The sequence below is a fragment of the Equus asinus genome, chromosome 16 (genome assembly GCF_041296235.1).
Source record: "Equus asinus isolate D_3611 breed Donkey chromosome 16, EquAss-T2T_v2, whole genome shotgun sequence".
NCBI classification, from domain to species: Eukaryota; Metazoa; Chordata; class Mammalia; order Perissodactyla; family Equidae; genus Equus; species Equus asinus.
This window is the reverse complement of record NC_091805.1, coordinates 27175760-27319938: the sequence shown is the minus strand read 5'-3', so window position 1 is coordinate 27319938 and position 144179 is coordinate 27175760. Positions and strand designations below refer to the sequence as shown.

Below are 144179 nucleotides of genomic sequence, written 5' to 3'. Positions count from 1 at the left end.
ATGGAATGAATAAAATAGAATAAATTTAGTTAACCCTACTAGATATTTTATTTTCTTTAACTACTTTTAAAAGTAATTGATCTATAGGGGCTGGCCTAGTGGTGTAGCAGTTGAGTTTGTGCACTCCACTTCAGCAGCCCAAGGTTCACGGGTTCGGATCCTGGGCATGGACCTGCACACCAGTCACCAAGCCTTGCTGTGGCAGCATCCTACACACAAAAAGTGGAGGAAGATTGGCACAGATGTTAGCTCAGCGACAATCTTCCTAGAGCAAAAAGAGGAGGGTTGGCAATGGATGTTAACTTAGGGCCAATTTTCCTCACCAAAAAAAATTTAATTGACCTATATCTAACTCCATTTAATATAGCTGTCATTGACTAGAAATGCATAATTCTCTTACTTTCCATTTCCATTCATTCATTTATTCATTTGACAAATATTTATTGATACACTGAAGCTTGGTTTATGTAGTGAGCTAAGACAGATACAGTCTGTTTAATAGTAAAACATCTCTTTGACAATAGATTGTCTTAATACATTGGCAAAAAATGTTTATGCTTAAATCATTTTTTAGCATTTGTGATTCATTATGACCTTCCAAAATGAAGGTCAAGGTATTTTGTATCTGTGACACAAAATAATGTGAGAACAGACTCTAAAGAATTTAACTTGAAGTGGTTGCTCTTATAGCATACAAAACAGGCTTTGTCTCATTTTACTTGGCTAAGAGTGATAAAGAGGATAAGCAAGAGTATTGTCCAGAGGCCAAAAGATCCTAGAAGCAAAAAATTACAGATGGCTTCACAATACGCCCAAGTTACTGGAATCTAGTAAAGGATGGATTTAGGAATACAGTAAACTTTTGTTTATCTTGGAATCCAAACAACCAGCCAATGCAAATAGCTAAGATGTTTTCCTTTCTTATTCTGTGTCCTATTTTTATGAAAAAAGACAAATAGGAAGTATGCTCTTGCCAGAATTTTGGTTTAAAAACTCAAACCAGCATATGCCATAGGGTCAGTACAGGTTCAGTGTAATTTCTCACATCTCCCATACAGCTATATAGTGAAAACTGTTCAGGGTCAAATAAATCAAGTTACACCAGAACAACATTTACTGTGCATTTATTCACGTAGGTAGCATGTATTTATTGAGTGCCATGTGCCAGGTATAAAATAAGCCCACAATACAATTCTATGCAAGCATTTGGGGAAAGTACGTGGATTAGAATCATCATATAAGGAAACAGTGGGAGAAAAGGTTGGGAAAGTAGTTTGGAGCCTAACTCTGGGAGACCTTTGAATATCAGGCTAAATAATCATGGAAGAATTTTTGAGGCAAGGAATGATATGATCAAACTAGTGCTTTAAGAATATTGTACTCATTTGGAAGCAGTTTGTAGGCTCGTGTTTTCCCTCTCCCCTTTCATGGGACCATTGCTGAAATGGACAGAGGAGCTGAAATGGACAAAGAGTGGGATTCTGAGGAGTTAGTGATTATAACACAACCCTTCATCTGAGAGGGTCAGTGAATTTGCTGGGCGAAGAGAAGTCAGCTGAGTCACTAATCATAGAGGAAAGTTGAAGTTCATTTTGCCAGGTGAGTGGTCAAGGGGCACAAAATCAGGAAGAGACCAGGAGCAGAAATGGAAGCTAGGGTATGAACCAAGAATTTAAAACCAGGGAGGTGAAAGTAAGTGAAAGAAGTCAGAGGTGGAAGAGAAAGGAAGGGGAAAGTGTTGGGCAGAAGTGAATGGGCAGGTCTACCTGGCTTGAAGGGCCAGGAATGGTGGCAATGGGAGCGGAAAAGAAAGGAAGAGAGGGAGAGATACCATGTAGAAGACGCCATTCAGGGTGTCTGAGAACACAAGGGTGGACCCTGGGTTGCCATATTTGTATTGCATAGTCTGTCCTTTGTCCATAGCTGATCAGACTAAGGTGGAGGCCTGACCTAAACTGGGCCAATCATATTCTGTCTTGAGAATTTAGAATTTGGCTGTAATTTGGAAGCTATGTTGGCCGCATAAAAGTAAAAACAGTGAGAGCAGCTTTGGAGGAAACACAGAGATAGTTTCTTGATGACTTTCTAGTCCCTGGTCCCAGTTCTTCCTTGAGGCCATGTTTCAGTTCTTGCCCTTTGAGTCTGTAAAACAATCACATTTTCCAATTGTGATATTGTGAGTTATAATGAGAAATATGTATTGGTCTTCAGCCTCCTTTCTTGCACAGAGCTCCTAAAACCCTGGGAATTTCCTAAATGATGAGAGCCATAAGGTGTCTTTTGTTATGTTAATGTGGTGACTTTTGGGCCCCACCTAAGGATGAGGGCTGATTGCCAGGAGAGCTAACCTTATGATTAGAGAGCTGGAACTTTCAGTCCCCCCACCCCACCCCCCTCCCCGCCTCCAAGGAAGGGCTAGGGACTGGAGGTCAAATCAATTGCCAATGGCCAATGATTTAATCAATTACGTGTATGTAATGAAGCCTCCGTAACAATCCAAAAGGCTGGCGTTCAGAGAGCTTCCAGGTTGGTGAACATGTGGAGATGTGGGAGAGTGGCTTCCTAGGAGTGGGCGTGGAAGCTCCACAGCCTTCCCCCACATCTTGCCCTATGCATCTCTTCCATCTGGCTGTTCCTGAGTTATATCCTTTTATAATAAACCAGGAATCTAGTAAGTAAACTGTTTCTCTGAGTTCTGTGAGCCTCTTAGGAAATTAATCAAACCCGAGGCAGGGGTGTTGGAACCTCCCATCTATAGCCAGTTGGTCAGAAGCACAGGTGATATCCTGGGCTTGCGACTGGCCTCTGAGAGTGGGGACTCCAGTGGGAGGCCTTAACCTGTGGCTCCTGATGCTATCTTCAGGTAGATAGTGTCAGAATTGAGTCGAATTATAGGACACAGCTGGTGTAGGAGAATTGCCTGGTAGTGTGAGAACCCCCCCACCCCCCATACACACACACACTGGAGTTGGAGTTAGAATCATTACCAATAAATTCCTTTTGCTGAAGCTAATCTAAAATGTGTCTTTGACTTGCACTAGAATTAGTAGAGTCTGGTTGCCCAAACTTCCTCCACCGTCAGGCAAGGCTCCAGCAAGGGTGGAGGTGGCAGGTTGGGTACTCTTTATCTTTGCTGAAATTCCAGAAATTATGTCCTGAAGAGACGCCAAGGGTAGAACCAGGGTAAATGACCAAAATCTGGGTTACTAATCTATGGGGTGGGGGAGGTGTGGAACCAAGATATGGAAAGGAAATAAAAAGATATGGAAGGTAGAGAGAGGGCAGACTGAGTTTGGTAGAAATTCCGAGGGGCCTTTGGTGGAGTTTTGAAGCACATTTGTGCTGGGTTATATTGGACCGCTGGGTGCATTCAGAGCTGTTGTGGACAATGCTGACTGATTGGATATGGGGCACAGGGACCCTGAGATACTGCCAGGTTCTCAGGTACCTGCTGAATTATCTAATAATGGTACAAATGTGCTAGTAAGTATGTAAGTAATTAAATAATTAAGATTATTGTCATTGCTGCATAGAAGTCCCATTTAATGAAAAAACCAGTCATTTATTGAGGATCTATTAATGTGCCAGACATTGAGTTAAGTACATTAGCCATATCTGTAATCCTCTAATAACTGCAAGGCATTGCTATTACATCTATCTTATGTATTTGTGGTTGGCAGATTAATTGAACGGTTTCAGTAAGGCTGAGCTTTATTTTGTGAAAGCAGCTAGGGTAGCCTTAACTTTCCATGTCCTTTTCTTTTCTTTTCTTTTCTTGCTGAGGAAGATGAGCTCTGAGCTAACATCTGTGCTAATCTTCCTGTATTTTATATGTGGATTGCTATCAAAGCGTGGCTGCCAATGAATGGTGTAGGTCTGTGCCTGGGAACTGAACTCGAGCCACCAAAGAAGAGCACGCCAAACTTAACCACTAGGCCAGAGGGCTGACCCCACTTTCCATGTCCTTTTTTTGAAGTAATGCACATACCCAGATATCTAATAAAATAGAGGTTTTATAGAAACATGTACACTTCCTGTGTACACGTGATGCCACCTTTCTGGGCTCACAAAATGGAATGATCACGGAAAGTACTAAAGTTCAGGCAGTTCTAATCATGCTTACAAATATGAATGGAGGGAAATTCCAAGAACCCGGACAAGAGATCTTATATTTCTGCTTTCTCAAAGCAGGACTTGTCTCAGCTTTGCTATGCCTGTGGGGCTTGGTACTGAAAGCTGTGCTTGACATATCTCATCTTTAATTCTTTTCTGTCTACTTCCTTTCTAAATAAAGGACACGAGTTATTGCAGCATCTGCCATTTGTATTCCAGGAGTGTTTCGCAAAGAACAGAGCTTTTGTTTTCCATGTCTATCCTGTGGTCGAGGTAATAATGAGCAGGGAAATAACCTAAAGGCAAATTGCACTTAAGAGGGGAATAGAGATTTGAGTCTCCAAATTAGCTACAGAATTAATGCTTGGGCCCTGAATGATTGCAAGTTCTATGGATGTAAAGAGAAAGAAAATTATATCTAAAGTATTTTTAGAAGAATTTTAATGCTTTATGAACTCCAAAGTATTTTTATGAAAGGCAAATGGTCTTTTTTTTTACCATGAAGCCTCCTCTACTATTTTTCCTAGTGAAACTTTTCAAAGACAATGAATATCTTTCTGATGATGAAACTATAACTATATGGTTTGTAAAGATATGTGATAATGGGAATTAGCTTATTCCTATCATTACCATAGCAAGATGTTCTGAGAATTAAAAAAAAACAACAATAGGAATAAGTAGCATACAACCATATGGGGAAAAGATAAAATGGAGCGATATCAATTAAAATATATTGGTAGAAGTGGGAATAATCCTTTAAGAAAATATCAGGAAAAGTCAATTAAAGCTTATTTATGACAATGGAAATATATCAGTCCCATACACTTAGTTGAACTTAATTCTATTCATTTACAGGGCAATTCATGCCAGAATCTCCAATATTAAATTGCTCTTATTCATTTTTTGAGATGATCAGGCCATCTAGTGGTAAGGAGACCTATCTGTCGCATGGGGCAGGGTAAATTCACTGCGGTTTACATTTGATGTTAAACGAGAGTGGGGTTATTTTGAATCGGTTACTTATCTTTTTACAACAAAGAACTGTCACACAAACATCTTAGCCCCAGACAGTATTTTGTAAAAAAATATATTATTTTTCCTAACTTAGAGAAAGAGAGAAATTCATCACAAATATTGAAAAACAGCACAAAGGAAATATCTGATTTGATACTAGAAACATTTTTTTTAAATAATTACTTTTGTATTCAAGAATCAGTTTCATATGATTGAGTTTCCTTGATCAAACTAAGTTGGGAAATCTAGGCAGCTGCCTAATGGCTAAGATTTAGTCCTGACAGATTTATATTTGCAGCGTGTACTCATATCATCTAAAAATTACAATTCAAAATTATCAAGGTTTATTAATTGATTAATTTGACAAGTAGTTCTTACATGCTGGAGACTCTGTGCTGAAGGTAGAAATGTAACCAATTTATCTAGCAGTTTGAACTCAGTGGAGCATAAACATGTAGCAGTTTTATTTTTTCCAGTCATTGCTCTCTCAACAGAATCTTAGGCAAATGCATACATTTCCAGTCACCTTCAATTGTTAAACAATCAGTTTGGTCAATTTGAAACTCTAATCTGATCTTTTGTCTTCCCCCAGCCCTGGCTTGATTGTGGCTCAAGGGACAAAGACAGGGGGACAGGAGCTGCTTTTTCACCGCTCTCCTCTCCCTCTCCCTTTTCAAACTCTCTTGGGCTTGAGGGCAGGGAGGAAAGATGAAAGGAAAAGGGCACCAGTCTTTTTACTTAGTTAAGCCCATTACTGAAATTGGTGTACATCATCTGGTTCATGTTGACTGGGCATTTGTGTCCTCTGTGTGGCACACGGCCAACTGCTGGTTCTAGTGGCGGTTCTTGTGGGAGTCTTCGGAGGAGCCACTTCCTTAACACCCTCAAGGATGGTGTACCCCATTGCCTCATGCTGCTGGGGTCACTTCAACCAGCAGAATTCCCATTTAGCTGCAGCACCAGCAAGATGGCTAAAGCCCTCCTACTCTCCTAATATTTGACCCATGGGGAACTCGTGCATTCTTGCTACACCTATTCTCCAAAACCTCTTCTCTATACTCCCCTCCCATGGTCTTTTCCCTGATTTTGTAATTAGAGGACAATCAAAAGGGCCACCGCCTAGGAAGATGCCCACTTGGAGAATGAGATTCCAGTCTCTCTGTATCATGAACACCCCAGTCTCTATAAGTGATACAGTTATAAGTTAACTTATTATAATATATTATAATAACTATTATAATAAGTTAATATTAATAACTATAGTATTGTTAGTATTAATATAGTTAATAGAATATAGTTAATATTAGAAACTATTAGTATTAATAACTAATATAAGTATAATAACTTATTAACTATAAGTTATTCTTTTGGGTGCTCCATTCATGGCTTCGGGGTGGGATATTCTCAGAGAGAATGTCCAGGTCACAGCACAGGAAGGGGGAACCCAGATGGAGTCTGGAAGAAACTCTGAGTTGAGGAGGGAGAGCTGAAAGCCCAGGGAGACCAAGGCAGCTAGAGTTCACGGAAAGAGTATCACAGAGAAGAGAGATACCAGAGAGAAAACTCCAGATGTCTGCAGAGGGTGCTCTCAAGTATTCAGCTGAGTACTGAAAAGCACAACTGTGAGAGGAAAAAATCTTATCTTTGGCCAGGAAACATGTGCCTTTGGCTGGGAAAGAACCACCCAAGTGTATTAGAAGTAACAGTGCTAGGAATAATGCCCCTTCCTCACCAGTCAGACAAGAGAGCCTCAAGGTTTATGGGGCACTAAGGAGTACATAAAAGCTCCTTGCCTCATTAGGAGGGAATAATTAGCTCTAGACTGGGCCCTGCTCTGCTTGTAACCATCTTGTAAACAAGACACAAAAGGATCAAATTGTTTCCAAGCAACTTAACAAAGCCCAACAATGTTTATAGGAATACAAAAATATCTAGGACCCAAGAAATTAAAATTCATAATGCACCCAATAAAAAATTACTAGATATACAGAGAAGAATGAAAATATAGCCTGTAATTGGGAGAAAGTGAATCAATTGAAACTGACCCAGAACTGACACAGGGTTAGAATTGGCAGACAAGACATTAAAACAACTGTTATAATTGTAAAAGTGAAATAGAGACATTGAAGATATAAAAAAGACCCAAATCTAACTTCTAGAAATGAAACAACAATGTGTGAGATAAAAATAGATGGAATTAACAGCAGATTAGATATGCAGAAGAAAAAATTAGTGAACTTGAAGATATTAATAGAAACAATGTAAAATGAAACAGAGACAAAAGAGAATTTAAAAAAATAAACAGAGAGACAGTCAAGCAGTCTAATACACGTGTAGTTACAGTCCCTGAAGGAGAGAAGAGAGGAAAAAAAGAAAAAATATTTGAAGAAATAATAGCAAAAACTTTCGAAGTTTGATGAAAAATATAAACATAGAGCCAAGAAACTCAATGAAACCAAAGCACAAGAAAACGTAAAGAAAATTACACAAAGAAGCATTATTATCAAGCTGCTCAATCCCAGTGATGAAGAGAAAAATGATGAAAGCAGCCAAAAGAAGAAAAAAAGGGCAACTTATGTACAAAGGAACAAAGATAAAGATGACAGTGGATTTCTCACTGGAAACAATGCAAGTGAGAAAATGGTGGAGGAACATCTTTAAAATATTGAAGGGGAAAAACCGTCACCTGGAATTCTATACTCAGTGAAAATATCTTTCAAAAAGAAGGGCAAAATACACACTTTTTCAGACATAGAAAAGCTGAAAGTATTCATCACCAGCAGACCTTCACTGCAAGAAAGGACAAAGGAAGTCCTTCAGGTAGAAGGAAAATGACACCAGATGGGAAATATGGATGTGCACAAAAGAATGAAGAGCAGCAGAAATGATATCTACACAGGAAAATACTTTATTTAATTATTTAAATCTCTTTAAAAGATAATTGACTGTTTATACAAAAATAATAATGCATTGTGGTGATTATAAAATATATAGAAGTAAAATGACGACAGCAAGAGCACAAAGGCTGTGAGAGGAGAAGTGGAAATACAATATTGTGAGTTTCTTATACCATACAGATCTTCCTCTACTTGCATGGAGTTATATCATAAACTGAAAATATCCTAAGTCAAAAACGCATTTAATCCACCTAACCTACCAAACATCACGGCTCAGCCTAGCCCACCTGACACGTGCTCAGAACACTTACATTAGCCTGTAGTTGGGCAAAAGCATCAGCATAAAGTCTATTTTATAAGAAAGTGTTGAATATCTCTGTAATGTATTGAATACTGTGCTGAAAGTGAAAAACAGAATAGGTGTATGGGTACAGAAGAGCCGTAACCATATCAGTTGTTTACCCTCGTGATCACGTGGCTGACACCAAGCTGCGGCTCTCTGTTGCTGCCCAGCATTACGAGAGAGTATCGTATCACGTATCACTCACCTGGGAAAAGATCAAAATTCAAAATTTGAAGTCTGGTTTCTACTGAATGCGTATTGCTTTCGTGCCATCATAAAGTCGAAAAACTCTAAGTTGAACCATCATGAGTCATGGACCATCTGCATGTGAAATGGCAAAATATCATTGAAGGTAGAATGTGACATGTTAAAGATGTATACTATAAACCCTAAAGCAACCCCTAAAATAACAAGGCAAAAGACATAGCTAATTAGCGAACAAAAGAGAGAAATTATGATATAAAATGTTCAATTAATACAAAAGAAGGCAGAAAAGGAGCAAAAAGGCAACAAAAAATAGATGAAAAAGTAGAAAGCAAATAGCAAGATGATAGATTTAAACCTCATCATATCAAGAATTACATTGTAGTTTCTTACTTATGATGACAAAATCTTAAATAGTGGAGTTAATATATGCTGTATATTTTGTGAGGAATAAAGAAAGGAGGATTGAATTAAGCCAGCCTATCTGAGTGAGAAAGAGAACTAGAGAGATTTAGGGCAAGGATGTGCAAGACTGATGTTAGACAAGAAGCTCCAGAGAAGACCTGGCAAAATTTAGAAGTAAGGCAGCAGCAAAATGGTAAAAAGAAGGGGAAGGAGTGAGGGTTAAGTCTTTTATAAAAAAAAGATAGCTTGGGACGGGGTAAGTTTAATTACAAGTAAGAAAAAAAGAGTCAAGAGTCAGTATATGAAAATCTCTAGATAATATTATAAGGTTAACCTGGGATAGTGTTTGTCATTGATATGTATGTCTTATGAAGACTTTTTTAAACTTGTTTTTCGCTTTACTCTCGTTTTTATAACCCTGTTAAGTTGATTCATTTCCTTTAATTACCAAGTTTATAGATTATCATTAAAATAAAGAGTATTAAAAAATGTGATATGAACTTCGTTTGGCTCTTTCCAATAGATAACTTATTACCTCTGGTGGACAGTGAAAATATATTTCAGGATAAATTTTGAAAGACAGAGGAAAAATTAAACTGTTGTTATTTAACCCAAAACCTCAGAAAGATTGAGTGGATACTACATAAAGGCTCAGGATTTTTTGTTTTTGCATTTCCCCCCCGTGTTTGTCACGGTTCCATACACACATAAATACGTAACAAACAATTTTTAATAATTTGGTGTTGAAGAAATCTAAAGCTTCAGTACATTGTCTAGACAATAACAGGTTTCTCATGTTCTTCACATCACGTGTAGGAAGTGCTAATTTAGTATAGATAGATACAGAAGTCATACCTTTATAAATATGTTAAAATTTATATTGTTTGTTTTTCTCTTCTGACATTTCAGACACTTGATAACAACGACAATAATAACAACAATGCTCACTTATCGAGACTTCACAGTGTAAGTTATTGGCTCAGGCTCTACATGTATAATCTCATTTCTTCACCAACACTTTCTGAAATGGGTATTATTTCTTCCACTTTATAGATGAGGAAGCAAAGGCACAGAGAAGTTCAGTGACTCATCCAGGTGTGCTCAGCTCCGACACAGGTTTGGGTAATGCCAAAGCCCATGCTCCTAGTCACGGTCTTTGCTGCTCCCCCCAACCCCTCTCCCAATAAGAAGTATAATGATGACGTTGAAAGAGCAATTTCAGAATATAGTAAGTAAGGAAATCAGACGCTCATTAAGCATAATTACTCCAGGTCTATGAGAATTTCTTTGGCATAATAATTTTATGGCTAGAAGAAGGAAGACCGTCCTGATGGCCTCAAAAGAAAGCAATTAACGTGAATTTAAGCACCTACGATGCACAAACCTTGGACAACGCTTTCAAATTATAGTTTTTCTGTAATATAACTGGATCTACTTAACTTTAATTTGTAAGAAACCAAAATCTATGAACTTTTCAGTCACAAGGATTATGGATTCTAAAAGATCTTCTATTGTACTGCTTAGGTCAAAAGAAAGCTATAATAAGGTTTCTGCTTGTTTTTCACTCACTTCCAAGAAGAAAAGGTTGAGGATTTATAAGAAAATTATTTTAAACCCCAAGGTAGAACAAAGAAGCACATTCAGAGAAAATCTTGCTTTACCCCTAAATCCAACAGCTTTTCAGAAGAGTACAGAAATCTCAGTAGGCAACTGTGAAAGGTTTTTGCCATACCCAGCAGACCACGTACTTCTGAAATCCTGAGACATAAAGCAGCTCATCAAAGCAGGAATCACCTAGAGAGAGAAGAACCAGCTTATCACTTAAGGCATTGGGTTTAAAATATTAAAGATGAAGCAATGCTTTAGAAAGGACGCGGTGGCTATTGTTAAAATAGAATTTGCTCAGGGCCTGTGGTCTAGCGCTCCAGAGCAGCTGGTTTCCTGAAGCTGTTTTAGTCTATTCCCAGACTTCCCCTGTTCTAGGAACACTGATTAAAGGGCTACATAATCACAGAAAACTTTGGACCCTATTTATTTCTCCTCAGCCTTGAAGTTCTATTTCCAGAGAACATCATAGTATACTATGGCCAGGCAAAGGGGGAAAAGAAAAAGGAAATTCTTTCACCATTAATGATGCCAATATTGATGGTTTTTAATTTGAATTGAATACATTGGACAAGTGGGAGCATAGAATTCTTGAATTTACCAACACATTGTTATGAAACATTTAGTTGAGTTTGTACGATCCAGCATGTTTTTCTTTTTAATATTTGGCATAGAAATTATGTTTACTCTTTTTTTCCTAATGATGATAAGATTTCATATTGATTTTGAGTTATAAAAATTAGAAAGAAGACATGCATGCTTTTCATATGAAAGAAGTTGTTGCCTTCCACTGGGAATTAATAAACATATTTTTAGAAAGGCATTGTTTTCTTCCCTCCATTACTAGCAAGTCTTGCCTTGTGATATACACTGGACTCTGGGTCTGGCCAGAAGTAGAAGCCTCTTCAGAACTCAGTGTTCAGTTTCATCTTCAAAATGGTCCTCAGAAGACAAAGCCCAAGACATCAGTGAGAGATCAGAATGAGTGGCTGAATATATAGTGTGACTTGGAACTTAGCCTCCTATAGATAGTCACTTTTTAAAAATAGGTGAGAAAAAGAGAGACATCTTTGTAAAAAACGCTACAACTTAGGAAAATACCCAGGATTTTTTGTCCCTTCTTTAAAAATAGAACTAAAAGCTTTAAACAACTTTTTATTCAGAACTTAACCACGTATTTGTTGTTACTATTGAACAATCCTTCTCAAATTGGGGGTGGGTAGGATATACTGTATCTGCATTCAGAAAAGGGAAATAAATAATGCCTGGCTGTTAATCCACCTACCTAGGGAAAAATAGCACCTAGTTGAAATTGATGCTTACCAAAACGAAGGGTACTGAATATTAGTTAAAAGAGATTACCATTTCCTTCCACTAGGAAACAAATATTTACTATTTAGGTGACTAGATATGAATGCTGGGCAGCAAACCAGTGATGACATAAATCTGGCAGTTAAGTGAGTCTTCAGGGAACCTCTAAGACTCCGAAGAATCTCTTCTGAATGATCATTCAGAACATGGGAAGGGAGATACAGAAAACCCAGAGAATCTGAGCTGCTGGAATTCTGGGCCCGGGCAATTGCTTCTGCTTTATCCTTAGGCAGAGCCATTCTACTTAGCGCTTGCTTCTTTCTTTGGGCTTTTACACAAGATTATTTCTGAAAATAGATTAGTATCATTAAAAAAAAAAGCTTAGAAACTACCAATTTTTAAAACTTTCCACTGAACAAGAAGAATAAAATGTGAGGCATCTGGTCACCTTTGCCCTCATTCCCAATCAGGGGCAAAGTTCATTTGGTTGAAATTAGAACTCGTGCCATCACCTACTCTCAATGCCCTCCTTTCTTATCTATACCTGAGCCCACTTTCACTCTTTTTGCCATATCTATTGTACATGTTTTTAAAAAAAATTCGTATATACTAATTTATTTTCAAATTTTTTCAATGACGTTTCTCTTTTACCAATATTTCAAATCCTTAGCATTCTCTCACCAATTTCTCAAAGAGAATTTTTGAACTTCGTTCATTTCTAAAATTTAATAGTCAAGTTTATTACATGGTGTGGTTGATCCTGTCATTTCTCATTTTACTAGTCTTTTAGCATTTTTAAATTGTTCAATTTCTTTTTTTGATTCTTCCCTCATACTTTCCTTGTACTTTCTTATTGATGAAAAAAAGTGTGAACTTTGAGATATTAAACATGTTTCAATTAATAATCTTTTCCAGACATCTTCATTTCCTTTTCACCAGTTTGAACAGAAGGATGTCAAATCTTTCTGCAAACTGTTATCAACCCAAAATACTGATTGCTTTTTTTTTAAAGCTAAAATTTAACATTTCATCTATAAGATTGTTTTAATTTCTTCTGATTTTTTTCCTTTTTTTTTTTTTTTTTTTTGGTGAGGAAGATTGGCCCTGAGCTAACATCTGTGCCAAATTTCCTCTATTTTGTATGTGGGATGCCACCACAGTGTGGCTTGCTGAGTGGCGTGTAGGCTCATGCCCAGGATCTGAAACCTTGAACTCTGTGCCGCTGAATCTGAGCTCACAAACTTAACCACTACGTCACTGGGCCAGCCCCTCTTGTAACATTTTTGCTTAGCTTTGGAATGTTATTTGCTACTTTTCAAACTTTTACCAATTTCAGTTTCCTGTCATCCATCCTCAAATGGCGTATCAGCCTTTTTTATAATACTTAAATTTAAACTTCAGCATGTGATATGTTTGTTTTGACTACACTTGAGTTCCTTTGCATCCCTTTGGACGTCATTTTTAATTTTCCAGCCTCAGTTATTTTTGCTATTCTTCTACCTAACTCATTGGCATGCTGGTCTTTGTTCAAACGTAGGTTCAGCATCTAGATTGAGACTCAAATTAACATGGCTTAAACAAGACACACATTTATTTCTTCATTTCTTCTTGTGTAACAGTCTGCCAGTTGGTGGTCCAGGACTGGAAGGGTAGCTTTGCTCCATGAGTTTGCCCAGGAATCCAGGCTGCTTCTATCTTGTTGCCACAGATATTTCCCATGCATATATTGCCCAAAACTATTCAGCATCACTTCTGCATTCTAGTTAACACAAAAGGGGAAAAACTAGTGGAAGGCATACCGTTCCCTTTCAAGGGTACACCAAGAGGGGCATACATCATTTCTGCTCAAATTCCATGGGCCAGAAGTCAGTAATGTGACTATACCTAGCTGCAAAGCAGACTGGGAAATGTAGCTTTTATTCCGAGCAGCTAAAATTCAGAGGTTTCACTACAAAATGAAAAGTGGGGAATGGATGCTGGATAATAGCTAGCAGCCTTGACCGCACAGCCTTAACTTTATGTTTCTAGAAATTGGTAACCAAAATATTTTCATTTCATTGAGATTACTCTGGAGACTTTCTAAGCAATTTCATTTTTATGGCGAATGTACATCTGATTTCAGGCTCTCAGTTGTGTTTAGGGAAAAAGGGAAAAGGATTTGGTTATTGTCCATGTTTCAGCCAGAGCCAAGTTCCTAAGGGGTGTGAAATCTGGGCATGGTAGGGCACTAAGGAAACTCAGGGGGCCAATGGAGAAAACCGACATTCTGCTGTTCCTCTCTGCTCAAATCTTGATGAGATAGGGAAAATGTTTTAATAAGAAAGGCCATCCTTTTCAAGGCTCCCCTAAGGATCCCCCCGCCCTCTCCTCTCCTCTTTCTTCTCCTCCTCCTTCCCTTTTTTCTTCTTCTTCCCATATTAATGGTTATCACTAGAGGTGTTGTGAGTTATCCTGCCCTGAAGATCTTTAATAACAGCGCAACAACATTTTGATTGAATTGGCTTAGACATTGATTCTTTAGTCTAAATAGAACAGGGCCAGTATGGAATGCAAATAAAAGACTTCCCATCTAAGCTCTGGAGATCGTGGAGACAGGGAACCTTACCCAAAGAAGAGTCCAGGCTACAGCTAGCTGTTCAGCTAATGAGAACAAGATACTCCTTTTTTAGAAAGATAGCCCTCCCTCATAGATAAGGGTCAAATTTTCTCCTTAAAGCAAGGTCAAAGGTCAGAATTCTTTAATAGTGAAAGATTATTTAAAAGAGAACTTTCAATTGGATAAGGCCCATCTAACTATCTTATCTATGTTTAATGATGCTGGAGGAAAAAAGTGTTTTCCCATAAGGAATTTTCGAAAGTTTCCATATTATCATTAAATACTATTTTAAAAACATCCGTATCTACACATATCTGTATCCAAAATACAAAATAGAGTATGTTCAACAGAATTAGATCCTGCTTTCTAGAAATCTAAGTGTCAAAATTGGTATTATTGACTCAAGTGACAAGTAAAAATAAATAAGAGTATCCTATACCTAACAGGAATAAATAGCAAACTATAGTTTGCATAAGCTCAGTGACCAACTTTGAGTCTTTGAGGTCTGGAAATAAGCCATAATTTTCTGACCCCCACTCTGGAGTTAAGACTTCCAGAACGCTTCTTCTCAGAGAATTAGTTAGCATTTTTAAGATTGTGATGTCTTAAAAGCTTTGAAAAATAGCTACAATTGTACAATCTCAACTCTAGGCTTTCTAAGTATTTTATATGACAATATGCTGCATTAGACAAGAAAACAGGACCAACCAGAATGTGGTTATTTTTTATGAGAAAACTCTTGAAAGGAACCTATAAAAAATTGAACAAGACATACTTATTGGCAATTGCTCTTGATTTTAGGAAATGCAGCATCTACTATTTATAAAAATATGACCAAATTGTGAGCATGTTTCTAATACGAAAATAAATATAAGGCAAGTATCTCTATTTATAAGAAGAAAAATGCCCTAATAATCACACTGATGAAACTTATAAAACTCATCAAGCTGATTAAATAAGCTATACAACCATACCCTAATTTTGTTGAAATGCAACAGAAGACGGTATTCTGAAAGAAAAGGAATTGAAACACAAACACACACATGCACACTTGCGCACACATATACGCAAATGTTTAGTAACTCCCACATAAACTTTCAATTAATCAAGACTTGGAGCTTTAGTTTATTGATTTATCTGAGTGATGCTTAAGTTTAGAAATGGAGACTACTGTTCTTACTTGAAACTAAAAAAAGCAATGGAATTAAAAAAAATGAAGGCTGAAATTTTACAAATAACATGGCTCTGCTACATATGTCTCTCAATGGAGAGTTCCATGAAATATATCTTAGAATAAAAGAGACTTGTTTAGATCACAAATTTTAAAAAGTAATGTGCCTGCAAAAGATCAGAAGTTGTAAGTACACTGTGAACGACATCAGTTAGATTTTGGATTTGCTAGTGATTGTTTTGATAATGGCTTTCTCATATGAAAATTATAAGGAAGATTATTTTTTCTGTTTCTGTGAAACTATAGTAAAGAACTGATCAATTAAGCATTCATTTATTTCTTTCTGTGCCAGGGACTGTGCTATGAATATGACACAATGCCTTCAAGGGACAGATTTGTAAGCAAACGGTGACATTATAATCAGGGTGCTAGGAGCTAGCGTAGAAGTATGTACAGGCTGCTATGGGAACAGAAAGGAGGGAAAGCCCCCCAGCTCAGGGAGGAGCATGGAGACATTGCAGAGGAAGGCTTCCCAGAAGTACTGAATAATATTAGAGAGAACAGAATATTGAAGGGAGATTATTTACCAATAAGATAACTAGGGGAGACGAGGGCATTTAGCCAGAGAATTCAGTAAGTGTAAGAACTTGGAACTTCAGCTCTCATGGCAAGTATGAAGAGTAGCACGTGGTTAGTGTGGCTGGGGTAGGGAAGACCTGTACCGAGAGGTTGGTGATTGACTCCACTTTGTCCCACATCTTCCCATCTACATGTATCAACAAGTTCCCTTGTTTCTACCTCAAAAATATCTCTGGAATATGGCTCATAGCTCTGATTCCATCTTACTGCACCAGCTCAATCCAAGCCACCATCGTCTCTGACTTGAACTATTGCAATAGCTTCCTTAATGGGTGTTTCTGCTGCCACTTTTACTCCCACTAAGAATAATCTTTAAAAAATAATCAGATGAGGTTACTCCTTAATCGAGCTCTGTTATATGTGGCTTCTGTCTGCCCATTGTTCATGTTCTTCTTAGCATTTATCTTAGCTATATTAATTATTTGTTAACTTTTCATTTTCAGGTTTCCTCACCAGACTTTTTAAGGAAAAGCCTTGCTTATTTATATGCCCAGTGTTTACTTAGCACAGAGCAGAAACAAACCAACAAATAAATAAGGAAAGAAGGAAGGAAAAGGAAAAGGTAGTTAATCAAGTCAGGAGAGAATTATAATGGTCGATATTGAGGATGAGAAAGGTTTGAATAAGACAATGCCAGTAGAGGCGAAGGGGAGAGGAAGAAACTGAGAGCTGTGACTAGAATCAACAGGATTGGGGTAGACTTTGGGGAGGAATCATTACAGTTCATTACAGAGGAAGAAATCATTATTTCACATACTGGGTTAATACTTTTGGCTTTTCAAAAGAACAACTTGAGACTTTTCTACTTTCATTACCTGAAAAATATTACTTTTTCCAAGGCAAGTTTGTCTAACCCATACAGACAAGCAGTAAAAATCGAAAGGCTCAGAAGTGTTAAGAGATTTTACTGTGCAGCCAGAACTATGGTGTATGGGACATTTTGAAATCAGAGAAGAGAATAATTAATCAGTTGGTTTATTTCTTAGAAGGAACGAAGTAGTGCTGGGAAGGACATCTTTTCCCATTAAACACTGCAGTGTGTGAATAGTGGCCCCCATCATGCAAAGAGTTGGATGTTTGAGGTCATTAATTATAATTAATGCTTATACATCCACTTGTAGTTTACAAAGTTCTGACATGATACATCATGTCATTTGATCCTCATGGTATTTCTGAGGTGGGGAGGGCAGGTATTACTATTATACCTGGAGTGAAGAGCAGTGAAGTGACATTTTCAAGGTCATGCAGTCAGCAAATTCTGGTTTCCTGGTTCAAAATTCCCCCCAATCTTGAGCTGTTTCCTTCTCACTGTTTCTGAAGTTTGATCAGAGAGCTGTGGCAGTGTGTGGCCCCTGTAGCCAGGGTGGTCAGCAGGACCAGAAAGATAATGATGAGATTAATGAGGTTCTTAACTAGGCAGTCAGGGTGGCCTTCCAGCTGTCGTTGGACGGCAGATGGCCAAAGAGAAAATGCAGCCTTGAGAGCAAAAACAGAACACAACATGGGCAGAGATGATGGGAGAAACTGGACCCAGAGCAGTGTCATGAAAATTATGGAGTGCAAAGAGATAAAGCAGCAATGTCATGAATGCAATCCAAAGAAGTGAGTGCCAAACTCACCGCTGCAACAGTTACTTGCGGGGCCTGTTAGCATCTTGGCATCCCGGTTTTCAATTTAGGAGAGTCTTCTGATCCAGCTAATCTGGGATAGGGGATGTGAAAGATCCCCTCCGCACCCCAGAAATCTGGTCCAGAATGTCCACCAAATAGTCCAGCGGATAAAAGCAGCAGAAAACATCTAGAGAGATTTCTGATGTTAGGATAGCAAAGCATTGGCAATATAATAACTTCTGATTTTAAGAAACAGCAGAGGAAATCTAAGCTTCTTTTATTTTTTTTAAAGATTGGCACTTGAGCTAACATCTGTTGCCAATCTTCTTTTTCTTCTCCTTCTTCTTCTCCTCCTCGAAAGCCCCAGTACATAGTTGTATATTCTAATTGTAGGTCCTTCTGGTTGTGGCATGTAGCACACCACCTCAGCATGGCCTGTTGAGCGGTGCCACGTCTGCGCCCGGGAGCTGAACCAGCAAAACCCAGGGCAGCCAAAGCGGAGCGCGTGAACTTAGCCACTTGGCCACAGGGCCAGCCCCTGAGCTTCTTTTAGAAAATAATTTAATAATTTTTTTAACACCTGTCTTGTACGTGGTACCAGGCCAGGTACTGGAAGTATAGCTGTGAGTAAGAAATTAGGATGGACTTGGTCCTTTTACTCACAGAGCTCACATTCTAGATGGGAGGTTGGTAGCAAATAATTATATAATGTTGTAGAATAACTATTATTATTATACAATAGTTATAGGTAAGTGCAAAAAAAGAGAAGTACCAGGATATCATAACAAGGAACAGATAAGAGGGGAGCTTGACTCAGTCTGGAGATCAGGCAAGTTCTCCTGAGGAAATGGCATATGATTTCAGATCTGACAGATGAGTTGGATTGACCAAGAAAAGGAGAAGAGGAGGATAAAAAAGACACCTAGGTAGAATATTAATTAACTGCTTCAGAAAATATTTATTGAGAACCTACAATGTGCCAGGTATTCTTCTAGGTCTGGGCTAGAGCAATAAATAAAACAGGCAAAGTTCCTGCTCTCATGGAGCTTGTATTTATGAGATCCAAAAAATTAATTAATTAATTAATTAATAAACAGGAAATCATTTGATAATAATTTTTAAAGATTTCCGTGCTCTCCAAAACAATCTCCTGATTCACTGCAATGCTAATCAAAATCCTAGGAGTGTTTTTTCGTAGAACTTGACAAACCAGCTCTACACTTTATATGGAAATACATATAAAAAGAAAATCTTAAAGAAGAATAAAGTTGGAAAACTTTTATTACCAAACACCAAGACTTATTCTAAAGTGATAATTAACACAGTGTGGTATAGTCACGAGGACAGACAAATAGCCTAATGGAACAGAATAGAGTTCAGAGATGAACTCCCGCTTAGACTATGGCAAAGGCAACACTGCAGAGCAGTGGGAAAAGGATGCTCTTTTCAATAAATAGTGCCAGATCAATTGAATATCCACATAGAAAATCAATACACAGAAATCAGTTCTTGTTCAAACCAAAGTAATAACACTCTTAGAAGATAACATAAGAGAATATCTTTTTTTTCCTACTTTTTCTCGCCAATTCCCCCCAGTACATGGTTGTATATTTTTAGTTGTGGGTCTTTCTAGTTGTGGCATGTGGGACGCCGCCTCAACATGGCTCGATGCGGTGCCATGTCCGTGCCCAGGAAACCAGCAAAACACTGGGCTGCTGGAGTGGAGCGCACAAACTAAACCACTTGGCCACGGGGCCGGCCCCAAGAGAATATCTTTATGAACTTGAAGTAGGCCAAGATTTCTTAAACTTGACACTAACCAAAAAGAGAAATATTGATAAGTTGAATGGCATTAAAATTAAGAACGTCTGTTTATCAAGAGACATTATTAAGATGATGAAAAGGCAAGTCACAGAATGGGAGAAAATATTTGCAACATATGTAGCTAACAAAAGACTCCTGTCTGGAATATATAAAGAATGCCTACAAATCAGTAAGAAAGGGGGATTAAAAACCTGGGACAGGCATTTCACACAGGCAAAAAAGAAAAAAACATTATATAAATGGCCAGTAAACATACGAAAAGTAGCTCAGACTCGTTAGTAGTAAGAGAAATACAAATTAAAACCACAATGGGATAATACTTCCCACCTATCAGAGTTGTTGACATTAAAAAAATTAACAATATCGAGAACTAGCTAGGATGTGGAGCAATTGGAGGGAGTGTAAATTGGTACAATCACTTTGAAAAATGGCTTGGCAGTATCTGCTCAAACCAAACATGTGCATATTGTATGGCCTAGAGATTCCACTCCTGGTTATGTACTAAACAGAGAGAGGTTCATAAGCACACCAAGAGACATGTATATGAATATTCATAGAAACACTGTTTGTAATAGCTGCAGAATGGAAACAATAAGAATGCCTGTCTGAGTCTGTTCCGACTACTATAACAAAACACCATAGACTGGGTGGCTTGTAAACAACATTTATTTCTTACAGTTGTGGAGGCTGGGAAGTCCAAAATCAAAGTGCGGGCACGTTCGTTGTCTGAGGGTGAGGGCCACTTCCTGGTTCAACATCCGTCAGCAAAACAATCCTTAAGTAAGTTTGGCATATTCTTAATGTGGAATACTAGACACCAATAAAAGTCAACAAATCTACCACATGCAACAGCATGAATGAGTCTCATAGACATAATGTTGAGCAAAAGAAGTCAGTCACATGAGAGTACATATTATATGATTCAATTTATATGAAGTTCTAGTACAGGCAATACTAATCAATGGAAGTTACATTTGAAGGAAGGTAATTATTTTATTTCTCCATCGAGAAGTTGGTAACACACTTTGTGAAACTGTGAAGCAGTACACTTAGGATTTTTGTACTTTTCTGTATGTATGTATGTATGTATGTATGTTATAATTCAATTAAAACATTTACTTAAAGAAAGAATGGAAACTGTCCTAATCTCTTTCTCTCCTCAGTGAGAAGATATTGGTGGTTACAATCTGAATAGCAACCTATGAAGAAAAATTAGTAGTAGAAATTATTGAAGTTAAATGTTTCATAAAAAGTGTTTAAAATTTACCTTTTGTGTGATTTAGTTATGTTCACATAATTATTTTGATTTTAAAGTCTCAAGTAGAGAATATTCAGGTGTGACTAAGGAAAAGTTTCGTGGTGTGATAGGGCAGGCTAAGCAATGACGTAGTAACAATGTTCCCTTCCCTTCCTCCACCCTTAAATTTCAGTGGCTTAAAATAACAAAAGTTTATTTCTTGTTCTTGTCAGTCTAATTAGATGCTTGGCAGGTGTCAAGGACCCAGGTTCCTTCTGTCTTCCAGCTCTACCTTCCTCTGGATCTTGAGTTCTTCCTGGACCCTCTTCATTTGGCCAGCCAAGGAGCCAAAACAAAGAGTGTGGAGAAGGCATACTTTCTTTCAACTGCCTTGGACCCAAGATCCCTTCTAATTGTATAATGAGAATTAGTCCCTCGGTCCTATAAAAGACCATGGGGCTGCGAAATGTAGTCAACTCTATGTTGAGGAAGAGGAAGCCAGTTTAGTCAGCCTGCAGCCATCTCTGACACACTTGGAGCCCAAGACAGACCACACGGTCACTATAGAAGCACTCAGAAAGGTGCTGCTAGGGAATGGGACTTCTAACAGGAAGAGCTACACAATGGCATCTTAAAAATCCTATTGCATTCAAAGATGTAAAAATGAAATTAGAAAAAGGTCTTTTTATGATTTGAGAGAAAGAAGTTATTGTGAGGAAGGTATTAATCAGAAGAAAAACTGAAATGGAGGCACTACTGCATTGGAGGGAGGGATGTGTCAAAGTTAAGTATTTGAAACAGACTATGGGAAGTTAGTCGATTCATGAGATACAGCACAGGTCAATGAGTCTTTAAGGCAAGACAGACAAGACAGGGAGACAAAGCAGGCAGCACTATGGAATATTTTGCATTCTTTGGCTCTCAAGAGTAAGCTAAGCCAAGGCCCTTGTACAAACTTAATCAAGAAGAGTTAAATTCTCACAGGAAAAGTTGAAACTTACAGCCATCTCCTAATGTCTCTGGCATTGGGATCTGTACTTAATGGTAATAACATTGTAACAGGGAAAAACACATGTAGAAAACAGGAATGAGGCTCTGATGTGAATGCACCTTCTGGAGTTGTTCAAAATGGAGCTCTTGAGCCTCTTAGCTTCACTTTGGGAGAAGTCTGGAGAGAGGTTGGGTGGATTTGTGTCAGAGACAGAGAATGAGGTCGGGAGGGGAAGAATGTGAGTAATTTTAAGATAGTTAATTTTAGCCCTCTCATTTAAGAGAGCTTCTGGGAATGAAGCATACAGTATCTGTTATTTCTTATGTTGACCCTTGTCAAAGTTACTGTAAACAGTAACTTCTATCTACAATGTTCCACTGTCCAATCAACTGATGTAACTGCCTGGAAGGAATCTTATACTTGAAACAACAGGTCCTCTTTTTTCTGGTACCCTGCATTAAAGCACGCGGGGCAGAGCAATTGTAGAATCTGCAGTTTAGACTGTTCTCTCTGACTGTACTAGAAGAGTTGAGACCAAACCCAGGGCGTATTAATTAGGGTAAGGCTAACCTGCTGAAACAAAGACACTTGACATTAATTCAGTTTCGTAAAGAAGGTAAGGTAATAGTCTGCCATGAGTGTTCCAGGTTGGCAGACAGCCCTTCTGGTTGTGATCATTTAGAGCCCCATGTTCCATCCATCATGTTGCACTATCATCCTGGAGCATTATTGCGATCGGCGTGATCCAAACTGGGTCACTATGGGTAAAGGTTGGTGGGAAGAGAGTGTATCTTAAGGTCTGAGTCAGAAGTGACACACTTCACTTGCACCATATTTATTGGCAGGAACTCAGTCATGTGGCTACACTTAACTGCAAGTGGGAGTCACAAATGTTGTCCCTAGCTAGATAGGCCTAGTTATAACTTCGTTTGTATGGAAGATAGGAAAAATGGATTTGGGTGAGCATCTAGCTGTATCCATTCAGGGAGAAAAGAGAGAGTGAAACAGACCCATTAAAATTATTTTACATATATTATTAAAACAACATACAGGTGAACTTTGTTCATATCAGAGTTATGTATATATCATTTGTTGTAAAATATTCTGAACTTTTGAAAATTACAACGTTTTTTTTTAAAGATTTTTATTTTTTCCTTTTTCTCCCCAAAGCCCCCCCGGTACCTAGTTGTATATTCTTAGTTGTGGGTGCTTCTAGCTGTGGCATGTGGGACGCCACCTCAGCGTGGCTCGATGAGCAGTGCCATGTCTGCGCCCAGGATTCGAACTGACAAAACACTGGGCCATCTGGAGCGGAGCGCTCGAACTTAACCACTTGGCCACGGGGCCGGCCCCGAAAATTACAACTTTTTTAAAACTACCAATGTGCACTACAATTTCAGAGTTTTATTCCAAATTCTGTCTTATTTTTATATAGCCAAGATTTCTAAATCTATATGTTTAAGATTTTCTGTCCCCTCCTTTACAAAGTCAAATCATTAGTGATAAATAAGCAAACGCTGAATGTTAGGAGAGGTATAGGTACTCTTAAAAAAATGAAGGTAGCTGTTTATTTTTAGAGTAACTATAATGTAATCATCCTGAAAATTTTGTTTTGAAAATTCATATTAACATACCAAATGTGTAGGAGTGTTAGTACAGAAAGTGAGACTTTTGTGATTTAGAGTACATTAAGTACTGAAAAATAATCTCACTTTCTGTTTTTGAGTTGTCACTAACTATATCCTAAGAAAGTTTTCATACGAATCTTGGTGTATGCAAGAAAAGCACATATTTGAGTCTAATATTTTAATAATATGCATGATTTAAAATGGTAAGTCCTGGTTTGCTTTTGGTATAGAGAAGCTGAGTATCTTCCCACAAATAACAGTGGTAAAACTGGGCAGAATACAGAAAAACACAACTACCTGAGGATTCTGGAGACTGAACAAAGGCAGCCAAATTTTGGAGGCGATACTTGGACCATGTGACTAGAACAAACTTTATTTAGTTCCATTGACATATAGCACTGTGTAAGTTTAAAGTGTACAACATGTTGATTTGACACTTTTATATATTGCAAAATGATTACCACCATAGCGTTAGCTAAAACCTCCATCCTGTCACATAATTACCATTTCTTTTTTGTGGTGAAAACATTTAAGATCTACTCTCTTAGCAACAATTACGTATATAATACACTATTATCAGCTATAATCATGATGCTGTACATTAGATCCCCAGAACTTGTTAATTTGGAACTGGAATAAACTCCCCCTACCCCTTTTTTTCTTTCTGATGCTTTGTTCCCATGCAGTCATGGTGGAGGCAGGTAGCATAGAGATGGCTAATACTTCATTAGAAGATCTGCCATCTTTCCGGCTAGAAGACTCAGGGGAAGGATCCTGGGCAACCAGGGCTGCAGTAGAGAAAGGAGGTGTCACAGCCATGAGGATGCACTTGACAGACAAACTGCTACATCTTGCATCCCCTGCCATACCTACTTCCAACTGAAGGAGATTCTCATTAGATAGAGAATTACAGGCTTATAGTTCTTTTCTTTCAGCACTTGAAAAAATGTTATGACACTTATTTTTGGCCTCCGTGGTTTTTGATGAGAAATCTATTGTCATTCAAATTGTTTTCTACGTATAGATTATGTAACGTTTCTCTCTGTCTGCTTTCAAGATTTTTTTTCTTTGGCTTTAGTTTTCAGAAGTTTGACTATGATCTGACTTGGTGTGGATTTCTTTGGGTTTATCCTATTTAGAATTTTTCTCAGCTTCTTCAATATGTAGGCTTATGTCTTTTGCTAACTTCGAGGATTTTTCAGCCATTATTTTTTATTTTATTTTATTTTTAGTCCTTAGCTAACATCTGCTGCCAATCCTCCTTCTTTTTTTTTTTTTTTTTTTTTGCTGAGGAAGACTGGCCCTGAGTTAACATCTGTGCCCATCTTACTCTACTTTATATGCAGGATGCCTGCCACAGCATGGCTTGCCAAGTGGTGTGTAGGTCTGCACCCGGTATCTGAACTGGTGAATACCAGGCCACTGAAGTGGAACATGTGACCTTAACTGCTGTGCCACCGGGCTGGCCCCTTTTATTTTATGTTTGTTGAGGTTATAATAGTTTACAACATTGTGAAATTTCAATTGTACATTATTATTTGTCAGTCATCTTATAGGTGCACCCCTTAACCCTTTGTGCCCACCCCCTACGCCCCTGGTAACCACTAATTTGTTCTCTTTGTCCATGTGTTTGTTTATCTTCCACATAGGAGTGGAATCATACAGAGTTTGTCTTTCTCTGGCTTATTTTGCTTAACATAATACCCTCAAGGTTCGTACATGTTGTTGTGAATGGGATGATTTTGTCATGTTTTAGGTCAGCCATTATTTTGATTACTTTTTCAGCTCTGCCCTCTTTCACTTCTCTTTCTGATACTCTGATAACTTGAATGCTAGGTGTTCTGTTATACTTCCTGAGGTCCCTGAGGCTCTGTCCTTTTTTTTTTTCCTCAGTATATTTTCTCTCTTCTGCTCTGATTGGGTAATTTCTGTTGTTCTACCTTCCTGTTCACTAATTCTTTCCTCTATTCCATTCATTTTTCTGTTTAGCCCACACATTGAGTTTCTTATTACAGTTATTGTAGGTTTCGTTCTAAAATGTCTAACTGGATCTTTTTAATCTAATATTTATTTGCTGATACTTTCTATTTGTCGTATGTTTGTAATTTCTTACAGAAGCATGTTTCTGATGGCTTCTTTATAATCTTTGTCAGAAGAACAACTCTGTCATCTCAGTATTGACACCCATTAATTTTTTTTTCATTCAGTTTGAGATTTTTCTGGTTCTTGAAATGAACAGTGGTTTTTCTATGTAAATATGGACATTTGGGGTATTAAATTATGTGATTCTGGACCTTATTTTAAGCTTCTGTTTTAGCTGGTTTTCTATGTCAAAATTCTGGAGGGGGCAGGTTGCTACCTCCTTAGTCGGGTAGAAGTCCAGGTTAGCCACCTGGCCTCTGTTGACACCTAAAGCAGGGAGCACCTCCTTACTGCTAGGTAGGGATGGTAGTTCCAGCTCCCCACTAGGCCTCCACTGATACCTTGGCTAGGAGGGCTAAGAGTGCCTTTTTACTGCTTACTTTATGGCCTCCACTGATGACATGATGGCAAGTGGCCTCATAATTGTTGGGTGGTGGTGAAAGTCGTGACTCTCTGTTAGGCATCTTCTGATACCATTACAGTGGGGAAGAGGAAGGATGCCTCTTCACTGCCAGTTGAGGGATCTAAAATCTAAGATCGTAACATGGTCTCCACTGACACAGTGAAAGTGGAGGGTAAGGGGATTCGTTACTACCTGGAGGATATGAAAGTCCTGGCTCCCTACTCAGGCTTCTTTGGCACCATCATGGGGAGGGGGGTTGGGACACCTGGTTATGGCCTGGCAAGGGTGAAAATCTAGATTCCCCACTTTGCCTTTGCTGATGTGCATGGCATGAGGCCACAGTTTTTCCTGTCATGTTTAGCTGGGGTAGGGTGGTTACTGTCAAAAATTTTTTCCCTTGCTAGTTTGCCCATTTCCTGGTCCTTTGGCTAGAGAAAATAGGCTTTTATTGAGGCATTTTTTTTTTTTTTGGTATGTGTCTCTTGATGTTTCTGGTTTGCCAGCCTCTTCAGCTCCATTCCTAGGATACAAGAGGCTAAAAGAAAACCCAGGAATTCACCACTGTGTTGCTCCTTGGATCCTGAGGTCCCTAACTGGTCTACCTTCTTCTCTCCACCTTTCAGAGCCTTCTTTTTTTTTTTTTTCTTAAAGATTGGCACCTGAGCTAACAACTGTTGCCAATTTTTTTTTCTTTTTTCTGCTTTTTCTCCCAAAGTCCCCCCAGTACACAGCTGTATATTCTAGTTGTGGGTCCTTCTAGTTGTGGCATGTGGGACGCCGCCTCAGTGTGGCCTGATGAGTGGGGCCATGTCCCGCTCCCAGGATCCGGACCAGCGAAATCTGGGGCTGCCAAAGCAGAGCGCATGAACTTAACCACTCGACAACAGGGCCAGCCCCCAGAGTCTTCCTATGTTTATTTTGTATATAATGGCAAGGGTTTTAGGTGTACTCAGTAGGAGGAATAGGGAATAGCATACGTATTCCCTCTTCCCAGAAGTGAACCTTTCCTCCAAAATGGAAATTTCATAAATGAAATCTCTGAAATAAAATTTCACTGGTGTATTAGGGTTGTCCAGAGAAACAGAACCAATAGGAAAGAGAAACAGACAGACAGACAGTCAGACAGAAGAGGAGATTTCTTATAGGAATTGGCTCACATGTTTATGGAGGATGGAGGCTGAGAAGTCCAACAATCTGCTGTTTACAAGCTGGAGGACCAAGAAAGCCAGAAGTATACTTCAGTCCAAATCTGAAGGCCTGGGTGAGGGGCACAGATGTAAGTCCTGGAGTCTGAAGTCCCCAGAGCCAGGAACTCCAATGTCCAAGGGCAGGAAAAGATGGATGTCCCAGGATGAAGAGAGAGAGAAACCACCCTTCCTTTGCCTTTTGTTCTATTTGGCCCCTCAACAGACTGGATGATGCCTGCTCACATTGGTGAGGACAGATCTTCCTTACTCAGTCTACTTAATCAAACGCTAATCTCCTCCAGAAACACCCTCACAGACACATCCAGAAATAATGTTTTACCAGTTATCTGAGCCTACCTTGGCATAGTCAAGTTGACACATAAAATTAACCATCACAACTGAGTATATCAGAATGGAGACGACAGAGGAAAGAGTCAGTAAACTAGAAGATAGGTCAACAGAAATGATTAAATCTGAAGAAGAGAGAAAAAATTTAACAGACTCTCATGGGCCTGTGGAACAAAAGCAAAAGGTCTGACATACACTAATTGGAGTCTAAAAGGAGAGGAGATAAATAATGGGGCATAAAAATATATTTGAAAAAGTAATGACAGAAAACTGCTCGAATTTGAAGACAGAAACAAATTTATAGATTCAAGAACCTTGGTGAACCCCAAAGAGGATAAATTAGAAGAAATCTAAGCCTAAGCACATCATAGTCAAACTGCTGAAAACCAAAGATAAGGCAAAATTTTGTGCCAGAGAAAAATGACATGTTGCATATAACGGAACGATGACTCAAATGATTACAAACTTCTTAACAGACACCATGGTGGCCACAATACAATGGAATACCATCTTCAAAGTGCTGAAAGAAAAATGTGTCAACGCAGAATTCTATATCCAGTGAAAATATTCTTGAAGAATGAAGGTAGAATAAAGCTATTTTCAGATAAAGAAACCTAAGAGGATTTGTCCCCACCACAGTATAAGAAATGCTAAAGGAAGGTCTTCGAGTTGAAAGGAAATGATACCAGAGGGAAACTTGGCTCTTTAGAAAGAGATGAGGCACATGAGAAATGCTAAATCTATGGGGTAAATGTATAAAACTATTTTTATGTTGATTTCTTTAAAATATGTATGACTTTTAAAAGTAAAAATTAGGATACTGTCTTGAGGGGTTTAAAACGTATGTGGAAATAATACTTAGAATAAATGTAACATAACGAATGTCAAGGATGGGAGCAAATTGGCCTACAGAGCTGCAAGGCACTATATTAACTCCAAGTAGATGTAGAAAGTTTAAGGATGTATATTGTAATACCTAAAGCAACCACTAAAAAATTGTTAAGAGGTATAGTTAAAAAGCCAAGAGACACATTAAAATGAATATCTAATAAATATTTAAATAATCTGAAAGAAGGTAAGAAAGGGAGCACAGAGAAGCAAAAAAACTGAGATAACAGAATATTTATAAAATAGTAGGCCTACATCCAACCACATCAATAATTACGTTAAATGTACATAGACTAAACACCCCAATGAAGAAAAGAAGATTATGAGAATAGGTTAAAAAGCAGAGCTAACCATCTGCTGGCTACAAGAGATGTACTTTAAATATAAAGATGTGCTTAAAATACAAATATGCAGATAAGATAAAAATATAGATATATACACTAATTACAGAGTCCAAAAATAGAACCATACATATGTGGTCAATTGATTTTCAGCAAAGCTGCCAAGACAATTTAATGGGGAAAGGAAAAATCAACAAACTGCTAGAAAAATTGGATATCTATTTAGGAAAAAAGGAAAAAAAAGAACATCAACCCTTTCTGCACACAATACCCCAAATTAACTCAAATGCATCACAGACCTAAAAGTAAAAGCCAAAACTATTAGAAAATAAAATAGGAGAAAATCTTTGCCGACTTGGGGTAGGCAAAGATTTCCTGGACAGGACACAATAGGCATGAATCATAAAAGAAAATTTCTAAATTAGACTTTATCAAAATGAAATATTTTCTCTTGAAAGACACTACCAGGAAAATGAAAGGGCAAACCACAAAATTGGAGAAAATATTCTCTATCATATATCTGAGAAAGGACTGATTGGTATTCAGAATAGATAAAGATTTCTTCAACTCAGCAATAAGAAGGCAAACAACTCAACAACATCTCAAAATAGATATCTATTATGTGTACATGAAAAGATGTTCAACTCCATTAGTCATCAGGGAAATGCAAAGTAAAACCACAACAAGATACCATGACACCCATTAGAGAGGATAAAATGAAAAAGACTGCCAATAACAATGTTTGTGAGGATGTAGATTAACTGGAACTCTCATACACTGCTGATGGGAATGCAAAATGGTGCAACCACTTTGGAAAACAATATGGAACTTTCTTAAAAAGTTAAACATACAATCTATTAATTCTACTCCTAGGTATACACCCAAGAGAAATAGAGACACATGTCAACATAAAAAGTTTTACACAAATGTTCGTAGCAGCTTTATTCACAATCATCTAAAATTGGAAACAACCCAAATGTCCATCAACTGGTGAAGGGATAAACAGAATGTGGTGCATCCATACAATGGAATAGTACTCAGCACACAAAGGTAATGAACTACCAATACACAAAACAATAGGGATGAATCTGAAGAATCATTAGACTAAGTAAAAGAAACCAGACACAAAAGAGTACATGATGTATGATTCCATTTATATAAAATGCAAACTACTCTATAAAGATAAAAAGCAGATCAGAGGTTGCCTGTGGCCAAGGGCAGAAGGAGGGATTGACTATAAAGGGAAGGAGGAATCTTGGGGATGCTGGAAATGTTCTGTGTTTTTTATTAAGATTGATTTATAGATATATGCAACTGTCATAACTCATTGAATTGTATATTTTAAATAGTTGCAGTTTGTGGTACATAAATTATTTATCAATACATTTGATAAGAAAAAATGAGAAGGCCTTTTTCATATTATTCTTCATAGCCGAAATCTATTTCTCAGTCAGTAACAATCCTAATTCTGTGGTCCTGGTTCTGTCCTCTGAAACCATGCCTATAAAAGCATGAAAAAATTATTTGTCGCATTACAAGAGTCTCTCAACTATTTGAAAAGAGCCAGCATATTCCTCTTAGTCTTTTCTTCTCCATATTAGATATTACCCCTCCCCAACTCCCTGCCTCTTTTTAAAGATATTTCTTAAGTCCTTGCCTCTTTAACTTTTCTGTTTTCCCAGCTTTGAACACACTAGAATTTGTCAACATTTCTTATCAAATGAATCATCCAAAACTGAATGCAACATGCTATATACATTATCTACGAAGTCTTGTTCAAGGGAGATCGTATGGCTTGTAGAAGGAGCAAGGGACCAGGGAAATCTGAGTTCTCTGACTCGACCCGTGAGTGGACTAGCTTTGTGATCTTAAGCAAATTAAGCACTGTAGATTTCTCAGTATAATGAGGAAGCTGGAATTATTTATTTGGCCTAAGATTTCATTCATTTTATTCATCCAGAAATGAAAGCACAGGTAAGAAACCTCTGAGAATCTTTCTCAATTAGGAAATATAAATCAACCGAAACATTCTGCTTACAAAGGACTGAGGCTAAAAAAATGACATTTTGTGACTTGAAAACATTATTTAGTTTTGTATCAGATTTGTGTATGGAGGAGGGTACATTTTTCCATTTGCATGTGGATCAATGACCCCTAACTTCTGAAGTTAGAGATTTTCCAGCCATGTGCTTTAGATCATGCAGGTTTGTGACTTGCTATGCAATCTCTGTGAGTTGGAAAAATTCAAAACATATGGCAGCTCAGATGTTAGATTGGGAGAAATAAAAAATTAAAAATTTTCAGAGTTGTTTAGAAGATGCTTTGCTATATGAATTTTTTATGTGATTTGTGTATATGAATACGCTGGGAAAGATGTCACTTGGGAGTGAAGTCTAAGGAAAGATATATCTTCTTTATACTTTAAGTCCTCTCCAGGTAACAGCAGATGTTGCAAATAAAATAGGAATTTGTTCAAAGGTAGAGATTTTAAAAATATATTTTTTCTAATTGCAACATTTGAACAACAACAACAGAATATACCAGTGACAGCTGCTGTTCAAGAGAAATAGTATGGTTTGTAGACAGAGCTAGGGACTTGGCATAGGGAAATTCAGGCAAAATTACTGTATTAGAAATTAAATACTAATTTCTAGGATATCTCCTGATATGGGGAATATTTCAGCTAAATTGTGTAAATGGAACTTTTATCCAGGAAAAAAAATTTCTAATTCTCCAGTATTATAGATCATACAATTTATTTAGTCAAAACTTCCCCAAATGACTTGTGATACAAAGCATTCTACTGAAAAAAGAAGTTTCTTACTGGTTTTGTGTCCCTTCCTACACATGTGGATGATTCAAAGCCTGAACACAGGCTGTGGGGTTTAGCAGAACTTTTTAGAGATAACACTGTAATTTTCTCCCCTGGGGATGGCATGTCTTAAGTGTTCTGTTAATTAAGGAACACATAAAATAGGTGAATAAAGTTCCTAATGTTCAGGGAGACCTTACAATTTGACGGCTCGTCTACTGCACAGTTATCTGAAATAGTTCTGACAACGCACATGAACTTGTTTCACTTTCATATTAATCACTCTCTTATCTTACTTGTTGTTTCCTGACTTACAGGGTTTTTATTTCCCTCCTAATATTCATCCACTTTCTTAAGTCCACAGTCTTCACCTTTTGGAGTGTGCTCCTAGCCAGAATGCTTTCACCTGGACTTGCTTTAACCCTCATGACTCTACCTACTAGTGGAAGGACAATATTCCTTCTGCTTACATATATAATTTATTCTCCACACACTCGGTTCCATCTCTCCCCATAACACACACGTACAATGCATCTACTCTCTCACCCCCTCCCCCAGGCACACACACACACACCATTTGTATGAATTCTCAGACATTTTCCCCACCCGTTAAATGAACAAATGTTTGTAAACTGTAGAGTGCTATATACATTTTGTTCTGACACTGGTGTCTCATAGTCCACTAATCTGAGTCAGACAAAGCAAGGTAACGATGCAGGTAACTCTTTCCCTACCAAAGACAACACAACAAATCATTACTGAAACAGTGCCCTCTAGTTGTTGGAATCCCAGTTTTTCTGACACCCCCCCACCCAACCTGTTTCCCAGCTGAGAGCTGGAGAAAGGGGGTCTATAAACTGTCCTGGCTTCAGCAATCAGTCCTATTAACCACCATGAACAGCATCAACTGTTCATCAGCTAGGCTCACTTTCCCGGCTGATTCTACAGCTCCTGCTTTAGGGCTGCCACTGTGGCCCATATCACTGCCTCCGCCTGGGCAGCGTGTCGTTTTGAGGCCAGCAGACCTCTCCCAAGGCAGGCCCTTTCACTCTGGAAGGGTTAGCGGGGCCGGGCCCTGGGAACGTCTGTGAGCCTTGCTTAGCTGCCTCTCCCCCACAGCCTGGGCCCTGCAGCTTCCCTCGCTGCTTCCTGCTGGGTCTGCTGCCCCCTGGACGCCAGTGAGTCTTCCTTAGGGTGCATACCACTGTGGGTGAGGGGACTCAACCTCAGCACGGAGCTTCTTCTATTCCTTGTGCACTTCAACGTGCCCACGCGTCCTCCAGAAAGCTAGCTCGTGTTCTCAGGCCTGGCGGGAGCCCTGAACAGCCAGAATTTCTAGAGAACATCTTCAGCTTTAGCCCCTTTCCTTCTCTGGTGATTATTAATGCTGGCAACTGTTTTGAGAAAACTGACACATCTATTTCTCTTTGTGGTGGCTTCAGACTCTGGACGGACATGGATACAGCACTCCCAACTTTGTTCCAGGGATCATCAAAAATGTTAAAATATATGCTGTTATATGTACTGTGCTTTTTCAATGCTTTGACATGTTTAAACATGAGATAACCCATGCTTAAATGCATGCTAACTCAACGTGTATCACAAATGAATGATTATCTGCCAGTTGCAATAGCATCTCTCACGACTCCCTCCGCCTTCTTGGAAAGGATTCTAGGCAGATGCATTATTCCTGTTTCTTCATGGTGTTTCATATTTCTATTATTCTGTCCATACCCCAATCTGTTCCGGATCTTAACTGGTTACTTGTAACAGTGCAAATCTTATTATTTACCACAAAATTGTATCACCCCTAGAAACTACCTTATTTCTAAACAACATATAAACAATGTTAATTAATCTTTAATCATATTACTGCAAGATCTTGCCAATGATTTTTTTGTATGTAGATAAAAAAACTAAAGAATGCCTATTCTTAAAATCTGTTTTATACTCTGATTCCTGATGTTTAAATATCTTTAAAAATGTCTGTCAGTGGCTTTTAAAAGTTCCTTCAGGGGCTGGCCAGGTGGCACAGCAGTTAAGTTTGCGTGCTCTGCTTCGGTGACCTGGGGTTTGCTGGTCCAGATCCAGGCGTGGACCTAGGCTCCACTGCTCAAGCCATGCTGTGGTAGGCATCCCACATGTAAAGTAGGGGAAGATGGGCACAGATGTTGGCTCAGGGCCAGTCTTCCTCAGCAAAAAGAGGAGGATCGGCAGTGGATGTTAGCTCAAGGCTAATCTTCCTCAAAAGAAAAAGTTTCTTCAAATAGCCTTTTTTTTTGCAGATATAATATATCCCATGTTTCCTTAAGACAGTCTTATACAAGATTATATAAGATTCTGGATGCCAGAATCTTGATTATAGTAGTCAGGTAAAGTCTACTGCATTCAGATACTAACCACCTGAAGGAATGTGTTAGTTCCTATTTACCCAGGGACTTTATAAGAACCGCCGAAGAATTTGCTGAGAATGACTAAACCTAGTATACTCTGTAAGGAGAAGTGGGTACAATTTGTTATACAAATCTAAATACAACTACCCATGGAGAGTATACACAGGTTACCAGTCTCCATCTGAAAGAACTGGTATTGATTTTTAATTAGAAAATAATGCTGTTCCAGTGTGAAATACTGCTCTTTGTTCCAAAGTTTCTGTTCTGGGATGTTTGCTTCTTACTTCAGGATTTGTGTTTCCACATTTTATACAATGTGTAATTATGTAACTGCACAAAGAACAGCCATTGACTACTGAATCTCTATCACATGATTTCTATGGAAGGTTTATATTCCTTGTATTAATACACTCTGTATGGCTGTGGCTGTGGGATGCTTTGGTTTTGGGTCTAATTGGAGCCCCGTGTCTGACAGTGCAATTAGAATCAACATTCTTGGCTTTGGAGAACAAGATATTTTAAATTCATTTTGGATAAACGAGTCAATTTCTGCCTGAAAAACAAACAATTTCTGCCAGAAAAACAAACAAACCTAAAATACAGGTAGTAGTCTCTTCTGCATCACCATTAAACAAAGTCCTTAGCGGCTGGAACTCAAGGAATTACTTTTCAATCAATTTATATCTTTCATTTTCTTGGTTACATAGAGACTTACTAAATCTTTTCCTAAAGAACAATTATCCTTTGATTTTCATTCATTCATCCTTTTGCTATTTAAGCATCTACTAAATGCTTAGATAGCATTGGACTCTTCCACACAAAATTCTGCATAACTCTCTAAATTTTTCTTTCCTCTCGAGAATCCCATTATACCAGACTAGATTTCTTTCCTTTCTATTCTCAGACATTAATTCTACAATTTTCAGATCCTTCCAAATGATTTTACTTTTTCTTTTCCAACTCTAACAATAGCACAGCACATTTCTGGCTGTCACCCAGAGAAAAATGGTCCTGAAACTTCAACATCTCTTGGTTATTGCTTCTCTGGAGCCATCAGCACTAACTTTTCAATATCTACTTCTCCCGATCAGAATTTAAAAAGAGTCGAGGTTACAAAGTAGAGAAAATTTTGGTTATATTGAATTTATGAGCCAGAACCCATGGCATCAGTTGTATTAGCAGAAATCTTTCTTGTTCCTGTGTCACGAACACCTATGATTTGTCTTTCAAACTCTCCCAGTCTTTCTGGAAACCATATTTCCAACCCTCCTCCCCTCAGTTGAAATAAATACACCTTATTGGTCCATGACAAGCCCCAAATGAATCAAAGACCTAAACTTAAGAGCTAAAACTGTAAAACTCTCAAAAGAAAACATTGGAGAAAATCTTCATGATGTTGGATCTGGCAACGACTTCAAGGACGTGACACCAAAAGCACAGGTGACAAAAGAAAAAATAGAAATTTGGATTTCATCAAAATTAAGAACTTTTGTGCATCAAAGGATACTATCAAGAAAGCAAAAAGACAACCTACTGAATGGGAGAAAATATTTGCAACTCGTATATTTGACAAGGGATTAACATCCAGAATATTTTTTAAAACCTCCCACAACTAAATAACAAAAAGATAAATAATACAAAAAATTGACAAAGGACTTGAGTAGACTTTTCTCCAAATAAGATATTCAAATAGCCATTAAGTACAAGAAAAAACACCAATATCATTAGTCATTAGAGAAACGCAAATCAAAACCACAAGGAGATACCACTTCACGTCTTCTAGGATGTCTATAATTTGGAAAAGATGGAAAATAAGCGTTGGCAAGGATGTGGAGAAATCGGAGCCCTCCTGCATTATTAGTGGGAATGCAAAGTGGTACAGTAGCTGTGGAAAAGTTTGGTGGTTTTTCAAAAGATTAAACTTAGAGTTACCATATGACCCAGCAATTCCACTCTTAGGTACACATCTAAAGAAGTAAAAGCAGGCACTGGAGCAGATATTTGTACACCAGTGTTTGCAGCAGCATTATTCACAATAGCCAAAAGGTTGGAAACAACACAAGTGTCTATCCACGGATACTGATAAAGTATGATATATACACACAATGGGATATTTGGCCTTAAAAAAGAATGGAATTCTGATACATGCTACTACATGGATGAAACGTTATGCCTAATGAAATAAGTCCTCCACAGAATGCCAAATATTGTATGATTCCGCTTATGTGAGGTACCTGGATAGGCACATTTGTAGAGCCGGAAAGTAGAATAGAGGTTACTGGGAACTGGGGGGAAGATTAAGAGCTTTATTTAATGAGAATAGGCCACCGTATCCTGCGAGAAATATATTAAAAACTGATTATAAACTTTTGGAGACGAAAAGGAGAGGGGGGAGGGGAGAAATGGGGGGCCCGGCGATCCATTGCTTGGAACTCGGCTGAGCCGGGCTGGGGGCCGCCGAGGGCCGGGTGGATAGGCGCTCGGCGCGGAGCCGGCCCCCGCCCGCCGCCCGCCGCGAGGGGAGACCTGCGCATCCAGACGCCCGGGGGGAAGGTGGGGCCCGGGGCGCGGACGCCTCGCGGGGAAATGGGGCCGGGAGAACGGGTGCCCGCGCGGAGGTGGGGACGGGGTTGCCCCCGGGGCAGGGGGCCCCTCGGAGCGCGCGGGGGCAGCGGCGAGCAGTCGGGCAGCCGGCCCCCGGCCCGCGCGGCTCCTCAGCCGCCGTCCCGTCAGAAGCGCCGCGACGCCTGAGGCGGCCCCGCGGCGGGGCGGCCGGGCTCGGCTGAGAGGCCGGCTGCGGACGGCCGCCGCACAGCCGGCGGAGGGCGCCTTGTCTGGCGGCTCCGGGGCCGCCGTGTTTCCTCCCGGGTGTGTCTCGCCGCGGGGCCGCCCCCGGGCCCGGGGCTTCGGTCTCGCGCCTGCGAGTGTGGGGCGGGCGGTGGGCTTAGCGTGTTCCTTGGGAAACGCCTTGGGGTCTGTGCTTCAGGCGCCCTTCGCTCCCGCTGGAGCCGGCCGGCCCGAGGCCCCGGGGCGGGCGGTGGAGACGGGCCCGGCCGTGGGTAGTTTGCTCCCGTGCTTATCCTCTTATCTTTGTCGAATTCCCTGCGGTCCGTTTGTGATGGTTGGTCTTTCCAGAGAATGTTGGTCTTGGCTTCTTCACTGACTACCGATATCTGGCAAGTCAGTGTTTTATATCTGGGTTTCTGCACTTTTGAAATGAGTGTATTTGTAAGAGTAAAAATGGTAAGGAGTAACGAATAGATCTGAACATTTCATACAATAAGGGTTATAGAAGGTAAGAAAATGCTCAGTTGTTCGACAGAGAAATTATGGAGTCACGGAAGCAATTTAAGGATTTTAAGAGTGATTAGGGCAGAAGCAAACACTTAAAAAATGAAATAATTTTTTCAATATAATTTTATACCACATGCTGAAACTAAAATTTTGTAAAAAAAAAAAATCTAACGTGGAAACTTACTCAGAAAATCTGACTCTAAACCTAAAACTTAAATTTAATTAATTCAAAAATCTAGGGGCTGGCCCTGTGGTGGAGTGGTAAAGTTTGGGGTTCTGCCTCCCCACAGGAGTTGGAAGGTTCTCGGTGAGGACCTGCACACCGCCCATCAAGCCACGCTGTGGAGGCATCCCCCATACAAAATAGAGGAAGTTTGGCAAAGATGTTCGCTCAGGGCCAATCTTCCTCACCAACAGAAACAAAAACAACAAAAAAACTAGCATCTCGTACAACCACAAACTCATATTGTAGCAAGTTAAATGTGGCACGATATCTTGTAGGGCCTGTTTAAAAATATATATTTATTTACATAATGAAAGTGCCAAATTCATTGTCTTTTGGAACCTTCATGATTTGATTACTTGAATCCTGAACTAGAAAAAAATTCACACATTTTTAAACTGAACGTTAAAGATTTGGGGGGTAAAATTTTAAATTTCAGAGTTGATGGAAAGTTATTTTTATTTAAAATTATTTTTATAACCCATCATTGCTAGTGCATCTATTCCACAATGAATTCTTATGGACCATCTGCTATGTGCCAGGCACTCTTCTGGGTTATTGGACTATATTAGTGAGCAAAAAGTCCCTTCTCACTCTAGAGATAGAAAGATAAACAACTATAATATGATATATAATACAATATAATATATAATACAACATATAATGTAATGCCAGTTATCAGTTAGTGCTATGAAGAAAAGTAATGCACAATGTGGAGCTGGAGGGTTTTAGATAAGGAGTGTTTTCTTTCATAGGGGTACATCAGAACTAAAATATATACATATTGTTTTTATTCTGAACCCAAACAAGTCATATTCTCATTTATGCCAGAACTAGAAAACGAATCAAAAGTTCTTTCAAAAATATTTTCTGTTTATATGGGAGGTTTTGTTGATTAGTTTATGAAATATTATTTTCCTAAAACAGATTTTTGGTTTTTTTTTGCCAAGGAAGATTCACCCTGAGCTAACATCCATGCCAATCTTGCTCTATTTTTTAGTGTGTGAGCCACCAGCACAGCATGGCCACTAACAGAGTGGTGTAGGTCCACGCTGGGGAATCAAACCCAGGCTGCGGAAGTGGAGTGCACTGAACTTAACCACTAGGCCACAGGGGCTGGCCTGAAACAGATATTTTTAATTTATAGTTTTATTGTTTTGTTTGCGACTTCTTTTAGAATAAAGAATTCGAACACATAGATGTTAGTCGTAAGATTTTCTACTTAAATTCTGAGGTAGCAAAGCCATATGAAAGTGGTCTGGGTTTAATTTTGAAAATTTTTTTGGTTTAAAATTATGTAGTTCTCTGTAACTATTGTTCTCCTAGAAAGGGAATATTTTATTTGTTACTTTTTGGATAATGCAGAAACATGGTTTTTGTTTATTCTCTATCAGGTAATTGTTTTCAAGTTCTGAAATTATTTACTTTAACAAATATGTTAAAGACTGCATTAGCATATTTGAGTTACTCCCTTCTGCCTCCAACCCTATTATCCTAGGCTTCTATTGTTTGTATAGTCAAATTGTTTTAGACATTTATAGCACCATGCTAATTTGCTTCAATTTTACTAGTTCTTTTTGTTGGTGACTAAGTAATTAATAAATTGAGAAAAATGAAGAGGGCAATTAAGTGAAACACATGGAAGGGGGAAAAACCCAGTAACTAAAACAATGAAAAACCCCACAACATTCTGGATGAGTAAGAACAGTCCTAGGTTTACACAAGTTTAGCACTGGTATTAGTAGGATTTTGTCAAGGGGTGCGTGCGGAAACGTTCCTCCCTCCCCCACGTAGCCCCACATGTGTCTCATCCCCACATCTGGGAGGACTCAAAGTTGAAGGGACATAATTTGACTTGGGATATGGATTTCTCCACGAGATGGCGCTCATATAGTTTCTTTGATTTTAGTTTCTCTCGTAGGGAAAGATTTGCAATGTATTAACTATCACAGAATAAATAGAAATGTGATTTATGTTTTATGCTTTGTGCATCTGATTTCATGTTTTGTCATAGAGAATTTTCTATCCTGTTTCAGAATTTAGAAAAGAATTGAGATGTAGTGTTGATGTGCAGGGGGAAGAACTGCAATGTGAGGGGAGCAATGTATGTGTCTGTAGAAGTGGTTCTGCTGTCTCATAGCAAATTGGAGGCTTGGTTCTGCCCTAGATTTTTATTTTATTCCCAGATAGCCAATGCTGAATGTTTTTATCCTTTACATTTAAATAACATCTCTGAATGTAAAAATTACCTTTTAAAAAGGAAAGTAAACATTTATATATATATATAATGTAATATGAGCGTAAACATACATATATATGTTCAACTTGTAAAGTTTATTATTTTGGAAAAGTTCAAAAATATATAAAAAGTAGAACATTATAATGAAGTCCGTGTACCTATCACATAGCTTTAGCAGTTATCAACTGTTGCCAAGCTTGTTTCATCAATACCCCTTTGCCTCTCCCCCTTTATTTTGAAGCATATCGCTGCATTACATGGTATATTGTTAGAGACACAAACATTCACAATAAAATGCACTATCCTAACTCAAAAATAATGGTATGAAGAAAGTATTATAAGAGCCCCAAAGGAATGATTAATTCTGCCTTGAAGAGGGCAAATTCAGAGAAGCCTTTGAAGAAGAAATGACATTTGAGCTATACCATGAAGGATGGGTAGGAATCTGCCGGGTGGAGAATGGAAGAAAACATATTGTGAGCATTGGTGCAGTATCCAGAGAGGTACAAGTGTGAGTATGCGTGAATGAATGGAGAACAGAGAATGATGTATTTGAATATTGAGGCACTTTGGAGGAAGCTGCAGAAGATGCAGTGTAAAGGTAGTCTGTGGTTATTCTGGAAATTGATGATTAGAGTTTATATATCCAGAAATATTTTTCTACATCTTTGTAAATAAAATATAAACCACTTTTTCTGTGTTTTTTTAGATTTATGACGAAGCCAGTTTTTAACAATGCTGAAATCAAATGACTCCTTGTTTTCTTTGGATAATTTGTTTTTTGAAAAGCTAGATGACCCTGAAAAGTAAGTATGCCTTCAAGAATGATAATATAACATATTGTTTTAGGGATTTTTGATTTTTAAGCAGTTTTAATTTTATCTCTGGTAAATATACAAATAAGAATTGAGAGATCAACAGAGTGATGTTTAAGGTCTATATTTGGTAAACACGGAATTCAGATGTAAAGGAGTAACTGAAGTTCAACGTCTTACAATTTTTTTTTTTTCAGAGGCCTTGATGACACCATTTATTACACATAGTTCATCCTAGATTCACGGGCAACTGAGGTGGCCTTCTGTGTTTGCTAATTGCCTTTATCTAAAGGAAAAATAAACTTCTCCAATTGTTAGGAGAGAGAGAGTTTTGTAACTTGCAGTGAAGCACTGCCAAGTTAGACTACCACTTTCCCACAGCACCTGGGAGATCCGGGCGCTACCTCCCTTGAGGTTTTTTTTTTTTTAATTGAGTTAATGATAGGTTACAATCTTGTGAAATTTCAGTTGTACATTAATGTTTGTCGTTCGTGTTGTAGGTGCACCACTTCACCCTTTGTGCCCACCCTCCCACCCCACCTTTCCCCTGGTAGCCACTAAACTGTCCTTAGTCCACATTTTTAAATTCCTCATTATGAGTGGAGTCATACACAGATTATCCTTCTCTAGCTGGCTTTTTTCACTTAACATAATTCCCTCAAGGTCCATCCATGTTATTGCAAATGGAATGATTTTGTTCTGTTTTGCAGCTGAGTAGTATTCCATTGTATATATGTACCACATCTTCTTTATCCATTCATCTGTTGATGGGCACTTAGGTTGCTTCCATGTCTTTGCTATTGTAAATAATGCTGCAGTGAACATTGGGGTACATAGGACTTTTGGGATTGCTGACTTCAAGCTCTTTGGATAAATACCCAGTAGTGGGATGGCTGGATCGTATGGTAGTTCTATTTTTAAATTTTTTGAGGAATCTCCACACTGTTTTCCATAGTGGCTGCACCAGTTTGCATTCCCACCAGCAGTGTATGAGGGTTCCTTTTTCTCCACAACCTCTCCAACATTTGTTACTATTAGTTTTAGATATTTTTGTCATTCTAATGGGTGTAAGGTGATATCTTAGTGTAGTTTTGATTTGCATTTCCCTGATGATCAGCGATGATGAGCATCTTTTCATGTGCCTATTGGCCATGCGTATATCTTCTTTGGAGAAATGTCTGTTCGTGTCTCCAGCCCATGTTTTGATTGGGTTGTTTGATTTTTTGTTGTTGAGTTGTGAGAGTTCTTTATATATTATGGATATTAAGCCTTTGTCAGATATATGACTTACAAATATTTTTTCCCAGTTAGTGGATTGTTTTTTTGTTTCAATCCTGTTTTCATTTGCCTTGAAGAAGCTCTTTAGTCTGATGAAATCCCATTTGAATGTTCTTTCTATTGTTTCCCTTCTCTGAGAAGGCATGGTGTCCGAAAAGATCCATTTAATACTGATGTCAAAGAGTGTACTGCCTACGTTTTCTTCTAGAAGCCTTATGGTTTCAGGTCTCACCTTTAGGTCTTTGATCCATTTTGAGTTTATTTTGGTGAATGGTGAAAAAGAATGGTCAATTTTCATTCTTTTACATGTGGCTTTCCAGTTTTCCCAGCACCATTTGTTGAAAAGACTTTCTTTTCTCCATTGTGTGCCCTCAGCTCCTTTGTCGAAGATAAGCTGTCCATAGATGTGTGGTTTTATTTCTGGGCTTTCAATTCTGTTCCATTGATCTGTGCACCTGTTTTTGTACCAGTACCATGCTGTTTTGATTACTGTAGCTTTGTAGTATGTTTTCAAGTCAGGGATTGTGATGCCTCCCATTTTGTTCTTTTTTCTCAGGATTGCTTTAGAAATTCGGGGTCTTTTGTTACCCCATACGAATTTTAAGATTCTTTGTTCTAATTCTGTAAAGAATGTCATTGGGATTCTGATTGGGATGGCGTTGAATCTGTAGATTGCTTTAGGTAGAACGGACATTTTAACTATGTTTATTCTTCCAATCCATGTACATGGAATATCTTTCTATCTCCTTATGTCGTCCTCCAATTCTCTCAGAAAGGCCTTGTAATTTTCATTATATAGGTCCTTCACTTCCTTAGTTAAATTTACCCCGAGGGATTTTATTTTTGTTGTGATTGTGAATGGTATTGTGTTCTTGAGTTCTTTTTCTGTTAGTTCGTTATTAGAATATAGAAATGCTACTGATTTATGCAAATTGATTTTATACCCTGCAACTTTGCTGTAGTTGTTGATTACTTCTAAGAGTTTTCCAATGGATTCTTTGGGGTTTTCTATATATAAGATCATGTCGTCTGCAAACAGCGAGAGTTTCACTTCTTCCCTCCCTATTTGGATTCCTTTTATTCCTTTTTCTTGCCTGATTGCTCTGGCTAGGACCTCCAGTACTATGTTGAATAAGAGTGGTGATAGAGGGCATCCTTGTCTCGTTCCTGTTTTCAGGGGGATGGCGTTCAGTTTTTGCCCATTGAGTATGATGTTGGCTATGGGTTTGTCATATATGGCCTTTATTATGTTGAGGTAGTTTCCTTCTATGCCCATTTTGTTCAGAGTTTTTATCATAAATGGCTGTTGGATATTGTCAAATGCCTTCTCTGCATCTATTGAGATGATCATGTGGTTTTTTTTCCTCAGTTTGTTGATGTGGTGTATCACGTTGATTGATTTGCGGATGTTGAACCATCCCTGTGTCCCTGGTATGAATCCCACCTGATCATGATGTATGATCCTTTTGATGAATTGCTGAATTCTGGTTGCCAAAATTTTGTTTAGAATTTTTGCGTCTGTGTTCATCAGTGATATTGGCCTGTAGTTCTCTTTTTTCGTGGTGTCCTTGTCAGGTTTTGGTATCAGCATGATGTTGGCCTCATAGAATGTGTTAGGAAGTGTTCCATCTTCCCTAATTTTTTGGAATAGCTTGAAAAGGATGGGTATTAAATCCTCTCTGAAAGTTTGCTAGAATTCCCCAGGAAAGCCATCTGGTCCTGGGGTTTTATTCTTTGGGATGTTTTTGATTCCTGTTTTTGTCTCTTTCCTTGTGATTGGTCTGTTCAAATTGTCTGTCTCTTCTTGAGTGAGCTTTGGGAGATTGTAGGAGTCCAAGAATTTATCCATTTCCTCTAGGTTATCCATTCTGTTGGCATATAGTTTTTCGTAGTATTCTCTTATAATCCGTTGTATTTCTGCAGAGTATGTTGTTATTTCTCGTCTTTCATTTCTGATTTTGTTTATTTGAGCTTTCTCCCTTTTTTTCTTTGTAAGTCTGGCTAGGGGTTTGTCAATTTTATTTATCTTCTCAAAAAAACAGCTCTTTGTTTCATTGATCCTTTCTACTGCCTTTTTTGTTTCAATAGTATTTATTTCTGCTCTGATTTTTATTATTTCTCTCCTTCTGCTGACTTTGGGCTTTATTTGTTCTTTTTTCTCTCATTCAGTTAGGTGTAGTTTAAGATTACTTATTTGGGATTTTTCTTGTTTGTTCAGATGTGCCTGTATTGCAATGAATTTTCCTCTTAATACAGCTTTTGCTGTGTCCCATATGAGTAGGTATGGCATGCTATCATTTTCATTTGTTTCCAGGTATTTTTTTATTTCTTCTTTAATTTCTTCAATGATCCATTGCTTGTTCAGTAGTGTGTTGTTTAGTCTCCACATCTTTGTGCCTTTCTCAGCTTTTTTCTTGTAATTAATTTCTAGCCTTATAGCATTATGATCAGAGAAGATGCTTGTTATTATTTCAATTTTTTTAAATTTGTAGAGGCTTGCCTTGTTTCCCAACATATGGTCTATCCTTGAGAATGTTCCATGTGCACTTGAGAAGAATGTGTATTCAGCTCTTTTAGGGTGAAGTGATCTATATATGTCTATTAAGTCCACTTGTTTTAGTTTTTCATTTAGCTCCACTATTTCCTTGTTGATTTTCTGTCTGGATGATCTGTCCATTGATGTGAGTGGGGTGTTGAGGTCCCCTACTATTATTGTGTTGTTTTTAACATCTTCCTTTAGGTCTGTTAATAGTTGCTTTATGAATCTTGGTGCTCCTGTGTTGGGTGCATAGATATTTATAAGTGTTATTTCTTCTTGATGAAGTGTCCCTTTGATCATTATATATTGTCCCTTTGTGTCTCTCTTTACCTGACTTATTTTGAAATCCATTTTGTCTGATATAAGAATTGCAACACCTGCCTTTTTTTTCCTGCTATTAGCTTGAAGTATTGTCCTCTACCCCTTCACCCTGAGCCTGTGTTTGTCCTTGGGGCTGAAGTGTTCCTTGGAGGCAACAAATTGTTGGATATTGTTCTTTAATCCATTTTGCCCCTCTGTGTCTTTTTATTGGAGAGTTCAATCCGTTTACATTGAGAGTGATTATTGATGCATGTGGGCTTAATGCTGTCAATCTGTCACTCATTATCTTGTTTTCCTGCGTTTCTTTTCCTGTGTGCTTTATCCTACCCATTTAATATTGCAATTTCTTATGCTGGGTTTCTTAGATTTTTTCTTATTTATGATTTGTGACTCTGTTCTGTATTTTATTTTAGTGTCTACCCTGAAGTTTGTATTTAGAATCTCGTGTATAACATAGTCTATTCTCTGGTGGTCTCTTACTTACTTGACCAATACTGATTTAGACCCTTTGCTCTTCCCCTCCTAAATAATTATTTTCATTTCTTATTCCAACTCGTGTTATGAATTTGTAGTTAGAGTGATAAGATCATCCTTGCTCTGGTAGTTTCCTTACCTTTACCCTAATGCTACAGTTGAATATTTGCTATCCTCTTCTGGTTCTATCCATCGGTCTCCCTAGTCTGTGGATTGTGACCCCTTTCTCCCTTTTTCTTTTTTCAGGTATGAGAGCCTTCTTGAGGATTTCTTGTAGTGGAGGGCCTTTAGTTACAAATTCCCTTAACTTTTGTTTGTCTGGAAAAGATTTAATTTCTCCCTCATATCTGAAGGAAATTCTTGCTGGATAGAGTATTCTTGGCTGAAATTTTTATCTTTTAAAGCTTTGAATATGTCACTCTATTCTCTCCTAGCTTGTAAGGTTTCTGTAGAGAAATCTGCTGAAAGTCTGATAGGGGCTCCTTTATAGGTTATTCTCTGCTTTTTTCTTACTTCCCTAAGTATTCTTTCTTTATCTTTCCTTCTTGCCAATTGTACTACCATGTGCCTTGTAGTAGGTCTTTTTACATTGACAAATCTAGGAGATCTGAAAGCTTCCTCCACACACATTTCTCCGTCAATCCCTAGATTTGGGAAGCTCTCTTCAATAATTTCGTTAAGCACACTTTCTGCTCCATTTTCCTTTTCCACTCAATGTCTTACAATTTTAAAAGGAGCAGATTCTTGCCTATTTGGCTTTCGTTTATTTGTGTTTCTGGTTTGTTCAAATTATTTTTGGCACGGTAAAGACTGGAAGTGATGGTCGGAGAGTAGCTCAGGATGAGGAGTGATGATGGCATCTGTTGGAAACAGAAAGGCAGTGTGCCAAAGGCCAAGTCTGATAGGCAACTTCACTGCAGGCAGAGAGTAGGGGTGGAAATAAAGATGTGTCACCAAAGGAAATAGGAATGGAGAATAGATAGTCTGTTAAATACTGGCTTTTATGGATTTTCACATGTGAATTGCTCTCAAGTCTAAGTTTTCTATGTATTTGTTCTATTGTGTTATCCTTTTTTAACGAAGAATTGAGTTAATTATATTATTTATTGCTTCATTTGTTCTTTCATTCATTCAAATATTCAAATATTTATTGAATGTTGAAAGGGATATAAAAAGGATGAAACAGACTTTTACTTCAAAAAAACTGAAAATCTCCTTGAGGAGATTAACACACATATGGAAAGGTCATTAATAAAGTGACCATGTAATTCATCATCCGGACTGGGACACTTTTCTTTTTTTTTAAAGATTGCCACCTAACAAGTGTTGCCAATCTTTTTTTTTTCTGCTTTTTCTCCCCCAATCCCCCCAGTACATAGTTGTATATTTTAGTTGTTGGTCCTTCTAGTTGTGGCATGTGGCATGCCACCTCAGCATGGCATAATGAGTGGTGCCATGTCCTTGCCCAGGATCCGAAGCGGCGAAACCCTGGGCTACTGAAGTGGAGCACGCAAACGTAACCACTCAGCCATGGGGCCAGACCCCAGACTGGGACACTTTTTAGAGTGAAAGGGTACATCCAACTGGGACAATGGGTGTTAATCAGGACTGGCCTGGGCAAATTGGAACATATGGTTGCCCTTGTAACAATGCAAAGTCAAAAAGAAAAAATACAGAGCAAATGATAAGCGTATATTCATGCAGTGAAATTTCAGATTTGGAGGGAGATTTGGGCCGGAGTGATTGGGTCAGGCTTTATGGTAGTAGGAGGAGACTTCAGGAAGCTTTGGTAATTCTGGTAGGCAGAGTGGAACAGCAAGAGAAAAAGAATGGAGATGGGAAAATTCATGGTACTTTTAAGGGATACTGTATAGAGAAGTTTCCTGAAATAAAAGATTCACAAATGAGAAACAATGAGACATAAAGTTAGAAGAGGAAGCTGAGGAAGGATTGTGTTGGATGTTAAATTCCCAGAATAAGTATCTTGGACATGACTCTATGTGTGTTAAAAGCTGTGGAATTGAAACAACAAACATTTGTTGTGTAATATTCCTAATTATACAATGCACTGTGCTAAGTACTACTGATGTGAATGGAAATAAAAACAAAACCTTAGGTATTTACAATCTGGAGGAGGTAGCAGATCTATCTACCTATCTATCTGTCATCTTTCTATTATCTCTGTATTATTTATCTATAGACATACACACAGACATGCACAATACAAAGAGGACTGAGATAAATATTATAGGTTCAAGCAGTACTTAAGAAGAGGGAAGAGAAAGAATCTTAGGGAACCTGGGAGATTTCATGAAAGTAGTATTTGAGCTGGATTTTGAATGAATATAAGCTCTAATGCCTAGAACAATGCCTGGCACATAGTGCTCAGTAAATAATTGTTGAACGGATTAATGAATGAATAAAACTGTCTATAGGTGGATATGGAAGTATGGTCGGGTACAGGGCAAGCCGAGTAAAGGAAATATTTTTGAGTAAAGAGGAGGAGGGATAGAATGCATTATCTATTCAGTATGTAGTAGTTTATGTTGGTTTGGACTATAAGGTACATGTAGGAGAGTTATAACTGTAAGGCAGCCTATGGCCACTAGGAAGTTTGACATTATGTGGAAGCCACTGAAGGATTTTGAATGGAATAATATGCTGAAAACAAGTCCAAATTAATGTGATAGGAGTGTGTAAGTTACGTTAGAGAGAGAAAGCTTGGAGGCAGTGAGGCCAGTGAAGACACTGTTATTCTCAATCAGTCGTAAGTTGATTAGGATAGTGACAATGGAAATACAAGGAAATGATGAATTCAAGAAGCTTTATAAGGAAGATGCACTAAGACCTAGTATGTATCTGGATATAGTGGGTAAAAGATTATATTATGGTTTGGATTCTGGGTGACTGGGAGAATGATGGCGTTTCTGCAAAATAGGGAAATCGTAAGGAAGGTTTCATTTTATGGGGAGGCTGAATAGTAGAGCTAGATGTATGCTTTTTGAATCTTAAGTTAACATCTTTCTTGGATTTTCTGGAATAGGCTCTGGGCAGAAAAGAGTTAATATATCAGGCCTAAACTGCTATCCTTGAAAAGGCCTGCTTGCAAGGTTGACATTTGGCTAGAGTCTGGGAACTTTGATTTTATGAAGGTTCCCACCACTAGCTGATAAGAGTGGCTCACTGTGTATAAACTGTTTATGCAAATAATATGGTTTATACTGAACATCTGCTTTTCTTCTGGGAATCTGGAATTTAGGTTTGTGCCAGAGAGGGGGTGCCTACGTGATTAGCCCCCCCAAAAACCCTGGGCATTGAGTCTCTAATGAACTTCCCTTATTGGCAACATTTCATGTATGTTGTCACAACTCATTGCTGGGGGAATTAAGCATGTCCTGTGTTATGCTACCAAGAGAGGACCTTTGGAAGCTTGTGCCTGGTTTCCCCTGGACTTCACCTCATAGTAATGAGTAGGACTATATGCTGAGTCCTGTGAGTCATCTTAGGGAATTATTGACCCTGGGGGTGATCTTGGGGACTCTCCAACATAGCCTTAAATTTCAAAAGCTTTGGCCTATTGTCAGACAATCTGTGAGACTGTCAGATAATGTGTTGTAGATTTTTTATTTGGAAAATATAGCCGTAGTAGCTATGTGTTAGGTGCTATGAGAGGCAGAAAAGTAAGACTGGGTCTCTCACTTCTGAGAGTTTAAAATCTTAAATGAAGTGGCTGGCCTGGTGGTGTAGTGGTTGGGTTTGTGTGCACCACTTCAGCGGCCTGGGGTTCGCAGGTTTGGATTCTGGGTGGGGACATACACACTGCTCATCAAGCCATGCTGTGGCAGCACTCCACATAGGAAAAAGAGGAAGATTGGCATAGGTGTTAGCTCAGGGCCAATCTTCCTCACCAAAAAATATATAATTAATTAAATAAATAAATAATCCTTAAATGAAGAGATCAGAAACAAATTGTAAAATCCTTGGGACTTGGCATAGACAGTATATGTGGTATTCTTCTCAACTTTATTTTCTGTCACCTAACACTTACCTTTTATTTCTAATGACAAGTCAACTTGTCAAAAATCAGTCAAAACAGCAAGTCAAAAATCTTATCAATTACCGTAGGTTTACAAGTTGACTGTCAGTTTCAACTGGTTTCGTGGATTTTCTGTGGTTTGTAGATGGTTTTGGACCAAGAATATCTGGGTTAAGATGTTAATTTGTGATAATGTTTTAGGAATACTCTAGAATACCGGTAATGGTCTCATGTACACACTGATGACCCATGATTAGTTGTGAGGTGTATCATAAGTAGTTTGTTCTTTGTAATAGTTAAGATGCTAAAGTTTCAGGATGATTTACTACTTTTTTTTTATGCTGGGGCAGACTTCAGATTCCAGTCACAAGCATTTGAATTGGAGAAAAGGCGATGGAGTTATAGCCATTATTTAGGTAGCAATTCTCACATAGCAGTGTCATTAGTCCTATAACACACAAGGAGAAAAGTTTGAAAATGCTGCTAAATGGGGATAAATCAAAGTCACCACAGAAAGTTAATTTATAGGATGTTTATCTAAGAGCCTTTAGTTGAGTAATGTTTAATTAATAAATACATAGTTTCTGATGTTATATCTTTATTAACATGTATATTTACATTTTTATATTTTATATAGCTATCCAGACAATGAAAAATCCTTGGATTGGTTTCTCCCACCTGCTCCATTGATTTCGGAAATTCCAGATACTCAGGCATTAGAAGAAGAAATAGAAAGTCATAAACTATTAGGTAAATTATCACATATTTGTTGTGAAGCCAAACCCATGCAGCTTATGTCAACATAAAAAATCTAGTAACACATTGCAGTATTAATTCCTTTATTTTAATGGAATAAAATGAGAGAGTTCTGGCATTCGAAAGAGTGCTCACCAAGTCTTAAACCCTAAAACATTTTCCTTCTCCATACATACAAATATGTACGTATGCGTAGTATGTGCACACAGTACACCATCACACACACCTGCTCTATTGTTCTGTGAATTTGTTTCCTCTTACCATTAAAACTGTCGCTGCTATTTAGTTTGTGCCTTGCCCTTTGCTAAGGGTAGGATCTGCTGGTTTAGGAAACCACATTCCTGAAGTATATTGAGTGAAAAAAACAAGATGCAGAAGGTTATATATAGTTTAATACCATTTTCATAAAGCTAATAAACAAGCACACTCAAACAGTATAATGCGATCTAATGTGATATTGTTGGTAAAAATTTTGGTTTGTAAATTGAACGGTAGGTTCATACATGTACATTTTATTATTAAGCTTCATAAATTTTATGTCCTTTGTATGAAAATATATATTATGTATACTCTTGTACGTACCAAATCATATATAGAATATACAGAATGTATATGGCATAGAATATATTTTTATATATATACACACATAGATGGTAAATCAAATTTAAGCCCTAATAGGCCTCAAAACTCCTCCTAAACCTCCCAAAGATGCTTGTAAAGTCTGTGTAAAGAAACCTTTGAAATTCTGTCTGGTGAAAGCATTCCTTTATCTTGATTTTAGAAGCAGGATTACAAAGTTAAAAGCATTGTATCATGTATTTTAATACTGAATCATATTCAGTAACATTTTATATGATTGGTTTTTGTATTTCTTTGTGTAAATTTTTAATATAAATTTTAAAATCTTCGTAATTACTATATATTTATATCATGCATAGAGATAAAATACTTAAATATTACAATTATGGTTATTTCTGTGGGTCAGGAATTAAACCTATTTTATATTGTAGGTTTTATATAAATTTCAAATTTAATTTCAGTAATTCTTATTTAATTTCTGAGTGCCCCTCAGTAATATGATATACCATAAGAGTAACAATTACCTGTGTTTCAAAACCAATATGGTATTACAGATCATCTTGTTATTATATTAATACTTTTCTTTTGGCTTTAATATTTACCTAGTAAACTCTTGAAAATTTTTATTAAATTTTTCCATCATCATTTTGAAAATTTGTTTTCATGGAGAACATGTCGTAATTAATATATTTAATTTTTGTAGGTCAGGAAAAGAGGTCAAAAATGTTAACATCAAATTTGAAGATAACTAATGAAAACACAAATTATATTTCATCAACACAAAAATTCCAATTTGCCTTCCCTTCTAATAAGTACAAAGAAGATGATCTAAATTTAGGAGGGGCAGCTAACAATGATTTATCACATGTTGCTGGCAAGCTGACATATGGTTCTTCTCAGAAATACAAAAATCACATTGGCACTGAGAAAGCACCTGAGAAAAATGTTCCAGATGATACAAAATTAGTTGATTCTGCAGAAGATAAAGGAAAGTGTACACCAGCCTTCAGAAAAAGGTAATTAATTAAATGAAATAAATAATATTCAGAGATAAAGTTGAAAATTTATGTGTTTATTTAAAAATAAAGTGTGAAGTATGGTAGAATCTAAGTGAGAAAAACATCAACAACAAAGAGTCTACTGTGTACCAGACACTCTGTAAACTCTGGGGTTCTAGTCATAGGTTCTTGCCTTCAGAGAGCTTACAGTTTAATGGGGGAGAGACAGATGGTAAATAACTAAAAATAATTGATTAGATACTTTGTAGTATAACAATTATTTTAATGAAGTATATGGTTAGAGCAGAGGTTCTTGAACTTTTTGTTGTCTCTTTACATTTAAAAATTATTGAGAATTCCCATAGAGCTTTTGTTTATGTAGGTTATATCTATCAATGTTTAATCATATTAGAAATTAAAACTGAAAAAGCAAAAATTTTCTAATTTATTTAAAAATAATAATAAACCCACTACTTGTTAATATAAATAATGTATTTTTATTAAAAATAACTATTTTCTAAAACAGAAAATAATTTAGTGAGAAGAGTGGCATTGTTTTATGTTTTTGCAAATCTTTAATTTCTAGCTTAATAACAGATAGTTTGATTCTCATATTTACTTTTGCATTCAGTCTGTTATGATATCATGTGACTTGGAGCCTCTGGAAAACTCCATGTAAACTAGTGAGAGAATGAGAGAGAAAAAGGCAAACAATGCCTTAGTAGTATTACAAAAATAGCTTTGATTTTATGAACTCCCTGAAGGACGATCAACCATCCTTTAAGAACTACTGTTAGAACATATAACGTGGGGGCCTAATCTGCTCTGCAGAGCAAGGAAGGCTTTCCTGAAAAGTGATATTTAAGCTTAACCTTAAGGAGGAATAGAATTAAGCTAAGTGCAGATAAAGAAAGAGAGTGTTCTGGGCAGAAGGAATAGTATGTGCAAAAGTATGTGCTAAGTAGCAGAGCTTGGCCTTTCCTGAGAAAATTTCGTTTAGTTTAAAGTAAGAGAGAAAGTGGAGAGGTAAGGTATGGAGGGACCACGTCACTCAGAGTCTTGTAGGCCATGATAAACATTTTGTACTTCTTCTTGAGGGCAATAAAAATGTTTTAAAATTTGATAATAGTGATGGTTGCACAACTTTGTGAATATTCTAAAAACCATCAGTCATACACTTCAAAAGAGTGAATTTTATGATATGTGAATTATATCTTAATAAAGCTGTTATAAAAAAATTCATGGATATCAGCCTTAACTAGACCCTTTATAGTGTCCAACAGTCCTACCATTGTTCTAATTAGATTTCTTTCCCATTGTTATGAATAACAAAAGATGCTTCTGTCAGTCCCATCACACGGGAAATTCCTATGGTTTTAGGAGCTCTGTGCCGGGAACTGGGAACAAAGACCAAATGTATATTTCCTATTATACCACTTAAAGGTGTATTTCTGGACTCTCAATTGTATTCTGTTGATCGATATGTGTGTCTTTATGCCTGGCATAAGGATATATCCCACAATATCTTGATTGCTGTAACTTTGTAGTTCTGGATAATGACAAGGTCTAAGGTGAGAGAGTAGGTGACTCAGATCACGTGAGGGAGAAAGCCACTGGAGATGAATGCCTAAAAAACTGAGAGGGTAGGATTTCAGTGAGTTGTCTACATGAATGTTGATGCCAACCCAGATGATGGCAGAATTTGGGATTGAGAGGAAAAGATTCTAAAGTGACTAGATGGATATATGCTATGAGGAGAGTTACAGGGTGGTATAGCTAGATAGCACAAATACTTCTGTGAGAGAGTGGAAAAGTAATCTAGATTTGGGTGGAAAAGAAGACACAGACTCTCAACCATCGAGTACATTGGATATGGGAGAATTAGCAGTTACCACTTGAATTTTTAAGGAGCAAGAATTTTCCAGGGTAAAGCAATATATTTTTAAGACTAGGAAGTAAATATAACAATGAGTGAAGAAGTTGAGGACATAAGGGAATTTGTGAGGTGGGAGTTCTAGAGGACCTAGGAAGAATCTGAGGTCCAGAGAATTTAGGTAACTAGCGTGTGGATACTATTTTTATAGTTTGAGAAACTTATTTCAAACTCTAACTTTAAAGTTACACAGCTAGGAAGTGGAAGAGCTTTGGATTTATGTCCAGGTTTGTCTGGTTCCAAAGTCTGTGCTTTTAACCAACAGCATAGTGTATAGCAAGGAGTCATCCTATGGCATAAGTGTTTTCTTTGTCCTCAATAGTATTTCATAATGGGATTCTACTGTATTATCTAAGATTAACTACCTGCTTTTGAATTTTCTGTCTTCAAAGATAGAACTGCTGGCACTGGAGGATGCAACTCTGCTCTTTGTTCTGAAACAGGTTTCTCTCTCTCTAGTTTTTTTGAAAGACTGTTTCTTATATGAAAACATGTCATTAAGATTAATAGTAAAATAAGTTGGAAAATATTCTCTATTTGCGTAATACTTATTTGGGCGTTATTCCTTACAGAATTCTGTAAGACTGATACCTGCTGTCATTCCCATTATTTGGTCTATAAGATGTGAGTGTTATATTAGGAACTTTAATGGTCACTTTATACCTTAGGGCTGTTGTGAACAAATTACTTTGATGGATTGTCTTTTGATCAGTTAAATATAATAAATTGCAATCATAAAGATGGTCTTTCTGTGTTTTCCAGAACTTTGCAAAGAAGTATTTCTTTTTCCTTTCTTCCTTCCTCCCTTCCTTCCTCCCTTCCTCCCTCCCTTCCTTCCTCCCTCCCTTCCTCCCTCCCTCCCTTCCTTTCTTCCTTCTTTCCTTTCTTTCTTGGTAAGGAAGATTGGCCCTGACCTACTATCCATTGCCAATCTTCCTCTTTTTGCTTGAGGAAGATTGTCAGTGAGCTAACATCTGTGCCAATCTTCCTCTATTTTGTTTGTGGGATGCCACCACAGCATAGCTTGGTGAGTGGTATGTAGGTCCGTGCCTGGGATCCGAACCTGTGAACCCTGGGCTGCCAAAGTGGAATGTGCAAACTTAACCACTATGCCACTGGCTGGCCCCAAAGAAATATTTGTTATACTAAAATGATTATTGGATAGTATCTGGGAAGCTGGTGCTGGTTGCTGACAAGAGGCCTCAGTACCTGTCCACGTGGGCCTTTGAGTGTTCTCATGACATAGTAGCTAGCTCCCCTTGGAGTGAGAGATCCAAGAGACCTTGTGGAAGCAACAGTGTCTTTTATGACCCAGCCCTGGAAGTCATGCACTTGTACTTCCACAGTTCTCCAGTCCTGATTCAAAGTAGGAGCCTACAAAAGGGTGTGAATACAAGGAATCAAGGATCACTGGGGCTATCTTAGGAAAGTGAAGACATAATTCAGTGGTAAACTTAACAAGTCTTATTTTAGGAGAATGATTAGCTTTTGTGTTTGATAAACCATAATCTATGGGTATTTTTAAAGGGACCAATTTTATGCTAGTTTTTCACATTCTAAACAACCGTTACAAGTGTAAACATGTTTTGTTTTGGGTTTTTTTGCAGATTATTTAAAATATCTGACAATATACATGAGAGTGCTTATTCTAACGACAGTGCAAACTTGGATTCTCATACTGGCTCAGTGAAAATTGTCGAAACAGAAATGAACAAAGGGAAGTCATGGAAATGTAATACTAGGCAGAAACCTCAATATTCAGACATTAACGTGTTTACAGCAAGTGATGCTGTTTCTGCTTCTGAAATCAGAGAAGGCAAAGCACCATCTTTTTCACTTGCATCTCAGCTTCATGAATTTCAAGGGAAGTCCTGGCTTTTTCAGTTGGTTTTGTAAAAGTACAAACTAGTCCGTATTTCTTAGCATATGGAAGAATACAAAAATATAGTAAATTTGAGTAGGTTATCTCTCAATCTATAATTTCTGCATTTCTTTATTATTACATTATTTTTTAACTGTGATCTAATGTTTTTTAACTGTTCTCTCAAAAAGTTATGCACATTTTATTGAAGCAGTTTTTTGGGAAAAGTTTAAAATATATCCATGTAAGTATGTAGGATTTTTTTTTTTAGGAGTAACAGAAAATGGTTTAGATTCCTTGAAAGCTGTCACAGAAATCCGTATCCTTTAAATTATTTTACTACAGCAACTTTATATTTGAAACTCTAAGTTTTAAACATTTTGTTTCATTGTCTCTATTAGTTTATTTTGGTTGACAAAGAAAAAGGGAAAAATGAATCTTTTGGGTTATGTAAGAGACCCACTGTGTGTGATAGGTGGTGCTATTCAAAGTGTGGTCTGCAAGCAGGTGCCAGTTTGTGCACTGTTTGTTACCAGTCTGCAGCAAGATAAGTACAGAAATGAGATTTGTATTGTTGGCTCAACTCTTAGCATATTTACTTACAAATTAATACAGATAATTTCTTATGCTTTGGGTAAGGACAACATATTGGGATAAACATGGGTAGGAGAAATGAATGAGAATGGGGTATTCTGTGAATTAGGGACATTTTTACAAATTTAGTGTTTTTTGAAAGAACCTAATTGCAGTTTATACCTATAATCTGATTTACATGTCTGGGCAATATTTTGAGTACATATGTGTTCTGGAGGTAACATCCTCTTTGCTTCTTTGATACCCTGCATATGTCTATAATAGTGTACTTATTCTATTTTATTACAATTCATCAGCTGTTTATTTCCCTGTGACCTATGAACTCCTTGAAGGCAAGGACCATGCCTTATTTATCATCCTATCTCCAAATACATTTTGAAAAGCAGGCTAAGTGAGGAAGTTATTCTGGCAAAAGAGTTTCTTGCTTCTGTTCAGCATAGGTCTCAGTCCTGCTGCACTTCCTTCTTTCTGGTGATCTAAATAGGGTGGGAACATGGGAAATTGGTTAGTAGTAAACAGTTAAAGTTCGTTTCATTATCTGTATGATGGGAAGTTCTTCTTACTCTTGCTGGAACTTGCCATAATATACACTAACTTTTGAAGAATTTTAAAGGTTTTCATGCTATATTAGCATAGCTGAAATGGTTCTATTGTTTAGGTCTTTTTGTTAGTTAAAATGGGGCCTACTCTTGTGTTCATTGATTTATTGTCCAAAGAGTTCATTTGCTGTCAAACTCACTGAACTGTTACACTTTGTTACCAGGTGTGTATTTAAAGTAGAAGATTGAATGCTGTTCATGGTAATTGGAGAGTTTTGGGATTACTTTGACACAACTTATTTTCTGTTCCTTTTCGAATAATTTACTGTATTTGAGTCCTTAGGACAATGAAACTGTGGTTATATTGATTCTGCCACAGTACTGTTGTCATTTTCAGTTCTATAGACATTTTCCTCCCTGCTATTCCATATAATTGCAGTGACACTGCTGAGAGTTTGTTGAATGAAAGGAAAAATTTGATATCAAGGGTTGATATTGATGATAAATGTTGTTAGTAGCTGAGTTTTCTCATGAGCTAGAAAACTGATTCTACATCTGCTGTGAATCAAACATTCATTTCTGTGAATGCAAATTGATGTGAAACTACCTAATGAGAGAAAACTCAGCATGATGGCCTACTTGTGGGCTTGTTACAAATAAATATTTTATAGGAAGGGACATATTTTGAAGGAAAAATGAGATTACTTCAAAAGCTGATGGATTGTCAAACTCAAAATTACATTTTTGTTTGGGCACAAATACTCTGACACGCTGCACAACTGAAAGTAAAACAGATTTGTAAATTATTTGCTTGATTTACTAAATGCAAGCCTGTGTCAATTGAGTATTTACTGTGTGCCAGGCACTATTCTAGGTATTTGGGATATGTCCGTTAAGAAAACAGACAATGAATTCTTGCCCTTGGGGAGTTAACATTGTTGAGATGGGAGGTGGGGAAGAGAATAGATCTAAACAGTTGTAACAGTATATAAAAAGTCATATAGTATTTTATTTATTTTTTACTGTGGTAACATTGGCTTATAACATTATAATTTCGGGTGTACATCATATTTCGATTTGTGTGTAGATTACATCATGTTCACTACCCAAAGGCTAATTACAATCCATCACCATACACATGTACCTAATCACTCCTTTCACCCTCTTCCCTTCGCCTCTGGTAACCACCAATCCAATCTCTGTCTATGTGTTTCTTTGTTGTTGTTTTTATCTTCTATTTATGAGTGAGATCATATGGTATTTAACTTTCTCCCTCTGACTTATTTCACTTAGCATAATACCCTCAAGGTCCATCCATGTTGTCACAAATGGCCAGATTTCATCCTTTTTTGTGGCTGAGTAGTGTTCCATTGTGTGTGTGTGTGTGTGTGTGTGTGTGTGTGTGTATATATGTGTGTGTGTATATATATATATATATACACCACATCTTCTTTATCCATTCGTCCCTTGATGGGCACCAAGTTTGCTTCCAAGTCTTGGCTATTGTGAATAATGCTGCAGTGAACATAGGAGTGCATATATCTTTATGCATTTGTGTTTTCATGTTCTTTGGATAGATACTCAGCAATGGAATAGGTGAATCATATGGTAGTTCTATTCTTAATTTTTTGAGGACTCTCTTATACTGTTTTCCGTAGTGGCTGCACCAGTTTGCACTCCCACCAGCAGTTTATGAGAGTTCCATTTTCTCTACATCCTCTCCAAAACTTATTATTTCCTGTCTTGTTAATTATAGCCATTTTGATGGGTGTGAGATAATATCTCATTGTAGTTTTGATTTGCATCTCTCTGATAATTAGTGAGGTTGAACATCTTTTCACATGCCTGTTGGCCATCTGTATATCTTCTTTGGGGAAATGTCTATTCAGGTCTTTTGCCCATTTTTTAATTGGGTTGTTAGTTTTTTTGTTGTTGAGATATATGAGTTCTTTGTAAATTTTGGATATTAACCCCTTATAAGATACATGGTTTGCAGGTATCTTCTCCCAATTGTTAGACTGTCTTTTCGTTTTGTTGATGATTTCCTTTGCTGTGCAGAAGATGTTTGGTTTGATATAGTCTCATTTGTTTATTTTTTCTATTGTTTCCCTTGCCCAGTCAGACATAGTACTTGAAAATATGCTGGTAAGACCGATGTTGAGGAGTGTACTGGCTATGTTTTCCTCCAGGAGTTTCATGTCTTACATTCAAGTCTTTAATCCATTCTGAGTTAATTTTTGTGTATGGTGTAAAGTAATGGTCTACTTTCATTCTTTTGCATATGACTGTTCAGTTTTCCCAGCACCATTGGTTGAAGAGACTTTCCTTTCTCCATTGCATGTTCTTGGCTCTCCTGTCAAAACTTAGCTGTCCATAGATGTGTAGGTTTATTTTTGGGCTCTCAATTCTGTTCCATTGATCTGTACGTCTGTTTTTGTGCCAGTACCGTGCTGTTTTGATTACTATAGCTTTGTAGTATATTTTGAAGTCTGAAAGTGTGATACCTCCAGCTTTGTTCTTTTTCCTCAGGATTCCTTTGGCTATTCAGAGTCTTTTGTTGTTCTATATAAATTTTAGGATTCTTTGTTGCATTTCTGTGAAAAATGTCCTTGGAACATTTATGGGGATTGCATTGAATCTGTAGTTTGCTTTTAGGGAGTATTGGCATTTTAACTTTGTTAATTCTTCCAACCAAGAGTGTGGAATATCTTTCCGTTTCTTTATGTCTTCTTTTTCTTTCAGCAGTGTTTTATAATTTTCAGTGTACACGTCTTTCACCTCTTTGGTTAAATTTATTCCTAGGTATTTTATTCTTTTTGCAATTGTAAATGGGATTATATTCTTAATTTCTCTTTCTGTTACTTTGTTGTTAGTGAATAAAAATGTAACTGATTTTTATATATTGATTTTGTATCCTGCAACTTTACTGTATTCATTTATTATTTCTAAAAGTTTCTTGGTGGATTCTGTAGGATTTTCTAGATATGAAATCAGTGTCATCTGCAAATAGTGACAGTTTCACTTCTTCCTTTCCAATTTGGGTCCCTTTTACTTCTTTTTCTTGCCTGATTGCTCTAGCTAGGACTTCCAATATTGTGTTGAATGAGAGTGGTGAAAGTGGGCATCCTTGTCTGTTTCCTGTTCTTAGAGGGATAGCTTTAAGTTTTTCTCCATTGAGAATGATATTAGCTGTGGGTTTGTCATGTATGGCCTTTATTATGTTGAGGTACTTTCCTTCTATACCAATTTTATTTGGAGTTTTTATCATAAATGGATGATGTATCTTGTCAAATGCTTTCTCTGCAACTACGGAGATGATCATGTGATTTTTATTCTACATTTTGTTAATATGGTATATCACGTTGATTTATTTGCATGTGTTGAACCATCCCTGCATCCTTGGAATAAATTCTACTTGATCATGGTGTATGATCTTTTTAATGTGTTGTATTCGATTTGCTAGTATTTTCTTGAGGATTTGTGCATCAATGTTCGTTAGTGATATTGGCCTGTAATTTTCTTTTTTGTCTTGTCCTTATCTGGTTTTGGTATCAGGGTAATTTTTGCTTCATAGAATGAGTTAGGAAGCTTCCCCTCCTCTTCAATTTTTTGGAAGAGTTTGGAAAGGATAGGTATTAAGTCTTCTTTGAATGTTTGGTAGAATTCACCAGGGAAGCCCTCTGGTCCTGGACTTTTATTTTCAGGGAGGTTTTTGATTACTGTTTCTATTTCCTTACTGGCAATTGGTCTATTCAGATTGTCTATTTCTTCTTGATTCAGTTTTGGGAGGTTGTGTGATTCTAAGAATTTATCCATTTCTTCTAGATTATCCAATTTGTTGGCATATAGCTTTTCCTAGTATTCTCTTAATAATCTTTTGTGTTTCTGAGGTGTCGATTATAATTTCTCCTCTTTCATTGCTGATTTTATTTATTTGAGCCTTCTCTTTTTTTTTCTTAGTGAGTCTAGCTAAAAGCTTGCCAATTTTGTTTATCTGTTCAAAGAACCAGCTCTTAGTTTCATTAATTTTTTCTGTTTTTTTTTTTTAGTCTCTATTTCATTATTTCTGCTCTGATTTTTATTATTTCCTTCCTTCTACTGATTTTGGGCTTTGTTTTTTGTTCTTTTTCCAGTTCCTTTAGGTGCACTGTAAGATTGTTTAGTTTCTACATATTTGTGGCTTTTCCGATTTTCTTCCTGTAGTTGATTTCTAGTTTCATACTGTTGTGGTCAGAAAAAATGCTTGGTATTATTTCAGTGTTCTTAAATTTATTGAGACTTGTTTTGTGGCCTAGTACCTGATCTATCCTGGAGAATGTTCCACATGCATTTGAAAAGAATGTGTATTTTGTGGTTTTTGGATGGAATGTTCTGTGTATAGCTACTGTGTCCATCTGATCTAATGTGTCATTTAAGGCCAATGTTTCCTTATTGATCTTCTGTTTGGATGATCTATCCATTGGTCTAAGCAGAGTGTTAAAGTCCCTTAGCATTATTGTGTTGCTGTCTATTTCTCCTTTTATGTCTGTTAATAATTGCTTTATATATTTAGATGCTCCTCTATTGGGTGCATAGGTATTTACAAGTGTTATATCCTCTTGTTGGATTGTTCTCTTTATCATTATGTAGTGCCCTTCTTTGGCTCTTGTTACAGTTTTGTTTTAAAATCTATTTTGTCTGATATAAGTATTGCTACCCCAGCTTTATTAGCATTGTAATTTGCATGGAGTATCTTTTTCCATCTCTTCACTTTCAGTTTGTGAGTGTCTTTAGGTCTGAAGTGTGTCTCTTGTATGCAGCATATATATGGGTTTTGTTTTTTTATCCAGTTGGCCACCCTGTGCCTTTTGATTGGATCATTTAGTCTATTGACATTTAAAGTAGCTATTGATAAGAATGTACTTATTGTCATTTTGTTGCTTTTTTTCTGTGTGTTTTAGTAGTTCTCTGTTCCTTTCTTCTTCTCTTAGTGTCTTCCCTTGTGGTTTGATGGCTGTCTTTAGTATTATGTTTGAGTTCCTTTCTCTTAGTTTTTTGTGTATTTATTATAGGTTTCTGGTTTTTGACTAACGTGGTTCATATATAATAACCTACATATATAGCAATCTGTATTAAGTTGATGGTCTCTTTAGTTTGACCTTCTGCTAAATGCTCTACTCTTTTACTCCCATCCTCCCACATTTTTTGTTTTTGATATCATATCTAACCTTTTTTTTTGTGCATGTATATCCATTACCCTCTTATTATCAAAATAGATAATTTTAGTGCTTTTATCTTTTGACCCTCATATCAAGCTTCACAGGTCATTGATCTGCTATGTTTATTGTATATTTTCCTGTACCACTGATTTTACTGCTTTTTTTTAAATGATATTCCTGTTTGTGGTCTTCTCTTTTCCACTTAAATAAGTCACTTTAGCACTTCTTGTAAGGCTGGTTTCTTTTTTTTTTAAACTTTTTATTAAGATTATGATAGTTTACAACCTTGTGAAATTTCAGTTTTACACTATTGTTAGTCATGTTGTAGGTGCACCACTTCACCCTTTGTGCCCTCCCCCCACTCCCCATTTCCCTGGTAACCATGACCCAGTTCTCTTTGTCTATATGTTTAACTTCCACCTATGAGTGAAGTCATACAGAGTTTGTCTTTCTCTATGTGGCTTATTTCACTTAATATAATACCCTCATGGTCCATCCATTTCGTTGAGAATGGGACGATTTTATCCTTTTTTATGGCTGAGTAGTATTCCATTGTATATATATTCACCATATCTTCTTTATCCAATCATCAGTCGATGGGCACTTAGGTTGCTTCCATGTCTTGGCTATTGTAAATAATGCTGCAATGAACATAGGGGTGCATGGGACTTTTGGAATTACTGATTTCAAGTTCTTTGGATAGATACCCAGTAGTGGAATGGCTGGGTCATAAGGTATTTCTATTTTTAATATTTTGAGAAGTCTCCATACTGTTTTCCATAGTGGCTGCATCAGTTAGCATTCCCACCAACAGTGTATGAGGGTTCCGTTTTCTCCACAACTTCTCCAACATTTGTCACTTTTTGTTTTGAATATTTTTGCCATTCTAACAGATGTAAGGTGATATCTTAGTGTTGTTTTGATTTGCATTTCCCTGATGATGAGCATCTTTTCATGTGTCTATTGGTCATCCATATATCTTCTTTGGAGAAATGTCTGTTCATGTCCACTGCCCATTTTTTGATTGGGTTGTTTGATTTTTTGTTGTTGAGCTGTGTGAGTTCTTTATATATTATGGAGATTTACCCTTTGTCAGATAAATAACTTGTAAATATTATTTCCCAACTAGAGGGTTGTTTTTTTGTTTCAATCCTATTTTCCCTTGCCTTGAAGAAGCTTTTTAGTCTGATGAAGTCCCATTTGTTTATTCTTTCTGTTGTTTCCCTCGTCTGAGGAGTTATGGTGTCCAAAAAGATCCTTTTGATACTGAGTCAGAGAGTGTACTGTCTATGTTCTCTTCTAGAAGGCTTATTGTTTCAGGTCTAATCTTTAGGTCTTTGATCCATTTTGAGTTTATTTTTGGGACTGGTGAAAAAGAATGGTCAATTTTCATTCTTTTACATGTGGCTTTCCAGTTTTCCCAGCACCATTTGTTGAAGAGACTTTCTTTTCTCCATTGTAGGCCCTCAGCTTCTTTGTTGAAGATTAGTTGTCCATAGATGTGTGGTTTTATTTCTGGGCTTTCAATTCTGTTCCATTGATCTGTGCACCTGTTTGTACCAGTGCCATGCTGTTTTGATTACTGTAGCTTTGTAGTATGCTTTGAAGTCAGGGATTGTGATGCCTCTAGCTTTGTTCTTCTTTCTCAGGATTGCTTTAGCAATTCGGGGTCTTTTGTTGCCCCATATGAATTTTAGAATTCTTTGTTCTAATTCTGTAAAGAATGTCATTGGGATTCTGATTGGGATGGCATTGAATCTGTAGATTGCTTTAGGTAGTATGGACATTTTAACTATGTTTATTCTTCCAATTCATGTGCATGGAATTCTTTCCATCTCTTTATGTCATCATCAGTTTCTTTCAGGAAAGTCTTATAGTTTTCGTTGTATAGGTCTTTCACTTTCTTGGTTAAATTTACCCCAAGGTATTTTATTCTTTTTGTTGTGATTGTGAATGGTATTGTGTTCTTGAGTTCTTTTTCTGTTAGTTCGTTGTTAGAGTATAGAAATGCTACTGATTTATGTATGTTGATTTTATATCCTGCAACTTTGCTGTAGCTGTTGATTATTTCTAATAGTTTTCCTATGGATTCTTTGGGGTTTTCTAAATATAAGATCATGCCGTCTGCAAACAGTGAGAGTTTCACTTCTTCATTGCCTATTTGGATTCCTTTTATTTCTTTTTCCTGCTGAATTTCTCTGGCCCAAACCTCCAGTACTATGTTGAATAAGAGTGGTGAGAGTGGACATCCTTGTCTTGTTCCTGTTCTCAGAAGGATGGCTTTCAGTTTTTGCCCATTGAATATGATGTTGGCTATGGGTTTGTCATATATGGCCTTTGTTATGTTGAGGTACTTTCCTTCTATACCCACTTTATTGAGAGTTTTTATCATAAATGGATGTTGGACTTGTCAAATGCTTTCTCTGCATCTATTGAGATGATCATGTGGTTTTTGTTTCTCATTTTGCTAATATAGTTTATCACATTGATTGACTTGCGGATGTTGCACCATCCCTGTGTCCGTGGTATAAATCCCACTTGATCATGGTGTATAATCTTTTTAATGTATTGGTATATTTGGTTTGCCAAAATTTTGTTGAGGATTTTTGCATCTATGTTCATCAGTGATGTTGGCCTGTAGTTTTCCTTCTTTGTGTTGTCCTTGTCAGGTTTTGGGATCAGGGTGATGTTGGCTTCATAGAATGTGTTAGGAAGTGCTCCATCTTCCTCAATTTTCTGGAATAGTTTGAGAAGGATAAGTATTAAATCTTCTTTGACTGTTTGGTAGAATTCTCCAGAGAAGCTGTCTGGTCCTGGACTTTTATTTTTGGGGAAGTTTTTGATTACTGTTTTGATTTCTTTACTTGTGATTGGTCTATTTAGATTCTCTATTTCTTTCTGCTTCAGTTTTGGGAGGTTGTAAGAGTCTAAGAATTTATCTATTTCTTCTAGGTTGTCCAGTTTGTTGGTATATAGTTTTTCATAGTATTCTCTTATGATCCTTTGTATTTCTGTGGTATCTATTGTGATTTCTCCTCTCTCATTTCTAATCTTATTTATTTGAGTCTTCTCTCTTTTTTTCTTAGTGAGTCTGGCTAAGTTTTTGTCAATTTTGTTTATTTTTTCGAAGAACCAACTCTTTGTTTCATTGATCCTTTCTACTGTCTTTTTTGTTTCAATATCGTTTATTTCTGCTCTAATTTTTATTATTTCCCTCCTTCTACTCACTTTGGGCTTTGTTTATTCTTCTTTTTCTAATTCTGTTAGGTGTCGTTTGAGATTGCTTATCTGAGGTTTTTCTTGTTTATTGAGGTGAGCCTGTATTGCAGTGAATTTCCCTCTGAGGACTGCTGTTGCTGTGTCCCAAATGAGTTGGTATGGCGTGTTTTCATTTTCATTTGTCTCCAGATAATATTTGATTTCTTCTTTAATTTCTTCAATAATCCATTGTTTGTTCAGTAGCATGTTGTTTAGTCTCCACATTTTTGCCCCTTTCCCAGCTTTATTCTTGTAGTTGATTTCTAGTTTCATAGCATTGTCATCAGAAAAGATGCTTGATATTATTTCAACCCTCTTGAATTTATTGAGGCTTGCTTTGTTTCCCAAGATATGGTCTATCCTTGAGAATGTTCCTTGTGCACTTGAGAAGAATGTGTAACCTGCTGTTTTTGGATGGAGTGTTCTATATATATCTATTAAGTCCATCTGGTCTAATTTTTCATTTAATTCTATAATTTCCTTGTTGATTTTCTGTCTGGATGATCTATCCATTGGTGTTAATGGGGTGTTGAGGTCCCCTACTATTGTTGTTGATGTCTGCTTTTAGTTTTGTTAATAGTTGTTTTACAAATTTTGGTGCTCTTGTGTTGGGTGCATATATATTTATAAGTGTTATGTCATCTTGCTTGAGTGTCCCTTTTATCATTATAAACTGCCACTCTTTGTCTTTCTTTGTCTGTTTTGCTTTGAAGTCTACTTTGTGTGATATAAGTATGGCAACACCTGCTTTCTTATGTTCATTATTAGTTTGGAGTATTATCTTCCATCCCTTCATTCTGAGTCTGTGTTTGTCTTTGGGGCTAAGGTGTGTTTCCTGGAGGCAGCATATTGTTGGGTCTTGTTCCTTAATCCATCCTGCCACTCTGTGTCTTTTGATTGGAGAGTTCAATCCATTTACATTTAGAGTGATTATTGAAATGTGGGGGCCTAATGCTGCCATTTTATCACTTGTTTTCTGGTTCTCTGCATTTCCTTTGTTTCTCGTCCCATGATTTTTGGGCTAGTAATTCAGGTAGATAGGTTTCTATATTGACTTTCTTCTTATTTGTAATTTGTGTCTTTATTCTTGTTATTTGTTTAGTGGTTACCAAGTGGTTTGTATAAAACATCTCGTAGATGAGATAGTCCATTTTCTGATAGCCTCTTATCTCCTTAGATTAAGCCGTTCCATCCCTTTCCTCTTCCCCTTCTAGGTTGTTATTGCCAGATTTTTTTTTTTTCTCTTCCTTCTTGTGTTGTGAGTTTGTGGTTAAAATGACAAGATTATATTTATTCTTGGTGTTTCCCTTCCTTTTATCTTTAATGTTGTACTTAACTTTTGCTAACCTGTTCTGATGGAGAGCTGCAACTTTCTGATTTTGTCTTTCTACTTATCTCCTTTGCTCTAGGTTTTGTAACCCCTTTCCCTTTTTTGATTTTTCAGGTATGAGTATCTTCCTGAGCATTTCTTGTAGGGGAGGTCTTGTGGCAATGAACTCCCTTAACTTTTGTTTATCTGGGAAAGTTTTTATTTCTCCATCATATTTGAAGGATATTTTTGCTGGATAGAGTATTCTTGGCTGTAAGTTTTTGTCCTTCAGAGTTTTGAGTATATCATTCCACTCTCTTCTAGCCTGTAAGGTATCTGCTGAGAAATCTGCTGACAGCCTTATGGGGGTTCCTTTGTAGGTTATTTTCGTCTGCCTTGCTGCCCTTAGTATTTTCTTTGTCATTGACTTTTGCAAGCTTCACTACTATATGTCTTGGGGTTGGTCTTTTTACATTGATAAAGTTTGGAGATCTATTGGCTTCTGTCACATGGAGTTCCATCTCTCTCCCCAGGTTTGGAAAGTTCTCAGCCATTATTTCTTTGAACAGGCTTTCTGCCTCCTTCTCCTTCTCTTCTCCCTCTGAGATACCTATAATCCTTATGTTGCATTTCCTAATTGAGTTGGATAATTCTCGGAGAGTTTCTTCATTTCTTTTTAGTCTTAGTTCTTTCTCCTCCTCTATCTGCAGCATTTCTATATTCCTATCCTCCAAATTGCTAATTCTGTCCTCCATATTATTGACCTTACTGTTCAGAGACTCTAGATTTTTCTTAATCTCCTCCATTGTGTTCTTCATCTCCAATATCTCTGATTGGTTCTTCTTTATAGTATCAAGCTCTTTTGTGACATAGCTCCTGAACTCATTGAGTTGTCTATCTGTATTCTCTTTTAACTCATTCTGCTAACTTTGGGCTTATTTTATTCTTCCTTTTCTAGTTCCTTGAGGTGTATAAAGTTAGGTATTTTATTTGTGATCTTTCTTTTTTCTTCATATAGGCATTTGTTGCTATAAATTTGCCTCTTAGAACTGCTTTTCTTTTCTGTTAAGAAAGATTGGCCTTGAGCTTCTGTTGCCAATCTTCCTCTTTTTGCTTGAGGAAGATCATCCCTGAGCTAACATCTCTGCCAGTCATCCTCTATTTTTTGTATGTGGGATGCCACCACAGCATGGCTTGATGAGCGATGTGTAGGTCTGCACCTTGGGTCTGAACCTGTGAATCTCAGGCTGCCAAAGCAGAACTTGCAAACTTAACCACTACACTATGGCACCAGCCCCATAACTGCTTTTCTTGCATTCCATATGTTTTGGTATGTTGTGTCCGTTTTCATTTGTCTCGAGACTTGTTTTGAATTTCCCTTTTGATTTCTTCTTTGATCCAATGATTGTTCAGGATCATGTTGTTTAATCTCCACATATTTGTGAATTTTCCAGTTTTCTTCTCATAATTGATTTCTAGTTTCATGCCATTGTGGTTGGAGAAATGCTTGATGTGATTTCAGTCTTCTTAAATTTATTAAGACTTGTTTTATGGCCTAACATATGATCTGTCTTGGAGAATGTTCCATCTGCCCTTGAGAAGAATGTATATTCTGCTGTTGTTGGAGGGAATGTTCTGTGTATGTCTGTTGGATCCATCTGGTTTAATGTGTAATTTAAGTTTAATGTTTCCTTCTTGATTTCTCTTTATGGGACCACATATAATGTATATTAGTCTTCTTGATGGTGTCCCATAAGTCCCTTATGCCTTCTTCACTCTTTGTCATTCTTTTTTCATTTTACTTCTCTGATTACATTAATTTCACTGCCCTGTCTTTGAGTTCACTGATCCTTTCTTTCACTTGATCTTTCTGCTGTTGAACCTCTCTACTGAGTTTTTCAGTTCTTATTGTATTCATCAGCTCTATGATTTCTGCTTGGTACTTTTTAAATATTTTCTATGACTGTTGAAATTCTCACTTTGTTCATGCATTGCTCTCCTGACCTCAGTGAGCATTTTGATGTGTTATTTTGAACTCTCTGTCAGGTAAACCACTTACCTCTGTTTCATTAGGTTTGGTTTCTGGAGATTTATCTTGTTCTTTTGTTTGGAATATATTCCTTTGTTTCTTCATTCTCATTGATTCCTTCTCTCTGTTGGTTTCTGCACATTAAATAAAACATGCACCTCCCCAGTCTTGAGAGACTGGTTTCATGTAGGAGATAGACATTGTCAGTCAGCCAGGCTCAAGCTCCTGGTTGCTTCTCAAACCTTTGTGATAGTCCAAGCCACTGTCTTTGTTCTTAGTGGCTCCCAGGAAGCCACTAAATCCCTTCCAGGGAGAAGCTGGAGATCGGCATTTTTGCCTGCTCTCTGTGCACTGAGCCTGGATGTATACCTCTGGGGTGGGGGAGCATTTCTGTGCCCATCTAAAAACTGCTTCTTTGTGTGGTATAGTCCTGTGAGACTTGTGAATAGAAGCCCCAGTGGCTTACAGAACAGGGTGTTTTGGGGGCCTGTCCCTCAAGTGGGAGCCTTCAAAGTTGGGGCACTAGAGGTTTGGTCCAAACCCTTTGCTCTTCAAGGAGAAGCTGGAAGTTGAGGATTTCTTCCCAACTATGTGGTACTTGCCAGGGAATTTAGGGCGAGAGTTGTCTCAGTGTTTCCTGCTCATTTCGATGTGGGTATTTTCTCATTTGCTCAATGTGTAGGAGTCACTCAGCTAGTTTGGGGATTTCTCTCAGAGGGAATTTGTCTGTGTGTAGCTGTATATTCTGTGGATCTATGGAAAGATGGAAGTTCAGAAGCTTCCTATGTCACCATTCCCACTTTATTTGTTAAGTGCTTTCTTATGATGCCAAAATAACAAATATTAAAGCCTCATCATTAAATATTGTCAGTTAATATTACTTTAACTTAATTTTTAAATTAAAAATAACCAGTTTTTAAAATTCTGAAATATTTGACTCCTTAATGTAATTCTAAGCGGCAAAATTTAGAAGTATTTTCAAAGAATTTCCATATTTCAACTATATACAGTCCAAAGCCTTTGATGATGTAAGTATTTTATTATAATAACTTACTTATCTACCTTTTCTTACTAGATTGTGTGCTCTCTAAGGGCAGGGACTAGATCACATTCGTCTTTATGTCCCCAGTGCCACTCTTAGTAATTGGTACATTATAGAAGCTTAAAAATATTTGTTAAGTGACTACATGTGATTTTCATATGTGGGTTGGTTTGTATTTATTAGATTTATAAAAACTTGTCTGGAAGCTGAATAAATGATTTTCTTCTAGGTCTAGCATATTTGACAAATAAAACTAGATGGTAAATTATTAATAGTGTTATTTTTTGAGGGTGGTGGATCTAGAGCATGGTTACAATTTTAATAAGTTTAGAGGTAAAAAGTGTTTGAACTATTATTCCATAGAGTCTTCCTAAGGCATATTTTCTGACAAATTGCGAATGTGAATGAAAAATTCTATATATTTCATGATTGCTTAAATTTTATTTTTTAGCTGCTTTACACAGATAGAAACTTTGTGATTTGTGCTCCAACTGGTTCTGGGAAAACTGTAGTATTTGAACTAGCTATAACAAGATTGTTAATGGAAGTACCATTGCCATGGTCGAACATTAAAATTGTTTACAGTAAGTATTTACATATTATAATAGTGATAATTAATTATAATAATGAAAAGCCATTGATACAAAAGTAAGAAATAAGTTCAAGTTCAAGCCTTAGAAATTATTATTTGGTTTTTCATACTTTTTAAAAAAGACACATCACATTTGGTCTTATCTGTTACATTAAATTCAAAACACATTTTCCTAGAGTTATAAATAAGAAGTAATATTTAGAATTTGACCTTTACATGTTTCTTTTTAAAAGGACAGACAAGATGAACAAATAAAATCAAACATTTTATAATTCTAGGAATTTCCATAGGAACCTCTACTCTCTTTTCTTAGGTATATATTTTTAAAATATTTTTCATCCAAGTAATTTATGCACACAATTAAAAAAATCAATTATCCCAAAAGGACTTATGATGAAAAGCAATAATCTCCTGCCCTACTTTTCTTCACTCTTGGTTACAATTCCCTGAGCAGTCACTTCTTTTTCTATTTTTAGTTCTATTTGATGATTACCTTTATAGCTCTAAATAATATGCTCATATTGTTAACTTTTAATTTATAAATATTAGGCAGCACCTAGATGTGTATTTAACTAATGTTTGTGAAAATAATTTTTAAATTGTACTGACATTCAAAATAAATATCTTATATTGTTATAGTGGCACCAATAAAAGCCTTGTGTAGTCAGCGTTTCGATGACTGGAAAGAAAAATTTGGACCAATAGGATTGAATTGTAAAGAACTCACAGGAGATACAGTAATGGATGACCTATTTGAGATTCAGCATGCCCATATTATTATGACCACTCCAGTAGGTGTTATTTATACTTTATTGTTTCCCTGGTTTATTAGAAAATATGTTTCTCTTTACCAAGGAAAAAAGTTAAAAGAAAATACAAAGTAGAAGAATATATTTGCAATGGAAAAAAACAAATAAAAAGTACCAGTGTTCAGGATATATAAGGAATACTTACAAATCAATAAGCAAAAGACAAACAACCAAATGGGAAGAATAGGCAAAAGATATGAATAGGCAATGTGTTATTGTGAATAATTCAAAATCGTACTTATTGCTTGTATTCTTTTACCCAAGTTTAGGACCTTTGTAGAGATTAAAAAGGGCAATTAAACTATAATTTTGAGTAGTTTTGGTTTAACTTAAAAATAAATGAGGGTTCAGTTTTTTAAACACTTGTAAGACAGTCAAATTCTTAAAAAAATTTTTTAATTGTTAAATCTTTTTCAGGATACTTTTAAGATGTCAACTAAAATATTTCCCATTTGTAACATGTCGTGTTAAAAATTTTATTGTTATCCTAATAATAGTTGTTATAATTCCTTATCATTTTAAACCACTTGCATTTCTTCTCTAGGAAAAATGGGATAGCATGACTAGGAAATGGAGAGACAACTCTTTGGTCCAGCTGGTTCGACTGTTTCTCATTGATGAGGTAGTGAACATATTATTCACTTTTAGAGATAAACATAAAAAGATGATTAGAATAGAAGGAAAGAAACAAGACATTTCCAAGCACACTATATGTTTGTTTATTCCTTCAAGTGAAAAATGCTTATTTTCTTAAGAAAGAGTGTTAATATTATTGCACATTTTATTTATTTATTTATTTTTGCTGAGAAAGATTCTCCTTGAGCTAATATCTGCTGCCAATTTCCCCCTTTTTGTATGTGAACCACCACCACAGCATGGCAACTATGTGTAGGTAGGTAGATGAGTGGTGTAGGTCCGTACCCAGGAACCAAACCCAGGCTGCCAAAGTTTAGTGTGCCAAACTTAACCATTAGGACACCAGGGCTGGCCTGCACATTTTAATTGATTAGATTTTTATTTTTATAGCTAATGATTCTTTTTTTGATTTCTTTCTTAGGTGCATATTGTAAAAGATGAAAATCGTGGACCAACTCTTGAAGTTGTAGTCAGTAGAATGAAAACTGTGCAGTCTTTGTCTCATACTTTAGAAAATACCAGCAGTATTATTCCAATGAGATTTGTAGCTGTATCTGCAACAATTCCAAATGCTGAGGATGTAAGTTAGAATTTTAGTCTATCAGATTTATTATGACTAGTGAAATAATTTAGTTATTTCAATGTTAGAGAAAAGTGAGGATTTTTTTTTTTTGCTGTAAATCGTCTAACCAATTTAATAGGAAAGTATGTTGTAGAAAGTTATGGTTAGATTTCATAGGTATGGCAATATTAATGCCATAAAATTTGGTTGATGGGGTTTAATAAAACATTTTTGGTGCAAGTTTGTTGTTTGCTAGTATCTAAAAGTCTTAGTTTTATGGGTTTCAGTTGCCTCATAATAACTTGACTAATAATATGTTATGATTATTGTAACCAGCTGGCTCTAGTTTTATGGCAAAGTATGATGGAGAATAAAAGTAGTTAGATGATTACCACCCTCCTCCCTCAGTTCTTTGTGCCTTGCATTATGGTAAGCACTAATGATAGATGCAAAAATGAAACGTATAGACCCTGCCTTTGAGGAAGATCTCATGGTTAATGGTGTACATGGACATGTAAAGAAGTAATTGTATGCAGTATTATACTTTATATAATGAATATGTCCTAATTTTTTCTTCAATTTTTTGGCAAACTTGAAAAATAGTACAGTCTTACTCTATTTTCTAACTCCTATTTACTTCTCAGCCTACTATGATATGACTTTTTTCCCCTATTACTTCTTAGAAATTGTTTTCACAGATAACTGCTATATTGTCTAATCCAATGGAAAATTTTGGCTTTATCTTTAATTTGGCACAATTAATCATTTTTCTCTTCTTAAAATGGCAACTTGTTTTGTTCATATTCAGAATAATAGAGAAAATTTTAAAGTATATGTAAACAACAAAAATCCAGTGTTTGTCTTTCCAGATGTGTAGATGGAATCATAACGTACATACACTTTTATGGCTTGCATGTCACCTACAAACATTTCCATGTTATTAAATATTCTTTAATAGTTTTTGTTGTTTTATTGGAATTTATTTAATACCTTAATGACAGGAGATTATTTCCATTTTTTGCTTTTGTAAATAGTACTGAAATTAACGTATCTTTGAAAACATCACGATTCTTTCCATAGGATGGATTTCTAGAGTAGAATAACTGAGTCAAAGGATATATTAAACTCTAAGGACACAGTGCTTTCAATAAATGTTATATTCATTTATACTTCTGCCATCAGCCGTTTCTCTGTATTCTAACACTGGATAGTATAATAATGAAATTATTATTGTTATTATTACTTTTAAATAGTTGTCAAATTTCTTGTGTAAAATGGTATATTTTAAAATTTTGTTTTGATTTCTACTAAAGTAAATATTTTTAATGTATCTATCAATTTCTTTAAGTTCTTTTTTTGCAACTTACCAGGTCATGTCCTTTACCCTTTTTTCACATTGGGATACTAAACTTTTTTGATTGATTTGTAAGTAATTATTAAATATTAACACCCTGTAATTCTTGAAACTCTCATCCTCTGTGATAATGACTACTTTTGTGAGTGCTGTTTCTCTGTCTCTCTTTCTTCAGTTTTCCCCTAAATTAAGGTCATCCTACGCCTTTTGCTCATCTCAAACTGTACGTTCTTGTGTGATCTCATCCCTACCCATGATAGCATTGAAAATGTTTTGTTATTTCCTTCCTGTGCAAGTAGAAACTTATCAATCCATGTTCCTGTCAAAGCGTTGGTCAGTTTCATAGCAGGGCATAAAGCCTGATTACTAACCAGGCTATGGGAAGGTAAAGATTGCTCATCACAAGTTCAGAAATTAACTAGTGACTCTGGCATTGAGTCTGAAATGTGCTTTTGGCACTGCCATCTCTCAAGTGTTTATTTTTTGTTGAAGGATTGTCAACCCTTGCCAATCTAAGCCAACCATTCTTGCTACTCTTCAGGCAGTATTTAGGACAACACAAAAGAAGTGTTAGCCATCTCTAGGCATGGTTCTGAAAAATAGCAAAGAAATTACAATGATAGTGAGAAATTCAATTTCTCTGCTAAGATCAACTTTAATTTTACTTTGGACTCTTAAAAAGGAAAATAAAACAAAATAAGAATAATTAATTGGAAGTTTACCAAGGTGAAAAGTGGGTATAACCTTGAAATATTGCTGTTGACATTATTTACCAATGTATCAATAGAACAGTGTCAATGTAATATGTAATATTGAAAAAGACTACAGTAGTCTCCCCTTATCTGTTGTTTAATTTTCTGCAGTTTCCCTTACTCACAGTCAACCTCAGTTCAAAAATATTAAATAGGAAATTCCAGAAATAAACAATTCATAAGTTTTAAATTATGTGCCGTTCTGAGTAGCATGATGAACTCTCACACCCTTTCGCTCCGTCCCTCCTGGGATGTGAATCAACCCTTTGTTCAGCGTATCCATGCTGTATACGCTGCCCACCATTAGTCACTTAGTAGCCATCTCAGTTATTAGATCAACTGTAGCAGTATAGCAGTGCTTGTGATCAAGTAACCCTTATTTTGTTTAGTAACGGCCCCAAAGCATGAGAATAGTGATGCTGATAATTCGGATATGCCAAAGAGAAGCCATAAAATGCTTCCTTTAAGTGAAAAGGTGAATGTTCTTGATTTAATAAGAAAAAAAATTGTATGCTGAGGTGGCTAAGAACTTTTATTACAGTATATTGTTATTTTGTAACTATATTATTTTATTACTGTTATTGTTCTATTTTATTATTGTTAATCTCTTACTATGCCTAATTTATACATTAAACTTTATTATAGGTATATATGTATAGGAAAAAACATAGTATATATACGATTTCGTACTATCTGTGGTTTCAGACATCCACTGGGGGTCTTGGAACAAATCCCCCTCAGATAAGGGGAGATTATGGTACTTCATTGAATATTTTTATGTCTTGACTTTAAAGTAGTCTATAAATTGGGCTATTTTTAGCCGTAAACTTTACTAGAAAAAACTTTTAATGTATATATTTGTGTTATGTAAAGATTGCAGAATGGCTTTCAGATGATACAAGACCTGCTGTATGTCTGAAAATGGATGAGAGACACAGACCTGTTAAACTTCGGAAAGTGGTCCTTGGATTTCCCTGCACTAGTAACCAAACTGAATTTAAGTTTGATTTAAGCCTCAACTACAAAATCTCCACTGTTATACAAACATACTCTGATCAGAAACCTACACTTGTGGTATGGATTATTGGTTGCTTATTTTTTAGTGTAATGTTCAGTTTTTAATATGATTAATACAAATATTATTCATTCATTTTCAGTTTTGTGCAACAAGGAAAGGTGTGCAACAGGCTGCTTCTGTTCTTGTGAAAGATGCGAAATTTATTATGACTGTGGAACAGAAACAGAGGTATATTTTTTCATTTATTCGTGAAGGTAGAAAGACTTTTAAGGATCTTCTAGGTAAGATGAGAAAACCAGGTTCGTTCCTTAACCTTTTTAAGTTACTTGACCTCGCCAAGCCTCAGTTTCCTCATCTGCAAAATAAGGATAATAGTAATTTGAAGGATTAAGTGAGATAATGAATCTTAATGCAACTATGATCCTGTCTTCATTTCACAGCCATATTTCTTTAAAGGTTATTCATATTGCTGCCTTCATTTTTTTAACCCACTTTCAATCCAGCATCTGTTATAATCTATCACTAAAGCTGATCTTGCTAATTGATCCCTCAGGAGCCTCTAACACATTTGACCACTGCCACCTTATTTAAAAACTCTGGACTCTGTGCTTCCATCATCATCCCTTACCAAGTTTCTTCCTACTTTGCTGGCTGCTCATTCCCAGTCCCCTTTTCACCTCTTCTACCCAGCTCTTAAATGTTAACATTCTAGGGGTTCTATGCAAGGTTTGTTCTTTCTAATTCCATTCTCCTAGGTATTTGTATCTAGCACATGGGTTCAAAGAATATTATCTACATGTATATTTGTATATGTCTGTGAATTCCTAAATTTATAGCTCCAACCCAGACCTCCATTCTGAGCTCTAGGTCTATAGTCCATCTGTCTAATTGACATCGCCAACTGTTTATCTATGGGCATCTCAAACTCAGTATGTCCAAAATAGAATCTTGGTTCTTTCTCTCAAACCAGCTCCTCCTTTAGTGTTCCCCATCTTAATTATACATCATCGCTCTGGTTTCTTATGGCAGAAACCTATCACTGATATCTCTCTCACATTCCTCTCCATAGGCAATAAATTACCAACTCCTGTTTAGTCTTACTTCTAAATATATCTCAAGTATATCCTTTTATCTCCTTCAGCACTGCCACCTCCCTAGTTCAAGTCACTATTAATCTCTTGCCTTTTATCTGATGACCATACATATACTCTTATCCCACTTTATCTAGTTAGCAGTGTGATTGTGTAAAATTACAAATCTAAATATGTCAGTTTTCTGCCTAAAACCCTTTAATAGTTTCTTTTAATTATTTTATTGGGTTCACATTTGTTTATAACCCTTTAATAGTTTCTTGTTGTCTTTAGGATAAAATCCTAAATCCTTAATAAGGCCTGCAACACCCTGTATAATAGAATGTCTAGCTAATTCTGCAGACTCATCATGACCATGCTACGCCTTTACTCACTATAGTCAAGCCATATTGGCCTCTCTGTTCTGAGAACATATCAACTGTCACCCTATAAAGGGCTTTCCTGCATCATGTTTTCTTTGCCTGGAATGGTTTTTACCTAACTCTTATTCCTCCATCAAATCTCACCTTTAATGTCAGCTTCTTGGAAAGTTTTTCATGGTCCTCAGTTTCCCCTTAGTTACTTTTATAGGTACCCGGCACTTTTATTTCATAGCCCTTATTATAATTGTAATAAATACTCCTTTGTTTAATTGTTATTTTAATATCCATTTTATTCATTAGATTGTAAAGTTCTTGAGGAGAGGAAGACTTATGGTCATCTTACTTACCATTCCGTCTTGGCAGGTCTCAGCAGAGTGCCAGCACTTTTTACTACTTAATGAATGTTAGCTTATTATTATTAATAACAACTTTTGGGAATCAATAAACATATTTAGTGGTAGACCTCAGACTAAAATTGGATTGAATAATTACATGTGGATATGAGCAGATACTGAATTTTCTGACTCATTTTGTAAGGGGTTGGGGAAGTACTTTTCTCTGCTTTCGGTCAGATCAGCTTTCCAATTATCAGTCTATCCTGTGACTTCCTCCTCCAGTCACTTTGTCAACCAAGGATGTGTACTAAACCTAGAAGATACCAATTTAGTTTTCTGACATTCTTTGGCTTTCTATCCATTAAAAAGATGGATTTCATGCACTCAAAGTAGATGAGGTCTGAAATGTAAACAGAAAGGGAGAAAGTGAAATTAATGCTAACAAGATAACAATAGCATAAATTTCTTTCTACCCACCTCTTTGTTTTATACTCCAGAGAATATTTATCATATATTGCAGTCAGTCTTTTACTAGGAACAATAAATGGTTGAATAGAATCTCATTTGTATGTTCTGCTTTTGCTTCATTCCCTGAGAAAAGCGTAAGTGAAAAGGAATGGAGTGCCGTTTTTGGTTGGTGTAGTCTAGGGAAAGAGACTCTGCTTATGTCAGTTCCTCTTGAACCAGTCTCATTCTAGCAACTCCTACAAGACTTATTTTTGCCCATCAAGCCCCAGATTCTGTTACTAAGGTTTCTAAACGTGTCTAACATGCCAAACTTATTTGTACTCTGGTCTTTTTAGCTTTTTATTAAATAATTTTTCTGTTGTATCATGCATTTAAATAACAGAATACTTCTAGATTTTGACATTTCTTAGTTAACTTTCGGGAGTTAATTGGTGTAGTCTCACAGTAAGAATGCTTCCTGAGACACTGGTTTTAATCAAGAAGACTCCCTGGCTATTTGTGGCCAGTGAGCAAGCATGTTGGGAGAATGTATGCATCCATTAGGTCATTTTGCTGGCATCATTGATAGTTTTCATACTAGCTGCACTTGGTTTTATAACATTCTTGATTTTTAATTTTCTAAATGTTTTTAATAAAGATGGTGTTTCAAAAACAGATTGACCAGCTCACTAGAAAACTAGTGATAGAGTAAAGGTAAAACTGGAATTAAAAAAAATTGTGAGTATAGAGTAAAGAGGCTATAAGTAGCTATGAGTAATTTGGAGCTTTCTACTTGTTGGGTGAATAAACTAGTTGATCAAGTTGGGCCATGTGACCTGTAGTCAGAAAGAGATGTGGCTATTAAGTAATAAGACCTATTTTCTTGCTCATAGACTAACTCTGAAGGAAATTTTTAAAAACTTGGAGAATTCTTAGGGCAATAGTGGCGTCATTCACGTAGAATAACTATATAGCCTTCTATGAGAATACTTAATTAGCATTTTTGAGCTGAACCTATCTATATAAGCAAGGAACTGAAATAGATAACATATAAGTACTCTTAAAACTAATATCCATTCCATCCTCTCCGTTTTCCCCTGTTCTCTGCTGCATACAAATGAGCTAATCTTGTTTCAGATAATCATTTTTTTACACAGAGGTGTCTATCATAATTTCTTTTCTCATTTCCTACTCTTACCTAGTTACTCAAGGAAAATTTCTCTCCTTTGATTCTCTTCTTTCTTCACTCTTTGTCCCTCTTCTTTTCTTTCTTTACGCTCCTTTTTTATTCCTGTTTCTTCAGGAGTAAAATGCTGTTATTAGAAACAGCAGGAAGTTAGAGACCCAGATTTGAATTGTAGTGCTGCCACTTTTACTAGCTGTGTACCATTGGACACATTACTTAGCTTCTCTCAGCTTCAATCTTAATCAGGGTTGGATATTTGGAAATCAACTGTCTATCTCACCATACAATTGTGAGAATTAGATAAGGCAACATTTCAAAGACATCTAAAAGTGCGTAGCACAGAATTTGTGCTTAACACTAACATGTCCTTTCCTCTTGCCTTGTTTTCATTACATTATAAATCCTTAAAAAAAAAAGTGAATGTTATATTAAATAATGCCTGATACTGTCATATCTGCAACAAGGAAATGGAAAAACACAAATTTGGAGGTTCTTAGACATAATTAAGAACGGACCTACCAACCCAAAATCTTTCAAAGTACCCAGAATTCCTTTTCAAATAGTCAAGAAACTCTCTTAACTTCCTCTTCTCTTTTAACCTAACCCAGTTTTCTTTCAGTACCATACCTCAGAACACAATAGGCAACTTCTCTTATTTCCATCTTTTTTGGTTTACTTACTAGTGATATAGTAGAGGTTTAAAAATTGTTATTCCTTGTAAATATTTTTCAGGCAAATTATGGGAGTAGGCGTGTGTTCTGACTAATGAACATAAACATTTATAAAGTTTTTTTTCCTGTGGAAAGCGAGTTTTCCAAATTTCTGGTTTAAAAGTGAGCTTCGATGTTACAGCTAGTAAATAAAGAACTTTTTTTTTTAAGTTTGTACTCTTTTACCAACCTCTCCCTACTTCCCCCTATCCTCAGCCTCAGCCCCTTGCAACCACTTCACTTTTCTACTGTTTCTGTGAGTTTGACCTTTTTTTTAAAAAAAATTCCATGTGTAAGTGATACCATGCTGTATTTGTCTTTCTCTGTATGGCCAATTTCACTTCCATAATGCCCTCCAGGTTCCTCTATGTTTTCATGAAAGGCAGAATTACCTTCTTTTCTAAGACTGAATAATATTCCATTGTATATATACCACATGGTCTTTATCTAGACCTCTCTCGATGGACAGTTAGGTCGTTTCCATACCTTGGCTATTGTGAACAATGCTGCAGGGAACATGGGAGTGCAGATATCTATTCAGGTCCTTTGCCCAGTTTTTAGTTGGATTATTTATTTTTTTGCTGAGTTGTAAAATTAGAGACTTCTGAGTTTGAAAGTTTGATATACTTTACTTCTTGAAGATGGTTTTCAAATAATGATATTTTGAAAATATTTTATCTGTAAGCTTCAAAATAATTAATAAAATAAGAATTTTTTGATGTTAATCAGAAAAACTCTCAGTAATTTTATGGTATTTTTAAATAGGTTACAGAAGTGTGCACATTCCATAAGAGATTCAAAACTGAGAGGTAGGTTTAGAGCTAATTTTTGAATAGCATTTTCAGCTATAGATAAAAGGAGTCAATTATTGATAAAATATTAACAGTACATAGCAGATGATATATTTCTGTTGTAGATATCTTAATACATGGTGTTGCTTATCATCATGCTGGTATGGAACTGTCAGATAGAAAAGTAGTTGAAGGAGCTTTTACTGTTGGAGATCTACCAGTTCTTTGTAAGTAAAACATTCTTATGAATATTAAGATATTTTGGAAAATTATTTTTAAGAGGAAAAAAAGCTCAAGTATTCTTACTTATTTCTACTTTTCTTCCAAGAATCTAAAATTGTGTAACTACACGTGTATATATATATATATGCTACAGTAAACTTTTTGACAGTTTTAGTTCTTTATCATGTTACTGAACATAGTGCAATTTGAAAAGTAAGAATTTGTAGTTTTTTGGTTTTAAGATGTGTTATTTTACATGGAAATGTTCCTTTATTCTTTTTTTCTCTAAATTCCCTATATATGAGTTTTTACTACATTTATAAGAATATATCTTTTATAAGAAAATGTCTACCTGAAGCAATAACGCTATATGGCTTGAAAGTAATATTCCTTCATCTGATGCAGTTACTACCAGTACTTTAGCTATGGGAGTAAATTTGCCTGCTCACCTAGTAGTTATAAAATCTACAATGCATTATGCTGGAGGAATGTTCGAAGAATACAGTGAAACAGATATTCTTCAGATGATTGGTAGAGCTGGTCGACCTCAAGTAAGTGACAGTATTTTACTTTTTGTAACTTATTTTAAAAACAAGGTAGAAAACAAAAAACTCTTTTTATATATTTTTTGTTAAACTTTAGACTAGGTTTAGAAATAAATGTAACTGAGAAAATTGACTTTAATGGAGGAATAGAAGTAAAACAAGTCTTGCCAAAGGGGACATACTCCCCATCTCCCACTGAGCTCACATTGGTTGATGAATGGTTGGGTTTATGAATGTGTACACTGTTAAAGGTTTTTTTGGTTTTGAGTTTTTTTGTTTTTGTTTTGTTTTTTTTTTATTCTGAATGGGGATGCTATTGGCAATTTTGGATGGGACAGTTTTTCATTGTGTAGGACTGTCATGCATTGCAGAACATGTAGGATTCCTGGATCCTAGCACAAAATACCTTTAGTGGTCCCCAGGTATTTTGACAGTTAAAAATCAGCTCATACATATTATAGAACGTGGCCTACTCTGACAAATACTTGGATAAAGATGTCATTAGTATAGGTACTAAGGGAACATTTAGGAAAAATACCTTTTCAAAGAATGTCAAAATATTATGTTAAGTGAATCCATAATTTTTATAGGATAAATCAGATTGTACGTAAACTACACCAAATCTTACAGCTTTTATCCAGTTACTTAAGTTTGTTTTGATTTTACACTGCCAAAATTATGTTATATTGAAAGCAAAGTGATGTTTTTTACATCTGTGCTCTTGGAAAGATTTTATTTTATTTATTTATTTATTTATTTTTTTTGAGGAAGATTAGCCCCGAACTAACATCTGCTGTCAATCCTCCTCTCTCTTTTTGCTGAGGAAGACTGGCCCTGAGCTAACATCCATGCCTATCTTCCTCTACCTACTATGTGGGATGCCCACCACAGCATGGTTTGCCAAGCGGTGCCCTGTCTGCGCTGGGGATCTGAACCGGCGAACCCTGGGCCGCCGAAGTAGAAAGTGCACACTTAACTGCTGCGCCACCAGGCCGGCAGCCCCTGGAAGGATTTTAAATTAAATTTTCAGTTAACATTCAAATTCAGAAGCATTTTTAAAGCCTTTTTGACCTGTTGTTTAAGAGAGGGGACTATTTAATATAAAATTAAGGTCTTGAGTTATTGAAGAGAACTGGTATCAACATGTGCCCCTCTTTACTAAATTTCCCTCTGTGTGTTTTTTTCCAGTTTGACACTACAGCTACTGCAGTTATTATGACTCGGTTGAGTACAAAAGAGAAGTATATTCAGATGTTAGCTTGTAGTGACACTGTAGAAAGCAGGTAATACAGAAAATATTCCAAAAAGATGATATTAATATGGCCTATATTTTTTCTTTTAGTATATTAAGAGGAAATTTGGTTAGGGGATTTTCTAAAGCCATTTTCTTAAAACTTTTCGATAATCTTAATTAGAAAATTTGTGTCCTTTCAAGAAATTTAGTAGTTAAAAAAAAGACAATGTAATATTTTTATTCGGCTGTGTTTCTTTGCATATGGTAGCATGTATCCTTGTTATAAAAGGCCAAATTAGTACATCTCTTTACATTTTTAAAAATTTGTTTAGTGATAGAGAGGCAATCTGAAACCTTTTAGTAAAGTATTTGATTATAATACTCTTGGAGAAAATAGGATATAATTCACTCCCCACCCTTTTTTAAAGCAATAATATCTTCTAGAGCCATGGAGTAGAGAGAAATCTGTACTCTTTTTAAAAGTTGTACTGACTTACTATGGTTTTCTTATATGTGTGTGTATATATATATACATCTCTCTATTTTTTTTTTTGATGAGGAAGATTTGCCCTGAGCTAACATCTGTTGCCAATCTTCCTCTTTTTTGCTTGAGGAAGATTGTCCCTGAGCTAACATCTGTGCCAGTCTTCCTCTGTTTTGTATGTGGGATGCCACAGCGTGGCCTCATGAGCAGCATGTAGGTCCATGCCCAGGATTCAAATGCGCGAACCCTGGGCCATCAAAGTAGAGCGTGCAAACTCAACCGCTATGCCACCAGGCTGGCCCCTTCTCTTAGATTTTTAAAAATTGTTATCTTTCATGAATTATTAAAGTAGCAATAAGTATATTATTCATTTATATTCACTTACATTATTGAATTATTGAAAATATTATCAACCTTTAAAAAAGTAAGAGTTATGACATTGAAATACATATACTAATGCGAATTTTTTTTCCATTAGTTTGCACAGACATCTTATTGAGCATTTAAATGCAGAAATAGTATTGCATACCATCACAGATGTGAATATTGCTTTGGAATGGATACGATCAACCTTGCTTTATATTAGAGCCTTGAAAAATCCATCTCATTATGGTTTGTTACTTTGATTTGGAAAAGTAGTAATTTTGTCAAGCCATTTGGGCCTTTATTTATACTAATAGATAACAGAGTGGATTAAAGAAACTAATATGTAATGAACAAAAGTAACAACTTTCACAAATACATTTAGAGGCAAGAGTAGACAAATGTGAGAAATCTTTATCTTTTTTAATTTTAGCTTTTCAGTAAGGTTTAAAATCAGCACTATTAAAAATACACCTTTTACAAAAATATTTAACTCAAAAATAACAAAAATGCCTAAAATTATTTAAAATAAGTTCAAGTGAAAAAAAAAGCCTTGAATTTTGTGTGAACTGGCGTTCACATCAAAGAATATACTACTACTATTACTGCTAGAATTGTTATCTTGCTTCTAAAGCTAACGCACATCTGGTTATGTTGCTTCTAGAGGCTTCTTTTGTGTGGTGTGGGTTATAAAATAAAAATCCTTGGGATTGCTTAAAATCCAGTTATAACCTGACTTGTTGAAATGCCATTCTAATGCACACAGGTTCAAAACTTTCAGCTCTCCAAGGGGGGAAAAATACAGTATTCCTGCTCACTGTTATACAGTAAAATGAGGAAAGGCCAATTGATATCAAAAGGATTTTGCAACAGTGGTTGTTTTCTGTAGATGTTTAAGCCTTGTTTTAATTTATTAAGCTATTTTCCTATTTAAGATTTAATTAGACTACTCTTTTTCTAGGTAGCTTGGGTATAAACTGAACCTATAAAGATGAATGAAGTCTATTCTATTTTACTTTTTATAATTTTTCATAACTTATTCAGGTTTTGCATCTGGATTGAACAAAGATGGAATCGAAGCAAAATTACAAGGTTAGACGCATTTCCTTCTAAAAAATTATATTCTATAAATTTAATGAAAAAGGTCAGTTATTGTGAAAGTAAGAATACTCTTTTGTGAATTATTTTTTAGAAAGTAACCTTTTGTTGGCAGAAAAAATATAGAATTATTTCTTTTTCACATGTAAATAGAGGTTGGCACATGTACTTTTTTTCCAAATTAATCTGTTTATTAATTCTATCAGAATATCTTCCTTTGTCTAATATATTAACTCAGTTTATTTGTTTTTATTTTTAAAATGACCCTGGTCTTTCAAAATGTTGCCACATATTAATTATTTCCTAGTTAAATTTTATTTGAAAATATAAGCCTAACTTGATTATGGGGTTCTTATCCTAATCTGTGCTAATGATGTATTCCTGTCAAACCTCAGCTTTATTTTTCATTTAACACTCAGTATTTCATTACCTATCTTTTAAAATATCAAAAGATTGTTGAGCATTTGTTAGAATTAGAAATTGTTCCCTCTTCATTGTTTTGACACTCTCTTCCAGTAAAAGAAAAAATGTTAGATCCACTAAAAATGTTTAGCCAATTTTAATTTGTTCTCTACTTGGATATACACATATGGCAAATAAAAATGCAGAGATAAGGATAAAGTGGTAAAATTGTCTTGCTTAAAGAGTAAATATGTTGTTGAAACATGGTGATAAGCAATACCATATATGCTGCTATTGAGAAACAGATCTATAAAATAGTTGTATTATCCTTTATTTATTGACCAATTTTGTATTAGAGTTTTTAAAGCATATATTTTGATTATAATGATCAAATACACACAATAAATCAGACAGTTCATGAGATATCTTGCTATATTCTGATAACTGTAATGATTTAATTTTTGTTAAATTAGGAGGATCACAGTTCATGTTTGCCTTATCTTCCGTCGTTATAGGGTAGCTAAGTTTTGCATATGAAGAACAGCCAAATTTATTGTATAACTGAACGTAATGTTTTGGTATCCTTGGAGGTCTGCCTTAAGGCTCTTAGGAAAGGTCGTTAGCATAAAATATGCTGTTTCCTAAATTTGGTTATCCTTTCTTGCTCAGTGTCCTCCAATAGCTACCCCATCGCTCTTAGAATAAAATGCAGACTTTCACCAGAGCCCACCAAGTTCTCCCTGACTTGATATTTCCCTGCCTATTTCTCTGACTTCATCTCTTATCACTTTCTCTCTCTTTTATTCCACTCTCTCCAGACTGGCCCTTTTGCTATTCCCTAAACACACCAAGCTTGCTCCCACTTCAGGTCATTGTGTTCTCTGTTCTTTATTCTTGGAACACTTCTCACATATTTTTACATGGCCTGCACCTTCATATCATCCAGGTCTTTGTTCACATATCAACTCCTCAGAGAGACCTTCCTGGGCTACCTTATTTAAACCCATCTTTACAGAGAGGAAGGCAAAATGATTTCCATGTTGTTATTGCCATTTTCCTGTTCTGGGAAAAGGTGATGTGTTTATGTTGAAAATTAGGATGACTGTATCCTTACTTTATATCAGAAATTATGTAGCTTTATATCAGAAATACACATAAGCTTTAGTTAAAAACTTAAAAAACTATCATTCTTTAGGTTCTTTCTCAACTTTATTTTTCTTCATAGCACCTTTTAATACCTAAAACTATATGATTTACTTTTTATTTGTATATTGATTGCTTTCTTCAGTAAAATATTAGTTCTATAGAGGGTGACCCTTGTCTTGCTCACTACTGTGAACCTAAAACTTAGAATAGTGCTCAGCATGTAGTAATCATTCTTCTTCGACTGATTAACTTACTGAATGTTCACTTAATAGTGAGTAATTAAGAAAATTAGCAAAGACTTCAAAAGCATTACTTAACCACACACTTAAAAATGTCAAGCTGCCTAAGCAGTGTTGCTTAAACTAAATTATTTCCCAAAGAACCTTGCCTTCTAAGGACTGTGTGTTTGTGAGCGACTACTCTGAGATTGAACAGATTGTGATATTCTCACTCTCTGCTCTGAACTACTTCCAGTCTCCTGGCTTTATGGCACAGAACAGAGAGAGCACTGTAAGCAGCAGGCTACTACAATTGCTCTTATCCCCATCAATCAGTGAGAGTGAACCTGCACTGCTTCCTAGTCAGAGGTTCCTAGGTAGCAATAGTGGCATATTCAGAGATGCTGGAGTAAATGCTAAATGCATCAGCTAAAATAGTCTTAAGTGGCAAGAGAGTGGCAAACTCGGAGGAGGGGAAAGACTAGTGTTTTTGGCACAATCTTTGTAGAACTATTTGACTCTTTATACTTTTTATATATATATATATCTTTGATAAAAGTTAAAAAAAAAAAAAGAAAAGAAAAAGAAAACCACTTCCATGTTGAAAGTCACATAGCAAAGTGGTTACTTAAACCCGGAGCAACTTACTTAGCCTCTCTATTTTGTTTCCTAATTTGTATATGAAATAATATTAATACCTACCTTATTGTGTTATTTTGAGAATTAAATGAGGTAATACAAATATATCATTTTAAAAGCTCCAAGTTGCAAATGTTATTTTATCACTTACTGAGTATTATTTTTATTATTTGTGTTATTATTATTAGAAAATCTTTTTAGCATTTGGTTGGGTTCTTTTATTTAAATGAGTTTTTTCTTACCACTTAAGTAGGGACTACAGTTCTTCCTAGAGCAATTATGTACACAGAAACACAACTTTAGCATATTTAATAATAGATACTGTTTTCTGCTTCTTCCTTATTTTACTAAAATAAAGATGTATTCTCTAATTGAACAGAATTATGTTTGAAGAATCTGAATGACTTATCATCTCTGGACTTGATAAAAATGGATGAAGATGTTAATTTCAAACCAACTGGTAATTTTCCATCCTTGTTACTAAGTTTAACGGTTGCTTATTTAAGACTAAATAAAAAAATTTTTTCTACTAAAATTTAGATAATGGTAAAATTAAATTGTGATATCAGTTCTCAAGAGGGTATCAACATTATTAGCAAGATAAATTTATACAGCAGTCCTATTTATAAAATCATAGAACTTCTTTTTGATAGGCATAGAATTTGTCTTCACCAAATCTAAGTGACTTTTAGCAGAAGATTGAAATGCTCAAATTTCCGGGTTGCTTCAAACCTCTTATAACTCTTGTGGATATTCTTTTGCCACTTCTTAATTATTCAGATTGATTATCTGGATGGTTACTTAGGCTCCTTTTCTCTTTCTCTCTCTCTCCTTCCCTCCATCTCACTCTCCCTTACTCCTTCCCTCTCTTTTTCATTCTATTTAGAGTATAATAGAAAAGAGAAAGAATGTTTTGTAGTTTTTAGCACTCATGATTGAAAGTTTCTTGGGGGAAAATATTGACTTCATTATTCTAAATTAATCCTTTTAAGAAAGAGTACTTTACTGAATAAAAGTTGGGAAGTATAGAAAAGTTTTTTTAAAAAATCAACATTTGACTGTTTGTTAATATTTGGCATGTATTCTTCCATTTTTAATGCATTTTTTATATACTTGCAACCATACTATAGAAATGTATGCTTTTGTATCATGTTTTTATTTGTATTTAATATAAGGTTAAGTTTTTAAGACAATTTACTGCTCTCTCAGCCCTAGATTTATAATGTTGTTTTCCTTTCCCCACGGTCCTTATTCTGGTAAACCTAATTTTGTTTGTAAGAGTTTATCTTCTGTGTATTCTAGGATGTCTCAGTAGAGGGTCATGAGAATCACTAAACGTACCTTATTTATCTGTTCTTTAGATACTTTCACTCTCAAGAATCTTGTTCCCACTATCATTCCTTCACTGTGGAACTTCTTGAATTCACTGATGCCATTCCTTCTGCCTTTAAACATACCTGAGAAGTGTTCTGTTTAACATTTTTTCTTGTTCTCCATTGGTGAATACTCCCTGATTAATTTTCCCCTTCATAACACTCTTTTGTTCTGCTTCTTTTATTAATCTCTTTTTTCTGACTTTTTTTGCTTTACTGTAGGTTTCTTAAAGTTTCAGACCTTGGACATTTATTCCCAGTTTATGATCATTTCTTTGAAAGGATGATTTACCTTCACAACTTCAGCTCTAATCATTATGTAAATGAATTCAAAATTGTAGTTTTGATCCTGATTTCTCACCTTTGCTCCAAAATTTCATCCTCAATTTTCTATTGGGAATTTTTACTTACATATATGACATGAAACTTGACTCCCAGAAGCATATAACAGTTAATTTGACCTGGAATAATGTGAAATGGAATGAACATAAAATTTGGCTTTCAAATACCTGGATTTCAGTCCCAGCCCTACCACTTGCTAGCTGTCACCTCATGCTTACCGAGCCTTAGTTTATTCATCTGCAAAACAGGAATATATTACATATCCTACTTACCTTATTGGGTTGTTGTGATGATCAAGTGAGATAATAAGTGTAAAAACATTTTACTGTAAACATGAGTTATTTCTCTTTTGTCCAAGGTCAGGAAAATATTTCACTGCTTGCCTGTTATTCTCAATAGCATAACAATTTTGCTAAGCCTAGGATTATAAAATATTTACTATCTTTGATTTCTATTTCATTTATCAGTCATCCCATGTCCAGGTAGTTGTCAGATACTAAAAGGACAATCCAATCTTAAAGCCGAAAATATTCCTTATCACATACTAGGGTAATGTTTCTTAGAGTGCAGTTGGGTTGACTACTTGCTGTCAAAATCAGTTGAGGTTGCTGTTATGTTAAAAATGAAATTAATGAATCCTATTCCAGACCTACAAACCTCAATTTTTAGGAGTCAAATCTAGGAATTTATATTTTAAGGCTGTTTCCAAGATGTTTCTTTTGCACATTAAAATTGAGAACCACTGCCTTGGGATTGACATTTCAGTAAATGGTATAGTGAAAATCAGTTTAGATCTTCATGCCACACACCAGCTTATCTCAATGAATGTTCTGAGGGAGGAGAAGTTTCCAGAGGAAAATAGTACCCGGTAAAACTATGTTCTCTGTCTTTTCTAGGAGATTCATGGAGTTCAATAACATATTAAATGTGCTGAGAAGAAAAGCAATTAAAAAGAGCCTAAATGGGTTAACTTAGGGCTTTTACATTTTTATTTGCCCACCGAAACCTTTTTAAAGGAAGATTCATTAATACTGCAAAGAACACTAGCATTATAGAGCATGATTTGGGAAATGTTGTGATATACTAAAATGAATACTAAGTAGATTTAATGAAGGTATTTTAAAAATGGAAGACAAATGAAGATGTTTTTAAAATGGAAGAAAATAGAACTTATCTAATCTCTGACTGCAAAAGAGCTTTCCAGGCAATTTGAAAATTTCTACAGCATTTCTTTATTTTTAAAAATTTACGTAGATAAAAATTAACTTTTTTTTTTGGTGTACACATTACTAAATGATCATGGGTCAAAGAGGAAATTTCAGAGAAAATAAGAAAATATTTTGAATTGACATTTGTAATTTGTGCCTTCTCTCATTTTCGCTAATCATTCTTTATAGAGTTTTATTAATTTTTTAGTTTTTTCAAAGAAACAACTTCTGGTTTTGCTGATCCTTTCTGTGGAATATTTGTTTCTATGTCATTGATTTCTACTCTAACCTTCCTTCTGCTTTCTTTAGTTTTATTTTGCTGTTCTTTTCCTAACTTGTTAAAAAGGATACTTAGCTCTTAGTTTTCAACTTCTCTTCTAATACAATCTCATCTACTACAACATATATTTCAATAACATGAATTAGCTCATATGAAAATGGCAAAAGTGAGACTCATGTCTATGCAGCAAAAAATTTGTACTGATGCTACACCATTTTCCCCAGCACCTCACGTAGTAGCGCTGTTAGTCAGGGTTCTGCAGAGAAACAGAACCAACGGGATGTGTATATATATATATATATATATATATATATATATCTGCAATCAGCAACTTGGAGACCCAGGAGAACCAATGGTGTAGTTCCAGTCGAGTCTGAAGGCCTGAGAACCAGGAGAGCCAGGGGTATAAGTTCCAGTCCCAAAGCTGGCAGTCTTGAGACCCAGGGAGAGCCCATGATTCAGTTCTAGTTTGAAGGCAGGAAAAGACCCAGTCCTAGCTCAAGGCAGCCAGGCAAGAGGAATGCCTTCTTAGGGTCAGTCTTTTTGTTTTATTCAGGCCTTCAACTTATTGGAAGGGGCCACTGACATTAGGAAAGACAATTTGCTTTACTCAGTTGAAATGTTAATCTCATCCAAAAACCGTCCTCGCAGACACACCCAGAATAATATTTGACCAAATATCTGGGCACCCTTTGGCCCAGTTAAGGTGACACGTAAAATTAACCATCACAGCAGCTTAACATAAAATACACAAATCTAACTGAACTTAGCTGAATTCTCAGAGGAATACAGTAGTGAACATAATGCCCTTTTACCTGAACTTCCTCTGGGCCCAGATTGGCCATGTGCTCTGACTTGAAAATACATATTATGCAATGCCCAGTCTTTGAACATTTGTCCTTTGTGTTTATAACTCAGCAGCCTCAACTCTTTTTTCACCCTATACTATGAAGCTACTTAAGAAAAACCACAAAGTATTATATATATGTATATATGTATGACTTTATGAGGAATTTAACATGTCTTTTTAACTGTGCTAGTATTTATATTAGGACTATTATTTAGGTTAGTGTTCTTGTTAGAAGGTTGCATGGATGTTTTTAGTTGTTTGCGTCAACATTTTTTTCCATAAGCTCTGTTATTTTCAGTATGCAGTTTTGCAAAATGCAAGATTTTATAGGAAATTCATATACCGTATATTTACAGGAAATAAGTATTTATGTAAATGTACGGGAGTACTATATATTTATTTAAGGCTAAGAATTTTTGTTGGCTTTGATTTGTAGTATTTTCATTATCAACGAGTTTGTTATATTTTCTAATTTCCATTATGATTTCTTCTTTGACTTATGAATTATTTAGAACTATATTTTTTAATTTCTCTACATAGGATTTTCTCGTGAGTTTTCTTTCCTAGCTTTTTCTTGTACTTGTTCTTGACATTTGATACAGTTGCTTTGTGACCAGATAACACTGTATGATTGCAATCTTGAAATTTTTTTTTTTTTTTAAAGATTTTATTTTTTCCTTTTTCTCCCCAAAGCCCCCCAGTACATAGTTGTGTATTCTTCGTTGTGGGTTCTTCCAGTTGTGGCATGTGGGACGCTGCCTCAGCGTGGTCTGATGAGCAGTGTCATGTCCGCGCCCAGGATTTGAACTAACGAAACACTGGGCCGCCTGCAGCGGAGCGCGCGAACTTAACCACTCGGCCACGGGGCCAGCCCCGCAATCTTGAAATTTATTGAGACTTGTTTGATGTCCCAGTATGTGGTCAGTTTTTGTAAATATTTTGTGTATGCTTATCCCTTTGAGTTTAACCCCTCTCCCAGATAAAGATCTTGTTAGTTCTTTGATGCTTTATAAGAGATACTTCTTGTGTTTTGGTTAGCTGTTTTAGTTGCCTTTAGCAGAAGGCTTGGTTCATAATTATTTAGCTTGCCATTAATGTAGATGGAAGTTGCTTGCATAGTATCTAATTACTTCTTTTTTTATGACTTCTTTTTCCTTCATATTACCAATATTTTCTTTTATCTCTTTGGACATTTGTTTTTTGTTATTTAAATTCTTAGTCTGTATGTTCCAATAATTCTGCTTCATAGAGTTTTTGCTTTTTAAATTTGTGGTCATAATACTCGTGTCTCTAGGTTTTTATGTCTGTATGCTTGTATTCTTGCCTAAGTTTTCAGCTATTCTCCTTGGTAATGTGTGTAGGAGAAAGGCTCAAAGGGCCAAGTCTTAGTATATGTGAATTTAATAAGGTTTAACCTTCTGAAAATGGGCAGTAACTGCAAGTGGCTGGGAAAGTCATTAAACTGGAATGCAGATCTTACGTCTGTGAAGGAGAGGAGAGGAGGGAAGGAAGGAGGGAAGGAAGAAGAATTTAAGCCTGTAATGCAGTCCTAGGACCATTTGGCAAAGCTGATGGGGAATCTTCGAGTCAAAGTTGCCCATCTGAGGAGTCCCTTGTCTTACAGTCCTACGTCAGTAATTCTGCTGTGCTGAGTCCTTGGTTTGGAGCATCTCATGAGATGTGTAATCTCCATGTGAACATGGTGATTGCTTCCGAGCATAGCAGTTGGGGCCACCAATCAAAGACACTTCTTGTAGTAGGAGATGTGAGAGGTGCATTCTCATAGCCTCTACCTCCCCCTCCCCTACACCCTCCAACTCTGTGACTTTTTACTTTGAAATATACGGAATTTGCTACTATGAGAATATTCTTCATTCAACAGCTCTATTGATAGTAAGTTGCCTCTTTATTTCCTCTCTGCACTTGCAAATCTTTTTAAATTCTTTCCACTCCTATCTTGATTCACTTTTTTCATGGCTTTCTTTCTAGGTTATTTTTATACCTTACCTAGAAAACCTTCGTCCTTAGAAATAAACCAGCAAGGGGCTGGCCCCATGGCCGAGTGGTTAAGTTCGTGCGCTCCGCTGCAGGCGGCCCAGTGTTTCGTCAGTTCGAATCCTGGGCGCGGACATGGCACTGCTCGTCAAACCACGCTGAGGCGGCATTCCACATGCCACAACTGGAAGGACCCACAACTAGGAATATGCAACTATGTACCTGGGGGCTTTGGGGAGAAGAAGGAAAAAAAATAAATAAATAAAATCTTAAAAAAAAAAAAATTTCTCATAAAAAAAAAAAAAAAAAGAAATAAACCAGCAAGTATCAAGTCTTTTCTCAAAACCTTTCATTTTCTGTAGCAGGGAGATACCCTATATTAATTTATAAACATCTAGGTTAAGAGGAGCATCTTTAAATATACCCTACAGGTTAACGTACTAGTTCCCTTGGTAACCATATTGTTGATATCTCACACACTGATCTCAGAAGCTCCCTTTTATGAACCACTGCATTACCCACATTTTGGCTGAACATATTTACCAGCCTCCTAATTCAGAAAGTGGCTTTTAAGCTGGCCTGCCTACTTCTCTATTCCTGATTCTTAGTTCTGTCTACTGTACCATGTCCTTGATGCCTATAAGTCTGATGGAATGTCAGATTCTTCCCGTCTTCAACAAAAGCTATAGCACAAGGATAAATGTTAGCCTTTCCCTTGAGAAGCAGTATGTCATTTTCCTTTTCCCAGATGTTTTCTGTGTGTGTTCACAAGCCTTGAAATTCTTTATGATGTTTTTGACAACTTATATTTGAAACTAGTAACCTTTTAAATGAATTCCATTTCATCAATTACTTACCTCCACTCTACCTATCTCCCTACCCCCAACCAACTCGATGTTCTATTTCCAAAACAATTTATTTTCAAACTCTAATTTAATTAAAATACTGCTTAAGAATTTTAAGTGGTCCTCTGTTATTTTACAAAACAAATCCAAAATCTAAACTCCCTTAATAGCATTTCAAGACTCTTTCAGGGCTTCCATAGTCTATCATTCATCATGTTTTGATAATAAAAATAGGCAATATTTATTTAATGTTAGGCACTGTGCTAAGTATTGTATGTGTATTATTGCATTTAATCTTCACAACAAACATATGAGATACGTACTTCTCTTGTCCACACATTACATTAAGAAAGTGGTCAAGTAGCCTGCACATGAGCACCTACGTAATAAGTGGTGGAGCAAGGATTCGAAGTAGGTCAATTTGACGTGAACTTGTAGTCACTATCAAGCCATATTTCTCATTACAGTATTCTAATGATAGTCTGTTTAACTTTACTTTTTTGATAAGCAAGTCTTGATTGTTCTTGAGGTCATAATGGCTTTATTTCCTTTCTGCCAAGGCATATTAGTTACTTTTAAATCCTACTCAAAACCCATTTTCCCTACTAGGCCATCTGACACTGACCATTCTCTTAGGCTTTATTTCCTCTGTACTTAAGTTGAGTATGTAAATATCATTAACTGGATTTTGTCCTCTAGTCTAGCTATTTCCCATGTGGTTATCTCCCTAGCCAACCTGTAAGTTCTAGAGACTCTGTCTTCTAGATTTTTTGGTGTATCTTTTGTATCTGATGCCATTACAGGCACAGAATAGATGGTAAGGAAATGTGTGTTAAACTGATGAAAAAGCAAATTGTTTCAGCTGAAGGGGTGAATGTTTATTTTTTCTTTTCCTACAGAGGCAGGAAGACTGATGGCTTGGTATTATATTACATTTGAGACAGTGAAGAAATTTTGTACAATAAGTGGAAAAGAAACTTTATCAGATCTGGTAAATTAATTTTCACTAGAAAATAAATAATAATATAAAATAATATTGGGGAAACAACTAATTTGTATATCATATAATTTATGAATGAATGAACAGAAAAGAAAGCATTTCTTTTAGTGCTTGTATCTCCCCCCTTATATACCTTTGATCATGAGATATGGAATATTACTCCTTAGAATATATTTTCAGCTGTATCACTGTATCCGGACTAAGAAAATTTATATGCATACCCAAAGTAGGGATGGCAGCTACCTTTCAACTTATGTGATAATGCCGATTACCTTGGTAGTGGCTACCAAGTGTAATATGTTGAGAAAGATTCCAAGATGATGGATGTGTCCTGATATATTAGGAAAGGCTGCTATGAGTGAAAGACAATGAGGGACATGTGTGTTACGTACTTGGAAGTCTTCCCTAAATCTTTTGCATCAGAATAACAATAACAGTAGAAATAGAATAGCATTGGTGATAGACCAGAAAAAAAGAACTGAATGTGGATAAAATGGGAGTGAAAACAGGTTATACTAAGATATCAACACTGGGGGCAGCTTTGCTGCTACAGCAATGAATAGAGCCAAAGTTGTTGGTACCTGGTAACTCTACTGGTCCTTTCTCCCTTTACTGGAGACATGAATATGAAACAAGATATTTATATTTATTCTCAAATTTAAACCATTCATTTTAACTTAAAATATTTAAGTTGATTGTTTGTGATAGGCTTGTTATGCTAAAAATTGCACAAAAATTGATGAAAAGTAAAGGCTGTATGAATTAGAAAAGGTGTTAGTTTCATTTTACAGATGTGAGAAACCAAACCACAGAGAGTGCTTTGCTCAAAGTCATCTGGGAGAACTAGGCTCCAGAATATAAATTTTTATAAATACCTAAAGCATTCTTTCCATTGCAAAACTAGCCTCAATAGGGATAGTGATTTGCAAACTATAGAAGGGTAGATAATAATATAATAGTAGTAATAGTAGTAGTAACAAGAGCTACATTTATGGAGTGATTACTATGTGGTAGGCACTGGGCTGAATATTTTAAATTTTATCTTATTAATCTTTACAGTCTTATTGGTATAGTCCCAGTTTTTAGCACAACGTCTGGCACATAACAAGTGTTTGTTAACATTTGTTAGTGAATGAATGAATGAATCCTTAAAGAAGCAAAATATATAAGGCAAATTTTTAACTCTATTCTGCTAAATGACAAAACTGTGATGTCCCAAGGCATCATTAAAAATAAATAAATACAGAGAAAGAGAATGAGAGGAAAGAAGTAAAGAGTGGACATAATTAAATGGACAAAGGATGAAATTTTATAGGTCACAATGATAGCCAGCTGCAAGGAATTTCTTGATGTGCAATTGAGGATAAGTGAAAAGAAAACACTGAATACTTTGAACAAAGATCCAAATCGGATAACTATCAGGTACAGAAATTAAGTATGTTCTAAATAATTTTTAAATAGTTTTATTTAGTTAAAATTATAATAATAATAAGTTTTACCTTGTGTTTTTATTTACAGATTTCCAATGGAAGGAAGAATTAAAACAAGAGAAATGAAAGTAAATTGGTAAAGATAATGAATTCATATTTATGAAGGTTTTTTTAGTTTTAAAACTTATCTGATTTGTTTTCCTTAATACAAAAAAGAGCATATTTACATAAAAATAAGGAATCGGAATGTGCATGTGAAATTAATTTCCAAAAACTCTCAGAATTTAATTGAAATAAATAATTTGTGAATTTGTTTTGTCAACAAATATTTATTGAGAGTGTGTTCTATTGAGGCAAGGTAGATGACAGAAAGAAGATATGCTTCTCATTATCAGGAGCTTTCAAGTTAGCTTGAAAGAGAACTATGTGTATAAAAATAATGGACAATATGAAAACACATGTAATAAATGTCTAATGAATGATAGTGGTATTCTGGGAGAGACAAATGGTAGAAGCAAAAACATGAGTGAAGGAATGCATATATACCAGTGGGATGACTATTCTGCCAAGAATGGGAAGTTTGTATAGAGGAATAGTCATTGGAAGAGTAAAACTAAGGTTACATTGTAACTTCTAGTGACTTTTACCCAGTTTGCAATCACAAATACAATGATATTCTTTTCTGCTGTGCCAAGTGCTTGGTTTTCTGAGTATTTAGGTCTTAGTGTTAAATCTTTTGATTTAGATGATGCGATTTCAGGTGAAAACACTTTTTTATGTGGCTCAATAAAACCAGTTAGTCAAAGAACTTCTTTTTTCCTCCTTAGCTAGAGGAGGTCATTGTTTCTCTGGGATACTTCCTGACATCTCATTGAATTTTATGTCACAAATACCTTCAAGTCTTGTCTACAACTCATCAGGCAGATCTATAGCTTGGACAACAGAAGTTAACATTCTGTTTCTTTGCTGTGTTTCTCTAGAGATTCAAATATCCTTAGAGATCACAGAGAATTTAGAGATCATCTAGCCCAGTTCTCTCATTTTACAAATGAAGTAAGTGATGCTCAGATGAGTTGTAACTTGCCCAAGGTTACGTTGCTATACTGGGGACTGAGCTAGAACCAGAACCTAGATTTCTTGATTCTCTCAGTGTTTTTTCAAATATATTCTATTGCATCAACTATTGAGTCAAATTAAATCAAGATATTTTTCCATAAGCATCTTTTTGGGAATACTGTATTGCAGTTTTAATGACTCCATTTATCTTGACTTAAATTGTGTCATACATTCTTTTGATTGGGACTGTCAGATTTTAAAATTGAGTGACTTTATAATTGTTTTTATGCATGTCATAATTTAGTTTCCCATTATCACCTCCCATCTTTATGTGTCTACTTGAGCATGGCCAGGAAGAGAGGACACGTGTGCGGTCTTTTTTTCATCCAAAGTGTACAGCCTTTTGGTGGGTGATAATGGCTAATAATTACCACTTTCGTGTTTCTCTCATCTCCCTGTTACTCTGCTGAATTTCAGATCTGTTCTTTTTCAAGTAGGTGTTAATCCTCTTAATTTTAAAATTTTATCCTTCAAGTTTCTGCGTTTTAATTTAAGGCTATTTTTTATTTTTCATAACTTTAATTCTCAGGTCTTTCATCTTCAGCGTTAGCTCTGTTTTCTTTAACTCGTATTTTTCAATGAACTCAGGATATATTTCCAAATTAGGGATATATTTTCTTATACACTTGTTTCTTGTTATTAGATTATATAAGTAAGACATGGATTCGTTTTTAAAGGGTCAAAAATAAGATTTATAAAGCAAAAAGTAGAGTCTCCCTAGACCCCCTTTCTTTCTTCCTCAGAAGTAACTATAATCAGTAGTTTGCATCCTTCCAACTTCCTTTCTGTTTATTTGGTACATGCATATGTGCTAATAAACATATGTAATGTCTACTAGATAAACAAGATCATACTGTAATTATTGCTCTTGTGATATGTCATGAAGATTCTTTCTATATCAATACATACACATCAACCTCATTTAGTAGCAATGTATTCTATAGTATGAATATATTATAATTTTTAACCACTCCTTTACTGAAGAAGAGTTAGATGGTTTACAAATTTTTGCTGTTACAAATAGTGCTGAAATGAACTTCCTTGTATTTACACCATATTTTTTGAAGATTTCTGGGTGAAAGGATATATACCTGAAGAGATTTAATAAATAATGCAAAATTGCCTTTGAAAACGTTTCTCTGATTTGTAATCCCCACCCACAATATTAAAAGGTTAACTATTTGCACATATCACCCCCCCATGCTTGTTTTGTATTTTGAACTTTTGTCACTGTAATGAGTGAAAAGTTGTATTTTAAAATTTGTAAATCCCTGATTATTAGAAGGGAATATATGTATTTGGTTTTATACAGAAGTTTTAAATTGTTATAAAATCATACATATTAGTCTTTTCTTTATGACTTCTAGGTTTTGTGTCTTGTTTAGTAAGGTCTTTCCCATCCTGTATTTCTTAGGATTAGGTTCAACTATATAAAACAGTAATGAAATGAATTAACAATAGCTCAAACAAGATAGGCTACTTTTCTCTCACAGAATAGACAACTCAAGAGTAGATAGGCTAAGGTAGATATGGTGGCTTCGTGGTCATCAGTACTTGGGTTCCTGCCTTCTGTTTTGCCATCCCACATGTGACTTCTGTTTTAAGGTCACCTTATTGTCCAAAATGACTGCCAGAGCTTTAGCCATTACGTTTGAGTATCCTCTGTCTTTTCAGTGGACTTCTTGGAAGTCCAAGATAACACTTTTGCTCCTTGGCTAGAACCTAGACTTTCTGGAAGTCCCAGAGGACACTTTGCACCTAGGTACATGGCTACGCCTAAGTGCAAAGGAGACTGGGAAATTTCTTGGTGATAGTGTGCCTAGATTAAAATTGGGATTCTGCTATTAAGAAGGAAAGAGAATGAATGTTGAGTAGGCAAAGCAGTCTCTGCCACACATCCTAAGATCATAGTACTTTTCTTATCATTTCTTCTAATACTATAAAATCATTTTATTTTTACCTGTAGACTTTTCAGAAGGCATCTGGAATTAATTTTTGTATATGGTATGAGTTAAGAATTTATTTATATTTTGTCCCCAAAAGATAGTCAAGAGTGTTTGATAAATATGTTGTCTTTTTCTCTTTGCCTTTTGATTTGAAATGCCGCCTTCTCATAAAATAAATTCCTAAGGGTCTGTTTCTGGACAGTTACTGTTAGTCTATTTATTTTGTTGCTGTGACAATACTGTTGTTTTACTTGCTATTCTTTTATTGCATATTTTGTTTTCTGGTAAAGCAAGTCCCTCCTTATTGTTCTTTAAAAAATGTTTTTGGTTATTCCTGCATTTTTCCTTCCTATGAACTTTAGAATCAGTTCAACAAGATCTATAAAAAGTCCTGTCAAAATTGGCTTTATAGATTAGTTTGGGGAAGAATTCTTGTTTTTACAATTCTGAAATCTTTAGGAATATGGTATCTCTCTCCATCTATTCAGATCTTTATATGTCTTTCTGTGATTTTTATAATTCACCATTTATGTTTTATATTTTTGATAGGTTTATTTATCAGTATTTTATGGAGTTTGATATTGTGAACAGAGTCTTTTTTTAACAATGCATAACGTATTTTATAATCAGTTGGTGGTGGTATATAGGAAGGCTACTAGTTTTTGAATTTTGATTGTTTTCTCTGGCTATCTTGCTGAACTCTCTTAACAGTACTAGTAGTCCTAGTAGTTGGTTTGCTGGGATTTCCTAGATAGACAATCATATTATGTAAAGAGTGATAGTTTTATCTTTTGATTTCTAATAGCTATAACTCTGTTTTCTTTCATTTGTTGTAGATAGAACCTCTAGTATACTGGTCTCTAGCTTCAGAGAGAGCAAACATCCTTGTCTTAGTACTGCTTTTAGTGGTGCAGTTTCCAGTGTTTCACCATCAAGGGATTCCTGGGATCCATCAACCTTCTTCTCACTTGTTTGTAAAAACAGGTTTGGGTTCAGAGTAGAGAGCCAGCAACCTATTTTAGTTCACCATTGTCACTAGATCTGAAAGTTGGGTTTCTCCACAGTTTATTTTATGTTCTTTGCAGGGTTTCCAACTTTTCTTGAATCAATTTTTGTTTATTTGTATGTTCCTGAGATATCATTTATTTCATCCAGCTTGTCAGTTTTTATGACATAAAGTATTTTGTTTTCTAATAAGTTAAAAATTTACTCTGAGGGTGCCGGCCTGGTGACGAAGTGGTTAAGTTTGTGTGGTCCAATTCGGCAGCCTGGGGTACACAGGTTCGGGTCCTAAATGTGGATCTTCACACCGCTCATCAAGCCATGCTGTGGTGATGTCCCACATATAAAGTGGAGGAAGATTGGCACAGGTGTTAGCTCAGGGATAGTCTTCCTCAAGGAAAAAGAGGAGGATTTGCAACCAATGTTAGCTCAGAGCCAATCTTTCTCACCAAAAAGAAAAATTTATTCTGAGTATGTAATGTCTCTTTTCTAATTTCTAATATTATTTGTGTCATCTCTTCTTTTTCTTAATCAGATTTGCCAGAGGTTTTTATATTTTGAGATTTTCAAGCCATTTATTTTTGACTTATTGATCATGTTTAATAGTTCTGTTCATTTTAAGTTTTTTCTTTTGCTTTCTATGTTTTCTGTTTCATTAATTTCTAACTTTATATTTTATTCCTTCTACTTTCTTCTTTTTGTAGTCTTTGTAAGTGTATGTTTGCTCCATTTATTTTGTTTTTCTTATATTCTAAAAAATATTTAAGACTACAAATTTTCTAGTAAGTACCACTTTGACATTGTTCTATATATTTTCTAAGTCTATTTTTATTCTTTCTAGTTTATACTTTTTCTTTAAATTTCCTCTTTAAGAATTATTTAAAATCATGTTTTAAAATTTGAAAGTAGTAGTTTTTTTAAAAGTCATCCTTTTATTGTTAATTTCTAATTTTGTTGGATTGTAATTAGAAAATGTGGCCTGTCAGAGTTCTGCTTTATGATATTTTTGTGATTTCACTTGTGGCTTAATGCATGGTTAATATTTACGGTTGTTCTATGTGAATTGTAAATGAATAAATGAATGATGTGTTTCTTGGGTACTAAGTTGTATATTTTGCCATTAAGAAGAGTTTGCTATTTGTGTTATTCAAAGTGAAATACCACCCATTTTTCATGTAGAGGTTTAATAATAAAAAGAGAAATTTATTATATTGTAAGAGGAAAATGTATGGAAACATAGCAAGATTATATGATGGATCTAGAAATATGACATCAGGTAGTTCAAGGGAATATATCTCCCACCGCATATTTGGAAAAGCAGAGAAAGAAGGAACAAGTACACAGTAAACAGAAGAGTGATGTATTGTCGAATTAGCTGTGGCTTGTGGGAATGACTATAAAAGTTTGGGAGGGGTTCTGCAATAAATGAAGGAACAGATCACATGGAAATTATCTTCTTAGGATTGTACATAAAAGAGTTGTACTTAACCTGTATGTTTTGGACATTTATTAGGTACCACAGGTCTCTTGGCCCGTATGTCCATGTCTTTTTTGTTCTGTCTTATCTTCTCTGTTGCCAGATGGAAGGGCACTGGTTAGGTGAGTCAACTAACTGTCCTATCAAATGCTTTTTGCTTTTAATTCTGTTTCATCTAATATTAATAATACTCGTTTTACTTAATATATATTTTTTTTCTTAATGTTTGCCTATTGTCTTATTTTAAATATAATTTATACAGGTAGCATGTAACTAGATTTCTGTCACTTTTTAAATCCGATCTCAGAATTCTTTTAAAAATGAGGAATTCAGTCCATACACATTTATTATTATTACCAATATGTTTGGACTTACACTTATTGTTTGTTTCTGGTTAGCATGATTATTGCTTATTTCTTTCTTTTTTCCTCACATTCTTTTCTTTTGCCTTTTCTGCCTCTTTTTGGATATATCAAGTTTTCTTTGTTTTTGTTCTTCTAGGAAGCTCTTCCTTTAAAATTTACATTGCGTATGTGAATTTATATTTTTCTACCAATGTCTATAGAAAATGAACATTTTAAAACATCCCCAAACGAGACAGAAACTTTATCACATTTTCACTTCCCTCCTGCCTCTTGCTCTCTTCCATTTTCAGATCATCCGGGATTGTAAGTGCCAGGTTGTGAATTTTAAAATATTTTACTGTGCATTAAAAATTATAGACTTACCTAAGATTTTTTCACTGATTTTTTTCTTTGCTTACTTCCTGCTTTTTGAAGATCTCTGTCTTCCTTTTCCTTAGATATATAGTTTATTCTTCTGGATACATTCTCCAGTAATTTTCTGGGTCTTTGTAAGCCTGAAATGTATTTTGCCCTCTCATTTGAATGAGTTTGACTAAAGCTTTTTTCAGAACTTTGTCTGATACTGTTCTTCTTGCATCCATTCTTGGTAATCCAATCCTTATCTGTGTTACGATATTTCCCTGAAGGTCTGGCTGTTGTGTCTTTATTTTTTATTTTGCATAACACTCTGGGGACTCTCTTGGTATGTAAACTTGTATCTTTCTTCAGCTCTGGAAAATTTTCTTCTATAATTTAATTTATTTCTTCTCTCTCCTCTGTTCACTCTTCTGGAACTCTGATTGGTAAATGTTGGAACTTCTGACTCTCCACCACATTTTATACTTTCTCTCATATTTTTTATCTCTTCTTTCTTTTTATTGGCTCTTAGGAGAATATCTTAGTTTATTCATCCATCTCACTAGTTTGCTCTTCAGTTTTATCTGCGTTTTTTCAGTGATAAAATTTTTATTTTACTGATCTCTGCTTGACTTCTAAAATGTACATGATATTTCTAATCTTCTGAAAATATTAATTATATAAATCGATTATACTTGGAAACTTTTTTTCTGTGCACTGATACCTCCATTTCCTCAATTGTCAATTATTTTATTTATTAAATTGTATTTTTTTTATGGTGGTCGTTTTTTCTCAAATGTTAGGTAGTTCTTCATTGTTTGCTTTTGTATTTGTAAATATCTTTTTGCCTGCCTGTTCTGTTACTTACCATCTCTAATGATTGTGGAGAATTAGTTAATTTGCTGCCATAAAAATGTGGAAATATCTTGTAATCTAAGAATAAAGTTTTCTTATCTCCTGGGGGTTTGGTACCTACCTGGAGCACTGCCCTGCCTCTCTGGCCTCAGTGCCTATAATCCTTGCTTTAGCCTCTCAATACGTACCACAGCTGCCTAATGTTTTCCACAAATGAGAGAGAGTGGCAGGGGCAGACTAATCTAACTGCTCAGAATATGGCCTTCCAGTGAATTGCTCAAATGTCTTAAGACCCTCTCTCCTTCTTGATCTTGATTCTTCTGCATGCATTAGGGATAATCTCTTCCAGTTATGTTTTTCTCATAGATTTGATCTTCTTTATAGATCTGATTTCTAACATTCAACTTTCTGATCCACTAATGGCATACTTTCTTGCTTTCCTGTAGTTTTATGGATGGAGACACACATACATAAGCACACATACATGTAAGTCCATCATTTCATGGAATTTGAAGAGGAATAAATATATAGAAGACTCCATGTGCCAACTTGATCCTTTCTCTAAGTTGTTTCTTTGAGCATTCTTATGTTTAGTCAGAGAAAATGGCTTCAGAATAACTTTATTCTCCTCTCAAGAGAAAGCTATACAGCTTCATAGTACACCTTTAACTCCTCTTCATTTGAAGGATTTCTACTCTTTCTATACACAGACCTTTTCTGAACAATCCTTCCTTTGCTAAGTTGGCCAGGATACGGAAGTCTTTGGGGGGAGTTCTGATACCATTTTTTATTAGTTTACTAACTGAGGGAGCTGAGATCAGATCTTAAGTAGCTCAACCAGTTATGTTTTTCTCATAGATTTGATCTTCTTTAGTAATAATAATAATTAGTAATAACTATTTCTTGAATTTTTGCTGTGTTCCAGGCACTACATTAGATGCTTTACATACCTATGGCAGAAACTGCTAGCTGACTATCCCAGAATCTATTCTTACCTACACAGGAAAAAGTCTACATTTACTAGTCAACTTTGTAACTAGATGTGGCCCTGTGATTAATGAGATGTAGGCAGAATTGTGCTAGTCTTCCTAGATGGCTGCTTAAAGGAAATGGAGCCAGGTGATAAACAGGGCATCATTTCTTGTCTCCCTGCCCCCTTCCTCCTACATGCTGTGTGGAGTGTATGTGTAATGACTGGAGCTCTAGCAGTCATCTTAGTCCATGAGATAGCCTGAGAATGGAAACTGTACATGGCAGAGCAGAAATATAAGAGGATTCTGGGTCTCTGGTGACTTGAAGAACCATTATACCAAGCCCTGGACTGCCTAACTATGGATTCCTTTTACAGAGAGAATAAACCAGTTGTATTTAAGCCTCTATAGTCTGATCATGGTTAAACCTAATCCAAACTGAATCAATACCTTATTTCATTTATTACAATGACCTTGATTTAGTTATTACTTAACTACCATGCAGCTCTGCCCCCATTAGTTGAGGTGGCAGAGATACCACCTCACCTGAGGCTGTGAGACTTCTATTTCTACTGAGGAGAAGCTCAGGTGGCCTTGCCTGGTGGAGAGACAGACAGCCCTGTCAAAGTTCTGTACCTGCTGGAATAAACCCCTGTCCTCCCTTCGGTTCCTGTTTTATTACTGCTTGTAATAGGGTTTCTGACAATGAAGTAGGATGTTGAAAAGTGTCCTGTTTATTAATAGACATATTGCTGTTAAATCCTACTTCAAAAGTTTTATTTTTACTCTAGCAATTCAGTGTATACCCTGCATTTGTGCTTCCTTGGATAGCTTCACAAGGAGATTTATTTATCCAGCACTAAAAGCACCCCATCCACATTTTTCCTTCAGTTTCTTCTTTGTTAATAAACTGTGTTAACTTTACAACCATGTCTTAATAGATGATATAAAATAATTTTCAAAAGAATTTACTATAGCCCAAAGAAGTAGTTAGTCTATAGTTTTAGCTATATCCACCCATTCTGAGAAATGAGTTGGTTGCTTCTTTCTGTTTTCACGTATTGTCTGCTAAAACTAAACCATAAAATATAACTATTTTACAGTTTCTTTTTGTATACCTGACTATTTTTGGTCTTATAAGGAGACCCCCAGGAGAGTAATACATGTCTAATAATTCTATTTGGATCCATAGGGTGATTTGCATATCAGTGTCTGGTTAGGTGAGTAAACAGGCAAAGCAGGTAGAAAAGAACCTGGGATATAGTAGGCACGATGGATGGTAACTCCTTTTCTCCCTTCTTACCCTCCACCCCTCAAATTTTGCAGCCAAGCAACTGCTGGTTTCTGATAATCAACTAATAGGCTACCAACCTTCATGTGTTGAACAGAATCCTCAGCACCTAACTCTATACTTGTCACTCAGTAGGCACTTAATAAATATTTGTTGATTATACAAATTGTATTGTTTTTCTATAACACCTATACAGAGCCAAAAGGCAGAACTGTTTTGGAGGAGAATATGACAATTTTAGATGTGTTGAGATTAAAGAAACTGTCTAAGTGAAAGTACTCTGTAAGCATTTGACATTTATCAATCTAGAGATTATAATGATAATCTTGAGAAGAAATGAGATTTTTGAGAGAAAGAAAGGTTGAGTGAATAGAGAAGAGTAGAGAAATAAGAACTGGACCTATAGAGGTAGGGAAAAAGAAGTCAACAATGACTTGCAACAATAATGAACAGAATCATCTAGTGTCACAGAAATCAGAGCTGAGAGGAATTTTAAGAAGAGACACTTCAGTCAGTGATGTCAAATACTGTGAGATAATAATTTTTAAAAGGAAATTTAAAATGAAATTTCTTCTTTCCCTCAGTCTTATTCAGGCTCAGCTAGGATGCATTCCCATACAAGACTTTGCTTTGACACAAGACACCTCAAAGATTTTCAGAAATGGCTCACGAATTACAAGATGTATGTTACAGGATTAATGGATTTTTCAATATTTTTCCAGTAAACTAGTATACTAGATTTAACACTGTAAACTTTTGTTTTAGGGTTGTCAGATTTTGTGGCTATTCAAGAAAAGAAGTTTGCCGTACTGTTGAACAGTTTGATTTTAACGAAATGTTTTAGATGTAAACTTTGGGAGAACTCTCTGCATGTATCCAAACAGCTGGAGAAAATTGGTAGGTACTGAATACAGGTAGGCAGTTTGTCAGTGTCTGCGAATGATTTTTTATTTCACTGTTCGGAAAATTATTATATGATTCTTTAAGGAAAAAAATGTTTGTAGGCCTAAATAAGGTACTGTACTTCTCTTGAAAATCTGATTTTTTTGGCTCCTGCTTAAAGGATTCCATTTGAAATCAATTGGAAAACCTAATAAAAATTAATGCTCTTATTTTAAAATTTGTTCTCAAACCAAGAGTGAAATTTTGTTTTAGTACTTAGGTCACTATGTGTTACTCTCTCTTCCACTTTTATGACTATTTTGTTTTGATCTCAATGACAAGGTACAGAGCTAGCAATCCTGGCCATTCCTAGTTCATTGTAGAAAATTATGTCACTTTATATCTTAACTTTTTCTCTTTATTTCAATAACTAGAGTATTAGTAATGATCTTCATCGAGATTCTACAGACAAAAGATTGTGCCTAAATATTTCCTGTCTATTGGGATTTAGCTAAGGGTTTGAACTGAAAAACTCTAGAGGATGCCAATTACAAAGACTGGAATATGACTAAAGGACTCTGGGGTTTTCCAGTTTGGTGCCTTTGGCTTTATGACCCTACTCCTTCTTAGATGGCTAGAACTCTAAAAGGAGAGTTGTTATTCTATGACTGATAGCCTTTTAGGTTTACGATTTTATATGCATCTTGGGGATGTTAAAAAATTACCTAGGGGCCAGCCCTGTGGCCGGGTGGTTGGGTTTTTGTGCTCTGCTTTGGCAGCCCAGTGTTTCGCTGGTTCAGATCCTGGGTGCAGACATAGCACTGCTCGTCAGGCCATGCTGAGGTGGCATCCCACATAGCACAACCAGGGGCACTCACAACTAGAATATACAGCTATGTACTGGGGGGCTTTGGGGAGAAAAAGAAAAATAAATTCTTTAAAAAAATTATCTAATGGGTCATTAGGGATTGTTTTATTATTCCTTGAATGAAGATCTCCAACTATTTTGTGAGGAAGTCCTACATTTTATTTCCTTTAAGTTTGAACTCAGTGGAGTGGCAGAGGGCTGACCAGTCCTGGGAGCTGGGGTGAAGGTGGGGATTGGCTGGTGAAAGTAAGGTCAAAGTGGAGGAGAGATTTCTGATGTAAAGACTCACCTTGCTACAGAAGTCCTGGCAAAGCAAATGCCACACCCATCCACAAGCACAAGAGTTCTGCATTGGGAAAGACATGTCATACAACATTTAGAAAATAGAAGCTTAGAGAAAATTTTGAAATTAGATTAAATGATTACTAGTAAAAGTTTCATTATACTTGAAAAAGTCAGTCATTCTGACTTTCTAGAATATTGTCAGTCTGGGCATCTGTTGCATTCTGTCTGTTCCAAATTGCTGCACACTAGGTGTGTTTTTTCACACTTACTCAGTATAGCTAAACAGAAAGAAGCAAATATTGCCCAGCAAAATTCATATACTAGAAAAGTGAGAGAATCCAAACAAAGATGCAAATCTAAGTTCTTATTGATCATAAGGAAAAAAATAATGAATACAAATTGATTTTCAACAATGTTTATAAACTAAAAAATTAAAAGTCAGGAAAAGTTTTGAGGGAAAATGAAAACGAACATTAAGGAATTATGAATATCAATTGCGCCTTAAGTATAGATTATAGTGAATAATGAATAATAATTAAAGATATGAATAAGGAAACAGGAGTGTCATACCCTTACCAGTGAGTAATATAGGTGCCTTAGACAAGGTGGTAATATTTTGGAATTTTATGCTTCTGACAATATTTTCTATTTCAGGATTGGGTTAAATTCATTCATACGAGTGTAAGAATTTTAAACTCCAGTTTCTTAAAGTATAAAGAAAAAGAAAAGGTCCAAAGATGGAAGTGAACTTGATGTATTTAAGGAACAAAATTAAAGCCAGTGTAGCTGGAGAGTAGTCAGCAAGAGGAGAATGGTAGGAAATTAAATGGGAGAAGTAGGCTGTGGTCAAGTCATATAGGTAAGGGAGTTTGGCCATAGTAAGGAACTTGTCACTGTAGTAATGGAAAGGCAGTGGAAATTTTAGGCAGAAGAGTAAAACTATCTGATTCAGGTACAGAAACATAGAGAGAATTCTATCTCTGAAACAGAAATGCTTAGAGAGCCATAGCTCCATGAAGGCAGTATTCCCATACCCGATTCGTGTTGCCTTTTTTTCAACCCTGAGTATAACAGTAGGTGTCTCTTGGTACTTGCTCTATGGATGACATATGGTAAAGCTAAGAGATGAGTTGTCATGTAAACCAAAGAGTTCCTCTTTGTTTTAGAAATCAAATGCATGTTTTATTTCAGTTTGAAAAAAAAATGTGAACAGTTGAATGACAGAGCCCAAATAATCCAACTGAAAACATTTTTTTAAAACTTTAAAAATTAGTTATTAGTCTGGATCTTTAAAATTTCTTTTTTACTAATGTAGTTATTAAATATTTAAGCATAGATATAGTTTAAAATGGATTGTTTAAAAACTGCTATTTGATTAATTTTCCACAGGTATAACATTGTCGAATGCAATGGTAAATGCAGGTTTGACTTCCTTTAAAAAAATAGAAGAAACAGATGCAAGGGAACTTGAACTGGTATTTAATATTCACTTATTCCTAGTGTTATCTGAATTCTATCTAAGAATTCTAAAGCCTCGCTTTTATATCATTATTTCTGCTAAAAAATTGATCTTCCTTCTTTTAGTCGTAAGTATTTTAACTTAAGGTTTTGGGTATTAAACATTATTAAAACTGTTGACTCTAAAAAATATTTTACTGAAAGAATTTTTAGTACTGTGGTAAGAATATAATGATATAAATATTTTTAGATTTTAAATAGACATCCCCCTTTTGGAACTCAGATAAAAGAAACAGTGATGTATCTACCAAAATATGAACTTGAAGTGGAACAGGTAAATGTTTTCTGGTTTTTATATATTTTGATTGGCTTTTCAGGAATATAGCTGACTTGGAGCTGTGTAGTAAGGTTATTTTTAACGCTTTTTATGCCTATCCTTTTTTAAAGATTGCAAGATATAGTGATACTATGGCAGAAATATTAGTGACCATTATATTAAGAAACTTTGAACAGCTACAGACTAAAAGGACAGCACCAGATTCTCACTATGTTACCTTAATCATAGGTGATGCAGATAATCAAGTGGTTTTTAAGCACAAAATTATGTAAGTGTGAAATTTCTATTTGATTTTATTTCTAAGCATATTTTATAAAAGAAAAATTTTGCTGAGCAAAAGAGTAATAATATCACTGTGGGATCAGTTAAATTACATTTTCCTGACACTATAATGGGGTAGTTTCTGTAGCTGTCTGTTAAAGAAGATATTAACATTGGGTCTGTTGTTTTAGATTGTTATGTTGAGTACTCAAATGAACAGCGTAAAATCTATCACTATGGTTTGAAACAAATGAATAGATGACCTTTAGAAGTAACTGAAGTCCACTATTGCTGAACTTTATTTTGTTGCTTTTCTCCAGTCATCCACGACCTTGCAACACTTTGAGTGTAATCTTCCTCCCAGTCACTTAAAAATATATCTTCTACTTCCAAATTAAAATCTAAATGACTATAGCTCCATTGTAGGATCCAGGCAATCAGATCAAATATATAAGAGGTACCTTCCCTTATACCTAGTTCTCTAGCATCCATTCTATAATTCTTACTTCAGCCTTCTTTCTAACACTATTATTTTTTCCCAGGATGTCATAAGCAAACTAAGGATATCAGTTATAGCTATAGCTAATATTTTTTGAGCACTTCATAAATTCCAAGTATTGAACTGTTTAATCCTTGCATGAGACAGGTGCTATCATTACCTACATTTTATAGAGGAGGAAATTGAGACCAAAAGAGTTTAATCAGTTTGTCCAAGGTCATATAGGTAGTTTATAGCAAAGTCTAGGTTTGAACCCAAGCATTCTGACTCCAGAGCCTATGCTCCTAACCATATTACTGTACTTGTAAGTTCAGGAATGGCAGTGCCTCTGAAATAGGAATCTCCTAATTGTTGCCAGTGTACTGGAAAATACCTTCCTAAAATGTCCCATACAAGGTTCCTGAAGGGACTGCAGTGACTGACAGGATATCCCTTTCACTGGTGACTACTCTCCTGCAAACAGCCATGACTCTCTTATAGAGAATATATCATTGTATGAATCCGTACTTTCTCTGACAACTAAATCTAATGACGGCCTTGACTATATGAGACTAAAATAATAAAATAAGTTCAATCACAAAATTGCTTGCTGGTTTGTTTGTGATATTATTAGATGCAAACTATTTCATAGCAATTTTAAAGATACTATTGAAGTTCTCACAAATCCATGTAACTTATGTATAGCCATTTTAAAGTGGTGTGATTTAGGGGCAAGTTTATGGGTTATTGATAGCAACTCTGTGATGAGGTGGGCCTGAAATGAGTCAGTGCAACTTGGCATCAGCTGTTGGGTCAACAAGTAGTTAAGAAAATTATGGTCACGGTAGCTCCACTGATACTCCATTTCTCCCTCCTCAGAATTTGGGGAAAGTAGTTTTCAGTACTGATTTCAGACATCAGATAGGACCTATCTTAGGATTAATTAGCCCTTGAAGATTAATATATTATTTCATTTAGTGTTTGGATCACTATTTAAACAATGTATTACTCTTTTTCAGGGATTCTGTTTTGCTAAAAGCTGGAAATTGGGTTAAAAAGGTTGATGTGAAGAGAGCTCTTAAATCTGAAGATCTTAGCATAAATTTAATTAGTTCTGAATATGGTAAGTTCATTGAATTAATGAAGACATGAATGTAAAAAATATGGTAAAATAATTTAAAAGTTATTTCCTTTATGCTGGATCAGAAAAACATTATAAATGATATTGTGTCAAAGTAATTTATTTAAGTAATATGAATAATTTTAAAGGAAGCTTCATGTATTTAGGTGTGTAAAGATAGCATGGACTAGGATAACAAAATTACAATTTTATCTGTTAATTTATAGATTTATTATTTTCCATGATGGTTAAATTTTAATTATTGTAGAAACATTGATTTTTATTTTTATGATGATAGATGCATTAATTTTCATTTGTTATATACATTTTTTGCATTTTTATTTCCTGGACTTGTTAGCCCTTCTAGCTCAAAAAGGTATAAAAATATAAGAGATATAAAAACAAATAAATGGTCTCATGTATAGAATTATATGATTTAAATAAGTGCCTGTATACTTTTTTGTTTTTCCAGTTGGACTTGATATTCAGCAGAAATTTGCAGTCTTTTATTTAGGACCCAAGAGGTTTGGAAATCAAATAATTATTCGAAAAAAATCAGAAACAGAGATTTCCCATTCTACACATTCAGATGGATCTACTGTCGTAGGATCCAATAAAGGTAAATAGCTATATTTATTTCTATTTCGCATTAAAGCAAAGAAATGGCTAGGGAGGAGCATCACTGTTATAGTCCTGTTTCACTCAGATTGTGGATACTCTAGAATTAGATGTTTAGGCTTCATAATGATTGCATTAATAATATATAATAGGAATTCTCTCTTATAGTTAATATTTGTCAAATTAGGGTGCTATTTGGAGCAGAAATGATTTGACTAGTTTTTTGATATACATTTCCCCTTTTTCATAGCCACTCCATTTTTTTATCATCTTTTTTTTTTTAAATTGCTTTTTCTCCCCAAATCCCTCCAGTACATAGTTGTATACTTTAGTTGTGGGTCCTTCTAGTTGTGGCATGTGGGATGCCGCCTCAACATGGCCTGATGAGCAGTGCCATGTCTGCGCTCAGGATCCGAACCGGCTAAACCCTGGGCTACTAAAGCAGAGAGTGTGAACCCAACCACTTGGCCACGGAGCCGGCCCCCCTACTCCATTCTGAGGGCCACTGTCAGAGGGAGAGTAAGTGATGTATAAGAATTTACAGATTCGATAAGGCAAACCAGGTGACAATGAACTTAAAATTTTTTTTCATTGTGGGACATTTCAGACATACACAGAAGTAGACAGAAGAGTATAATGAACACTCATCTACTCAGCACCCACCTTAAACAGTTATCAACTCATGGCTGATATTGTTTCATCTATACCTCTCTTCAGTTTTCCCCTTCTATATTTTGAAGAAAATCAGATATATTATTTCCTCTGTAAATGTTTCAGTATTTATTTGTAAATGATAAAGATTTAAGAAAAAAATCCTAACTACTTTACTCTTATACACAAAAAGCTAATACAGGCAGTCCCTGACTTACGATGGTTCAACTTAAGATTTTTCAACTTTACGATAGTGTGAAAGCAATACGAATTCAGTAAAAACCATACTTTGAATTTTTAATTTTGATCTTTTCTGGAGCTGGCGATATGCAGTACGATACCGATACTCTCATGATGCTGGGTGGCGGCAGCGAGCCACAACTTGCAGTCAGCCTCACAGTCACGAGGGTAAACAACTGAAACCCTTACAACCATTCTATATTCATATACCCATTCTGTTTTTCAATTTCAGTACAGTATTCATAAGTTACATGAGATATTCAACACTTTATTATAAAATAGGCTTTGTGTTAGATGATTTTGCCCAACTGTAGGGTAATGTAAGTGTTCTGAGCACATTTAAGGTAGGCCGGGCTAAGTTATGATGTTCGGTAGGTTAGGTATATTAAATGCATTTTCAATTTATATTTTCAATTTACGATGGATTTATCAGGGCATAATTCCATCATAAGTTGAGAAGGATCTATAGTAACTAATATCATCTAGTAGTGAGTTAATGTTCATATTGCTAACTATCTTATAAATGTTATAGATATATCATCTTGATACCATCTAGAAACACCAGATTGGCTCCTGAATCCATTTGATACGTCGCTAGTAGTTTTGACAGCTTCCTTGCTGTGTGGGGTGATATGAGGTTACAGGCTTGTCTTGTAGATTTCTAGCCCCAGACCTGTACTAGGCCTTTTCTCCAAGGATCCTTTGTTTCTTTTCATGATAAATAGTTTTATAACATCACAGTCTGTGTACTAGGGGAGCTCATTGCCACTGAGTTGGATGCCATTATTGCTTGGATGTACAGAATTAGGAAATATGTGATTTTTTTTGTTTTTAAAGATATACATAATTAATTCATACTTAAATGTTGAAATCAAATTCAGGGCTACAGGGCTTATCCTTAAACTTAATTATCTGTTTCTCCTTTCTGCCATGCTGACAAATTTGGTTTTCAATGATTCCAAAAATGATAGAATGACACTAATTTTCTTTATTCCCCTTTATACACACAACAGATAGTCTCAGAATAACAACACCAAACTACCACTCTTAATGTGATTATTAAAAATAGTTTAAGGTTTTTTTGCAAATATTTTTAGAAGGATCTCAATAGGCATGTATAATCAAATTACTCTGTTTTAAAATTGCTTGGAATAGGTCTTCTATGTGTGGCTGTGCCACCAAGTGTATACGTGTATTCTTTTAATTTTTGTTTTATATTTAATTTATTTTATATTGTTAGAATAGTTTTTAAGGTTTTTTTTATAGTAATCTAAAATATTTACATGATTCCATAGTCAGATCTATAAAACAAACACTAAATGTTAATGTTTGAGGCACAGGCAGTCTATCATCCAGCTCTTCCTCATTAATTTGGTTCTGTTTTCACTCCCTTGGCCCAGAAAGGGGAGCAGTTAACAGGTATTGGGGAATGTGAGAACAACAACTCCTACCAAAGTACTCTAGACAGTCATGCTCTGAATGGTATTGGTAGTTCTGATAAATAGTAACTGCAGTGAAGGATGGCAGCAAGAGCACGTATAGAACTGTTCTGTGAGCTCATGAGCACTCATCTCTTCCTCTTTAAAGAACACAGAAGAGCTTCCATTTCTGGGTAAAATGCAGTAGTTTGTGGCAGGCCAGTGGTCCCACAGCAACAACTATAAAAGCCTATATAAGTTATAAAAATGATAATTTTTAGGATATCTGTGAAAGCAGATTGAAGAAACTAAAATTCCGGAGAGGAGAGAACCAATCTAGGGCTGAAAAGTCAAAGACCCGTTGGTTCTTAAAAGCCTTGGCAGGCCACGCCCTGGAAAGGGGTTTATGTGATCAACCCCTCACATGCTTGCCTGACAGAGAAAAAGGAAACCCTCTCTGGTGGAATGTAACATAACCTGGAATCTACAGACACAATGTCTGTATACAATGAGAAATTAGGAGACCTGCAGAGAGGCAAGACTATACGTCTGATAATTAACTATATAAATAGAGTGAAGCAGCTCTGTAGATGCTTCAAATAGTGGAGGTTAATATTATAAAGGTGGATTCAAATAGAGGATTTAATATTGTAAATGTGTCAGTTCTCTCCAAATTAATCTTTAAATTCAGTACAATCCCAATCCCAGCAGGGTTTTTTTTTCTTTTTTCTGAAACAACAAACTGATGGTAAAATTCACGTGAGAATTAAAAAGAACAAGAACAGTCACGGTAAACTTGAAGAAGAAAAACAAAACCGGACAACTTGCTTTACTAGATAGATAGCAAGATGTTATTAAACAATAGATATTAGGAGAGTGTAATATAAGTATAAGATAGATGCATTAACCAGTGGAATAGATGAGAGTCCAAAAGGGTACCTGCAGATATTTATTTATGACAAAAGTGACTGTGCCATGCAGTGGAAAAAGGATGGTCTTTTTAAAAAATGGTGTTAGATCAAGTGGAGTCCATCTGAAAAAATTGTATCCTTACCCTGACCTCACATTCTACACAAAACTTATTTCCAAATATATGGCTTATTTAAACGTGAAAGGAAAACATTAAAACTTTTAGGAGAAAAAATAGATCTTCAAGACCTTGGATGGGAAGATTTCTTAAACAGGACACAAAAAATGCTAACTATAAAAACATTTGATGAATTTGACTATGTTAAAATTAAGAACTTCTGTTCATCAAAAGACACCACTAAGAAAGAGAAAGACAACCACAGAGTGTGAGAAAAAAATTACAATACAGCTGTTATTGGCTGAATTGTGTCCTCCCAAAATTGATATGTTGAACTCCTAACCTCCAGTACCTCAGAATGTGACTGTATTTGGAGATAGTCTGTAAAAAGGTAATTAAGTTAAAGCGAGGTTGTTAGGGTGGGTTGTAGTCCAATATGACTGGTATCCTTACAAGAAGAGGAAATTGGGACACAGACACACACAGAGGGAAGACCATGTGAAGATACAGGGAGAGACAGCCATCTGTAAGCCAAGGAAAGGGGCCTCAGAAGAAGCCAACCCTGCCGACATCTGGATCTTGGACTTGTAGCCTCAAAAATTGTGAGAAAATAAATTTCTGTTGTTTAAGCCACTTAGTCTGTGGTACTTTGTTATGGCAGCCTTAGCAAACTAATAGACTGGCAAAGAGTTATTATATGTAATATATAAAGAACTCCTGTGTCTATTAAAAAATAAGGTATTAGAAAAATGGGCACAAGATTGAACAGATACTTCAAAATAGAGGATATCAAGCAGTCAAGAACATATGAAAGGGTATTTAACTTCATTAGGCATTGAAGGAATAAAAATTAATCTACAATGAGATGAAGATGTGTAACAATCATTGCTCCCCATCACTAATATAAGTATAAATTCCTGCAACTACTTTGAAAAACCAGCACTATTTACTAAAGCTTAATGAATGCATATTTATGAGCCAACAGTTCCCCTTTTAGGTGTATACCCAACAGAAGTGTACATATATGTTCACCAAAAGACATATTGTGGAATGTTCATTGTACTACTATCATTAGCCCTAAACTAGAAACCAGCCAAATGAACATCAGCAGTTCTATGGACAAATAAATTGTGGTATATTGACCTATTCGAACTCTACAGAGGTTGGCAAACTTTTTCTTTTTTCTTTTTGAGGAAGATTAGCCCTGAGCTAACATCTGCCGTCAGTTCTCCTCTTTTTGCTGAGGAAGACTGGCCCTGAGCTAGCATCCATGCCCATCTTCCTCTACTTTATATGTAGGACACCTGCCACAGCATGGCTTGCCAAGGGGTGGCATGTCTGCACCCGGGATCCCAACCACCAGGCCGCTGAAGTGGAATGTGTGAACTTAAGGGCTGCACCACCACCAGGCTGGCCCCGCAAACTTTTTCTTAAAGGGCCAGATAGTAAATATTTTAGGCTTGTAGGCCATATGGTCTCCTTCACAACTATGAAACTTTCTCTGTAGCTCAAAAGCAGCCATAGACACTAAATAGATGAATAGGCATGGCTGTGTTCCAATAAAACTTTTTTTTCAATAAAACTTTATTTAAAACATAGGTCGCTGGCCCATGGACCATAGTTTGCCAACTCCTGCTATAGAGCAATGAGAATGAATGACCTATGACTACACAAAAATATAAATGGATTTCATTAACATAATGCTAAGCAAAAGAAGCCAGACACAAAAAGGGTAATACTGTATGAATCCATTTATATAAATTACAAAAATGGGTAATATTGTTATGAGTTGAATTGTGTCCCCCCAAAACACACATTGACATTCCAATCCCTGGTACCTAAGAATGTGACCTTATTTGGAAATAGGGTCTTTGTGGATGTAGTCAAGTTAAAGTGAGGTCATATTGGATGAGAGTGGACCCTAATCCAGTATGACTGGTGCCCTTATAAGCAGAGGAAAGATACACAGACACAGAGAGGAGAACTCAGTGTGAAGACCGAGACCCAGAGAGAAGCAGCCATGCAAAGACAGAGGCAGAGATTGTGGAGTTATGCTGCCGCAGGCTAAGGAATGCCTGGAGCTATCAGAAGCCAAAAGAGGAAAGGAAGGGTCCTCCCCTAGAGGTTTCAGAGGGAAGATGTCCACGCCAACAGCTTGATTTCTGACTTTTAGCCTCCAGAACCATAAATGAATAAATTTCTGTTGTTTTAAACCACCCAGTTTATGGAGCTTTGTTATGGCAGCCCTAGAAAACCAATATACTAATCTATGCTATTAAAAGTCAGGGTAAGCAGGGGCTGGCCCAGTCGTGTAGTGCTTCTCTTTGCATGCTCTGCTTCGATGACCTGAGGTTCACGGGCTTGGATCCTGGGCGCAGACTTACACACCGCTCATCAAGCCATGGTGTGGCTGCATCCCACATGCAAAATGGAGGAAGTTTGACACAGATGTTAGCTCAGGGCCAATCTTCCTCACCAAAAAAACAGAGAGAGAGAAAACAGGTCAGGATAAGGGATACTCTTGGCAGAGGTGACTGAAAGGGGGCACAAGATTGGCTTTTGGGGGTGCTGATGATTTTCTGTTGTATGATCTAGATATTGGTTACAAGAGTGTGTTCAGTATGTGAGAATTCATTGTGCTGTACATTTACTATATTTACATATACTTAAATAAAAAGACAAAAAGGAAAATTTAGTTTTTACATATACTTAAATAAAAAGTTAGACAAAAAGCATTTGAGTTAGAAATGTAGGTTCTGCTCTTGGCTCTGATATGTACTGCCTCTTGTGATCTTTGCAAATTACAATTTCTCTGAGCTTTAGTTTCCAAATTGGTAATATGAGGCTAACAGTATTTCTTAGCAGTATTTCTTGGTATTCAATGCCACTGATCACTTTTTAAAAAATTTTAAGCCTGCCCTTAAAATACGTGCTTAAATAGTTGTGTTTAATGAGCAAATGAAAACACGTTTCATGACGCTACTCTTCCTGACTTGCCTTCTTTCTCAAAGGCTGTTTTTTCATAGTATTTTCCTAACCCTTTTTCCGCTCTCTGACTTCTAAATGTTGGGGTTATCTAAGACTCAGTCACAGGCCTCCCTTTTTCTGTCTACATTCTTTTCCTAGGTGATCTTATCCATTTTTGTGACTTTAAATGCCACTTACGTATCAAGAGGTATACTGAACATCTCCATTTGCATGTTTCTTAGGCCAGTAAAATTCAACATATCCAAACTATGATCTCTTCTCCCTTTCTCCATCCTACATCTGCTGTATGTATTTTTCTCCCAGTCCTCATTTCAGTTAGTGGCACTGCCATCTGTTCATCCACCAGGTTCCTCAAGACTGTAACCTAGGAGCCATTCTTGATTATTCCCTTTCCCTCACTCCCTGTCCAATATGTCAGCATGTCCTATCATTCTGCCTCCAAAATATAATATCTTGAAAGTGGTGCACTGTACGTCCTCATTAAGTATCTGTGAATAAAATTGGGGGAATACCTGCTTAAATGGTTGTGTTAATAAGCAAACAAAATGAAAAAAGTGTATGTGAAAATGTTTTGTAAATTAATAAAGTGCATTCTAAATGTTACCATTATTGATGTTATACTGTATTTTAGAGGGAAGTGCTTTCCATTTTCCTTGTGTTTGGATATAAAAAAGGAAGAAGGGTTTCTGCCTAGCTTTCAATGACCCCCTTCCCACATCACGGAAGTAGGCTATGTTTGTTCTATTTATATTACATTCTCCTCAGACCTCCATTCTGGCCACTGTTTTCCTGACAGCAAAATTATCAGGAACCAAGGTGACCTTCTTTCATTCAGGCCTAAGTCCAAATTCCCAGAAGGAAGGAAGTACCTTAGTTTAAGAAAGACAGTTTAGAATTAGGACTGCACCGAGATAATATAAACGCAGAGCTGTCAGATGGTGGACTGTGGAAGAGAAGAGTAAAGCAGAGGTACAGAGAGAGGTAAAGGTGAGAACACCTGAGCCAGAGTTCTGATGACGTTCCATTTCTTGGTTTCCAGTCCTTCCTGATGCCTCGCTGCAGTGCTGCTTTTGGATTGTGAGATATCTGTATTCATGTAATACATTCCCCCCACCTACCACCTGTTTTTTGTTTAAAATAGCTTACATTGTTTCTGTTACTTGCAACTGCAGTAAATAGTTGGGATGTTTACTATGCTTCCTACTAGAATGAACCTTTTATAAGGGCAAAAGTTCCCCACGTATTCTGCACAAGCCTGTGGCAAACAGAAAAATGCTTCCTATCAGACAAATAGTGTTTTATTACACACATGCACATGCATACACTCACATCCCTTCACAGACGTGTGTACACAGTCAGCCCAAATCTTATGAACATCCCAATTATATAATTCAATTCTTAGGTGCAAATTCATATATGCTCACATAAAGATACACAATTATACCTTTAGATGTAACATACATACACTATCTGCATTTTCTTTCTCAGTAACTGACACAATGACAGGGTCATGGATTTACACTACGAAGCTTGTGACAACAAAATTTAGGCTTTTTCAAATCAGTACAAATTTCAGTTTTTCTGACCTCTTGTCAGACCATATTATTAAATGATGCAAACTGATATTTAGTTCAGAGAATATAGTTGCTAAATGATCGTTTTCAAATGTGCTTGCAAGCTCAACAAATATTTTAATATTGTATATTGTCAAATTATAGGACCATATATAAAAACAAAAGTATGCACCTTAGTGTACATAATTAAAAATTCTTTTTATGCTTCCTACAACTCTTTGAAAACATTCTCTTAACAGCAGTTTCTCATATATAGTTATAGTCCAAGAGATAAAATTTTTGTAAAATCTAAGGAAAAATATTTTTGCTGTCTTAAAGATATGGCAATGAGAAAAATACACTTTTTTAGTTGTAAAAGAAATTTAACATTTTTTCAGGCCAATTACCTCTTAATATATGAAGTTTAGGCATTTAAACTTATCCATTAAATGCATTCTCAATAAGTATAGGCTTTGTTTAATTGGAAGAAAATTGATTTGACATTAATAAATTCATTTGCATCTGCTCTCTCATTCTAAGTATGAAAATTTAATGTGCTTGAAGAATGCAAGGATAAAAACAGTGCCTGAGCACTTTGGAAGTGTGCGCTTTTAAATACTAATCAAAAGGCAGTCTGCTTTTCTTTATGCTCGCTGGCATATATGTGCATTAAATTGCAAAATCAAGGACTCCAATTCATCATTGTGATCCTTTTCTTTTCTTTTTGAGGAAGATTAGTCCTGAGCTAACATTTGCCACCAATCTTCCTCTTTTTGCTGAGGAAGACTGGCCCTGAGCTAACATCGGTGCCCATCTTCCTCTACATTATATGTGGGATGCCTGCCATGGCATGGCTTGACAAGTGGTGCGTAGGTCCGCACCCAGGATCCGAACTGGCAAACTCTGGGCTGCCAAAGCAGAACGTGTGAACCTAACCCCTGGGCCACTGGGCTGGCCCCAGTGTGATCCTTTTCTTGATAAATATATAACAAAATGATAGGATAGTATTTGACAAAAAATTAAAAGGATATGCTCTCTCCTGTAAAAAGTAAAATAAAGTACATGAACCTATGATTGGCATAAATCAGGAACTGCAAAGTCAAAGTAATATTTTTTTAGAAATATCAACTCTAGTGGCTTATGCACAGACCAAATTATTTGAATTTATAATTAGGATATGAGGCTAAGTGTGTCAGGGGAACCTGCTATTTCAGTTTTTTTCTGGATTATTTTTTTAAGCAACTGACCTTTGCCACAGTAGCCATTACTGACTCTGTTAAAATAATTTTAAATATTTTCCTTAAATACATTTCTAGTTGACATTAATAAATTTATTTTACTTTAAGTAATTGGAACTGGAGGCTTTAAAATGTAAGTTAATATAATATGACAAAATTATGAAAATATGCATTTCGGGTTATGATAGTGATGGAGTATGGAATCTGTTTAAAGTATAACTAAGAGTACAGCTTAGGTCAGTTTTCTCTGAGACCATATTTTTCCAATTATCAGTTTGTAAGCTTATGTTTGTTAATAAGACAAATTCAGACAATTCTCAGGACATAGGGAGGGAGGTGGTGGAGCACTTATATTTTCTAAGTATCATTTCTAACAAATATAGTAAAAAGTTTTTGTCACTTAGGTAATATCCATATGCTAGTATTCTATAAACAAACTTGTATACAGTCCTCATTCCTGACAAGACTTGCCAACTCTGCTTTGAAATTTTTGGGCGTCCCCAGAATCTCTAAAATTAGACTCCCAGATTCTAGTTAGTTTTCGCCACTGGGAACAAATGTATGTAGTCACTGTGCACCATCTTGTGGTAACGTTTAGCAATGCATCTATTAGAAGTCCTTGGATTAAGGGACAAAGCAACTCTTTATCCCTTATTGGCAAAATAACAACCTGCAAGACATTTCCTCTGAGTCTTCCCACCCCTAAAACAGTAAATGCCCTCCATAAAGAAATTAAATGCATGATCTAGGGAGAAATTAAGGCAGCTAGTATAACTGCAGAGTGGTTGAGAGAAAAGGGTCTGGAATTAGACTACCTGAATTAGAATCTCAAATTTGCTATTTATTATCTGCATAGTCTTGAACATTTTACTTAACCTGTGTATGAATTAATTTTCTTACCTGTGAAATGGAGCTATAATAGAACTGCCTTATAGCCAGACAACCAGGGATGAAGAGACATTTGAGGAAAATCTGAAAAGTGAAATAAAGCCTCAAATAAGTAAAGAGTAAGTGGATGAAAGAGCAACAGGATAATTCAGGAAAGCAATAAAACATAATATAAGCTAATTAGTAGCCTCAGAGAAATTAAAGATTAAATTGCAACCATAAAACAGAATAGGATGCCATGAAAAAAGGGCAATTAGAGAACAAGAGTGAGTACAGGGAAGTAAAAACTGTGATTGGAAAAAAAATAGCTTACCTTGAGGGCCAGAAGATAAAGTCCATACAATGTAAATAAAAGCATAAAGACAAGGAGACAGAAAATGTAGGGGACAAAGGGGTCAATCTAGGAGTCTGGTAGCTGACTAATAAGTGTTCCATAAAGAAAGAACAAACAAATCAGAAGAAATAATTTGAGAAAATTTTCTAGACTTGAAGTGGGACATAAATCTGCACATCAGAAAGGCTTACTTAGGGCTGGTAGGATAAATGAAAGAAGATCTACAAAGGAGGCATAATTGCAACATTTCAGAACATCATGGATAGAAAATCATAAATGCTTCCAAGGAACAAAAATTGAAGTTGTGTTAGAGTTTTATCAGCAACACTGCATGCTAGAAGGCAATGGCCTTAGAAATTCAAGGGAAAAAGGATTTTCAGTCCTGTATTCTGTACCCAGCCAAACTATTAAGTGTGAAAGTAAAATAAAAATATCTTAATACACTCAAAGATTCAGAAAGTTTAATTCTCACACATCCTTTCTTAAGCAGTTGCTTGAGAATGAACCCAATAAAAAACAAAGCAGTTAACCAAGAAAGAAGAAGTCAAAGAATCTAGAAATAGTGGATTCGGCCCAGGCGCTTAATAAAGTTCCAGAATGACAACTCTAGGACAGGCCTGGATTGCATTAGGAGGAGCGGGGAGGGCTCAAGGGGGGAGGGTACCTATGAGGGGGGAATAAATGGGTGAGGTGTTTCCATATATTTGCCTTTATCTTAGAAATATTGAATGAACTTGAACTTCAGGTATATACTGCTATACTAAAAGGAAGGCAGTAAAACTTCAGGGAAAACAATATGCTTTTCAAGAAAGAAAAGCACCCCATTTGATTCTGCATTAAAAATATTTTTACTTTTTATATAGCTCTCAAATAAGTCCATTCTCTTTGACTACTACTATCACCACTCTAGACTGAGTTACCGTAATTATCTTCCCTGGACTCCTACAGTAGCTTCTTAACTAGTTTTCTTGCATCTACTCTTTCTTCTCTCAAATCCATTCTCCGTGTTGCACTCCATAGAGTTTTTTCAAATTGAAAATTCAGTTATGTCCCTTCTTTGGTTAAAACACTTCCCCACAGCTCTTAGAATAAAAGGTCCAAATCATTAATAGCCTACAAAGTTCCATAGTACCACATGGTCAGTCAGTCCCGAAGCAGCAGTAGAGTGGCAGCTGCTATGTAGTGTTGCCTCATCTCCATAAAATTGGCTGGTGAGGACATGAGACCCAAATAGATTTAGACATCTTATTACTTAAACAAACAGCAAAACACGATCGGCATGGTATCAGCTCCTTGTATCCCTAATCCCGCAGGATGACACTGAACTGGAAGGGCCAGATGACACGAATGGTGGGTTGCTTTGTTTTTGAGGAGTTAACCCTGTCTACAGCTGGGCAGTTTTATAGCCTGTAGCTGTCCCTGAAATGGGCAGGGTGGAAAGTCCTATGTCTTACTAGAAACTGCCTCATGGCAGCCTCATGCAAAATAGGGAGCGTCTTGCAAGCTAAGGAGGCAGATGAGAAATGACCTTTAACAGCTCCTCATAGGAGACATGCCTGTCTTAACATGTCCCAATGAGGATCAGAGGGCATTCTGTAATAGCTGAGCCTTCCTTAGATGGCCTATGTGGAGATGTGCAATTGCCAGGGTGCCATGATGGAACAGTTCCCCTACAAACTTAGGCTGACCTTTCTACCACTACAGTTTCATCTCGTACTCTCTACTTGCTGAGCATCAGCCACACTGACCTTCTTTCAATTTCTCCAATGTGGCATGCTTTCCTATGTCACAGAGCTTTCGCATATGCTGTCTCTGTCTGAAACACTTTCTCCTACCTCTTTGCCTTGTTACCTCCCCTTTCTTTAGTCCTCAGCCCAGTTGTCACTTCTGTAGGGAAGGCTTCCAAGACATTCCTGACCAGGACAGTTCCCCCTGTTATCATAAAGCATACCTCTCCTTCATAGCACTCAGAACAATTTTCATTTTATAATTACTTGTGTAATTAATTAATATAATACTAGAGATAGAGATACACTAATAATTAGTTTACCACTTAATTTTAAAATGTTTTCACATACTTCATTTTATCTTTTCATCTCTGTGAGGTAAACAAAAACAGGTATTATTTTTAATCTTTGTTTTTTTTCAGATAAGAGCTCCTAGTAGGACTCATGTTTTCTTACTCTAGGGTGGGGTGCCCTGTACTTCAGCACTGTGTTTTTCATGTAAATACATTAAATATAAGGCAGCATACAATAAGCAAGAGGGACAAAGAAAATTCCATAGGGGCTCAAGGGAGAGAGAAATCACTTCCAGGTGAGGTGATCAGGATAGATCTCCATGATAGAGGTGCCATTTGAGTGGCCTTGAAAGTTGACAGGCTTTTGATAGACAAGTGAGGGTCTTCTAAGACAAGAGGTAATATCAAACGTACAACCATAGAAAGGCTTGAGAGTCTGAATAATGACAAGTGAATGTGGTTTGATGGATGGTAGGGTTAATATGGGTTCTAGAAAGGGAGGCTAGAATTACATTATAGAAGACGTTATATGTGGAATTAATTTTGTTGGCAGCAGAAAGTAACTAACATTTCCAAGTGGGCAAGAGATCTATCTGATCAGAGTTGAACTTTAGGAAGACTAATTAAGCAACAGCATATAGAATAAATTGTAGCATGGTAGGACTGGATTCAAGGACTGGATTCGTGAGAGATGAGATCATGAACTGGGGCAAACCTTCTCAACTAGTAAGCCATGGCATACCTTGCAAAGTAAAAGGTCGAAAACTTTCAGCCAGTTATCGCTGGAGTTCACCTGTATTGGAGGAAAGTTAGGTATTTTTTAACTTGCAGCAAAGGAGAGCACAGCACTGGCAGAACTGTGGGTCATCTCAGGGAGCTGGGAGGAGCTTATAGGATTTCAGCTTGTACTGGTGCTGCTGAGGAGGGTTTAGGAAAAGCAGAGATCACGTCTAGATTGGGTGCTTTCAGAAAGTGCGGTTTTGGATATTTTAGTATATCTTATCTCGGAGATGGGAGGATTAAAGAAATAGTAGTCATTTGTGTTAGCCAGAAGAGGGGGATGTTTAGTTATTTTTGTGGTTCTTGAGTGTCCTTGTCTCCAAGTTTCAGACATAATTACACCACAGTCTTATCTCTGTCTTCTACTACAGTCAGAGTGGCCTTATCTGACTGTGGTTTATATTCTGCCAACGTTGTTTATGTTCAGTTGGGAACACTATGGTTCAGCTGTCAGTTTCCAGCTGCCAGGGATGTTTTATTACTTTATCAGTAAGCGATACATTGATCTGCTCAGCCCTTACAGTGCCGGGCCAGTTGCCTCATATGGTGAGCAGCCTTATCCATTGGCCCCAGGGTGCTATTTTGTCTAGATGTGCCATGCCTTGAAAAAGGTTGTTTGAGCAACAGCTCTGAAAATGAAGAGTAAAGGACCAAGAAAAATTCTAAAGGTTTTCAAAGGTTTTCGCTATCTCCAACATTTCTAGTTCACTTAAAATCTATGCTCCAGTAAAAATAAACTGATTTGCGTTTCTACCATTTGTGATTTGCTGCCTTTGGGTATTATGCCCTCTGCCTGGAACATCTTTCCCTGGTCTCATGTCTAGATCCTATCCATCCTTGAAGGACCAGTTCAAATGTCTCTCCCTTCCCCCACGTTACTAGTGAGAACTAAGATCAAGAAAAAGCCTACTTAAAATATAATAAATGAAGAATAAATTAGATATTTGGATATATTAATTCTAATTTAGAGGGGTCAAGCTGGAAGCAATCTCTCCTTTCTATGAATTCATGTAACAAATTTCTTATACCTCTAAACAACTTATTTCTAACATTTATTACCTATGTATGCTGTCCTAACTATTAGCAGTTCCCACTGATGCCATCAAAATGCCATGAGGCATGCTTCTTTCCAGGTTCTTCAGGCATAAGTATAAAGCAGCAGAAAAGTTTCAAAACTCCACCCTCAGTCTTACCTCATTCAGCACAAGAGTTGCTGATATTCTACGATATTTGACTCTGTTTATATCAGGAAGGCTAAGAGAAGATTATAGGTGGCTCGATGCTCCTTGTGAAAAGCTGGGGTGGGGCTTTTGTTATCAGAAATATGTGACTAACTGTTATCAGAAATATGTTTTTAAAAGTTACATATTAAATGGTTTAACATTTGAGGAAGTGTGAAAATCGTAATCTTTTTGTATTGTCTGCAAAGAAAGACTGGATAGAAATTAATTATATTAAATTTATAACAATAGATGTAGTAAAAAATAGGTTTGTTTTCTTGTATTAATTTAGGAATGACTGCCTGCAAAAAACCTGGGAACCGAGAATGTAATCATCACTGTAAAAATAAACAAACCTGTGGACATGACTGCTGTAAGTTCCATAAAACAAATTATTTCATGTTTTAAAAATTGAAAAGTCAATTTTTGATGCATAGTAATGACTTCCCAATTATCTATGTATGATATTTACATTATGCAGCTTATAACAAATAATTTTCTTTTGTGGGCAACATAAAAAAGTAAATATTAGATTAGAGATTTTGAAGAAATTTGGCTTTATATGAACAATAACTAAAGAATCCAGAATTTCTTTTCATAGGTAAAACTGGAGTTGCACAGAAGTCAGAAATGAAAGAGACAACAATTTCATTGTATTTATCTGATTTAAGAAACAGGAATGCTGTTTCCTCTCTTCCTCCGGTTAAACGTCTCAAGGTTAGTTTTAATAGCATTTATCCCTTGTTCTGTAATTAAATGTATGTGAGTATCCCTTTATTCTGTGTATCACTTAGGTAGGTATCCGCAGTGTACTTTAGGGTTACCTGAGGGCTTGACTAGGAATATGACCATTATTCCTAATGCTGTTTCTAAAGGAAAAGATATTATAGGTCTTACTAATCGATCTGTAAATCCGCTTTTGGGACTTAGTTAGACAGCCCCTTCCCTCATTAGCTTTTTTTTTTTTTTTTCCTTTTTTAACTAGAGAAGAGGAAATGGAGAGGGATATGTAGGTTGGCTTGGTTCAGCAACTGAAACTAGACATTCTTGCCCTTTCCTGGCTCCATCTGTGCTGCACTGGGCTGGGAAGTCTGAAGCTGATTTTGACTCATGCACCTAGATGAGCACTGAGCAAGAGCCTCCCTCCCACGTGATGAAGGAATGGGAGTTCCTACTCATTGTTAGGCTAGTCACTAGCAGACTTATTTTAAGGCTGAGTCATCATTTCCAGGGCAAAATAATTGATCAGGCCACAGAACAGAGCCAAGAAAATGGAAGTGCCTGTTTCTTTTCTAGAGCTTTTATAAGAATGAAGATTCTAAGTCATGAGGCTAAAACAAAGGGAATATTGGGAAACAGGGAGAGGCACCTTCTCTGAGATAATATCATTTTAGTAACCCAAGTTTTTCTCCCTTCCTTCATTCCTTCTTTTCTTCCATATTCATCGAGGACCAAGAATATGTCAAGTACTATAATAGGTGCTAAGATACAGTGATGAATAAGACAGTTTTAGTTCCAGTCCTCATAGAGCTTATAGTTTGGTCAAGGATTCAAATAAGTAAATAGGCTTTTCAATATAGTATAATGAGTGATTTGTGACAGAAGTGTAAGATAACTTGAACTTCGATAGAAAGTGTACTTACTCCACATTTGATAGGCCAGGAAAGGATTCCTAATAAACATGATTGAGACCTAAAGGATATATAGGCATAAGCAGGTATGGAGAGGTGGGCACCAGAGCTGTGATGGAGACGGATAGAAAGTATTCCAGACAGAGAGAATATGCAACGGTGCACAGCTGACATAGAGATAGAGATCTTTTAAAATACCGAAGTAATACAGTATGTCTGGAGTTCTATTACAAGTAGGGAAGTGGAGGGAGATGAGTCTGAAGAGGAAAGTAGGAGCTAGATCATAAAGACCTTTTTGCTATTTTAAGGATTTGACTTTATCCTGAAAGTATTGGGAAGCCACTGAAGGGCTTGATCAGAATTGCATTTTATAAAGTTCATTCTGGATGCAATGTAGAGAATGGATTAGAGGATGATAGAAAAGGAACACAAGGACTCATTAGGTGGGTTTTGCAGTAATCCAAGCAAGATGATAGCCTAGTCTAGTGTAGTGACAGCAGCAGTGGAGAGAAGTGACTGGGTTTAAAATATTTTTCAGACATAGAATCAGCTACCTTGGTACGTAATTAGTTATGAGGGGAGCAGTGGAAGGAGTAGTTAAAGATGATGCCCAGGGGCTGGCCCAGTGGTGCAGCGGTTAAGTGTGCACCTTCCCCTTCAGTGGCCTGGGGTTCGTCAGTTCGGATCCCGGGTGCAGGCATGGCACCTCTTGGCATGCCATGCTGTGGTAGGTGTCCCAAATATAAAGTAGAGGAAGATGGGCACGGATGTTAGCTCAGGGCCAGTCTTCCTCAGCAAAAAGAGGAGGCTTGGCAGCAGATGTTAGCTCAGGGCTAATCTTCCTCAAAAAAAAAAAAAAGATGATGCCCAGCTTTCTGGCTTGAGCAACTGGGAAACAAGTGGGGCCTCAGTAGGGTAAGAACTCTAAAGGAAAAGCAAGTTTGGAGGAGTAGAGCCATGATAAGTTCAATTTGGGAAATATTGGATTTAGAGGCCTGCAAGATGTTTAGGTAAAGATGTTCTACAGACAGTTGAATATAACTGAAAATCAGGAAAGAGAGCTGAGCTAGAAATATAAATTTGAGAGTCATTCACATGTAGATGATAATTGAAGCCATGGGAGTAAATGTGATATTTGATTGAGAATTTGTGGAGTGAGAAGAAAAGGCCTAGTAAAGAACCATGAAGAGTATCAACATTTAAGAAGGGCCTGAGAAGGAGATCTGAGTTGAGAACTATCCTGAGTTTCTCATAATTCATTGGTTTTTTGATTTTATGTACCAGCAGGAATTTTGCTGTTTGGTTCGTTGTTTAAAAGGCATTGATGTGAAATTGATAGTTAAACTGGTTTTTTTCCATTAATAGATGCAAATGAATAAATCTCAAAGTGTGGACCTTAAAGAGTTTGGTTTTACTGCAAAACCTTCTCTTCCCAGCATATCAAGGTATAAATATAATGTTAATATTTGAGGTAAAATATGCATCATAAACTCTCTATTCCTCCAAATAATCATTTATTCAGAGAAAGATGGTCACTGGCTGCCTTCAAATCACAGTAATTGTTTAGTTCCATAAAGAAGTAATGACATCATAAGAGTTTTTTTAATCTTTCATACCCTAAACTTATTTAGAACTCTACAGTCGTAGAATACGTTAACATTCATTGAATCATCTCTTTCCTGAGAAACTACCCGTCCTATGAATCAAGCCTCAGGCACTCTCTGCCTTCTAAACTTAACAGGTGACAAGAGTATACTTTAAAAAGAGTAATCATGTTGGTGTACAAAGTCTAATATTTTCCATTTAGGGGCCCAGTCTATATTAATAACACCTCAGATTTATAAAATATTTTATAATTTAAAAATTGCACTTTTGTGCATTATCTCTTTTGATCTTAACAACAACTTGGCTCATAAAATGAGGTATTATTACCCCATTTTATAGATGAAATAACTGAAGCTCATATCCCTAGTTAATAAGAAGAAAGCCCTAGATGATAAGTCAGCATTCTTTTCCTGTATCATGATGCCCAGGGGGCAGTAGTATATGTCATTTCTCTTCCAGATAAGGGCATTCTATATGCAGGGTGACGTTTAATATACTTGTCAACCAGTACAGAACAGCCAGTGGCCAATCAGAACACATGCCAACACTACTTCAAGAAATCTAACTGAAAGTAGCATTAACAATAGATTTTTAAGGCTATTCACAGCAGATAGCTACATATTGGGGGCAGAAAAGATAGCTAAGTATCTGTCGCTTACATTGGTGTTTGCCTATTTTTTTACCCTTTACTGCCCAGGCTGGTGCAGTTTATCGTAGAATTGTTAAGTAAATAAACCACAGTTTTTCATTTATACAAAGAAATAGTTTTCAGTGTCACATTAATTTTAGGGTTTTTTTTTTTAACACTTTTATGGTTTTATTTATAAAGGTCAGAATATTTAAACATACCTGAATTGTCTATAATGGAGCAGAGAGATCAGCATGGAATCTGTGCAAAAGTTCAACAACAAGAACCATCGGAATATCAAGACAAAGGTAAATTACTGTTGAGATTGACTTGAGAGAGAATATGATTTATCGTTACTTCAGACTGACAAATAATATTATGGAAAAAACCCAACATCTGAAATAATTATGATTATTAGCTTGGCAACATTTTTCTCTTGGGTTATTGAAGCAATTTCAAATTCTTTGGGTCTGTTATTTCAGATGGTCTTGCTATGTCTGCCATAAATTAAAAAAAAAAAAATCTCTTCCTTACATGGTGTTGACTAATTTTATGTAAAGATAATGTGAGGAAAAGCTGAGAATTAAGGGATCTTGGATACACAAAGTAATAAAATGCTGAACTATTACTTTTATATATCTTTAGAATTATTTAAAATAATCTTCTGTTTATAAAATTAGTACAATTTTACAAAATAGCTATGTGACCTTGGGAAAATTATTTAACGTTTTTGGGCCTCAGTCTTATTTTTAAAATTAGAGTATTAAATTGGGTGACCTTTAATGTCTCTCTAGTTCTGAAACCTATGATTCTTACAATTTCTATGATAATATGAGAAAATAATCTGGTTTGAGGGATATAGCTGGTGCGTAATTTAGATTTGCTTTTTATCTGTGTCTGTCATTAAATTAATGAGATAATACATATAAATTCTTCAGTATTGTGCCTGGTTCCTCATTACTCTGGATCCTACCATTAATAGCATCATTTCTCTGGGTCATGCTATTAATAGTCAGTCTGTTAAAACGTGTGAGAAATAATCCTGGCCAGTGAATTGTTCATTCAAGTAACTATATGTAGAAATGGTAAGCTTGGGGTTTTCTGAAAATGATTTCACGTGTGTGGCCTTGGCATCTATTACCACTCTTTCCTTCATGCTGTCGCTTTATGCTTCCTCTAGTCATAATTTAAGATCTTAAGTAGGCAAGGGCTGGAGTACCCACCATCTCTTATGACGCCATGGCAGCCATTAGGCCCAATATAAGATCAAGAAAAGTCTCCTAATCTTACCTACAGTATCAGAGCATTTATCTAACCTGTTCAAAGCCTGAATATCTTTACAACATGGACAGAAGGTATAAGATTGTCAACCCTCTTATTTTTATCTCCCTTCAACCTATAGCCATCTAACGTACTCCTTGACTGCCACTCTGTTCCCTGCTCTTCTCTACACCAGAGTTTATCCTTCTCTCTGCTTACTTCCATATTGTCTTTACATGGTTTTTCCTACTTTTCTTTCCCACCCACTATTCCAGATACAACTTATATTGTGATATAAAAGTCTCATTTAGATACTTTAACCCCCAATGATAACTGTATCTCTGTTTTACCAAATGGACCACTGTTTTTTTTTTCTTTTAAAGAAGGCGATGTATAGTATGGTAGTTAAACTCACAGGATTTAGGAATAATCTGTCTAGGTTCAAATTCTAACTACCATTTAGTAGTTCTGTAATCTTTCATGGTATACTTACCCACTTTGTCTCAATTCCCTCATCTGGTTATATTTTAGAGATTTTGGGATTAAATGAGATAATGTATGTGAAGCTCTTAGCATAGTATCTGGTACTGTTATTATTAGTAATTGGATGTATTCGTTATACTTTTCACACATTAGTCTTTGGTGGCAAAACATATTTTAAATATATTCAAATACTGCACTTGAGAATGTTTTAAGAAAAACATGGCATCTGTATTCCAACTTCGAGAAAGGAAGAAGAAAAACTGCTAGAAATTACGTAAGAAAGCATGTTGAATCATAAAATTTAAATTGTAAGGGACCTTTGTGTGATTTCTCATTTTATGGTAAAAGAAGTCAAGACTCTGAAAGATTAAATGACTCACCCAAAATCACATATGTAATTAATGGCAGGGCCTGAAGTAGATTCCGCATCTCTTCATTCCCAGTCCAATGTCATTTCTATAAAATGAAATTGACTTTAGTTACCATTGGAGAATTGAAAACAGAACCTATAGTATATGAACTCTTTCAACTTTCCACCCTGCAACTATGTATTTCTCTGTGCACCAATTCTTAACTCTCTGTTTGTCTTAAAAGAAGAATTATCTTTTCTTCGATTCAAGGTTTATCTCTCCACCTGTAATCTTAATCTTTCCAATAGAATGGTAGAGGCAGTTTCCCAAAAGGACAGGAAAGATACTCTTAATGAAAGAAGGAGAAGCATGCCAAGCAGACAAAAAACAGACTCACCAGAGTTTTTATACCCTGTATCTCTTATTTTCCATCAAAACAAGAATTCTTGAAAGGGCAGTTTACACTCACTTTCTTACCTTCTAGTCACTCTTCATTGACTAAAATTTGGGTTCTCCATCACTCCTTTGAAACTACTTTTGCTCAGGCCATTTAGTGACCTCCTAAGTGCTAAATTCAGTAAACTCTTGCCAACTTTTGTTTTCTTTGGTCTTTATAGTATTTGACACATCTGGTCTTTCTATTTTTTTAGAAATCTCCCCTTTGGTTTCAGTTACACCATTCTATTGGTTCTCCTACTACTTCTTGAACTGCTTGGGCTTTTATTCCTGTTGATGTTTCAAAAGGATTCTGGTTTTGCTTCTTTATTCTTACCACTTTATAAACTTTTCTTAGACAATGTCACTCAAGCCCATGTCTTCAATTACTAACCATATTTCTAACCAGATTTCTGAATCTGTATCTCCCATCCAGATCTTTCCGTCTAGCCTCTGACTCATCTATACAATTACCTTTCTGGACATATCCACCTAAAAGTTAACCCATCACCATCTGAACTCTTTTCTTCTGTCTACTCCATACCTCACTCTGCTCCTTTTCTTTTTTCATTGGCTCAGTGAATGAAGCCTCTTCTTTTCTAAGCTGCTACAGGCAAAAAAGAGTCATCCTAAATATCTTACCTCATATGTAATTAATCACCGAATCCTATCTATTTTCCCTCCTGAACATCTCTTATGTTTATTCCCCCTCTGTTCTTTCTGCTGATACTCTAGCGTAGGCATCCTTTGCCTCTTATTTATTGCAATAGCTTTCTTACTTTTCTCTTTGATTCCAGTTTCATTATCCTCCAATCTATATCTATTCCAAGTGATCTAACAGGCATATCTGATCATGTAAACCTCTTGCTAAAATATCTTCAATAGTTATCCATTGCCTGTAAGTAAAAAAGGTGAACTCCTTAACACGGCAAACAAACTTCTGCATAATCTGGCACTTAACTGCCTGTGTAGTCTCAATGGGCTCTGCCTTCTCCTTCTACTTTGTGCTCCAGAAATCCTGAAACCGTGTAGTTCTCCAAACATTGTCTGGTCTCTCATACTGCTTTACCTTTCACATGTCATTCTCCCTTCATGGAATATCTTTCCTTTCCCTCTTGGCTTGCTCCATAATCACAGCTCTATCAAGCTCAAATTTCAATATTACCATCTTACCATGTTACCATCTTAGAGGTGTCTACTCTGACTTCCATTGTAGGTTTAGCAGGTCCTTTCCCTTTGCATTCCCATTGCACTTTATACCTACTTCTATTTTTATTAGATATCATGTTGTATATGTATATCAATGTACAAAAGTAGAATAATGTGAATTGGAGTTGTAGGTACAGTTGAAGGATAAGGTAGAATTTAGATAAGTGAAGATGAGGGTAGAGGATATTTAAAGTGAAGGAAACTCAGTGCTGTATTGGAGCAAGGTTGTACTGGCTTGTGAGGGATGATTATTAAATTTTGGGGAGTCTTTAGGCCATTATTAAAAGTTTAATTATATAAACTTTCAATTAAATAAATTATATTAAAAGCAAAGACTGTAAATGTTCAAAGCTAGTCATCTCCTAATTATTCTACTACATTTTACTGTTACCTGTGTTCTTTAGATTATTTGCATTTATATTTATGTCTGTATAGTCTAAATACTATATAATGGGGTCCTACTATGCATTTCTTCTTAACTTTGCATTCAGTGATGTCACATTGGTAGCTTGAAATCAACCATAGTGGGAGTATTTATACCACGGAAATCAGCAAACACTACAGATCAGGGCTTGCTTTATTGTTTTGTTTATTGTTTAATCTTAAGAAAGTGTTAGAGAAAATGTTAGTACTGCAGATTAAATTTAACAGTATTTTGTGTCTGTAGCCTTTACATTGTGAATAGCACAGAAAGCCTGAGGGAATATTCTTCTAGTATTTGAAAACTATTATCTAATTCAGCAAAGAAGTTGCTTAAGGGAATGGATGAAGGAGTGAAGTCTCAATATATGTCTTTGTTGTTTTACTTTCATCTTACTTGTTGAAGTCAACAAAAAATACTTATTTGAGAACATTCATACGTCAGTTGCAACCATAGGTTGACTATAGATACAAGAGTTTAGCAAAACTCAGAACATTCAGTGAGAATCAATTAGATATACAGAATTTGTAATTAAGCATGCTGTATATTTTACTGTTATTTGTAAATTGTATTATACATCCTTTACATATAATAAATACATATAATAAACATGTATATATATATGCATACTTTTTTTTGAGAAGCAGTTATTAAGTGTTTATTAGCATACTACCATGGAAAACTGCACAAGAGAAGGCATTTAGTCCCCATAACAATCTTGTAAGGTAGGTACTGTTATCATTTTCATTTTGCAGAGGAGAAAACTAGGCTCAGAGAATTTAAATTACTTGTCTAAGATCATACAACTAGTAAGTGAGAGAGGTAGTCTGGCTCTAAGCCCAGGCTTTAAACAATGGATAACACTGAGGATTTTTCAGCAGGACAAAAATTAAGGTATATTTTGGACAAATATATTTTATAACAATACTCCAAATTAACTTGTAACGAGAAGAGCAGGAAGGAGGAAGACAATTTTAGAAGCTATTATGATCCAATCTTAGAATAGTGTTATTCTGATATAGGAATTAAGAGAGAAAATTAACTTGGTCTAAAAACATCCATTGAAAATTAAATTTAGTGCAACTATCAGTATATGTAATTCAGTAAACAGAATTGGTTGAACACAGTATTCAACAATGCTTGACCCAATGCTTTTCAAAACTACTACTCAAGACCTCTGTTTGTTTAATAGTTGAAAATGTGTTTGATATAGCAATAGATAATGACGCTTATGGTTTAAAAACTGTCTATGCTTTTTTATACATACACATGTCAGATTTTTCCAGATGGAACTATTCTACAATTTCAAATGAGAAAGCCCCTCAAACAGTGCTCTTCAACAGAAATTTTAATGCATCTGGAAACCAGAATTTGACAGATGTGGATAAAAGCAACTCTTCATTTTCAGAAGTTTTGAATGTGAACTTTGAATTGGGAAATGATGTTTGGGATGATTTTGATGATGAAAACTTAATAGAAGTTACTAACTTTTCAGCTGATACTGAGAAGACAAAAACATCAGGTAAAATTGTATTTTAGCATGGAGTAATTTCATGAGAAATTCTTTGAATATTTTTCAGTTCAGCCTCTGGGACTAATTTTATTGCCTTTTTTATATGCTTGCTTAATTAGCTTTGATTTGTTAAGATTATAATGTGACCCTTCCGTAAATAGCATTTCCGTCCCCTAAGGACAGAGGTGAAGGTTATTCTATGATGATGATGTAGCAAATGAGCTTTCTCTATTCTGTTGCTGCCCTATCTTGTTAAAGGCCCTATTCAAATTCAGATTGTTTGTTGAATTTTCCCTCATAAAACAGACTATCCAGCTCTCCGTTCTAAGATCACACATGGTCTGCTAATGTTTATGAAGGACAGAAATATTCTTAATATTTTTAAAAGTATTCATCTGCTAGCAAAGAAAATAAAAGATAACTTTTATTTCTCGTAGAAATACTGACTTTTCAAGTATAAATAAACAAATAGGAAAAGATTAGTTTCTCCTATATTGGATATTGTATTTAAATCATATAACAACCCCAAAATAATGGGACTTATTCACTGAGTAACTTGGTAAATTCATTCTCTTTCACTAAAACAGAGAAATGCACATCTTGGTAAGTATTTGACAAGATAGCTCTCATGATGGCCTGATCAGTCCCTCAGAGTTATAGTTGCCTCTTAATGTATCCCACCGCAATCTTCTTTTTAAAAAAATAATTTTAGGGGAAACAGAAGATGAAATACTGTTGTTTCAGGCTCCTAAGAATTTCTCAAAGAGCTAAAACTCCTTCTAGGAGGAATAGGATTTGACCACCTTCACAAAATAGGCCAGGAAAATCTGTGACATGGGGTCAATAGGCACAATTTTCTGTATCACTGGACAACTACTAGTCCCTACCTCAAAACTAAACGTCATTGTGTACTGCAAGTGAAGAGGCGATTTGTACTGATCCTTTGAGGTAGCCTCATCCTATGAGGGCATAACTTTGGTGCTGGGAAAATCAGTTTCAATAAATACCATTTCTCCCCATGTATAGAGCACTTTAAATGAATTTAATTACATGCAGACCATTAAACATATTGAATGAACTTCGACTTGATCATTTATATGAATTAAAAATAAATAAATAAATAATAGTGGTTGGGAACCTTTTAATGTAGTGACTAATAAGCTAACCTGCGTGTCTTGTAATTTTACTTCCTTATTTCTCTATGCAAATTAAATTTTGATTATTGAGAAGAATTATTCATTCCTTCTTCAACCACATCTTATCTGTTGGAGAGAGCCCTTGTGGAACTTATGAAAAGCTCCATTCAGCCATTTCCTGGCATTTTATTTCAAAATGTTCTCTCTTTACATAGGATTTGGAAACACTTTGAATTCAAGTACCAGGGGAAGTAAGCTATCCCTCCAAGAGTCAAAGAGCAAATTCCAAAGAGAAATATCAAACAGGCAAGTTTTAGAACTTTGGTTTGGAATACTTACAAGTTTATATCCTCCTGAGATGTAATTGGAGATGGGGATCAAGTCATTAGATGTCAGAGAAGCGGTAAGGTATTAGCTATCCTAAACTCTCTTTTAATCTTAGAGGTGTATCTCTCAAAAGGTTGTTGTCAGACCACCCGCATCAAAATCACCTAGGGGTGCATATTAATAACGCACATTTCTGGTCCCCACACTAGACTTACTGAACCATGGTCTCTGGGGCTGGAGCCCAGGAATCTTCATTTTTCACAAACCTTAAAAAGTTAATAGGAGGGGCCGGCCTGGTGACATAGCCGTAAGTTCGTGCACTCCGCTTCAGTGGCCGGGGTTCACCAGTTCAGATCCTGGGTGCGGACCTATGCACCACTTATCAAGCCATGCTGTGGCAGACATCCCACATATAAAGTAGATGGGCATGAATGTTATCTCAGGGCCAATTTTCCTCAGCAAAAAGAGGAGGATTGGCAGCAGATGTTAGCTTAGGGCTAATCTTTCTCCAAAAAAACCAAAAAAACAAAAAAACTTCATAGGAATTTGATAGGTAGAAAAGAGGAGGGATTTGACAGGTAGAAGCGTGTGTAAAGGGATAAGGCTTGAAAAGGCATTCTATGTTCAAGGGTCAGTAAAGTATGGTCTGTGTGGCCACAGCTTTAAGACTGAGATTGCTGAGGTCTGATTGTGAAGAGCCTTGAATGCCATATTTAGACACCTATACTGTGTCTAGTAGGTCAGGGGTCACAAACTCAAACTCCCCTCAGGATTTAGTGGGCCAGGACCAACTGTGGAGTGTCCCATCTGAAGGGTGCAACCACTACTCAGCTCCAACTAGTTGTTGCTGTGAAAGAAATGAGTGTCAAGTGTCAAATTTTTCATTTTCAAAAAAAAGCTAAGAATCTAAATCTTTATGTGATTCTCCTGACTTTTAAATTTTGACAACTAATTTTTAAAAATGTGATATAATCTGCAGCACATCCCTCAAAAAAATAATGTCTGTAGGCCGGAAGTAGCCTAGGGGCCTCTAGTTTTTGACCTCCATAGTAGGCAGTGAGGAGACATCCAAGATTTTTGAGCAGAAGATAAACAATTTGACAAGAAAAAAAATCATTCTAGTGATTTGTATAATGATATGTATGATATATGCAGAATGAATTGTAGAAGGTGGGACCGACAGAGGCATGGTGGCCAGTGAGAAAGGCAGGCCATATATGATGAGGCCTAAACCAGGGCAGAGGATGGAAATTGAGAGGTAGAGTTGAATTTTTGAAACATTTCATAGATAACGTAGATTAGATTTAGCAATTGATAGGATATTGTAGTTGAGCAAGAGGGAAAAATAAATGGCAAGTGAGTAGATGGAGGTGTTATCTGAGAATGTAAGACACATAAGACATTTGGAAAAGAAAACAATCATTTTAGAAATGTTCAACTTGAAGTATTTTTGCAGAAATACACAGTGCATTTGGATGTTGGACTTGATTAGAAGTCAAGGGAGAAAATTATACCCACAGTCAAAACTTTCCCAAAGAGAGGAAATACTGACAACTTTTTATTCAGGGTCCAACTTACTTAAGGATTATTTATTTCTCCTGCTTTAAAAAATACTACATTTGTGGTGTCTTTTGGTATTTTTGCTATTATTTGGTTATTCTACTGATTATCAACATCACAAAATCATAGATCTCAGAGTATTCCAGAGCTGTGAAGGGGGCTTCATTTAAGCGTCATTTAGTCTTCCCACTGCTGGATCCTTGAATCACCATCCAACATCACAGACAAGTAATCATGCCGTCTCTACCAAGATAACTCTGGTGACGAGTAGCTCATTCACTCCAAAATTCTTGTTCTGTGTTCGGATCTCTCAGACCATTCAATAGCTTTAAAAAATATGTGCCTAAAATTTTTTTTATTTCCATTCATTGGTTCTAACTCTGAGTCATACAGAATAAACAGATTTTTATTATTATTATTTTTGCTGAGGAAGATTCACCCTGAGCTAACATCTGTGCCAGTCCTCCTCTATTTTGTTTGTGGGTCACCACCTCAGCATGGCTGCTGAAGAGTGGTGTTGGTCTGTGCCCGGGAATTGGGCCTGGGCGCCTGAGGCGGAGTGCATTGAACTTAACCACTAGGCCACAGGGCTGGCCCCCAGATTTTTATTATTTGATACTTAGAAATATCAAAGTAGAACAAAGCTTTGGGTGGAGAGAAGCAAAAAATAGGTAGGAAGTAGGAAGATACAAGTGGGAGGATAACAAGGCACTGGAATGGTTTTATGTGCCACACCTTTAGAAAACTACAAATAATTTTGAGAGAGTTTAAAAGTGACTGGCAGAAGATAAGTGAGTTTAGAAAGGAATCTCATCAAGAAGCCTCTGAGAAACTGGTGCCAGAGGTTGCTGCTGGGAAGAAAGCCTGCAGGACCTGGGGCTGCGGGGTGGGAGGGAGCCCTGCTTCTCCTTTTGTACTCCTAATTCCCTGCCATTAATCAAAGACAAAAAGATTTAATTCTGTCATTCTTAATTGTATCATTAATTCTATCAATACATGTGATTCTCCTCTACTCCTGCCTGCTGCTTATTGCTCCTTGCATGGCTGTCACATTTTAGCCTGTTAAGTGTCAGCTTAAATTGTCACCTACTCAGAAAGACATTCATGACTATCTTTTTAAAGTGGGTTTATGCCTCCACACTGTTATTTCCTATAATATCACTCAGTTAATTTCCTTCGTATCACTTCAGGATCTATCATTATGTGTATTTATTGTTTCTGCATTGTCTGCTTCTCTACTAGATGATAACTCCCTGAGGATTTGTTTACCACTTTATACCCAGCTCCTAGAACAATATTTGCCATATGGTAGTGAATAATAAATGTTTTTTAATGAATGAATTTAATACAGAAGATTAAAGGTGAATTCTAGTGTACAGTTGTACATGGGAAGATAACTAGAGACATCTATCTACAGTGAGACCAGAGTAGGGAAAGGAGATTAAAAGTTAAGCAAGTGGGATTTAGAAAAGATTTACAGACTGCTAGCTGATAGACAATTAAGCGTAAGACTCAATTTTAAAGAAAATTGTTGAATGATATTTCTGTAGGTCCTTAAAAATATTATTCTTATTTAGTTTGAAATATATAAGTTTTTGTTTTGTCTAAAGCAAAGGAGATATACCAAGTTCTCCATGAGTCCAAGAAACAGAACATCATTTTTTTGGTAATAAATATGACAAACTTTAATTATATTCTCCAAAGAATCACTAATAATCTAAATTAGAATGCTTTGTTTCTCTTATTTGCCATATTTTACAAATAATTCATTTTGATTTTTAGTTTTGTTTCATCACATGGGAAGCCACATGTATCAAATTCTTCTATGTTCAAGTTTGATGCATCCTCCATGACAAAGTCACCTCAACAAGCTGGAAATGCAAATATTGTAAGAAGATGCACTTTGTTTTTCTTTTAATTCTGCCCGAATAGTTAAACTTTCAATGATCGCTGGTTTTTTTTTTTCCTCAAAATATAGGTCCAATTACCAGAAAGAAAACAACAAAGTCTGTCACCAGAGATTGAAAAGCTATGCTTCCCTCACTCTGAAAAAATATCAAATTCTTCAAATTTTGTTAAGAAAGTGGATTTCTTTATTAGGAACAGTCAATGTAAAAAGGAAATTGAGTTCAGGTAAGAACTCTTTAAAAAATTTCAGCATTCCTTTTTCCTGGTTCATTTTAAAGATCAGAACCTAAATATTTTATTTACTTAAAGACATTGAAATTTCAGACCCCTGGTGAGTTAAGCTCCTTTAGATAATTCATAATATCAAATATCTCAATTTTTTGAGAACCTATATGTTTGATGCTTTTAATTAAAACATTACATTGTGTTGATAAACTTTTTTTTTACTGATTTGAATACAGTATGTTGATAATATAAAGTTAAAGTCACTTGAGAAATCCAAATCAGATCAGCTAATTTTTCAAAAGTTCAGGTTGTATTTTAGCCAACCAGTTCTTTCACAATTTTACAGTATCAAAGAAAAAGTCAGATCAAGTGTAATCCGTGCTCCTACTGCTGGTCATTTTTATGGGTAACTCTGTAGCAGTTTCCCTCTCCCTCTTGAATAGTCAAAGTTTATAGACCTGTTTACACATTGATTAAATTACATTACTTTCCAATAAGTTTAACAAAATATCTAAGAGATTTGATCCCTCCTTTTCACGGTTTATGAAGTCTAATTTTTCCCCACAGACTTCCTACAAGGTTATGCATATTGAAGTTCATTTGATATATTAACCTCTCAGCAATCTTCAAGTTTATCCATTTTCTATTTATTATTACATTATTTATTGTGTATTTTAAAATAAATTGTTAAAAAAATAGTTATTTTTACATTTACTTTTTTCCCCCAGTAGGTATCATCCTGATGATGAAGCTGATGAAATGAAGTCTTTTCTGGGAATATTTGATGGTATTTTTTAAAATAAACCAAGAAAAACCTTCTTATATTAATAAAACAAAATATAAAGACACCTAATTACAAAGCATGTTTTCTGTGTTTTAAAAATTAGTTCATAATTGTTCAGATTTTTTTCTCTTGGATTTGATCAGCTTTGTTGACTGTTTTGCAACAAAATATTTGGACTAGTTTATTTTCCCATTATATTGTAACTTCGTGAAAAGTAACTTTTATGGTGGCTTTGTTTCATAAGTTGATAATTAAGTTGCACTTAGAAATAATTATTTGGTTATTCATTGAATTTCGGTTGGATTTTGACAGGAACCAATTTAAAATTTCATTTTTATATTTTCTTAACAAGAATAAAGGTATTCTTTGAAAGCAAAATAGCACTAGGTCAGTGAATCTGTTTATTGTGTGGATTATTCACCAATATTGTTTGGTTTTACTAGAGATTTTTAGGAATTCAATAGCTGTCTGAACCCATTGTTGTATAACTCTCAACAACAATAAATGAAACACTAATCAATATACACTGTTACTTTCCTTCGGCTTGTTTTTCAAAGTGGTGAATTCTAAAACTTTGTTATATTGACTTTTACTATAGCGAAAACTGTGTTGCCTTATTTTTCAATGAATTATATCTCAAATTTATTTATTAATAAGTAGTATATAGGCACTCTAAACAATGTTTATCATCTAATTTATTTATAGATACAGTGTGAACTTGAAGCCCACTTACTTTTGGAAATTTTTTAGAAAAACTTTAGAAATTTTTCTTTAAGCATAAAGCTCTTAGAGACAAGTAAAGAAGAAGGGAAACTTCTAGATGAGATTGTTATTCTTATTATTAGTAAACATTTATGAGGCATCTTAAGTATTAAACTTAGAGAAGAAGCCTAAAACAAAACCAAGAGGCTTTGTTTCTGTGTTGAAAAATAAGGACAATCAGTTTCTTTATTTTAGTCATCTTTACAATTGGTATGTTTCTGCATCTGAATCAATCATGCTGCAACCTTTAAAGGTTATTAAACATCATTAAAATGAAAAATTGTTGCACTGCAATCTGCTTATCTTGCATACATAGACTTCGATTCTAAAGAAATAGCAGTTTAATTCAACAAGACTTACTGTGTTCTGCCAAGTGAAAAGCACTGTGCTTGGTACTGCAAAGGATGCAAATGATGACAACACTCCTTTTGTTCTCATGAAACTTACTTTACATTCTGGTAGAGAAATTAAGACGTATAATAAAGCAATAATAAAATATAGAATACATTAGCGAAGTGAATCTCAAGTTTCAGGATGCATTGGAATCATCTAGGGGCTTGTTTGAAAACAGATTGCTGGGCACCATACGCAGAGTTTCTAACTCACTAGGTCTGGAATGGGGCCTGAGAATTTGCATTTCTAACAAGTTCCCAAGTGATGCTTATGCTGCTGGTCCAGTGAACACGCTTTGAGAATCACTGCAATAGAAGTTTAAAGAGCTATGGGAGTTCATAGAGAGAATATAATCCTGACCCTGGGGCCAGGGAAGCCTTTATAGAGAAGTTCAAATTTGAACTGAGCCTTCAAAGATGAATAAGATTTTAATGGACAAATACACGAGAGGATATTCCAGGCAGAGGAAACAGCTTGAGCAAAGCTCCAAGGGAGGAAACTATTTGGTGAATAATAAATAGATAATTTTAAACATAGGTGAATGTTGTAGGAGATGTTTGAAATGTATCTTGAGGTCAGACTCTTGAGGACTTTAAATGCTAAGATAAGAAACCTGAGCTTTATTCAGTAGACTACTGTTTCCCAAATTTGCCTGATCAGAAGAAACATATGGGTAATATATTAAATATATAAATTCCTTGACTTTACCTCAGAGCTACTGATTCAGAATCTCTAGTGGAAGGTACTGGGAATTCTATAGTTTTAACAGGCACTCCAGGTCACTCCTTATGTTTAGGCCAATTTTGGAAACATTTGGCAAATAATAGGCCCACTTCATAAGTAATCAAAAGAATGGCAAATTGCCAGTATTATCATAGACGTGCCTTAGTTTGTGCACATTTGCCTGGAAAATTATGTGTATGTTGTACACTGGTAACTCAAAAACCCTGTTATGTATAGTGACCACTTCAAGGAGTCGAATCAGTGGGTGTTCTGTTCACAAAGTAAATAATAACCCTAAGGTTTCCTATTTTGTAAGCTAAGTTTTACATATATTGGGTTTCTTCATTCATGCAGAATGAACCATACAACAGAGCTTTTGAAAAATCTTTGGTAGGTTAAATTTTTTCAAAAGTTTTTTTCATTTGAAAAGGTCCTTAATAGGCTGTATTTTTCTCACCTGTAATGATGGCATAATGGCACCTACCTCATAGATATGGAGTGGGAATTTAGTAAGCCACTGCATAGGAAGCTCTTAGTTCAGAGACTGATGCATAGTATGTGCTCAATAAATGGTAGTTGTTTGTACTAAAAAAAAGGGTCCTTAACAGCACTTTGAATAACCCAGGGTGGGGGGGGGGTGAAGTAAGGCAATATTCATGTGTCGTATCTGAGTTGCACTAAGTTGCATAGGACTTGGCAAGTGAACTCTTGACTTTCCACAGATGTATGTATCATCTGTAGAAAAAATTTTATCCTAGACTTCCCTCCTACAAACACTTCCTCGTGCTTTCAGATAGATCCCCTCTACCCCACCTCCCCTCACCCCTCACCCCTATTAGTTGGTTTATGGTCAGAGCATACAAGTCTATTTTAATATTACCTTAAGTAAAATGTAACTAGAAAATAAATCTGCAAATTCTATTATAATACATTTTAAAGCCAAATAGAAATGATTGCTGTATTGTTTACTCTCAGGTTTTGGCACAGTTTACTCCTTGGTAGAGTCATGCAAAGAGTCTCTTTACTGTACTGTTTTGCCTCCTCAAGCACAGTAGGGAACCACTCTT

General features: G+C 35.9%; 1 protein-coding gene across 6 annotated transcripts; it reads left to right on the top strand.

Moving 5' to 3' along the window:
- Nucleotides 1-36520: 36520 nt before the first annotated feature.
- On the top strand, nucleotides 36521-141310 carry HFM1 (helicase for meiosis 1). 6 transcript variants are annotated; one of them, XM_070486818.1, is made up of 39 exons: nucleotides 36521-36655; nucleotides 40568-40664; nucleotides 49959-50071; nucleotides 51360-51672; nucleotides 55195-55452; nucleotides 55721-55767; nucleotides 69333-69403; nucleotides 69869-70001; nucleotides 70649-70800; nucleotides 71363-71440; nucleotides 71876-72034; nucleotides 74996-75196; nucleotides 75280-75368; nucleotides 80037-80080; nucleotides 80188-80289; nucleotides 80690-80835; nucleotides 82018-82112; nucleotides 83026-83159; nucleotides 83955-84002; nucleotides 86793-86873; nucleotides 94206-94297; nucleotides 95622-95728; nucleotides 95825-95872; nucleotides 105680-105777; nucleotides 105861-105992; nucleotides 108520-108605; nucleotides 108839-108922; nucleotides 109036-109193; nucleotides 110684-110787; nucleotides 111257-111403; nucleotides 126052-126132; nucleotides 126361-126476; nucleotides 128756-128835; nucleotides 129825-129931; nucleotides 135058-135303; nucleotides 136646-136736; nucleotides 140100-140205; nucleotides 140296-140450; nucleotides 141179-141310. In XM_070486818.1, exons 2-39 carry the CDS (start codon nucleotides 40594-40596, stop codon nucleotides 141246-141248), a joined length of 4443 nt encoding a protein of 1480 aa, XP_070342919.1. In that variant the 5' UTR covers nucleotides 36521-36655; nucleotides 40568-40593; the 3' UTR covers nucleotides 141249-141310. The 6 variants fall into 6 exon arrangements, with proteins under 6 accessions (XP_070342919.1, XP_070342918.1, XP_070342916.1 ...); XM_070486817.1 differs by having other exon boundaries at nucleotides 108520-108716; nucleotides 141182-141310; XM_070486815.1 differs by having other exon boundaries at nucleotides 108520-108716.
- Nucleotides 141311-144179: the final 2869 nt, after the last annotated feature.

Bases quoted from the DNA above. Each gene is read 5' to 3' on its own strand.
- HFM1 (XM_070486815.1), top strand. From the start codon at position 40,594: ATGCTGAAATCAAATGACTCCTTGTTTTCTTTGGATAATTTGTTTTTT. The intron at 40,665-49,958 runs GTAAGTATGCCT...TATTTTATATAG, and splicing joins AAGCTAGATGACCCTGAAAA to CTATCCAGACAATGAAAAAT. The intron at 95,729-95,824 runs GTACAGAAATTA...TTTTATTTACAG, and splicing joins CCAAATCGGATAACTATCAG to ATTTCCAATGGAAGGAAGAA.